The sequence below is a fragment of the Sorex fumeus genome, unplaced genomic scaffold, assembly GCF_029834395.1.
Source record: "Sorex fumeus unplaced genomic scaffold, SorFum_2.1 ptg000131l, whole genome shotgun sequence".
NCBI classification, from domain to species: domain Eukaryota; kingdom Metazoa; phylum Chordata; class Mammalia; order Eulipotyphla; family Soricidae; genus Sorex; species Sorex fumeus.
This window is the reverse complement of record NW_026606188.1, coordinates 24,984,104-25,128,282: the sequence shown is the minus strand read 5'-3', so window position 1 is coordinate 25,128,282 and position 144,179 is coordinate 24,984,104. Positions and strand designations below refer to the sequence as shown.

The following is a 144,179-nucleotide window of genomic DNA, read 5'->3' as shown; positions in this document are numbered from 1 at the left end:
CGAGCGGGCCCAGTAACGTCTCCATTGGAGACTTTGTTGTTACTGTGTCTGGCATATCGAATACTCTCGGTAGCTTGCCGGGCTCTCCGAGAGGGGTGGAGGAATCGAACTCGGGTCGGCCATGTTGGCCGCTTGTAAGGTGAACGCCCTACCCGCTGTGCTACTGATGATATAAATTAAATTGCACAATGAAAGTCATTGCTATTTCAAGACTCATAGGGGATTTTGTTCTAGAATGCATGGTCCTTAGAGTCAGATAAATCTGGTCAATACTATTGACCAATACTATTTTCATTATGTCACAAATAGATCAATGATTGTGCACAATCAAAACTTTGTTCTAAACATTTCTCAACGGCCTTATTATCATCCAGATGGTAAAAAAAAATGTTGCAAGAGACCCCTAGCATAGGTTCCCCAGCATCACAAGTTTAGAACACAAATTTGATGGCTAATAGCCCCAACATGGAATCTGCTAGTCCAACACTTGAGACAAGTATGTTCATTTAAAGTAAAGACACTGAGTTAATTTTCACATTAAGATTGTTTTTAAACAGGGGCTGGAGCAATAGTACAGTGAGTAGGGCATTTGCCTTGCATGCAGCCAACCCAGCTTTGATCATCAGCATCTCATATGTCCCCTGAGCACCGCCGGAGTGATTCCTGAGTGCAAATCCAGGAGTCACCCTGGTGCATTGCTGGGTATGACCCTAAAATAAAAATAAATAAAAATTGTTTTTAAACATAGTTTAAGGGACAGGCAGATAGTTTGATGGGATGGACAACTTGCATTGCATGCATGAGACCCTGATTTTGATCCCTCGTGCTGCATGCCCCTTAAGCACTGCTAGAGCTGCGCTGTTTATTTTTTAAATATTACATAAATATCTATTATCAACCTCATGCTGTATAAAATATGTAAGCAGAATTGTGGGCTTTCAACAGATGCATTCAACAAATATTTGTTGAATATCTGATATCTTGCATGCCTTGCTTAAGTGCTGATGATGTACGTCAGCACAATGATAGTTATTTTCAGTGAAACTATAGTTTGAGATGGTGGGAAGGGGAGAGACTTTCAACAAGCATTGTATTTTAAGAGAATGCATTGTTTTAGTAAAAGGCCCACTTTTGAAAAACTGAACTAGAGTGGGGAAAGAAGGAGAGAATTTGATTAACCAATTGCATAACTAACAAGGCTTAGTTGAGGGCTCTCCAGTTTATTTCCATTTTAAACACAGGACCATGAGAGCAAACAGGTCACACAGCAACTCTTGAAGGCTCGTTTGCAAAATCCAGAGAAAAAAGCTGGAAAATAGAGGTTAAATACAGTGAATACAGCTCTTCTAAATCAGGTATTTTGACTTGAATCCTCTTTAGGAGCTGCCTGAGAACCAATCCCCACACTTATGTTGCTTGTCAAACTGCTGTTTCTTGTCCTCTGTTCCTGATATCCATTTGCTTTCTGACAAAGCAGCAGCTCCAGATGAAAATGTACCTTTTGCAAGTAATGTGAAGTGGAGTAAGGAAAGCCTCTTTAATAAATTGTGTTGGCATCACTGGACGGCTACATGCAAAAAAATAGGCTCAGAACTCTGCCTAACACCATGTACAAAAGTAAGATCAAAATGGATTAAAGACCTCAACATCAGACCAGAAACCATAAGGTACATTGAAGATAAAGTTGGCAAAACCCTCCATGACATTGAAGCTAATGGTATCTTCAAAGATGCCACGCCACTGGCCGAGCAAGTGAAAACAGAGATAGATAAATGGGACTATCTTAAACTAAGAAGCTTCTGCACCTCCAAAGAAACAGTGACCAAAATACAAAGACAGTCTACAGAATGGGAAAGGATATTCACCGAATACACATCTGACAAGGGGTTGATATCCAGAATATACAAAATACTGGTTAAACTCCACAAGAAGAAAACATCCAACCCCATCCAAAAATGGGGCAATGAAATGAACAGAAACTTTCTCAAAGAAGAAATCCGAATGGCAAAAAAGCACATGAGAAAATGCTCTACATCATTAATCATCAGGGAGATGCAGATCAAAACCACAATGAGATACCATCTCACACCTCAGAGACTGGCCCACATTCAAAAGAACAAAAGCAACCGATGCTGGCGTGGATGTGGCGAGAAAGGGACACTCCTTCACTGTTGGTGGGAATGTCCACTGGTTCAGCCCTTCTGGAAAACAGTATGGACGATTCTCAAAAAATTAGAAATTGAGCTCCAATTTGACCCAGCAATACCACTCCTGGGAATATATCCCAGAGAGGCAAATATGTATAGTCGAAGTGACATCTGCACTTGTTTGTTCATTGCAGCACTCTTTACAATAGCCAGAAACTGGAAGAAACCTGAATGCCCAAGAACAGATGACTGGTTAAAGAAACTTTGGTACATCTACACAATGGAGTACTATGTAGCTCTTAGAAAAGATGAAGTCATGAAATTTACATACAAGTGGTACAATATGGAAAGTATCATGCTAAGCGAAATGAGTCAGAAAGAGAGGGATAGACATAGAAAGATTGCATTCATCTGGGGGATATAAAGTAACAAAGTATGAGATTAATACCCAAGAATAGCTGAGATCAGCACCAGGAGGATTACTCCATAACTTAGAGGCCAGCCGGGTATCCTAGAGGAAAGGGCTGTTCAGATAGAGAAGGGAGCACCAAATAAAGGATGTTTGGAGGATCCTCCCAGGAGGGGAGATGCATGTCGAAAGTAGACTATGGACTGAACATGTTTGCCACTCAATGCCTCTTTTGCAGACCACAACACCCAAAAGGAGAGAGAGAACACAGGGGATTGCCCTGCCACAGAGACAGGGGGGATGGGGGGATGGGGGTGGGAGGGATATTATCCATGGTGGTGGAAAATGGGCACTGGTGGAGGGATGGGTATCTGATCATTGTATAATTGAAACCAAAGCACAAAAAAATTGTAAATCTACAACTTTAAAAAAAAATAAAATAAAATAAAGGGAAAAAAAAAAAAAGAAAATGTACCTTTGACCCACTCACCTCCCCTTTACAGTCTCTGTTCAAAGATGGAAAAGGTAAAGGCTCCTTTCAGTAGCTGCAGAGTTCCTGGGCTCCATCCACCATAGTCTCTTTCCCTAGAGGTGTTGAAGTTAGACTCTGATTCTCTTTTCTCAGAGTATCTTCATTCTTAGCTCACAGTAGTTAAGGATGTTGATGAAGCTGGGGCCCAGATTCTTCCCTAACCTTGCCTTTGGACTCTGTGCAAAACAGTGCTTGCCAAAGGGTAGTTTGAGACGCAGGATTCCTCTTCCCCACTTTTCTCATCCATCTACTTGCATTGTGCTCTGTAAAAGATCACAGTGTGAGCTTACTGGTTTACATTTGCCTTTTGAAGTAATAAGACCAATGACAAAAAACACTTACCAGAGGGATAAAATGTAATCAAATTAATGATGTAGTTTAACCATTTCCCCTAACAGCAGAAAGCAGTTCCTTTCATGGGAACTCAAAATAAACGCATAACCTGATCGAAACTCCTCCAGCTGAGAGTTTGACCAAGCCAGAACTGAAACCATATCTTCTAATGGAAAACACTTGTCTTATCCCTCACAGTCAGACCTTTAGGACCAGACTCCTAAAACCAGGATCCAATATTTATTAGATCAGAGATGAGGTCCATGCAAACTCGAACATTCCTGATCGCTTCCTTTTTGTATCCTACTGGCAAAAACTAAGCTGTTAAACATGGCCTTTACTAAACAGCAAGATGGGTAAACAGAAAATAATTAAAGTCAGAAAACTTGCTTTTTAGTAGGAACAAAATGACCCCTGGGGATATCTTGAAGTGATTGGCAGGAGGCTTTGGGATCTCTACTTGCTGTCCAGAACACGAGCTACCATATGTGCATTGTTGACAATTAAGGAATTGCGCTGCCTTTAGTAGCCACGTCAACCACCATACTTATAAGATCACTGTTGGGGGCTTGCTGCAGTTTCTTCAGTCGAGTACCTTTCTAAGAGAAGTAGGTAATAAGTTAGAACTTTCATCCTTTCAGCCCTGGCAAATGTGATGATCATTTTATTAAAGTGCTTGAGAGAAAGGCCCAAAAGAACTTTCTAAACTCTAAGAAGTAAAAACTCTAAGGAAATACCAAAGAGTAATTATTGGTTTTTAAAAATAGAAGTAGGAACTAGAAAGATAGTACAGAAGTTATAGCACTTGTCTTGCATGCAGCTAACCTAGGTTCAATCTCTGGCACCCCACATGGTCCCCCAAGCCCATTAGGAGTGAGCCCTGAGCACAGAGCTAGGAGTCAGCCCCGAGCACCATTGGGTGTGGCTCAAAACCCAACAACAAAAGTTTGAAAGTAGCCCAGACTACTTTTTTCATAGACATATCACATTACATAAAATTGGTCTAGAAAGAATTGGAGGCAGAGTTGAGGAGGTGCAGCCAAAATAGGAAAGGTTAATGTCTCCATTATGGGGAAATGAAAGTGTCCAGCCAGGCCCGTTGCATTTGTGTCCAGGGTACCAAGGACTCTGCTTCAGCTGCAGCCTGGCAAAGCCTCCCAATCTGAACACAATAAATAAATAAATAAAACCATTAGTCATTTTCCCACGGCACAGATTCATTGAACCCATTGGTGTGCCAGGCAGTGTCCTAACCACTGCAGAGAAAAGCCTTCACAAATAAGGAATACCCACTTTTCACATAAGCAGAACAGTATGGAGGGAAGCACACTGGCAAAGTTCCGAGAGAATCCCAACACTTTCTCTGGGATTGCTTCTTCTGGGAGACACTTCTAAGGCACTGTAATAACAGGGATGCAGCAGCTAATTATTAGAGATAGTTTTAGAAAAGGAATAGTGACATATTCCCTGGGATTCTAGTTTGTTCAATTTGACTTAGCAAACATTTATTGTGAGACAATTCTATACCTTGAATAGAATACGTAATTCTAAAATATGCATTTTAATAGCACTGTCCTTGGGCCAGAATGATAGTACAGCAGGTAGGGCATTTGCCTTACACACAGCCAACCTGGGCTTTATCCCCAGCATCCCATATGATCCCTGAAGCACTGCCAGGAGTAATTCCTGAATACAGAGCCAGGAGTAACTCCTGAGCATTCCTGAGTGTGAACCAAAAAGCTAAAAAAAATAAAATAAAATAAAATAGAAGCACCATCCTTGCCCTCAGCTTAGAGTCAATGGCAAATACTTGTCATTTAAAATGTGTAAATTGCTGCCAGAGATCCTGTGCAAAGAGTGGAGAATGGGGCAAAGTTGGGGTGGTGCCAGGTCAGGGCAGAGCAAGTTGACTTGAGCCAGCCCTTAGACCCCCTCACCCTCCTGCCAGCAAATACAACACACTCTTGGGAAGAAATCTACTGAAAGGGGCATGCTATCAAGAGGACTGGCACAAATCCCTGAAGGGTAGGTGTGGCAAGACAAGACTCAGGACCCTGGAAAACTCTGATGTGAAACAATGGGTACACACCAACATGCACCTGTCCAACATCTTGAAGCTTAATGTCAACTCTGGACTATGACTGCTACTGATTTATCAAGTTTCTGTTTTGCTTATTCACTTTGGGGATACACCCAGAAGTGCACGGGGACCATGTGGTACCAAGAATGGAAACCAGGATGCACTACAGTTTTTTGAACTATCTCTCCAGTTCTGAGGTTCATCGATTGTAACAAACCTGCAACTTTGGGGAGAGAGAAGATGGAAATGGGTGCAGCTATGCAAGTGTGAGTATAGTGTAATACATGAGAAATATCTGCCATTCCGCTCAGATGCTGTGAACTTAAAACTGTCCTTAAAAAAAAATCTAAATTTATTTTTAATGGTTAAAAGAAAAGAAGTTCAGGAAGGACAGCAGCTGAATAAACTCCCCCAAGTAGACATGAGACAGGCTCTTGAGCATTCTCCAAGGGCCTGAGGAAGTTCTCAGTGTTCTGTGGTTTAGGGAATCCTCGCGCTGTGTTCCCCTCCATCTTAGGGGCCAGAGTAAGGACCAGTGGATCTTAGTCTCATTTTTCCTTCTTCTATTAGTGCTTTGTGAGCTTTGAGTCATTTGTTTAGTGTACTACTATACCTTTGACTTACTATTAGGGAGAAGTACATCTGAAAAAATTTTCTGAAATTTTTAATCTTTTTTTTTAAAAAAAAAAAAGGTAAACCTTGGACTAGAGCACAGCAGGGAAGGTGCTTGCTTTGCACATAGCTGACCTGGGTTCCATACCTGGAAACCCATATGGCACTCTAAGCCCACCAGGAATAATTCCTCAGCACAGAGCCAGGAAAAAGTCTAATCACTGCTGGTGTGGTTAAAAAAAAAAAAAAACGAAAATGTAATTCCTTTGGGCTGATGGGGTGGGGGGGAACTACTTATATTTCACAATATTTTTTTCTTGTGGTATTCTGCTCTGGATTGCATTTTGCATTCCCAGGATATTGCTGTGTCTCATGAGTTCTGTCACCTCCCAGTTTCCTAAGAAAGAAAAAGTGTTGGCTAAACCTGGGCATCTGTAATGCAGAAATTTGTTTCCTGGAATATGGTGCCTTAAACATTCCGTTTTTAAGTACAACCAAAGCCTTCCTTAGCCAAGTGACTCACTTAACTCTGCCTCAGGAGTTGTCTATCATGCAACAATTTGCACAGCATGTGCTCTTTCTGCTGGTCTTTTCTAAAAAAGATAAGAATTGCTGAAACCCTTCCACAGTCTTTCCCACCCTCTGCCCTACAGAGCTGGAACTGGGGGTGAGTGGGTCATGTGCTGGGAAGCTTTTTGGCCCAGACAGATCTTCTCCTCTACCTCATCCTCTGGCTTCTTTATGAGTTCACTTAAAAAACAAAAAAGAAGTTCAGCCTGATCAGAGAAGCATTTTGATCCTGTCACTAAGAGTGTTGTTACTTTCAACACCTTAAGTACATCAGTACAATTCCTGACTTTGTTTACAAGATCTAAACAAGGTCACTATGGTCACTGGTTTGAGCAATCATGAAATATACTCTGGATCAAACTAATAACAGTTTGATGAACATTCGAGGGCTGGGTGGATTTGAGGTTTGTTTATCAGAGGGCTGGAGTCGTTGAACAGGTATAGGAGGAGAGAGTCAGTTCCAAGGCCTGTGCTTTTTTCCTCAGGTTAATTAAAAGATTTCACATCAAGGACACTGTTTTGGAAGCCATGAAGTTACCTGAAAAGGAAGTTTAATTCATTCTTTAAGGAAAGAGACATTTTGAGAAAAAAAAAAAGAAGAAGAAGAGAATCTAGATATTTCCTTCTTAACAGGTGTTATAAGTAAGAGAACAAGCTCTGGGACTGTTTAAAATCGTAATTTAAAATAATAAAATCATAATTTTCAATCTAAAATAATAGTTTGGAATAAACACTTTTTCCTAGTGTTAAAAGTCTTCATTTTCATATTCAGTCATTCAAGTTAGCCAGGAGAGACTGACACAATGAAAGCTTTCCCCTCACAGAATTGAGAATTCTTTCCAGGGCTTCTGTGGCATTTGTTATCTGCCAGCACCACAATTTAGTATATAATATTCTATATGATAACATATATCTCTGGTTTCACCTCTTTAGAACCCCTAAGGGCAGGCCAGGTGAGGTGCTAACAGGTTAGGTCAAGGTCAGGGGTTTATGCTCCCAGCAACTTCTTTGAGCCCAAACTCTGTCATTCTCCAATGTTTGATCCAAGCAAGTTAATTTATCTAAGGATTTTTATGAGGGAAAATTAGCTAAGCCAGCTAATGTGGTAAGACTACTTGAGGTGTTCTTGGTGAAAAGAATCTAATGATCTAGACATAAATGTTAATCAATGCTAGAAAAGCAACTTTCCATTTATAAAATGTTCAAGCAAAGGAACAGCCAGAGCACTCATTTAGATGGAGTCTTGGAGACAATGGGAACATTAGATAAGAGCTGGAAAAAAACACCCTGACTTGTCCAGTGTCATCAAGAAGGCTTTGAAGAATGGAGGTTTTGTTTGTTTTTGTTTTAAGGACACACTTGGAGGTGCTCTCCAGCTACTTTCAATCTAAGTAATCCAAGCCATGTCTCCTGAGTGCACCCTCACTCTTTGAGCCATCTCCCATGACTGCTGAGGTTTCTTGTTTTGTTTGGGTTTGGCTGGGTTTGGTTTTCTCAGGGCCCCTCCCGTAGTGCTCAGATGGTGTCAGGGATTGAACTCAGGCCTCCTTTGAACAATCTCCCTAGTCCCTCACTTTATTTCTCTCTCTCTCTCTCTCTCTCTCTCTCTCTCTGTAACTAGCCCAATCACAATCACAATCACAACCGTCCTGTTATTCGTTGATTGCCTCGAGCAGGCCCCAGTAACGTCTCCTTCGTCCTAGCCCTGAGATTTTTTTTTTAAAAAGTGCCATATTCAAGACTCTTTCAGAGTTAGGAGAATGAGACCCTTCATTGTTACTGGTATTTGGCATATTGGGTATGCCACGGGGAGTTCGCCAGACTCTGCCGTGTGGGCAGGTTACATTTGGTAGCCTGCCAGTTTGTCAAAGTAGGAATGAGATGATAAGATGTCGTGCGGCCGCAAATGCGGCTGCGTGCTTCTGAGAACTGGGTTTTATAGTCTCTGAGTCTTGGCTGTTGATGGGATTATATGACGCCAGGGGGCCAATTGGTGGGTGTGACCCCCGCCTACTGGAATTTGGAGGATCTGGGTGGAGGATGCTCAGCCCCGATCCAAGTAGGCTTGGAGATCTCGGCCCCGGGACCCACGTGGCTTTGTTCCTCTGCCGGTACCTTCATGTGTGCAGAGAGTGGTCTCAGCATGGTGGTGGCTGGTTCTGGAGGTCTTCGGCTGCCGGAGCCCTGGTCAGGGCGGGGAGGAAAACTCAACCCGCTCCCCTCCAAGGGGCCCTGGCGAGGACAGCCAGGCGCGGGGACTGGAGACTGAGTAACTAGCCCATCACTTTAAAAACAATGTTAATCTTTATTTACCATTGAAGTAAAATTGGTCTATAACAATGCATAGTCTCCAGGTGTGCAGCCTTTTAAATCAACATCTGTACACACTGCCTTAAGTTTGCCACCAGAAATCTAAGTTTCATCCATCACTGTGAATCAGACCCCTGTTCCCCAGTTTACCCAGCCCATTCGCTCCTTCCTAAAGAGCTCTTAAGTTAAAGGGAGAATCGGGTGAGTTTGCAAGGAAAAGTCCTAGAAAATCACTCATCCTAAAAGTTCCTCATTTTCAGAACGGGCCCTCTCCAGCTGCCTTCTCCCTGAAGATTAGCAGGTCCTGGTCCTGCAGAGCTTGGAAAGGGACAATGATCAGGAACAGAGCCCCTCCCCCCTCCAAGAGCATCAGCAGATGATATGTCTTAGGGCAGAATTCTTCTGCCCTGAAAGTTGGACATGTGTGTTCCAACTGTATGTGGGTCTCAGTGATGGAGGCTGCACCAAAGCACAGCTGCAGGGGCACTGCAGTGAGTGGAAGAGACCCATCAGCAAGTAGCCCGAACACCTGAGTTCACTCAAGTGACAGAGACGTGGGGTTCTTCTAACTCATTTATTTCTCAAAATATTGAATGCCCTGAACCTAGTCAATTAGGTTGAGAAGCTGTGTTCATAGAAATGACTCCCTAGAAGATAAACGTCAACGAAAAGCTTAAGATTTGGAAATAGCAACTATTTTCTACACAACTAGCATAGAGATCAGTCACAAAAATCTCCTCTGTCTCCTAAGAGAATCAAATATGACCGTGAGGTGTATCCACTTTATAGGGAGGAAAGCTTAAACCCCAGAAATCAGCTGGTTACCCTCACACGTGCAACAGATGAGTTTCTCCCTCTTTGTGGAAGGAGGATAAAATAGTTTTCTATGACCATTTTGGAGATGCAGTCTGACATGACCTCCAAGCCCAGGATACTTTGCTCTTGGACTAATCAGTTTGAACTAAAGACTTAACTAGTTCCTTATCTTCTCTTTTAAAAACTGATGTAGACAATCATGTCTCATGAGTTCCCAAACACAATTGGGAGCAACAGAAAGGTCCAGAGTTGAGAAGCAGACCAGTTTTTCAGGCCGCCCTGTTGGATCAGCCTAGTTTCGGGGTTGGGATAAGTGAAGGTGATGAGGAGGTACCAGATACTAAGGGACAGAGCAGGTGAGTGGAGCTGGGATCTCAGTGAAAGCAAAGACTCTCTGGGGTAATTCAGGGTGGGTGGAGTCACTGAGAGAGAGAACCTGGGAAAGGGGTGGCTATTTGTTATTGTCACCCATCCCTTATGAGACTGTATCAATCAGTCCTACCCAGCTGGGCTACAGATGAGCTGGGAAGCTGACTCAGCAGCACCTGGTAGAAGTGCAGTGGTAGCTGTTATTGGTGACCTTTCTGCCCCACTGATAATGAGACACATTCATGGGCACTAGCTGCTCCATTCCCTGTAGGGGTATTTGGAAACAGCTGGTGGGAACTTGTGGTTTATGTCTATACTGACAGCTGCAAGCTCCTCCCCATTACCAAAGCAAAGTTCTCTGCATCACTTCTCATGAGTCCTAATACTACATGCACTGTCTCACTGTCTCCCCCAGCTTCCACTTCCCTCCTCGCAAGGCTTGGAACCCCACTAACATTCATGATTGTTGGAACGCAGGCTCTAAAACAATTCTGGTGTTTGATTGCAAACTCTGAAAGAGTTCCAGCTCTTTTATATGTGGTATTTAACAATGCACAGCCAGGTAGCACCAAAGGGCAAAGGCCACACAACAGGAGACTGATCTACACAGCTCAGTTTATGGGAAAGAGGAGCTAAAAAGAAGAGGTGCCAGGGTCCTTGGGAAGGGGAGATGGGCACACTGGAAGTAGTTGTTTTGTTGCACATGAGCAATCATTAATAGTGTTAGAAATCACAGAATTTCAATCAATAACACGTTTTTAAAAATAACAAATAACATGAAAAATGAAACAGTTCCAAATAAGATGGAGGGGAAGGCTCATGCTGATTTGGGAGGTTAGTACTGAGAGGGAGAGTTCAGGCTCAGTCATAGATTCTCAGACTCAATCCTCATTTTCCTAAGCTGCTTTAAATGTGATGGAGGGATGCTGAATAGATAGCTCAGTCAGTAAGACACTTGCTTTGCACACAGCCAACACAGGTTTGGTCCCTGGCACCCCATATGGTTTTTATAGCCTCACCAGGATTGATCCCTGAGTCTAGAATCAGACAGAGTAAGTCCTGAGCACCATCGGGTATGGCATTAAAACCAAAAAAAGAAATATATACCTTTAAAAAAAGCTGATTGAAGGGCCCGGATGTCTAAATGTTGTACTGCCAGGCCAGAACACCTGGGCCGTGGTGACATCTGATCTGTGGGTAAAGGGTTGCATGATGCAGCCCAGAGCAAGTTTGGGCAACAACACAGAGGGGTCCAGAGTGGGGAACATGTCTCTGTATCCCATGTGAAGGGGTTCAAGTGAAAAAGCTCCTGGCTGGGATTCCAACTCACAAGCAATCATCACCCACAGCGACCAGTGGGGGTTTAAGTGATTTGTTCTATCAAGTTCTATCTATTAAGGAACATGTTCTATCATGAGCCTGGACATTTGTATCGTGACAGCTTTAAATAAATGAGAAAAATGCATATGGAAGAGTGATGACTAGGAGGGGGAGATTATGGAGGTAGTTAACCCATTAGTTCAACCAGCCATAAGCAAGAAGTGGTTTGACAGGCCTCTCCACCCTCCTCTGGGCACCTGCCCCTAACCCAGCCCATCACTGGGGCATCATGACCCATAATTCTTATTAGACTGCAGAAATGCTAAGCATGCCCTTCTGGTTGCAGGGGAAAGAAAGGCATTTACAGGTAGAACTTTTTCTATTTCTGCTCTGAGGAGGAAAAACAATCTGGGTGGGAAAATATTAAGGACTAAATGAATCGAAAACAGCAAAAGAAGGAGCCCTCTATTCTCAGATAAGACTGGATTTGGCTAGAACTTCTCTTGGAAATTTCCTGTATTTAAAAGCCAGGAACTTTGGAAAGGGACAGCTCCAGAAAGCAGGAAGGGAACCTTGGGGCAAAGTAGGGGGAGGGGCAGGACCTGATCCTTCAGAGGTTCCCACCAGCTTACCTAAGAGACATGCTCTCCTCTTCGAGCCATCCCCAGAGAGAGGGCGCAGAGTGTGGCAGTTCTGTAGGTACTCCCTCGAACATCACTGTCTGTGTTCAAATCCCAGCTCTGCCACTTTCCAGCTGTGCAAGCTTAGACAACTTACTTAACCTCTCTGGGCCTTGGGGTTAATTCATGTGTCTAATACTGCACTTCCCTCTCACAGAGTTACTGTGGAAGTTATAGCCTAGAATGATAGGTTTAGAACATCCACAGAATTTCCTGCCAATCTCTAAAGAAGTTATTGTTCCTTAACTGACTGGTTTTCATCCCCAGTCCACAGGGATTAAAAAGGTTGAAAATTGCTGTCCTAAAAGATACTAGAACCATCTCTTCTGACCATTTTTACTGGTCAAAAATAATAGAAACAGACTGGTATTGAGAGCCACCAAATATTGCCAAATAATAATTTACTTTTCTAATAGCATCACAATATCAGCTAAGAAGAAATTAAAGAGATTTATTGTAGAGAAAAACAAAGTTATTCTGCCAAGCTCCTGGATTCGACCAGTGTCCCCACTCCAAAGCTATGACTAGTCTATTGTCAGTTCCTTTGGCAATTTTGTTTTTCCTTTTGGTTTTTGGGCCACACCCCACTGTGCTCAGGGCTTACTCCTGGCTCTGAGTTCAGACATCACTTCTGGTGGGGCTCAGGAAACCAAATGGGGCACCAAGGGTCAAACCCAATCTGCCACAAGCAAGGAACGTATCCTCCCCTTTGTACTATCCCTCCTGCCCTTTTTGGCAAATATTTCATGGTAGTCTCTAAGTGCAAGATGAAGATAGCACATTCCTGCCTGCATGAAGCTTAGATCAGAAATTAGGCTGCAGAAGAGAATGACGTCTTAAGGAACATCAATAAAACCTGCAACTTTATTTTTTTCTAGTTTTTCTTTCTGTTTGGGCTGGAGCTATAGCGCAGCGCGTAGGGCATTTGCCTTACAAGCGGCCAACATGGCCGACCTGAGTTCAATTCCTCCACCTCTCTTGGAGAGCCCTGCAAGCTACCAAGGGTATCTCGCCCACACGGCAGAGCCTGGCAAGCTCCCTGTGAGGTATTCAATATGCCAGACACAGTAACAACAAAGTCTCCAATGGAGACGTTACTGGGCCCGCTCGAGCAAATCGATGAACAACGGGAGGACAGTGACAGTGACAGTCCTTTCTGTTTGGGTGTTTGGAAGTCAAACCCAGGTTCTCACAAATGCAAAGCAAATGTTCTACTACTGAGCCACATCCCTGGCCCAAAGCTACACATTGAATAACTCTGTATCCCTCAGTGTTTAGCAAAGGCTAAATAAACTGCTCAATAAACATTTATTGAATTAATGGATATAGTATCAACAGTGCTATTTATGTCTCATGATGTCCCTGATCTCAGAATCTTCAGACAAAAAAAAAAGAATCTTCATTCTGCACCCCTAACATCTAACAACATACTTAGCAATGAGGGAGGAAATTGATAAATGTCAAATAAATATGAATGACTGATAGAACTTAATCCATCTCTTCTGTTCAAACTGTAAATATCTTTCCTGCTTTAGCCCAAGTAAGAAACATGGCAAGATAGGAAGACTAGTTTTTATTTAAAGAAATGCATCTTATTAGCTATTACAGTAACACGTAAGGGGCTGAACACGTAGCTTGGTGATAGTGTCTGTGCTTAGCAAGTGAGAGACCCTGGGTTTGATCCCCAGCACCAAAAATATTAGAATTAAACAAAAGAAACTTATAGATATAACTGGCTTTCTGCCTACTCTCCACTGCCATGGTCTAAATCTTTCTTGCTCAATCTGTCTTCCTGCATCTTTCTGGACATTCCTTATTTTTCTCTCCTGCGTCATCTCTTCCTCCAGCAACATAATACGGTAACCTTTCAGCCTCTGGCTCAGGCCCAGAGGCAGCTATTTTTCTGTCCAACTGCTACCTTGTTTCTTGTCGCCCTGCTCCAGTAGGAGAGCAGACCCTGGAGAAACACAGCCAGTCCCGATGTTTCTCTGACGACAGCAGCTGTTCCCAGAATGATCCGGGGAATGGTAATCCTCTAACAAGGCAGCCGAAGCCCTGCTCTGGCATGACGGCTGAGAGCCTGGGGGGATGGAGACACAGCCAGGCCCCCGGACCCAGGCTCCCCGCAGGGAAACGGAGAGTAGGTGTGATGGGAGAAGGGACGGCAGGCGTGCCCAGGAGAGACCCATCTCCGAGCCCTGGTCTCTGCAGCCGTCCACAGGGCTTGGAACTTCCCAGGCTCCCAGCTTCCACGTTGCCTTTGCCCTGAATGGGACTGAGCAGGCTGTTGGGTCTGACTGATGCATTCTCTGTTTCTGTTTGACCAGACCTCTGGTATGGCTGTTTCTGCCTCCAGCCTCAATCTCTGTTCATGCCTCAGGACCACCTTCCCAGCACCACGCAGGGCAGTTTCCATGTGCTTCCAAAGCTCCCTTCTGGGCCACAGGCTTCTCTTCTTGACTTGCCTTCTGCCCCAGAGCTTACTCCTCTCCTGCCCCATCCATATTGACTCCCAAGCCCCCTGTTGCTCCGTTCACACTGTTTCCTCCACTGTCTTTCCTTTTCAGTGCTCATCTTCAATGGGGGTTTGAGCTTTTTGATGTAACCCCTGACTCAGGACTAACCACTGAACAGAAGAATAAGTTTCCCTCTTTAACAAGGACATTGGGGGTATGGGGGCGGGGGGGCACCCAGCAGACCTTCAGGGGTTACTCCCAGCATAGAGCTGCAGGGAACAGGCAAAGCCTGGAATCTGATCAAGAGTGCCCCATGAAAAGCATCTGCTCTTGCCCTTTGAGTCATCTCTGGATCCTAAAAGAGGAAGATTCTGGGGGCTCGAGAGATGAAACAGAGGGGAAGGTCAGCCTTGCATGTGGATCACCCTGAATGGATTCCAGAACACATATGTTCCCCATATCACCATCAAAAGTGAACCCTGAGCACAGAGCCAGGAATAGCCCCTGAGCACGGCTGGTTCTGTCCTCCCTCCCCCATGATATACTGTCACTGTCACTGTCCTCCCATTGTTCATCAATTTGCTCAAGCAGGCCCAGTAACATTGTGAGACTTGTTACAGTGTTTGGCTATCAAATATGTCACGGGTAGCTTGCCAGGCTTTGCCGTGTGGGCGAGATACTATCAGTAGCTTGGTGGGCTCTCCAAGAGGGGCAGAGAAATCAACTCGGGTCGGCCATGGCAGCCGCGTGCAAGGCAAAAGCCTTACCTGCTGTGCTATCGCTCCAACCATGATACACAAAAGTAAAATTTCTTTTAAATTTTTCATTATTATTAAGATAGGTGGGCTGGAGCGATAGCATAGTGGTAGGGCATTTGCCTTGCGTGCATCCAGCCCGGCCGACCCAGGTTCAATTCCTCTGCCCCTCTCAGAGAGCCCAGCAAGCTACCGAGAGTATCTTATCCACATGGTAAAGCCTGGCAAGCTACCCGTGATGTATTCAATATGCCAAACACAGTAACAACAAGTCTCACGATGGAGACGTTACTGGGCCCACTTGAGCAAATCGATGAATAATGGGAGGACCATGACCGTGACCGTGATTATGATAGGTTAGGTAACATGGTTTAAAGAGTAAAATTTTTAAGGTCCTATCCAGGTTTCTTAGAGGGGTTCACAGAGCAGGCCTCAAAACAGAGTTTTCTCTCTCCTCTCTGCCTCCTTTCCCTATGGCCAGCCCCTGCTCACGTGAGTGTCAGTCTTGGACTTCTCCTCCTGTCCGCAGATGTCCCCTGGCCACCTCCTGTACTGCTTCCTTCTTGGGAGCCTTCTGCCCAGCCTCACCCAGTTCTCTGTGACCGAGCAAGAGACAAGGTCCCAGACCTTGTTTCACTAGAACCCCCTTTTCCAGGAAAGCATTTATGTTAGTCTCAGTTCCTTAAAGAGCTTACACATTATTTTAGAAAAGGGACACACAGAAGAGGACCAGAGGAATAGTACGGCAGTAAAGACGCTGACCTTACACATGGTAGATCTGGATTTAGTTCCCAGCACTACAACAGATGGTCCCTCAAGCAACACCAAGAGTGATCCCAGAACACAGAGCCAGGAGCAATCCCTGAAAATCACTGGGTGTAGCATCAAGCTCCCCCTGCCAAAAAGAAGAGAAGAAAGTAAATGGATTCACAAAATGCTTCCTCACTTATTACCCCATAAACAGAAAGTAACCCTTCAAAACATATTTATTTTTTTCATAATTTTATTTATTTTTCTTCTTATATTTATTTATTGAATCACTGTGGGAAAAGTTACAAAGCTTTCAGGTTTAAGTCTCAGTCATACAATGATCAAACACCTTTCCCTTCACCAGTACTCATTTTTCACCACCAAGAATCCCAATATACCCCGCTCCCAACCCTCCCAATGCCTGTGAGGCAGATAATTTCTACCTAACTCTTCTCTACATTGATTACATACATTATTTCAACAAAAGATGTACCATTATTGTTTAGAATTTCCCCCACCAACAATCAGAATTGCTGAAAAGGCATTGTGAAATACTTTATTTTCTATAGCGGGTTATGAGAATCATATAATGTCATGCAGCCGCAATAGAGGCTGCGCGATTTTGGATATCTGCAAAGAGCCAGATAATTGCGAGATTGCTTTCTGTGCATCTGGTGTTATGGCTGTGCCGGAGAGCCACTTGTGGGGGGCAACTCATGACCTCAATAGGGGGTGAAGGACGAGCCGGTACCGTCTCCCTTCCCATGAGACTGCAATTGCCCCGTCACTGCCAGCTCATACCTGGCTTTCCTATAAGCTCTGAGGCGGCGGCCACCTTGCTGCTGGGAGGGGGGTGGGGGGAAAGGCGGAAGGGAGCAATACCCTTTCCCTCCCAGGGAGGCATGGTGCCATAGTTTAATGCATAATTGATTCACTTTTATGCCACAAGCTGCTGGGCTCTGGACTAAGTCCTTTTGCTTCTGGAACCATGGCTGTGCCGGAGTGCCACTCGTGGAGGGCAACTCGTGACCATGGTAGGGCGTGAAGGGCAAGCCGGTACCGTCCCCCTTCCTATGAAAGAAACTTCAGTTGCCCCGTCACCGCCAGCTCATACCTGACTTTCCAATAAGCTCAGAGGTGGCAGCCACCTTGTATGCGGTCCAGATGCATTTCTGCCAAAAGCTGCTGAGTTTCGAGATTTGTTTCTGAGTCTCTGGGATCATGGTCATTAATCAGCTTGACCAGGAGACAGAGAGGCCATTTGTAGGCGGCGACTTGGGGTCTCGTTGGGATGGGGAGGAAAGGGCTGGTTCCACCCCCATCTGGTGAGGCCCCGCGTGTCTCGTCACTGCAGGCCCAAACCTGATTGTCCAGTGGCCTCTGGAGGATGGCGGTCACCTGGCTGCCAGGGGGAACAGACCAAGGCACGAAACCTATTCCTACCTGGAGTGGCCCAGTGCCAGTAACCTACTGCAGGAACAGGACGCATTTCTGCCAAAAGCCTTTGGGTTCCAAGATTCATTTCTGAGTCTCTGGGATCATGGCCGTTAAGCAGTTTGATCAGGAGCCAGAGAGGCCATGCCTCCAATTATATAGCTGAGCCGGAGGTGGTTTGTGGGTGTGTCTCCCACACATGTAACTTTTGGCCACTTACTTTCTTGGTAAACTTTGCCCCAAGTTTTTGGGGTCTGCCCAAAGGCACAGCAGCAATTTTGGGGTATCTGAAAGTCTGACAGTGCCATCAGGCTGCTGATGCACTCGCCTCACAGGTACAGATTGACCTGCTGGCGGCATCATACTCCCTCAATACATATTTATTAAGCAATAAAAAGCAGGATCTTAGCTAAGTAACCCATGAATGATCACTTGATCACTTGACATCCCATTAATCATTGATTTGCTCAAGCGAGCGCCAGTAACGTCTCCATTCATCCCTGTCACATGCTTGTGTAGCTCAATGGCATCTGCTCATTCTAGGAACACAAAGAGCCTCAAACTGATCATTCAGGGTCTTGACGATGAAGTCTGACCATCTTGAAGGTGGGCAGCCATGCCATCTTTTGACGTCCTGTGTAATCCAGTCGGTAATGGCTCTAGTCCAGCGGTTGTCTCCAAATCTCATTATGTGTACAGCCCATCTGATTTTCGAAGCCTTGGCAAACAAGACAACATCCCTGATTCTCGATCGTTGATAGAGGTCAGAATTCTGGATTCCTTCTCTCACTTGAGTGAAGCGTGATACTCCAAGCATAGCTCTTTCGATTCCTCTTTGGGAGACCCAAATAGCATTCTCATCCTGTTTTCTTTTGGCCCAGGTCTCTGAGGCATATTTAATGCAGGAAGAACAGTGGAATCCAAGAGATGTGCCTGGAGCCGGAGGTTCTTCATCTCTTAGCTATTTCCTCAACGCTCTTGAAGGCGTTCCAAGCTGTTCTCTTCCTCCTGCACAATCAGGTGCTAGGTCATTCGTCATGTTGACTTCTCCATCAGGGTACACAAAACTGTTGCATTCGGACATGGTCATTCCATTGAGAGCGAATGGAACATCAGGAATGAGACCGTTCTCATAAAAATTGTCTTCATGAGATTCAGGTGCAGTCTGACCTTTCCATACTCGCAGTTGAAGTCGGCCAGCATTTGTGCTGCTTGGCTAATGTTTGGTGTTATTAGAACGATGTCATCAGTGAAGCAGAGGTGGTGTAGTTACCTACCGTCTATCTTCACTCCCATTCCTTCCCATTCCAGTCGTTGCATGATGTTCTTGAGGGTGGCACTGAAGAGTTTTGGTGAAATGGTATCACCCTGCTGAACCCATCTCTTGACATGGATGATCACTTCCTTGTAGAGTGGCGAGATCCTGGTAGTGACTCTGTAATACAGCTCACGGAGGATCCTGATGTATTGAGTTTGAACGCCCTGTTTGGCTAGGGCTTTGATGACCGCTTCAGTCTCAACAGAATCAAAGGCCTTCTTTAAATCAATGAATGTTAGACAGAGCGGCATCTCGAACTCCCAAGAAACCTCAATGAGCTTGGTTATCCTGTGGATATGATCTATCGTGCTGAATCCTTTGCGGAACCCGGCTTGCTCGCATGATTGTCCTTCATCTAGTGTTCTGCCAATCCTATTCAGTATGACTCGAGTGAACAGCTTGTAGATGACAGACAACAGGCAGATCAGGCGATAGTTGCCAATGTCGTGGATGTCTCCCTTCTTGTACAGCAGTACAGTCCTGCTGGTTTTCCATTGGGATGGAACCTTGCATTCAGACAGGTAGCATGTGAAGAGCTGAGTCAGTGTATTGATGAGTACTGATGGCAGGTTCTTCAGGTGTTCGGGTCTGACCTTGTCTGGGCTAGGTGCTGTTTGCTTCTTTACCGATGAAATGTTGTGTCGGATTTCAGAAGGGAAAACATTGGGAACGACATATCCATCCTGCAGAATTTGGTATGTAGCAGGTGGACATGGCTATTAAAGAGATCCAAGTAGAAGTCATGGATAATCTTCTCCATTGCCCTTCTGGAAGATGTGACAGATCCATCAGGACGTTGGAAGGCAGTCATCATGAATGATAAGAAAGGCAAAACAAATACTGTTGTTCAAATGAAGGTCCAGGCTTCAGACCAATACTTTGAACTGGGTCATTGTAACAGCCACTTGTTAAATTTATAGGTTTCTGAAAATCAGGACACAGTTCCAGTACCACAGTCTGCTCTGACCAGGTAAGGGGTATGTGTCACATGAAACCCCACGGAACAAATCAGGACACATTTCACGGTCTGCAGTTGTTTAGAATCATGAGTTGCTATAATGTAATGACTTAAAGGGTCATTGTTTCAGATGGCAATTCCACCTAGGCAAATCCCACAAACATGCTTCCATATTTAGCGAACTAAGACAGTAAATGATTTGCTGGGTTAGGTCATATGCATTAAATGTTGTAGGAACAAATGTTAAAGGTTTTTGTTTAAAATTATCTTTTAAATAAAATTATTGACAACTTAGATCTATGAATTAGCACAGCGGTAGGGCGTTTGCCTTGCACGCAACCAACATGGACGACTTGAGTTCGATTCCTCCGCCCCTCTCGGAGAGCCTGGCAAGCTACCGAGAGTATCTCGCCCGCATGGCAGAGCCTGGCAAGCCACCCGTGATGTATTCGATATGCCAAACACAGTAACAATTATATATAGGAAAAAATAATATTTTATTTATTTATTTAAAATTTTTTTATTTAGTTATCTCAGTGGAGATAACTCAATAGGGCATTCTTTGCGTGCAGGAATCCTGGATTTCATCCCCAAAATCACAGTGTTCCCCCAAGCACTTGCAGAAAGAACCCCCTCAAGCATTTAGTCAAGAGAAGTCCCTGCGCATTACAAGCAGGGCTTAAAAACCAAAGTATCTATCAGAGCCGGGGATGTGGCTCAAGTAGAAGCACTTATACTTGGCATATCTGATGCACTGAGATACTGGCTGGCCCCAAGCACCAGCAGTTATGTTTATGCTGACCCCCAGGACTGGTGGGCCCTTTTCAAAAAAATGTCTACTGCTGACCAAAATTTACATCAACATGTTTATATATAAAGATAGCTGTGTACTAAAAACACTAGTCTTCTAGAATTTGAACTGGAAACTTTCTCCTCATAATACTAGAAGCATGTGGTAAATTTTTGATAAAACTGACAATGTACTACACTAAATAGGAGCATTTTGAATGACCAAGACCATCAATTTCCTTATATGGGTTTCCAACTCTTTAACTTCAAAATGTTAGCTATTAGTCTAGGATATTATTTTCACAAAATGCTTAATCATGACTGCCAACTTTTCCATGACTAACTATAGACTGCCAGATGTTTTTTAGATTATGCTGAGTCATAATTTTCCCCCAGAACTCATGTTCCCACTGCTTATTCCCTCTGCTTTTTGTTTATACTTTGGTTTTAACCTGATTTTTAAGTAAAATAGTTTCATTGTTCTTTTACCATGTCCTATGCCTATAATTACTTTATTACACTTAGTTTCAGCTGCTATCTGTAAGTTTGATTTGGTGCTTGACCGGGTACCTATATATTTTACCCAAATTTATTCTGAAAAGCCATGAAGCCTTTCTATGGAAGGAAAGCTATCAATAGTCTCGTCACAAGACCGATATGCTTCTAATGCATTGCTTCATACTAGCACTGCATCTTTTAGAAAATTTCTAAGCAGATCATAAACTTACGCATTTGTTTTCTTCTCTCCAATAACCACACTTCCTCATTAGATTTTCAAGCTATAGCAAAGATCATTAATAACTAGTTTAGACAACTGAAGTTTGCTGTCTATGGATGTCTTTCAACCCACAATGGATTTGTATTTTCTAACCAACTTGGGCATTAGAGAAAAAAACACCATGTTTCTGACCCAATGATAAATTTTCTCAGTGGAAATGTTTTGCCTGCAATCATGGTTTTATAAAGTATTCATTGGTTCAGAATATATTAAGACCCTACTGTGTGCTTGTGGTTTTGCAAACTGTTGAGAGATGCTAAGAAAAAATAATAAACTAGTTACTTCTTGCTTTTAGTAAAGAATACATGATAAACATACATTTGAAATCAAATAAAGTGAAGTCATGGTGAAATTGGCAATGAGTATTTTACAGTACAGTACAAGAGCACAAACGTGGCCCCAGTCAGCTGCAGACACATCTCCACCACATTTCATCACTGCTCAGGCAAAAGCAGCAAAATCTCTTCTATATGTCTCCATGTATGCATGTTTCAGAATAACCACCAGGTTATTTCTGCTGGAAAACAATGAGTTCCTCATATGGCAATTATTTTTACAGCAACCATAAACATGACTGGTTGCCTATGAATGAAGAAATGAATCCTAGGATTAAGTGTTAATCTTAGTTCCCAGCATGAGGAATAGAAAGAAAGAAAGAAAGAAAGAAAGAAAGAAAGAAAGAAAGAATGAAAGAAAGAAAGAAAAGTGTGTTCATGGGAAGAAAGCAGTTGGGGTCCAAAGACCAGAGCTCTGCTGTGAGGTTAAGCAATTCAGTTGAGGAGGGCCAGCAGACTAGAGGACCTACCTCTGTACATGAAGATCTATGTGGGGGGGAGGGGCTCAAAGGAACCCCCTCTGTGCCCCCGCTCTCCTAAATCGAATCAGAGAGAAATGGATTGGTCAGCCTGATTATCATAACTTAACAACTTTTCAAACAGCTCTGAAACTAGCATGTGTAGCATAGGATAAAACTTTAGAAACTGCTCATTTCCCACCACTGGTGTTTCACTAATAAAAATTAAAAAATAAAATAAAATAAAACGATAAAAAACTAAAGATTTGGAAGAATTCCAAAAAAAAAACCTTTAGAAACTGCTAATCTTCACTTGACTGGGGGGGGGGGTGAAAAAATGTATAAAATTAGTTTAAAATTTTGACAATTAAACCACTCCTGAAATTATTGGAATGTGCAATTTAAGGGTGATAAGCTACAGTTGATCTAGAAATCATCTAGTCAGTTTCAATCAAATGGTGAAAAAACTGTTACAAAGATGATATTTTCTATAGCCAGTTAAGTTTATTTTTTAACCTTGGCTTCTTGTAGTGATAAACTTAAGCATTTTTGAAATCCTGAAGGGCATCATTCAAGACTTAACTTACTCAAAAGTCTGTGCAACAACACCCAAAAGGAGAGAGAGAACAAAAGGGAATGCCCTGCCACAGAGGCAGGGTGGAATGGAGGGGATGGGGGGTGGGAGGGATGCTGGGACCTGCGGTGGTGGAGGATGGGCGCTGGTGGAGGGATGGGTACTTGATCATTGTATAACTGAAACCCAAGCACAAAAATTTGTAAGTCTACAACTGTACCTCATGGTGTTTCACTAATAAAAATTAAAAAAATAAGTGTGCAAGCACCAACTCTCCTTCCCTATCTGATAAGTTAATGGGAAAGAAAAATAAATATCCACCTAAGTTGAATCAACCCTCAAACACCTTTTGTGACACAATCTAATGTCAAACATTTTTCTTATCAAATTGCTGGTTTTGATATTGGTCAAAGTCCTTTGTGATTTCAGGACAGACGGTTGACTCCAAACGGAGCCATTCATTCAGTAGACGTGGTAGCAATTCATGGGTCTTACAACTCACTTGCTCAAAGCATATTGGCTCCCTTCCACCCAGCATAGAGAATCACTAGTCAGACAAGGCTAAAGATCTTAGGGGACATAATCAGGCCAGCGAGCACAAAGAAGAGGATTCCATGGTTTAGTTTCACAAACACAAAGATTGCGTTGTGGGGTCCAGAGCTGGAAGGGAAGACTGAGAGGAAGCCAGCAAGAGCTCAGCTCACGGAAAGGAAGTACCGCAAGAACTAAGCCTGCAGGCAAAGGGAGAAAGTTAAGATTTTGTAAACTTTTATTTCTTTTAAAACAAGGATGTTACAGGAGAGTTGCTACAGTAGATAAAGTGCTTGTCTTTCACAGTGGTCAACCAGGGTTCAATTTCCAGTACACATATCCCACTTCAGCACCACCAGGAGTAATCCCTGAACACAGTGATCCCAATCCCTGAGCACTGCTGGGTATGGCCCCCAAATAAATAAATAAAAGCATTCAAAATAAAATTAGCTATCCATGACGTATTCGATATGCCAAACACAGTAACAACAAATCTCACAATGTTACTGGGCCAGCAAATCAATGAACAGCTGGAGGACAGTGACAGTGACAGTGACAGATTAATGTTATGACTCAGGCAATTCAGAAATGTCTATATAATACCTATTAAAATACAAGACTAACTGCATGGATGGGGTCGTGTGGGAAAAAGAGCACAGACCTATTCTTCCCCTAAAAACCCTCCAGTGAGCCTTGGAGGTAACTACTTAGGAATAATCAAGGAAATGAGCGGAAGTACTTAAGCACTAGTACTTCCCCCCTCCCCCCCCTTCCCCTTCCTCCCCACCCCCATCAATCTCGGAGTTAATTTTTTCTTTCTGGATAATTTTTGCAGCATAGTCTAAAAGAGGCAGCCAGGATCAGAGGGGGTGAAGGTTTCGAACCAGTGCTCTTTGTTCTGATTCTAACTTTTCCATTTCATCTGCTTTTCCATACACAGGCTGCACTAAGTGAGGCCGCAGACGCCTGTCAACGTGACATAAGTCCTCTCTGGAAGCATGGGTCTGTGGGGACCGCGCTGGGGATGGTCCCACGGGCAAAGTGACCACCTGAAGTGGCTTCTTGTTGGGTCTCTGGCCCAGTTGTCGGGGCTAAGTGTCCTGGGGACCCAGGGGGGCGTCGCCTGACCAGCAAACACCTGCACCGCGCAGCTGGCACGCAGGAAGGCGCCCGGGGCCCCGCGCGTCCCCCCGCCGAGGGTCAGCGGCTGCAGATTCCGAGTTCGGTTCCTTTTTCTGCAGCCTGACCCAGAGGAACAGGCTGCCCACCTCCAGCGCCGTCGGCGGAGCCCGTTGGCTTGCTGCCCCCGCAGACTGGCTGCGCGTGAGGGTGGACCGGGAGCCCGGCGTCGGGGGACTCTCGTCCCTGGACATCGGGGACTCTCCCTGTCCACCTGCAGCCCGCCAGAGGTCGCTTGCCCGCCGGGCGCTGGGCGGCGCGGTTGAATCACGGGTGAATCACGGTTGCAGGGTCCCGGAGTTTCCTCGGCAGAGGAGGAGCCGGGCGGGGGTGTGGACTGGCCGGTGCCGCCCACCGCGACGGGGCGGGGGGGGGGGGGGGTGATGCGGGGGCGGGCGCCGGGCCGGGCGCGCGGGCGGGCGCTGGTTTATAGCGCGCTGGGCCGCGCTGGCCGCACTCGCCCGCCGCCTCCGAGCGCTGCCAACGCTCTCGCTCGACTCGCCCGGGATCCCCTGGACATGGCGCCCCACGCCCGCCCGTTGCGTCCCGGCGTGGCCCGGCTGCTGCTCTTGGGCTGCCTCTTGGCTCCGGTGCCCGGCTTCGCAGGTGAGTGGCCCCCGTTGGACGCGCTGCCCTCCCCGGGAGTGTTGGGATGAATCTGGGTCCCCGCACCGGGCGCACTGGCCTGAGATGCTTGATGAGGTAGTTCGCGCCCCGGAAGCCGCTGCGCCTCCGGAGAGATGCTTGCCCCGGGGGGCCGTGGCGGTTGCGTAAAGGGACTTTTTTGGCTCCTGCTTTGGTATTAGGGAAAGCGATTTCCTGAAAGCCCTCGACCTTGATGATGGTAGAACGCGCTCTCGCACCTGCAGGGTCCCTTGATCCCGCGGCCCCTGCACACCTTCCTTGGTGAGGAAGGCCCTGCTGGTTGGTTCCCACTGCGGGGAGAGGCACTCTTCGGAATGAAGCTAGGTCGGAGCTGGAGCTGGGACCACATGCTCCCCGTGTCGGTTGGGTGTCTGGGGCTGGGTGTGACCTACTTTGCACTGGCCTGGTTGACGGGGTGCTTCCTGAGCCCAGGAGGCAGAGCAGAAGTCTGGATCCAGCACCTGCTGGTGCTCGGAGTACCAATTTCCCCGCACAAACCTCGCTGTGAGTAGTGTGGTGGCCCTGAGCATCAGATCCGCATGGGATTCTCCCCAAGCCCCTAGAAAAATAAAACTATGCAACCCCTTGCCCGTGCACACCAGTGTATATGGCAAGCCCCACGTGTCTTATGGAAGCTTCAATTTAGGGGACATTGTTAGATAAAAATGGAAAAAATCAGGCCTGGGAATATTATCCGGATGCAGGTCCAAGTTCTCATACAAGGAGGGACTTAACTTTACATGAAGGGACTAACGTCCCTGCCTGCCCACCTTCCATCCTTCTGTAATCCGCTCTTGCCAGAGGAGATCAGGGACAGCTGGGACAGGTACAGCCCCTGCAGGACTCTTGGGTCTTGGGACCACGAGGTTACTGCAAATAATTTCAAATACGGACTTCAAGTATCTTGCCTGTCTTCTAAGATGACAGAGATCTTCCATAAGAAAATTCTGAAGATGCATTTCTCTTCTTAATTCAACAGTGAAGTTTGGGGTGGGGGGTTCAGAAAAAGTTTTAATGTAATAGCCAAGGGCATGGCTCGAGTGTTAGAGCAGAGACCTTAGGTTTGACCCTGGGTACAACAACCCCATACACCCTTCTCCCTCCCCTGCACTCTTCCCAAGTGTGAAGCATGTGGTGATGTCCAAGCTTGGGGGGAGGTGTTTTGTCCAACGTGAAATTGTGTGCTAAGTTCATGTAATGATACGCTGTTTTTCTGTTGTTTTAAGGCACTACAGATGTAGTGGTACCATATAATTTGACTTGGAAATCAACTAATTTCAAGACAGTTTTGGAGTGGGAACCCAAATCCGTCAATCACGTCTATACTGTTCAGATAAGGTAAGCCTGATACAAAAGAGAGAGAGAAAGAAAATTAATGTTTGATGTTTCCATTTTCTTGCACTGAATACCATGCCTATAAGGCAGCAAGTGGCTGGAATGATATAGCAGGTGACAGACAAGCAGACTTGTGCGGTCATTTGTGCCCAGAGCCATGTGCTTCGCATGTTCCTAGATCTTCCACTGAGTCCATCACCTGGTTGTTGTTGGAGATGATGGGAACATGTGGACATGCTGTGTTCCTGCAGGGAAGAGATCCTGGCGGTGCTGAGGGCCGCTGTGTAATAATGAGGCTCGTGCAAGCACACCCATCTTTTTCCTTTGCTGTCTAGACTGTAAACCGGGTTTAAACATGTGAGAGAATGGGTGGGAAGGAGTTCAGATGTATACATTGCCCTCAAGCAGTGTTTGATTCATTAATCTTTAGACTCTGTGCATACCTGTTTGAAGGAGGTCAGATTTGTGACTCACGGAGTTACAGTTCATATACCCTCTGCTGCCAACCTGCTCTGTTCTCATTTCTCATGGGCACCTTGGCCCCAAGCACCCAGAATTCTCCATATGCAATTGAGATGCTTCTATGTCTTCCTGGAGAATGTTAACCTTCTCTTGCTTAGGTTTGGGGTTTCTGAATTGTTGTAAGAGGTTTTGCAGAGAGCTTTTTAAATGGGAAATCTACAGAAGGAATTATTTTAACACTCATCATATAAAGGCGCAAGACTATCCTTGGTTAAATGTAAAGAATTTTTGGATTTTTTTTTGTTTCATTGTTGTTGGATGTTTTGAATAGTTTGGGCTTTTGTTGGGTCTTTACAGAGTCAAAAGGCTGGTCTTGTAGGTGGAGGTTCTTTTTTTCATTTTCCAAAAGCAGTTTTATGATGACATTTGCCAAACCAAAAGGGAAAAGAATCTGTGAATGTGCATGGGATTTCATAACCCCAGCTAATAATTACAAGAATGGTCAAACTTGTCAGGTTGTATTTCACTCATTGAGAATTAGCTCTTCCTTCCACTGCTATAAATTGGCTTTAGTCAACACAGCACTTTCCCTGTAGGGAAACATAGTCTGCAGGAAAATGCCCAGCCCCTACACCCATCTCACCACAGCTTTCCTGAACATGTGGAAACCTATTTCTTACTTTCCTGGTTGGTCCACACAGGTAACTCAGAGTTCTTAAGCTTGTCAGGGCCACTGTTGGTTATGTGGTGGCCACCGTTGATGTTTAAATATCTTCATACAGAGCTGGGGCTGACAGGGATGAGGAGGAGAGGCCTTTAGGGAACCCTTAGCTGCAGCCTGAAGCCACTCTTCTCTGTGCTTCCCTGGGGTGGAAAAGATTTCTGGATGAGGAGGATGATCTCAATCACCTGAGAGAAGGGTTTCATCCTGTCCGCACACAAACCCAGGTCACCACGTCTCCTCACCCCAGCCTCCCTGTGAAGCCCTAAACCAGGAAAGGATAAAAAGTCCCTCTTTGTGCATTCTCAGTAGCCTAGGGTCATCCACACTCTCTGGGGTCCTTCCCTGCAATCCTCATTCTTGACCCGTGACTAACTACTAAACTTAAATTTTCACGACTGAATACAGGGGTTATCACAAAGCTGTTTTAATAGATTTCTTTATGACACATTATTAGTAAATGTGTGATTCAGTTAGATATTTTGCATATCCTAATACTGGGGTCATGTAAAAAATGTCTTCACCAGAGCCAGAGAGATGCACAGGGGATAAGGCACTTACTTGACTTGCTTGAGGCTGGCCCTTATCCCCAGCATCATATATGATCTCCCTGAACCCTGCCAAGTGCGATCCCTGAGCACAGAGCTAGGAGTAGGTCTGTGCACCACCAAATGTTGCACCCAAACAAAACAAAAAACCAATTTCTTGAGCAAAGGATAGGGAGTGTGGTTCTGCAGCACAACAGCGAGTATCCTTGCATGAGTGAGACCCTGGATTTGGTCCCCAGTACGGAACTCATTAAAAAATATATTCTATTTCCTTAGCACAAAGGAAGGGGGGGAAATTTAGGAAAGTAAGCAAGTGAGGAGGGTTTCATTGTATTACTGAAACCCAAGCACAAAAATTTGTAAGTCTACAACTGTACCTCATGGTGTTTCACTAATGAAAAATTTTTTTTAAAAAAGTGTGGAAAGTTTAAGAAGTTTTGCTTTAACGTGCTGCCCCTCTTCGGTCCATATCAGCCTGTCAGCCACGGGGCTCAAGCCCCTACTAGGAGTTCCAGCTGAATTTACCCTCTTTGGAACCAGTTTTCTGCAGTAACGGGAGAGTATTGTTCAGGCACAAGCCTGAACACTCAACTATTTCCTGTAGTATTCTTTCTTAAATTTTCTTTTCATTCATTTACTTGTTTTGGCCTCCGGGCCCCACTGTTTGCAAATCTCTGCCAACTGGGCCAGAGAGTTAAATTCTGGGATCCAGGAATTTACAATGCTACTCAGGCCCATCCATGCAGGGGACGCCCCCACCCAAGGTGATATCCTTCAGTGCTGTGGGAGCTGGGGGCCATATGATGCTGGGGTTGAACTTGGGGCCTTCCACCTCTGATCCCAGTCTATCTCCCCAATCCCTATAATAGTGATTCCAAAGTAATGTTCTGAATTCAAAAACTGAATTTCCAAAGTTTTTAGAAAAGCAACTCATGATCCCAAGTTCTGTGGGAATTATCTTTTTTTTTTAATTTTAATTAGTGAGACACCATGAGGTACAGTTGTAGACTTACAAATTTTTGTGCTTGGGTTTCATTTATACAATGATCAAATACCCATCCCTCCACCAGTGCCCATTTCCCACCACCACGGATCCCAGTATCCCTCCCACCCCCCATCCCCTACATCCCACCCTGCCTCTGTGGCAGGACATTCCCTTTTGTTCTCTCTCTCTCTCTCTCTCTCTCTCTCTCTCTCTCTCTCTCTCTCTTCCTCCTATTGGGTGTTGTGGTTTGCAAAAGAGGCAATGGGTGGCAATCATGTTTGGTCTATAGTCTACTTCTACTTTCGGCATGCTTCAGTGGGAATTATCTTTAGTAATTAAGGCAGGACTTTATTTTGTTCAAGTCAGAAACCTTAAAAGTTTTTGCTTGCTTATTTATTTATTTATTTATTTATTTGCTTTTTGGGTCACGCCTGGTGATGCACAGGGGTTACTCCTGACTCTGCACTCAGGAATTACCACTGGCAGCGCCCAGGGGACCATATGTGATGCTGGGAATCAAACCCAGGTCGGCCACATGCAAGGCAAACGCCCTACCCGCTGTGCTATTGCTCCAGCCCCCCAAATTTTTGCTTTTTTAGAGTGTTAATGCTGGGATAGGCATGTGGCTCAATGGTGGAGAGTTTGTCCTGCCTGTATGAGGTTTTGGGTTTGATCCTCCACACCTCACATACATATACATGCGTGCACACACACACACACACACACACACACACACGCACGCACGCACTCACACTCATACACACACACAGTTCAGACTGACAACTGCATTCAAAGAAACTTACTAGAGTATTGCCCTTTCATTACCTGCTCACAAGTCTTTGTAGCTTTTGAGATACAAGCTCTGTCTGTGCTAAGATGCACTCTAAAGTCTTGTTGTTCTTGATCATGAACTGGGAGGCACCAAATTCCAGTGGATTGTAGCCAGGGAGGCCAGCAGTCCTGTTATCAGACGACTTGTTTCCTCATAATGAGGGAGAAGAGCCATTCTCCCTATTCTCGTTTGCCTTTTTAAAATAGAAGTGGCTGAATTTGAAATACATTTTGCTCATTCTGGAATTAAGCCAGCCTCCCTTCTTTTGCCACAGAAACTTAGAAAAATCTCAGACACCAACGCATTTCTCTGTCACTCATAGTTTGTGGATTTTGAGACTAGGAGAGTATTTATCTAAATATGCTGTCTGGTTATTTTGTTCAGATTGTTTTTAAGAAAAAAATACCCGGAGGCTGGAGCAATAGCACAGCGGGTAGAGCGTTTGCCTTGCACGCAGCCGACCTGAGTTCGATTCCCAGCATCCCATATGGTCCCCTGAACGCCACCAGGAGTAATTCCTGAGTGCAGAGCCAGGAGTAACCCCTGAGCATTGCCAGGTGTGACCCCCCCCCAAAAAAAAATAAAGAAAAAAGAAAAAAACCTATGTATTCAAGTGCTTTCAGTGAGAAAGCAGCACTGGGCAGGGAAGAGGGAGATCAGTTCTGAGCGCGAAGATCTAAAAAGTAGAAAGATCTAGAAAGTTCCACGTGGAACGTGGAATTGACTGGGTGATGAGGGAGGTCCTGGGGGTCGATGGTGCTGAAGGGAAGAACAGCGTAGCTGATACCTTATGGGTGGCAGAATGTGGGGGAAGTTGCAGTCATATTCATCTATGAATTTTTGAGGGGCTGGGGGGGGGGGGTTATTCCAAGCAGTGCTCTGGAGCCTCAGAGACATTCCCAGTGTTTCTCAGTTAAGGGGACCATGGTTTTGCCAAAGATCCATCTAGGACTGGCCCCATGCAAGGCATACACTTTAACCCTGTACTTGCTCTCTGAGCCCCATATCAGGTGGTTTTTGTGGGTTTTTAAAATAATTTTGTTTTTCGTCTTCTTTAAATCATTTTCTTTTTTAAGATATCTTTAAAATTAATCATCTGTTAGTCTGTGAACTCTTTTGAATACTCAGAATTATACTTGTATAATCTTTGATCCATTCATTTCTTGAAAATTGATGGATGCCTGTACTTGATGAGATGAATAGGCTCATTCTCAGACTGATGAGTTATGTAGCCTGATACAAGTTTTCAGCATCTCCGAGCTTCCTCAGACTGTCCTCATCTGAGACCCAGTGTCTTCCTGATCAGATTTTATCTAACAATGTAGCATGTGTAGTGAGCACAGAACAGCACCTGGAATAGTAGACTCAGTAAATAGTAAAGAGACAAATCAATAATGGTCATGATAGAAGGTAGTTTATTATGATGTAGACTTTATTGATATCAGAGGGAAATTATTTTAGAATATAGAATGTGATATAATAAACTAAATATAACAGTATAAAAGAATTAGTAGACTTAATAAAGAATTAATACATTAATTAATTCTTTTCCCCCATGTAACTCTGAAGAATTATTGTGTGATTTGTTTTTGGTTTGGGGGCCACACTTGCTGTACTCAGGGATTCCTCCTAGTGTGTACTCAGGGATCATTTGTGGTAGAGCTCAGGGATCATATGTGGTTCCAGGGATCAATTCCAGTTGGTGTGCATGCAAGACAAGCACTCTACCCACTGTGCTATCTCTTGGCTCCAAACTGTCTGATTTTTAAGAGTTAAGCTAAAAATTATTCAGGATACAGACCTAGCAGTCCACCTTCTGTCTGACTCAAACCCCAGATGCACCATAAGCATCAACACTATTGTATACATGTGACCCAATCTATAATTGTATTTTCTTTTTAAAAAGATGAGTTCCTGTAGTCCGGGTGGGAGGGGACCTTGAGACATTAGTGAGCAGCCCCTGACATGGGTGGTGGACATGATGCTGGAATGTGTAAGCATTGTGAATGCACTCCCAGTGGAGAAACCCCTTCACTGTTCACCTGTTTCTTTTTTGTGAGATGGAGACTGAGCACAGACCATCCCGGGCGGCTGGCAGGACTTGAGCTCCCTGAAGTGTCAGTACACTAGTCTTTCCTGGGAGCCAGTGGTTTCTGTCCTACGCCCAGTGTGCTCCATGCTGCCGGATACAAATCCTAAGGCTCTGTGTGTTTTCCTTCCTTCCCTCAGTGATAAACTTGGAGATTGGAGAGGCAAGTGCTTCTCCATCACAGACACGGAATGTGACCTCACCGACGAGATCATGAAGGACGTGAATCAGACGTACATGGCGAGGGTCATTTCCATCCCCGTGAAGGTCACCAGTTACACAGAGGAGCTCTCCTACATCAACTCCCGGAAGTTCACACCTTACCTGGAAAGTGAGTAGCTCTGTCTGTGATCGTCTTTCCTCTGGGGTGTTCGGAGCTTCTGAAGATTCTGGAGAGTTTGTAGCCTTTAGGGCCCATGATATACAACTGAAAAAAATATTCATGCATAACTTTTCTCAGACTGGAGTGCGTCACCTCCCTCTCTGCTTGTGGTTGTTGCAGCAGGAGGAATGTGACGTCTGACTCAGTAACAGGGGCATCCAGTAGAAGCTGCAGGAACCGGCCAGATGGGGTTGGCAGAGAGAGAAGGCTAGCAAAGTTACCCAAGGAAGGCGTGTCAGCAACCCCATGGGTATTGTGGATCTATATGGATATCCCGTCATCAGACAGGGCCCCCTGCAGGATTTCTCACAAGGGTTGGGAAAGCAGGGGTGAAGTCTGAGGCCCAGAGCTGTTGCTGGGCCTCTGACCTTCCCCAGCATTTTGGCCGCGCGGTCAGCCCTGTGATGGATGCTGCCTGGCCAATCCTGAGCATGCCATCTTCATGCAGCTTTCGCAGATGTGTGATGCCTCCCTCCCTCCCCAACATTTGCTTCAGTAAGCTGAACCCACACCGAGCAAGGGGAGCGCTGGGAATTCCCGCCAACCAGGAGATTGCAGTTTGCTTTCCGGTCAGCCTGAGCTTCAGTCCCACGGAGGGAGCTGAAGCGAACAGTTGTTGCATGACCAGCAGAGCACCCTCAGCTGCCCTTAGAGGAAAAACTTGAGGAACCCTGTAGGGGGGTTGGCGTTTCATTTCCTCTGTGGTGAGGAACCGTTTTATCAGGGAGGTATGGAGAGAAGCAGGGCAAAGGAGAGCCACTCTACCTTTCCTAGGAGAGGTCTCTTTCCTTTGAGTCTCAAACAGGGGCAACTATTCCCCATGGAGCTGGCTGCCTGCCTGTCCCTGTGACCAGCTCCTGTTCTCAGCTTCCTGCCAAAGCCCCAGGTCCTGCGATGAACCTCATGAGCCCGGCTCTTGCTTCTTCCTTTTAGCCTTTATGCTTCTTTGCCAAGACATGAGTTCTGTGTAAGCTACTTCAGATCCTTTTTTTTTCTGGCACCAGATAAACCATATTTTATTTTATTTTTTCCACTTTTTAATTTATTATTTAAAAATTTAGACACCATGAATTACAAAGTTGTTGACAATAGGGTTTTAAGCAAACAATATTCCCGCCTCCAGCCCTACCACTCCGTGACCCCATTACTTGACCACTGACCTCAAGTTTCTTCCCATGTACCCTACAGCCTGACTCCTTGACAAATATTAGATCATATTTTAGTTGTGGATTTTCTTGGCATGTGCTCATGGATGTACTTGCTGCTTGCATTTAATTCATGCTAAAGCATTGGGATTTTTTTCGCTGTCATTCATGGTTGTGGAGCCACTGCAAGAGACTCAGAGATTAAATTGGTTCCACTTGAGTCCAGAGTAGTAGGATAGTGGGGAGGATGCTTGTCTTGCATAGGACAGATGCAGGTTCAAGTCGCCATATTCCATACCCCTGAGCCCTGCCTGGTGTAAGTTCTGAGCATCGCCTGGTGTGGCCCCAAGACAAATTAACAAACAAACAGAGCTAAAATGGGTTCCTTATTGTACCAGGGACATTTCCTGGGCTTTCACACAGTGCCTAATTAATTTTACTAAAAACATGGGATAAGTTAACTGTGCACACTGAATGGGGTCCTGCTTTGTACAGCATCTGTGGGCACCAGCCAAGCTCATTTTCTCTGTTTCAGCCAACATTAGTCAGCCAACAATTCAGAGTTTTAAACAAGTTGGAACAAAACTGAATGTGACTGTACAAGATGCACATACCTTAGTCAAGATGAACCACACATTCCTGAGCCTCCGGGAGGTCTTTGGCCAGGACCTCACCTATATACTGTATTATTGGAAAGCTTCCAGTACAGGAAAGGTGAGAATTCTTTCCATTACCTTTGTGACTTGTTTGAAGTCGGGGACCCTTCACTGTGCAGCCTGTTTCTTCTATAGTTCAATGCTCACAGAACACGGCTTGGAAAATACGTGGAGGGGACTTGTGACTTTGGTCAGGCCTTTCTGTGCCGAGGTTTTCCAGCCATCCAGGTCATTTCTAGGGTCCTGCCAGATCCTATGTTTTTCCTCTAATGAGGGTTCCATCAATTGAATTTGTTTTCCACTCAGCGATAATACGTCATTCTTTTTTTCCTTTACTGAAAATATCTCTGAAAGGGGTCAAACTGGGGTAGAATGGGCCTAAACTGGGGTGTCTTCAGTCTTGTAAAAGCATCATTAACGGTAATCATTTCAATTTCTTGTCAAGTCACTTCTAATCCTTTACATGGAAAATGTGTCCAGGTGGCCTCGCTTCCAGAGACACTTGGTAAAGGAGAAAGGAATCACTGTGAACCCAGATGAATTAAGAACATACTCTGTTTTAACAGAAAACAGCCAAGACAAACACTAATGAGTTTCTGATTGACGTGGATAAAGGAGCAGACTACTGTTTCTGTGTCCATGCAGTGATTCTCTCACGAAAGTTAAACAAGAGGAGTCCCGATAGCACCACCGAGTGCACCAGGCGAGGGAAAGTTGCATCCCAAGGTGAGTGACACTGCCTGATCTTCTGGGGGCCTGGAACCCTTCTAGGGATCACCCCACCCAACAGGAGCAGGATGCATTTCTTCCCTTCAGAGAGAGAAACTGCTTTGGGCTTTTGCTTCTGTCGTTTTGCTTTGTGGGGTCTCTTTAGGGATTCTTTACAGTTCCAGGCCTGTATAAATGTCCCTTGCAGTTTCCTCTCCCAATAAGTGTTTTCTGGCATGGCTGCCATGTTCCAGGTCTGCAAAGCACTGGGCGCACAGGTGCATTTGTAAGATTTAGCATCTAATCACAGATTCCCCCAGACATTTTTTCATACTTAGTAGAGTCCTGACCAGGGAGGGCTCTTCTCCTGGTGAGCACCCAGTGGTCTGTTGTCAGGAAGGATGTAAGTTCTCTGCCAATTGTTCTCAAGGGGGGAAATTCTTCCGCTTCCCATGCTTGAATGAGCCAAGAACACGGTAGCTTCAGTTGCAGTTGGTGGATGCTTTCTGGGCTTTAGGGGTTTTGATTTGGGGGTGGTTGATGGTGGTGGCTTTTTTGTTGTCTTTTTGGCTACACTTGGCAGTGCTCAGGGCTTATTTCTGTCTTTGCGCTCAGGGATCAGTCTTGATGGTGCTCAGGAACTGAATGGGATACCAGGGACTGAGCCTGGGTCAGCTACATGCAGAGCAAATGCCTTACCTGATGTACTTATCTCTCCAGCCCCATATTTTTGTGTTTGTTTGTTTGCTTAAAGAAGAACATTTCCAGGGGGAGCTTAGAGGGATTTGGTTTTTATGTTTTGTTTTTTTCTGAAAAGTGGGCAGTTAATCTGGGATGCTCTGGTCTGAGCAGTATAGGGAGGGATTGAGTGGATCAGATACCCCTGGTGTCTGGACATGCTGGGGGAGTTTCTAACTGGAAGTCCCACTTGATTCTGGACAGGGGGCAGAAAGCCAGACTTCTCTGCCCCCATTGCTGAGTGACGTGCTTAAGAACTTTCAAGGGACAGAGGCACAGACAGGGGCTGACCTCGCTTCTGGAATAAATTGCAGGCAACTTTACCCAAGGTTCCATTTGTTGACGCTGCCCCCAGGGTGGGCACTGCTGCTCCTTTGTCTCTCCAAGCCCAGTCTGGCACCTTTACCCACTTTTCTAGGCACACACAGCCTCCTGCCTCTCCCTCTCTACTCCTCCATCTGCCCAGATGTGTCCTTTGAGGACCATTTCACACACTGTTGCCACCACAGTGGAAGCAGCCTTCTGATGCCCAGGACAGCTATCGCCCATCCCTCCCCTGCATCCTTGAAGCAATTTGTGTCCCTCTGCATTGATGGTCCATCCTCTGCCATGGTCATTGTTGGCAGCCACTTATTTCTGACAGCTGCTCAGCTTCCAACTGCCTGTTCTTTTCTTTCTTTTCTTTTCTTTTTTATCGGGGCACCATGATTTACAGATATTCATAGTTGAGTTTTAGGCTTACAAGTTGACACTGACCAAGCCAGTGTCACTTCCCTCTACCGACAAAACAGGATAAAGGGAAGACTAGATGTTTGATGCAGTTAATTTAACAGCCCTCCACATGTCTTTGCCCTTGTCATTTCCTCTAAAGCATGTCCATTGGATGATTCCTTTTTTATCTAAATGTGTTGTGGTGGGAAGAGCAGTGGAAAGACATTTCAAGTATTGCAACGTCCTTTGAGTTGATGCCCTCCATTCCACCTCTAACAAATGGGACTTGGGCTCTCCTAAGTTGCCTTGGCACCTTTTGTTTTTCAGAACTGTTCTTCATCGTTGGAGCTGTGGTGTTCGTGGTCATCATCTTCATCATTGTCCTTGCTCTGTGTCTGCACAAGTGCAGGAAGAGGAAGGCAGGACACAGTAGGAAGGAGGGGTTCCCCCTCAACACAGCATAAACACACGCTATGGGAGCTGCCCGCTGCTAGAGTCTCGACTGTACTGTGACCAAGAACTCTTCAAAGGATGGATGAGATGAAAACACAAATGAATATTGCAGTACATGGAGACCTTTGGGCAGGAAAGAGAAAAAGACAGAACAGGCTCTTAGTCAACCTGGTCTCACAATTGGCATTCCAGTTTCAACACTAGCATGAGTCACTTTGGAATTTAAAGAATGGTACTGCTAACTCCAAGTTTTAAAGATTTTTATTTTAACACTATGGCACATTTTGCACATACCGTGTGTTAAGACTATGTATTCTGTGTTCAAGATGATACCAGGTCATCTGAGCAAGAACAAATGCCTTTAAAACACAAAATCCTAGGGGGATGTTTGGGAAACTTTGAGAGACTGACATCAACTCCTATGGAAATGTAAAATGGAAATGGGGTGGATTTTTTTCTACCACATGTCTATTCTTTTGTCTTATGGTGTTCTGTTCTGGTGGTTGTTTTAGTTTGATTGTTCTCTGGTTTTGTTTTCCCTGGTTTTGTGTCTGTGTGGAAGTTTGAAACAACTGACCAATTTTTATATGAATGTATTCAATGCAGAGGACTTCCATTTTGGACACATTCCTAACATACATTACAGCTCAGCACTTTAACTGACATAGATGCTGTTGATTGAACATTTGACAGCTAGCTACCTGTCAAATTATTTTTGTACGACTACTACCCAAGCTACACAGAGTTTATGATTTGAGGTACTTAAGTTTCTGTGGTCTATATTTGTATATATTTATATAATTTTTTAAAAAGTTGTTGTATATGGGGGTTTTCTATTTATAGAGGTAATATTGTTCTATTTGTATATTTTGATATAATTTATTTAATATACTTTTATATAAATAAAAGGTGACTGGGAATTGTGACTGTTGTATTCACATATTTATCGTGTCTTTTTTATATTTATGACTTGGTCCGTCGTGTTTTCTGCTGCATTAATACGAAGCCCAGCAGTTTATGATGGTGTTGCTTTTATTGTTCAAGTTACGTTGGGTGCAGTTCTTTCCTTTTCTTTACTTTTTTTTGTTTAGGGTCCACACCCAGTGGTGCCCAGGGGCTGCTCCCAGCTCTGTGCTCAGGGCTCACTCCGCAGTGCTTGGGATGGAACCTAGCCTCCCACATGCCCAGCCCATGTTCAGCTCCTTGAGCTTTCTCTCTGCCCACTGCAGCTCTCCTTCATGACTTCATTCAAGAGAACAAACCAAAGGTCAAGCCCCTGTGTGGAGCCAGGTAGGGAGGAAAACAAAGACACAGAAACAAGCAACCACATCTTCAAGCCTCCTCTTAAAACTTCTGCCCATAGAAGCCACTTTTAGGAGCAGGACTGGAGCAGCCAAGGCTGAAGGCCAACAGCTGGCTCCAAGAGAGTGTCCCAGGGGTCACAGGGTCAGCGACAGAGATCATGTTTCAGGGAAGAGAGTGAGAATGCAAACTCCTGCAAAGTTCCCAGGCATGGGGGGAGAGGGCCCCTGCCTAGGTATTTGAGTTACAGAGGAAGTTTGGAGAGGAGGGAGGAACCAAAACTCTTTGTCTTGACTAACAGGTGAAAGAGAAAGACAAAACTGGACTGAAATCTGACATTTAGCAGGACTGAGTGGTTTCCTGCAGACAGGGCTGGGCCATACCAGTTAACTGCCCTTTTAGGTGACTTATTAATGGGCTGTCTTTGCTGAATCAAACTGGCTTCATTACTCCCTTTAAAAATTAGAAGTGAAGCCTGTATTTAAATAATTTAAATAATGCAGTCTTGACTTCTAATTTCCAGAGGGAACAGAAATTGTTCCTATTTGTATATTTTTATATAATTTAATATACTTTTATATAAATAAAGATGACTGGGAATTGTGACTGTTGTATTCACATATCTATCGTGTCTTATTTATATTTATGATTTGGTCCGTCGTGTCTTCTGCTGCAATAATACTGCAATAAAACAAGAACCGAGCTCTTGCTTCCCAGCTGTATGGGAGAATTCTAACTCACGATGAAAACCAGTGTCCTGGCACCACGTTGCGTTGGCAGAGTGAACCACAATGGCCTTTGCTCTATGCTGTGGAAACCTGGGTGCCTGTGGTGGAGGTGAAATATGCAGATCACCCATCACCCGGAAGAGTTTCCACAGGGAGAGGTGGAGTAAGCAAGAAGTGAGGGACCAACATGCCATCCCCCGTCTCACTTTTCACGACTTTTTATTTATAGGGGAGAAGGAAGAGGGCCTCAACTATGGGTTTTGGGGTTATTTATTTCTGGCTCTGTGCTCAGGAGTGACCCCTGGCAATGATGGGGGACATTATGTCACTAAGGATTGAACCTGGCTTGATCGCACATAAAACTAACCCCTTAACCTCTGTACTATCCCTCTGGCCTGTTTATGACTCTTAATCCGTTTGGTTTCTGTGCTCTGGCAGTCATCCTCAACTTTGAGTCTGCAGAACAGTGTAAGTCCACAGGTGTAAGAAGGCTAAAATCCACTGCAAAAGAACTCCAAGTACTGTCAAGAAACTCTGATCAGGAGGTGTTTGATCTAGCATTCTGTGCTGAGGAAGAATGGACACAGCATAAAAATGGTAACCTGAGAACCCAGAGCACAGGGGTGGGTGAGGTGCTTGCCTTGTATGCAGCCCATCTTGTTCTACACCCCACACAGCACAAGGTCTCCCAAGCACCAGGAGTGAACTCTGAGCACAGAGCTGGGAGTGAGTCCTGAGTGTTGCTGGGTTTCACCCAAACCCTCCTTTCCCCCGACAAAAATAAAGAAAGGGAGGGAGGGAAGAAAGAAGGAAGGAAGGAGCACGAAAGAGGGAAAAAGTAGAAATGTTAGAGATACTGAGAGGAAACCAGTTATCAGCCTCTTGGGTTGCTTTTGTTAGTTCATTTGCTCTCAGTAGCCTGTGCTGTTGCCAGTGAGGGTCAGCCATGTCACTCGCAGTATCTGTTTTTCCAGAGAGAGAGAGGGCACCTCTACAGCATGGCCCACCCCAGAGAAGGTAGCCCAGGAAGAACCAGAGATGAGTGCAAATGCCTTATTTATTCTGAATTCCTGCTCACATGGGCAAGCTGGGACAAAGAGCATGGCCACTGTCCAGCATGTAGCCCAGGCCCCAGGACTGGTCACGTGAAGCTGGCCTGTTCCTGAGGTTGCCGGTCACTGGCCCCTGCCAGGACCCAGGCGGCCTTACATAAACCCAGACTCCTAATCTAAGGAATTTGAACGACCCTGCTGAGAACACACTGCTGAGTGAAGGCAGGGCCTGTAGGAATGAGAGGGCTGGCAGCTCCCGGGAGAGAATTCATCAGGATCTGAGTGGCTGCCTCTGACATCAGTCTGACCACACCCCCCCCCCCCCAGCAGCCGCCCCTCTCAGTTGCTCCAACTAGACAGCTGCCTTTCAAGTCAACAGTCAGGAGTGCTGGGCTAAAAGCCGGAGCCAGCCAAGTGAAACTTCATTCCTTATCCTGGACCCTCACCTGTCTCATAACGTACATAGTAAGTGAAACTCACACTTTGAAGAATGCTGGCCACCTTACATGACAGGGCAAGTTTGACTTGCCTCTGCATTAATTAATCCACGTGAAACCTGAAGGTATTTGACCTTTAGTTACAGTTGGTGGCCTGTGATCTTAAGGGATGTTCTCTCTCCTAAATAAGCCAAAGGACAGCAATCTCTAGCTATCAAACAGCAAATAATGTGACTGCTAAGTGTAGTTTTGAGATGTGTTCAGCAAGAGCTATTTTTATCCTCATTGTCTGAAGGTCTGTCACTTACCATGAGACTCTGGTTCAGGCCCTTGAATTAAAAATCAGTTTTCTTTCCTGATAGCCCTTTTCTCTGGCTGGGGCACTTGCTGGCCTTGGCTCTGCCCATCAGCACAACCCCTCCTCATGGTTCAGAGATGCACAAGATCAAACCTAGTCCAGAAAGAATGAATCTTGGGGATGTTTCAGGAAATGTTGGGGAAACTCCTGAGTAACAGCAAAGAAACATGTGCCAGCTCAAGAGCAACTGGCAGTTATCTTGAAAACCCTGAAGCGAGCTCTACCTGTCACTGACATACTGGGAAATGGCACATAAGAATGAAAAGAAACAAAGTCTGTGGTGACATCATCATACTGCTAAATCAAGCTTTGCCTGAAGCTATCCTTACAAGTGAAGTTTCCAATGGAGATAAAACAACTGAGTTGTCAAAACAACCACAGCACAAGTTTTCTTGTCTCTTTTCTGCTGTGGCCAATAGCAACAAAAACTGCTGCTATAGCTGCACTGACCATGGAATTTAAACACAAAAGACCAAGGTGCCTGTTACAAAAGCTTGTAAGAGTTAATGGTGCAAACAAAAGCAACCACTGCTGGCGTCGATGTGGGGAAAAAGGGAAACTCTTTCACTGTTGGTGGGAATGCCCACTAGTCAGCCTTTCTGGAAAACATTATGGACAGTCCTTCAAAATCTAAAAACTGAGCTTCTATATGATCCCTGAATACCACTTATGGAAATATATCCCGAGGATGCAAGAAAGCACAGTAGAAATGACATCTGTACCTATATGTTCATTGAAACACTGTTCATAATAGCCAAAAATCTGGAAACAACCCAAGTGCCCAAGAACAGATGACTGGTTAAAGAAACTTTGGTACATCTACACAATGGAATACTATGCAGCTATTAGGAGAGATGAAGTCACGAACTTTGCTTATAAATGGATAGACATGGAGAGTAGCAGGCTAAGTGAAATGAGTCAGAAAGAGAGGGACAGACATAGAAGGACTGCACTCATTTGTGGAGTATAAAACAACATGACATGAGGCTGACACCTAAGGACAGTAGAGACATGAATAGATTGCTCCATAGCTGGAAGCCTGCCTCATGAGCAAAGGGGAGAAGGCAGCTGGAATAGAGAAGGGATCACTAAGAAAAAGATGGCTGGAGAAATCGGTCGGGATGGGAGAAGTGTGCAGAAAGTATATAAATGTCCAAACATGATAACCTCTCAGGGTCAATATTGCAAACCGTAATGCCCCAAAGTAGAGAGATTATAAGGAATCATGTCTGCCATGGAGGCAGGTGGAGGGTGGGAAACGGGGAGTATACCGGGGATATTGGTGCTGGGGAATGTGCATTGGTGGAGGGATGGGTGTTTGATCATTGTGTGACTGTGACCCAAACATGAAAGCTTATAACTGTCTCACGGTGATTCAATAAAATTTTTTAAAAAAAGGCTAATGGTGCAAAAACACATTTCATTTTCAAGCCTTTAAACAATCGTTTCTCTCTAGAACTACTGCATTCTCTCTTCCAAGTTAATCATTTCTCCAATACACAAACATGTTGTATTTTTATTTTACCTTCACAAAACAATCTGGACTTTCTCAATTCCTCTTTCTTTTGGACACTGTCGTTTCCTTCCTGATTTCTAAATGCTGGGATACCTTGGTGCCCTGTCTTGGTGCCCTCAGTAATCACTCTCAGTAATACAGGTGGGCCAGGTGTCACAGTAGACGCCCATATTGGCTCTGTGTTATGCAACTCACCACGTACCTCAGCCCCTGCCAATCTCCTCCACTCCAAAATCCCATTACTTACACAGCTCCAGCTGGATGCCTGATGGGCATCTCCATCTTAATGTAGGTGGAGAGGATCTATACCTGTTCCCAACCCCAGACCCACTTCTTTTCCATTTCAAGAAGCAGCAGCACACCTGGCTCAGGACAAAGCACTGGAGTCCTTCTTGATTTCGCTTTTCTGCTCCTGCACCATTCACAGAGGGATTCCATCCTCTATGCCACATCCATTAGTGAAACAATGACAAAGAACTTCTGACAGAATGGGGACATGGGTCAAGGTGGCAGTAGGGGAGAAACACTCATAGAGCAGTGTTCCAGCTATAAGGGGATTTAAAAATCAAGCATATTCACATCTCAAGGATACACTATAATATTTTACCAAGTCATATTCTTGAAATGAATGAGAATAAAAGTAGAACTTCACTTGTCAGCAGTGGGGTAGTGTTCGGAAAGGTTTCCAGCACCATGCTAGCCTGTACCCCTGGAGGGCACCCCACAATGCCTCAACTCACCCTGCTCTAGTTCACTCCACACTCTGTACATATTTCAAAGACCTTTGGTTCTGCTGTTCTCTGAGCAGATCAACCACATTCTTTCCTCTTGGAGGAAAGATGTCTTCAAGGAGGTGAAGGTTTGATTTCCTGTGCAAATCCGGTTCCCTGAGATGTTGCTCATTTTCCCTTTTAACCATTGCTTTGTTCCAGTGTTAGCTTGATCTTGCATTTCTTAGCTGGGCTCTACTCTTAGAACCATCATCTGAGAACTTGGGAGAACAAGTACAGTAGTCCAACCTCAGACTGACAGTATTAGCAGTCTGTTTGAACAAGATTCCTTCAAATGGTTCTAATCCCAATGAACCACTGGCTTGTCTTGTCACTGCAGTGAGCCTCTGGGGACAGCTATAGACCCAAACAGGGCTTCCTAGCCCATGGAGAGGATGGAATGCAGCCAATTCAAGGCCAAAATCAAATGAAGAAAACCCAAATCCCACTATAACCTACATAATCCCTTGGGGAGTTCAACACCTCTGGCTTGGTTAGGATTTTTCCTAATACAGAAAATGAAATTCCTTCAAAGGAACTGAAAAAAAATTTGGAACTTTTCCCCCTTCTTTGTCAAGTTAGCTAACTGAATCTAAATCTCCTTATCCCATTTAGCCTAAATTCCATGATTATACTAGAGAGCATCAGTAGCAACAGTTGAAAGGTAACATTTTTTTATTTTGGGAAAATGAAAATGCTTAGAAGAAAATCTAGGAATTTGAAGCAATTGCAATTCATCTTTAATATACATTATTTAAAACACATTCAAGTGGGGTTTTAAAACTTTTAAGAAAAGAAGTATTTCAATAACGTATTTTCCAGTCTGATTCTTGAAAAATCAGCAACTATGTTCCAAATAGAAAAGAAAAAGACTACTAAAGTTACCTTCTTTTCTCTGAGCATATACCAGAAAAGGTATAATCAACAAAGGGGCAGAACGCTTTTCCCTCGGTTTAAGAGCTTTTGGGAGTGGAGGGTTTCTTATAACCGAGGCAGTGGCGCCCTCTGCTGGACTTAAGAACAACAACTTGATCGTAAGGTTCATAGCCACTGCGCAAGTGTTCTACTATCAAGGAGCCATAACAGCTGGCACCTCTGGTCTAAAATGACCGTCAGGGCAGGCTGGTACCATCACCCCAAAATTTAGTGATACCAGCTCAAATCCTCACACATCCCAATTGCTTGTCATCCATAGTTCACGGCCCACAGCTCCCCAAACCCTAGTGAATTTTTTTAGTGTTTGAAAGCAAACACATCTGGTTTGTCTTTTTAAATTTGTTTTGGGGCCACACCGATGTTGCTCAGGGCTTACTCCTAGTTCTGTGCTCAGGGGCTACTCCTGGTAGGTTTGGGGGGCCATATAGGGTGCCAGAGATCGAACCCAGCATGCAAGGGAAGTGGCCTGTTCCCACTCCAGCCTGCAAAAGCAACTTGTTATGTCAATAAAGTTCTCCTAGGAGTCCATACAGAAGAGGCTGGTTGCCTGTGAAATCAATGTGATTGTAGCGAGTGGGAACTTACAGCTCTACTCCTGATTTCCAGAAAGAGAAGGGGAAGAGTACGAGTGCAACTGGCAATAGTCAATGATTTGTTAAATCAATCCTGCCTAAATCATAAAATTTCCACAGGCTGGCTTAGAGCTGGTGGAAGTGTGGAGGTGTCCGCAGATGGGTGAGTACTCCTGCCAGGGCAGGGAAGCTCTGCCCTTTCTCCATCCCTCAATCTGAGGAGGAAAACTGCTTCCTGGCTTCTGTGAGATGCTCCAGCCAATCAGTCTAAGCCAAGGACTGCACTGGTACCTCTAATTTGTAGCTTGCAATCAGCAACTGACATGGAGGATGGTCTTGGGAGAAAAAAAAATCTTATTCGAGAACTGCTTGTGGATGTGGGGAAGTCTATACACTCATGTTGGAAACTGGCCGCAGCAGTCCTACAATATTGTGATTTTTGTTGACATTGGGACAGCCCTCAAGTCTAATCTCCCTCTAAGATTCCGAATTTATCTAGTTTTCCTTCATGCTATTCAATTTTTTTTGTTGAGCCTATGCAATTAGGTATACACCAGTTGAGAATTTTTAAATATTACTGTTGGATCAATATTTTTTATCATGAATACCTACCGATTTTTGAAATTTTGTCATATTAGAACATTTGATATTAACTCAAATCCAAATTACACACACATGAAAAAATACTCTCTGGTATTAAATGTACAATTTATAAAAGGGGATCAGGGGACTGGAGTGATAGTACAGCAGATAGAGCTCTTGCCTTGCGTGTGGCCAACCTAGGTTCAATCCCTGGAACTTTGTATGGTTCCATGAGCACTGCCAGAAGTAATCCCTGAGTACAGTTAGGAGTAAGCCTTGAGTACCACTGGGTGTGACTGAAAAAAAGGAGACTAAAAAGGGACCCAGGTTCAAATGGCCATTTCAAAAGAGAGTCTGCCCAGCTGAACAAGTAACATGAAAATAGGTTCAACCTCCTTTCTCATCAGGGAAAGGCAAAATGAAACCGCAATGATTTATTATTGATGGCTAAACATAGATACATAAAAATACACATGACAATACCAGGTAGTGGCAAGGATGGAAAACTAAAATCCACCATTTTTCATACAGTGATGAAGGGAGTGTGAAATGGTCCAACTACTTTGGAGAGTAGTTTGGCAGTACATGACAAAGTGAATATGCATTCATTCCAAAAACATATATAAATGAACATCCTAAGACATGCAGAAAGGTTTATGAGGACATGCAAAGTCTCTAAGGACTATTATAGTCCCAAACAGGAAACAACCCAATGCCCAACAATGGTAAAACGAATAAAGGTAATCTGTTCATAGCTATTACCAGCATAGAATTGAGAAAATTGCACCAGCTATAATTAATTAGTCTCTCAATGATGGGGGCGGGGAGCCAAGGGCGGGGGTTATCCACAAAAGGGGAATGTGTTAGGCAAACAAATTAGTTCGCCAATTTTTGCCAAATTTTGAACAGATATATGAAGAACCTGCCGTCAGTACTCATCAATACACTGGCTCGGCTCTTCACTCGCTACCTGTCTGAATGCAAGGTTCCGTCCCAATGGAAAACCAGCAGGACCGTACTACTGTTCAAGAAGGGAGACATCCATGACATTGGCAACTATCGCCCGATCTGCCTATTGTCTGTCATCTACAAGTTGTTCACTCGAGTCATCCTGAATAGGATTAGCAGAACACTAGATGAAGGACAACCATGCGAGCAAGCAGGGTTCCGCAAAGGATTCAGCACCATCGACCATATCCACACAATAACCAAGCTCATTGAGGTTTCTCGGGAGTTCAAGATGCCGCTCTGTTTAACGTTCATTGATTTAAAGAAGGCCTTTGATTCTGTTGAGACGGAAGCGGTCATTGAAGCCCTAGCCAATCAGGGCATTCAAGCCCAATACATCAGGATCCTCCGTGAGCTGTATTGCGGATTCACTACCAGGATCTCACCATTCTACAAAGAAGTGATCGTTGATGTCAAGAGAGGGGTGCGGCAGGGTGATACCATTTCACCGAAACTCTTCAGTGCCACCCTCGAGAACATCATGCGACGACTGGAATGGGAAGGAATGGGAGTGAAGATAGATGGTCGGCAACTACACCACCTCCGCTTTGCTGATGACATTGTTTTAATAACACCAAACATCAGCCAAGCGGCACAAATGCTGGCCGACTTTGACCATGAGTGTGGAAAGGTAGGACTACAGCTGAATCTCACGAAGACAATGTTTATGAGAAACAGCCTTGTTCCTGACGCCCCATTCGCTCTCAATGGAACGACCATCTCAGAATGCAACAGCTATGTGTACCTAGGTCGAGAGGTCAACATGACAAATGATCTGGCACCCGAGCTGCGCAGGAGGAAGAGAGCGGCTTGGAATGCCTTCAAGAACGTCGAAGAAATAGCTAAGAGGACGAAGAACCTCCGGCTCCGGGCACATCTCTTTGATTCCACTGTTCTTCCTGCATTAACATATGCCTCAGAGACCTGGGCCCTACGCAAACAAGATGAGAACGCTATTCAGGTCTCCCAAAGAAGAATAGAAAGAGCTATGCTTGGAATATCACGTTTCACTCAAATGAGAGAACGAATCCGGAGTTCTGACATCCGTCGACGATCAAGGATCAGGGACGCTGTCTCATTTGCCAAGGTGTCGAAAATCAGATGCGCTGGTCACGTAATGAGATTTAAAGACGACCGTTGGACTAGAGCTGTTACTGATTGGATTCCACGGGATGTCAAAAGACCGCGTGGCCGCCCACCTACCAGATGGTCAGACTTCTTCGTCAAGATCATGAACAATCGGTTTGAGGCCCTTCATGTTCCCGGAGCGAACAGATGCCATTGGGCTACACTAGCACGCGACAGGGACAAATGGAGACGTTACTGGCACCCGCTCGAGCAAATCGACGACTAACGGGAAGTTAAGTGATTAAGTGATATGCAGTTTTATGGACTTCTTTTTTTCATAGGGTTAGATGTGGTGGAAACATAGGGAGTTGGAAATGCCAAATTTAGGCCGTAGAGAATGCTACATAGCATCCTGTTCAATATTTTCCAGCATGCAATGTTCTGACTCTATACCTAACACTACTGTCACCATCAATGACCCAAAGTTCCCTCCCACCTCCCTTACCCTAATGCCTTAGAAAACTCACATTTTGACTTATTCTATATTGGTTCACACTTATATTGTTTTGATTATAGTTTGATGTTTATAGTCACTTTACCTGTATGCCACTGAAGTGTCCAAGGCCCTGGCCACCACCCACATGTTACCAGGTCAATCTCTTTGTCATCAACCTCCCACCCACCACCACCACCAACACACACTTTCCTTAACATTCTCATTTCTGTAATCCAAGACCCTGAGTTTATGGCACACTGTTTTAAAAGGAGAGTTACCACCCAAGTTCTAAATGACTGCCCCAAGAGAGAGGGAACAAGAAAAGAAATAGCCTTATCCCCAAGAACCTAAATTGAGACAAGAGAAAGTGCACAAAACCAACTTTATTAAAATGTTTCTTCCTTCAGCCTCTGTGCAGCTATTTTCCCATGCTGATTCTTTCTTCAGCCTACTACGTAACCTTTGAGGTTGTGCCACTTCTTTGGTCTTTGTTTCCTTACGAAAACCAACCTCATATAAAATCCATGTTAAAAAAATGTTGTACTCCCTTCACCTATTAGTCTACCCACCTCAACTTAATTTTCAGACCTAGCCAAAAAAAAAAAGAAAAAAAGAAAAAAGAAAAAAGAAATCCTACCAGGGTAGAGGTAATGTTTTGCATGTCCTACAGAGGCAAATTCTAGATCTATTTTACCCCTATTTAAAGTACAGCAAATAACCCAAGTGCCCAGGGTTGACGAGATGACGAGATAAAGAACCTACGGTATATATACACAACGAAATACTACGTAGTCATTAGAAAAGATGAAATCATGAAATTTACTGATACCTTTTAGGGTCTAAAAGGACTTTCTGAATATTATTTTTGTGTTTTTTGTGTATAAACTACCCAGTATTTAGATATTAGAATAAAAAGAACAAGCAAAAATTGTATCTGATTTTCTTTTAATCTGAACAGAAAATAAGTATACAAGTTTGTTAAAGTGGTAAAAATTGAATATTACGCATTATGGAATCAGTACATAAAGTTTTACTTCAGTAGCCAGTGATTCTTAAGAGTCGATTCTGCAAAAACCCAAATCTAGTTATGCAGAATCAAGAATATAAAATGCCCCTTTCTGAGCCCCAGTTTGATAAAAACTGATTTCATATCTACCTTACTAATAATGTTCAGTTTCAGTTATCCCTGTGCAAATAATACATATATTCATTTATGGTGGTTTGATAAGGTGAACTGATTTATCTTAGGAAAAACAAAATAATCCAAATATGGAAAGTTATGAAGATTCATAAAGATAAACCAGTGCCTAGGAAACATAATCCATTCATGTATGTAATAACTTTAAAAGGTATTTCCAAACACAAAAATCACAGTCAGAGACAGTGATAACAAAGCATACTCAGTGTACTACATTCCCATGGCTCAGCTGGAGGTTTAGTACCTTATAACCACCACATTCTGATGAGTAGGCTTCCAGTGGACATAATACAGCCCAATTTTGAAAAATATCTAAAAAGCTTTTAAGACCTTGGAGCTTGGCATTTAAGGACTCTGATTTACTATCCCAAACCTTGGGGAGATTAGGTAGGTGTGAGATGTAACAACCGCCCCTTGCAAGCAAGACTGCACATGTACATTTACTACAGACCAGGAAGAAACTTCAAAACTCAATACTGCAGAGATTGAGAGAGGCACATTTATTAGTGAGCCTAAGAAAATCCAAATGGCTTTCCTGGAGTCAAACGTACCCCAAGACATATGTAAGGAATGAGTATAACTGTGGCAGCTGAAGAAATTTGCCACTGTGTGATAAATACTATTATGTGATGATGTTGTACATTTTGATAATACACTATGATCTGCTTGTTTCCCCCAATCAAGGTATACAAGAAAATGAAACTCAAGATTACCATGTTAGAACAGAACAAGTGATGACCCCAGTTTTAAATAGGGTTCTTCACTGAAGGAAAAGATAGAGCCAAAAAAGTCAAATTAGCTGACTTCAAATGGTTTACATCCCAGGATGAATCAGATTGCACTGATTTAAGCCCAATTTAATTTAGGCAGGTTTTTAACCACAAGAATAAGGACATTCTTAGTACATATTAATAATTAAGTCAACATATACACATTTAGCAACATCCTATATAATATTAAATGTTTTAACCACTGTTTTCAATTATCTATATCAGGTTAATTTGTTGCTTTGTTTAAAAAAAAATGCTCAAATTCATTTTACAATGAATGCTGTAATTTCTAAGTGTATTATTTCATCAAAGCAGTTACAATTTTCTGGATTCTAAGAGCCAAACTCAACTGTGTCTTCTGTTATCTGTTTGAATTCATAGTTGCCTCTGCCATCCATATGCAGGTAGTACTATGGGAAAGAAAGAGGGAAAAAACAAATAAGAAAATTTCCTTTTTCATATGAATAGAGGAATTTACAAGAAAATGACGGGAATTGTTTATTTTAAGCCATAAAATCTTCACAAGTTTAAACAGTGAGTACTCCATCCTATCGATAAGTTCTCAGAAACAGCAACTCTAAGCAAACCAATACATAACAAAACCATGTCCCTGAGTAATATCACTTCATTTGATAAAGACCAGGACTTTCTTCTCATCTACCCTAACTATAGAATGTTAACAAAGTCATGTCAGTGAGGGACAACTACCACGTAAGCCAAAAGGTGCTTCAGTGTAGAGAGAGTATTCTTCACTACTCAGGATGGCTTAATGCTTAGCCAAAAAGTTCTTAATTAGCTGTGTATATTAAGGAACACGATACTCATACCACTGTTTCAATTTGTTGCAAACCCTTTACTTTCTATGCCGCTTAGAGAGAGAGAGTAAAAAGAGGGTGAGGGGAGAAAGAAGTGGAGAGAAAAATAAGTGATTTAGGCTGGATTTAAATTTTTGAGCAATTAAAATTATGTGTTGAAAAGAACTCTACACTAAAATAAGCTCTGGTTAAAGGGCCTGAATAAATAAGATATCTGTACCAAAGTAACCTTCCTACACTCTCTCTGTGAATTACAACTAATGAATACTATCGTCTTACATTGCAATGATAAACTTACTTGACATTACTCAATTTCCCCTTTGTAGTCTTGATCTCCACTGAAATGTTCCTAAATTTTTGTCACTTAATCCTTCTTAAGATTTTTCCCCTTCCATCAATATGGGATGGTAAGAAAAAGCCATTCTTACCAGATGCCAAAGTTAGTTTATAATGGTCATTTATAAAACTTACTAACTGGTTCTCTCCTAGTATTTCTCACCTAGGATTACAGATTGCTTATATATAATATAGCTCTTTAAAGTGACAAAAAAATCTATTTCATGTTGTATAGAAAGCTAAATTATACTTTTTTTAAAAGAGCAATTTATAAGAAAATATACAACAAAATATTTAAAACCATAATCACACATTCAAGTAAAACAAATCTTAATTCTACCATTTAAAGTAAGAATACAAACCTCATGGTGTTTCCAAAGAGACTTTCTATGTGATACAGTGAAGAGAGTGATGCCAACCTGAGACAAGGAAAATGAGTTAGGTTTATACCAAGAACAGCTAAGCGGTTAGGATGACATCCTTCTGTGGCTGTATTTAAAAATCACTAATAGGGACAGTAAGATGGTGGCTACCTTGGAGATTTTTGGAACACCAGGTATGAGCCAGTCGTGATGGGACAACTGAAACCTCATGGGAAGGGGGGTGTTCCCGGCTCGTCCTTCACGCCCTACCGAGGTCACAGGTTGCCTCCCATGAGTGGCTCTCTGGCACGGCCATGGCTCTAGAGCCACAGAAACCAAGTACATGCGGTTCCAGAAAGTGAACCTTGAATAGCCATGGGCAAGGCAACTACCTACTCACTGTACTATCACTTTGACCCTAATATATATGTATATATTCATGTATATAATCATATATAGGCATAATTAGTACATTCTGGATCATTTCTATTATAAAATTTAAATGCCCATGTTGATGTTTAAAGGTAAAGGTAAAGGCCCTCACATTGATCGTCGATTTGCTCGAGCGGGCCCAGTAACGTCTCCATTGGAGACTTTGTTGTTACTGTGTCTGGCATATCGAATACTCTCGGTAGCTTGCCGGGCTCTCCGAGACGGGCGAAGGAATCGAACTCGGGTCGGCCATGTTGGCTGCGTGTAAGGCAGACGCCCTACCCACTGTTTATACTTTGGAAATACTTAATGACCTAAACGTAGTGGGCTGGAGCGATAGCACAGCGGTAGGGCATTCGCCTTACAAGCGGCCAACATGGCCGACCCGAGTTCGATTCCTCCGCCCCTCTCAGAGAGCCTGGCAAGCTACCGAGAGTATTCGATATGCCAAACACAGTAACAACAAAGTCTCCAATGGAGACGTTACTGGGCCCGCTCGAGCAAATTGACGATCAACGGGAGGGCCTAAACGTAGTATTACTTGAAACAATTTAGAAGTTTGGCTCTCCTTTGAATAGGTGCTCAAATTACACATTGAACACTTCAACAATATACTTACTAACTTTGAAAGTGAGTAAGTATACCCTTGGCATTCCAAATTAGGGTCTCAAACATTTTGTAATTTTCATCTAAATTGGTTGGAGGTTTGGAGCTATTAGTTTATCTGTCTTCCAATACACTGTAGAATATAGCACTTAATAAATGATGCAAGTTGCCAATGAATGAGTGGTCAACCAGTAGTTCTGCAAGTAATCAATTTATTCTTCTTCAATAAAGTTGCATAAATCAATGAGTGAGCTGCCTGGGTTCATGGGTAAGGGAAAACCTTTTGTAAAGTGGTTTTTAGGTATACATTATTGGGATTTGTTTCATTGTTTGACAACAAATGATGATGTAAAGTTCAAGAGAATGGTCATGTTTTGTGGAAACTGTGTGGTCTGTTACAGGCTGATGCACTGATAACCTAATTTATGCAGAATGAAGACAGTATTTGGCGAATGCAGCTTTGGTCTGTTGTACATGGTACTGGCAGCCCTGGGGCATGCAGATGAACTTGGGACCCAGCAGTTTTGAAACCTGTGTATGGAGTTAAATTTATTTTCCAAGCGCAACCCCCATCTATTTTTTTTCCTTTACTTTTTATATGTAACATCTAAAAAACAAAAACAGGGCAGTAATAATGGTCAAGATTTACCAAAGTATTATTCTGGTATAGGAGTTGCCAAGAGGCTATCTTGACTGTTGAATATCTATCATGACCAAGTACTGAATATCCACTGAAATGGACTTGTTTGGACTCATTACCCATTTACGGTAATGAGCATTTAAAATGACTTAGCATGAATGAACAAAAGTCAATGCTACTGATTATTTTTTTAATCAAAAAAAAAATGAAAGAAACAAATTTCTGTAAAACACCGTCCAGGTCAGAAGAAAAATATGAACACATTAAAAGTTACCAAATTATTATAATTGCATTTCAGTGATGAACCAAATGAGGGGCTTGGGGACATGGCTCAAGTGGCAGTGCACATGCCTCAGAGAGTCAAACACGAGTTGTGACCTCTGACATCACCCCCTCCTGCCGCCTCTGCCTCAGCATAGCCCTGGTGGCACCCAAGTACCATGGGGAGTGGCCCAGGTAGCCCAGAGCATCACCAAAGGCACCGTAGCACCAGCCCAAGCACCAAACCGAAGGTTTGCACCAAAGAGCTGGGCAGGGGTTGCCTGCACCCCCCTCAGAGCTGGCTGTGGCTCCCTATATGAAATTTTTCATTAAAAAAATGGTATTTAGGTAAATAGAACAGATTAAGAAAACAGCAATTTATAATAGGAACAAACAATGGATTTAGATATTATTACTTGTTTCATATTTAAGATGGGCAAACAGAATTATATAGAGAATTAATTGGTAGTTATTTTCCTTTACTCAAATCTATTTATGATCAATTTTAAATCTTTTTGAAAGCAAGGCATCATTCTTTAATAGTTACTTGCGTTAATGGCCTGAAATCTTTTTGGACAGGTAATTGGTTGGACACAGAATTCACTGTCACAGTCCTCCCATTGTTCATTGATTTGCTCGAGCGGGCCCAGTAACATCTCCATTGGAGACTTTGTTGTTATTGTGTTTGGCATATCCAATACATCACGGGTAGCTTGCCAGGCTCTGCCGTGCGGGCGAGATACTCTCGGTAGTTTGCCCGGCTCTCCGAGAGGCGCGAAGGAACTGAACTTGGGTCGGCCATGTTGGCTGCATTCAAGGCAAACGCCCTACGGCTGTGCTATCGCTCAAGCCCGGACACAGTATTAACCCAGGGAAACATGGGCTCACACTGAGCATCTTTCTTCGTACCTTCCGGCAATGATCGTAAATGTAGCCTTCCACATCCACACTCACGGCACTTGTGCATTCATCCAAAATCGCAAACTGAGGTTTATGATAGAATAATCTTGCCATCTGAATAAAAGATAAAAGATTCTGTTCAATCACATGAAGAACTAATATTAACAAGCTATTAATGCATTTTAAATATGCACTTATAATCTTATAGAGCAAATATAAGAAGTACTCTAATTAAAAAAAAATAGTTCCCAGAAATAAAAACAATATTTGAAAAGTCTAGTTATTCTCATATTTCATTGTAACAATGGGGAAAATATAATACATGGAAAATACTGTAAGTGTTAAACAAAACGTGTTTTGTTTGAAATAAATTTGATGTGAAATAAAACTGATGTTGAAATTAATGTTTTACGGCCCGAGAGATAGTAGTGAGTAAGGTGCTTCCCTCACACATGCAGAGGAGCTGGGTTTAATTCCCGGTACCATATATGGTATCCTGAGCACCGCCAGGACTGATCCCTGAGTGTGTGGCCCCCAAATTAAGTCGTTTTGGCCACTCTGTATACTCTTAGAGAAACACCAACATTTTAATCACATATTCTCTTAAAAAAAAAAGACCTATTATTAAACAATCACAGCAAAAATGGTTAAGATAATGGTCAAAAATGGTCAGAAAGATAACTACTGCTTAGAAAAGGAAGATAACCCAGCTTACAAAGTGGAACACTGACAAGAATGTTTCAGACTCAAACCCACAGGTACTTAGTTATGTTAACAGCAAGATGCTTAAAATCTTCAGTTCTTGCCTTTGTCTGTACCTCACTTAACAGCGCTATTGGGAGAATTAAACAGGGGATCTACCATCCCAAACCCACTTTGGCTTATCAATAAATATCCACTGGACCTACTTTGCAGCCATAACTAAGGAATGCCCTCAGTTATGGTGACAATATTATAGGTAACAATATTTGATCTCCTAACTAGATCTAGCTAATTGCCTTGTGGAGAACAGGTTCTTTTTTCAAGCTAACACTAAACTCTGAAATTATACCACAAATAAGACTTCACTATTAGATAATGGAATAATAATGTTGCTTACCTATGTTTATATAGACTTTTTCAAGGAAATTTTAGAAATGTGTTCACCAGACTTTTATACTCAAAGGTTTATTTTATCACCAAAATTTTCTCCACACTTGAATCCTGACTCTCCACCCAAAGATTCCTTTGGTTCATCTGCTTTACCCCAACCTCACTCTTACAGGTCCAGTTCAGGGAGATTTGTCAACTTAGTTCTTTTTTAAAAACGATAATGCCTTCTGTTTCCTCAACTTTTTGCTTTGAAAATTCAATCATACTAAAAAACCAGGAGAACAATAACATATACCATATATACTCTACACCCAACTTAATCAGTATTATTTTTAGCTTTAGTCAGTCATTAGCTTTTTCCTTTCCCTTGAAGGTCTTTAAAGTAGTAAAACATGCTCCCTTAAACATATCACAATCAAGTCTTCAAATTCTGCCTGAACAGAACACTCCTCTTGTCAATGGCTTAGTTGGGGCAGTATCTTTGGGAAACATTCTCCATTTCTCAAACAACTTTATGTACCATTTGGTTTTATAGGATTCCTTTCCCATAATTTATTCTTTCATCTGTCAACACTCATCCCTCCCTCCTCTCTCTCTCTTCCCCAATCCGTCACTCAGGTACTGAAAGTTTCCTTTTACCTACACTCAATTCTTGTCCAGAGTGATCATTCCCAACTACTATTCCCATAGTGGTCGCTTTCCCCACAACTTGTGGCAAGCATCCAACTGTGGGCCATTCCTCCTGGCCCTTGTCTCCACTGTTCTTGTGTATTAATCTCACATTATGCTTTTCACATTGCACAAATGGCTGCAATCATTCTATGTGTGTCCCTCTCCTTCTGACTCATTTCACTGAGCATGGTCTTTCCGTGTCTATCCAGAAATTTTAAGGTTGTTTCTCATGGGCCAGGAAAATATCTCTAAAACACACATTTTGCATTTTGGAGGCCTGGATTCAGTCCCTGATACCACATGGTTACCAAAGCACCGTCAGGACAATCCTTGAGCAATGAGGTAGGAGAAGCCCTTGAGCACTGTCATGTGTGGCCCAAAAAAACAGCAATAAAAAGGAGTGCCCTGCCACAGAGGCAGGGTGGGATGGGAATGGGGGTGGGAGGGATACTGGGATTGGTGGTGGTGGGCACTGGTGGAGGGATGGGTGCTCGATCATTGTGTGACTGAAACCCAAGCACAAAAATTTGTTAAGTCTACAATTGTACCTCATGGTGTTTCACTAATTAAAAAAAATGTAATAAAAGTTATTACTTGTATACGTATTATAGTATTCAAAGCATTATTTATCATGTTATCATAATATAACATCATATATCATATTTAGTTATCCATTAATTAAAAGTTTGATTACATTAGGAAAACATATACCGAGTGCTGAAACAACTACCGATAATAGTGGAAGAAAAGGATGAAAACAGAATAAAAGGTACAAAACAGTATAGCAGGTAAAATGCTTGCCTTGCGTGCAGCTGACCTAGATTCGGTTCCCAGTAATCCACTAAGTACAGAGCCAGGAGTGTAGGATGACACTGCTTTGTCCTTTCTCCCTTTCTCCACAAGGAGCTTAGGTTTATCAGGTTACACCCATCACAGTGCTCCTGAGGCACTTCCATTCCATTGTGTTTATCTGTAAATTCTTCCCTATGCTCTCCTCCCCAACCAGTTAATCGGCTTTTCCCTTAATCAAACTCTGTTAACTTGTAAGGTTAGATTCCTCAGAAATCTATGATTTTATATGTATGAGTGAATTATTGCCTTTCTCCTCTCCTTACGTCTTTTGAATAGTTTACTTTAAAGCAATGCCCTTTTTGTATAGATACAGGAAGACAGTTAACATTATGCTTTGTAATTTAGGATTTAATTGGCTTTGAATATTATTCACTCCCGGGCATCTGCTTTCTCAACTTAAGCCTCAGTTGCCCTTAATTCCTAACACCCCAAAAGCAGGGTCCCGACGAGGGACTGAACGGGCCCAGGGCAAGCAGTGAGCTACCCTGGCATTGAAATGGGTCAGGCCAAAGTGCCACGATTCTTAACTATAAATTAAGAGCTTGATCATAGACAAATGCTGTCATGATCCAAAAGTAACAACGAGAGTAGGACCCTGCTAGGGGTAGGAAAGACGATCTAGCCTGAGCACTGTAGTCTGAGATCGAGATGGCCCTAGGAGGGCAATTCTATTAAGTTTAAGGTATTTCTTACTGTATCCATACAAAATGATTTATATTATATATGCTTATATGTTTGTTGAACAAGGAGAGGAGAAACACACCCATGGGATTCCGCTCTAGGGTGGGTCGTCCTGCTGAGAGAGTATCTGTCCTAGAAGGGCTTTCCCCAAGGGAAAAAATTCTACCCCTATTGATTGTGACCACACCTATGTGTAATGGTTACCCCAACCCCTCATGCTTTGGGATTTAACAGTACTGTAAGAGTGGGCTGGGGAATCAGAATCAGAATCGAGACTCCAGAAAAGGAGGATGAAGGGGGATAGAGAAGGGGGAGGAAGAAGCAGGAGGGGAGGCAGAGGACAGAGACAGGAGTGGATGGAGAGAGGAACGGAATAAACTGAAACTAAGACCAACTAGCCTGGCCCTCGTTCCTTCCTTTGCCTGCCTATCGCCATCGACCTACCCAGGGTGGGGGAAGTGGTGTGAGACTACCAAACGCGGGCGGTGGGAGAGATAGAACCGCCGCTGCCACTGTGCTCCCTTTTTGAGTTTACACAAAGAGTAACCCCTAAGTTACAGAGCTAGGAGTGAGCCCTAGACCTGCCAGGTATGACCCAACACCCACCCCCCAAATAAAATAATAAATGGTAATAAAATTAGAAATAATCATTCTCTAATAACTTTAGTCTGAGACAAAGAGTTGTCAAAACAAAAATACTAAAGACAACTCATAACTCAACTCAGATAAAAAAAAATATGCTCAACAAATGCACTACAAAGTTTCCCCAAATTTTAAAAAATAGTAAAAGTATATAATGCAGCTTTTTCAGGTATTAGTAGTATTTTTATGAGTTCATCAGGATTATCAATTTATAATGTGACCCATTTTCACATATTTTATTATCAATTAAACTATTAAAAAGCCTAATAAAAACTTTAAAACTTTGTGATTTAATCAAAATGGCTGGACTCTTAGCAATTCATACAACCCTTGAATTTTTACATAAAGACTTCTAAGTATACTTACCGCCATTCTTTGCTTTTCTCCACCACTCAGTACATCCATCCAGTCTTGAACACTATCCCAGCCTCCTTCACGTTCAAGGATATGGCCCAACTGAACATTGTCCAAGTATTCCTTCAAGACCTTTACACAAAATGATTAAAGATTCAATCAATTTGATACAAACATGTTCTTCATCTTACTTATTTTCAAACGAAAATCATCATAATTCTATGGACAGCATGAGGCATACAAGTCCCTTTCTGGAACCTTTCATTCCTATTTGGCTAGGGCTGGGGGTCATACCTAATGGTGCCAGGGACTGAACCCTAGGGTTCCAGCATGCAAAGCATATACTCTACCCTTTGCACCATCTCCATCGCCTCAGGTCCAGTTCCCACCTATAGTAACCTTGACAAAATATGTCTAGTAACCTAAAGAAATTAACACTATTTTACACAGTTAAAGGACGAGGGCAATGAGAAAAAAAAAAAAAGCACATAATTTGAGCAATCTCTTCAGTCTCGGTGCCCGGTGGTAAATATCTTAGATCAATGTGGAAAGTTACAATTCATAACAAGGCTTGGAAGGCTAGTTAGGGTACACTGCTTAGTATTTAAAATACTTAAGTGATTATCTAAGATAAAGAATCTGAAATGGAACATTCTTATGCAATAGATCAACAAAATAAACATTCCCTTACTAGATCAGATATCCCTTTCTTCTTCTGATCTTCTCTTCCATCTGGATAAAGCACTTGGTCTCGAAGAGTTCCCAGGGTCATATAAGGTCTCTGGGAGTAGTAGAATAAACATCAGCAGCATTAAACATTTTTATTTTAATTCTTAAAATAATCACAAAGCAACTCAAGGTCTTACCTGAGGAACATAAAATAATTTCCCTCTCTCTGGTTTAGTCAGACGTCCTCCAAAAAGAGGCCATAACTATGAAGAAAAGGGGGAAGGGAGGACCAGTTATATACCTGACATTGTGATAAGCAGTATGGAAAAATAAGAGTACACAATTCTGAAGTCAATTTACACTTACTTCACCAAGAACACGGAAAAGTGAACTCTTCCCGCAGCCATTTGGACCACAAATTAGAACATTGGCCCCAGATCGAACCTGAAAAAAAATTAGTCTCTTAATTTTTTATTTATATGACTCGTTAAAAGATTTTTTTTCAGCTTTATTGAGGTGCAATGACATTCAACATTGTTAAGTTTTTGTGAGTCCCGTGGGACAGTACCCAGTGGTGCTCAAGGGGTGCGGTAGCATAGAACAAACCCAGGCTCCTGTGTGCAATGCATGTACTTCTAGTCACTGAATGCATGTCCCTGCCCCCGGATGCTATGTATGCTGATCTGAGTCCTATGAACTGCAAAATGACTGCTATCACAGCATTAACTACCACATCCATCACATCACAAAATTAACATTTCCACTTTGTGCTAGAAACACAAAAAATCCACTTCATTTTCAGTTTAGGTATATATAATACACTATTAACTGGAGTCACGATGTTGAAGATTAGGTCGAGAACTTACCTGTTTCAAAATTTGAAGTTAGCAGTGACTACTCAATGAACATTTCCTTAAAGAGTAGCTCTTTGTTAGTTATAAGCGAGTTTGCCTACAAATGCAGTATTAGGCAGAAGTACAGAGCATGGTTGAAGGCACCTTTTGTGTTTGTTTGCTTGCAAATTTTACTCTGCTACCTTTTTTTAAAAAAATTTAAAGATCATTGATTAAAGAACAATCTCATTCTAAACTGAAAGAAATAAACCTTTTTTCAAAAATTTAGAACTCTTACAATGTGTATGTAGACCATTTAAAAAAATTAAATCATGCTTTGATTTCATTTGCTTTGCATGAGTTCACTGGCCAGCACATCTTATCTTTGATGGTCCTTGAGCACTACAGTGTGTAGCTCAGTTGCACCCAGCACCACAAGAAGCCCTGGCCACCCCCCCCCCCCCCACCCACATCACCAGCCAGAGCACTGAATACTGAGGAATAGTACAGTGAATACTACACTATATATAGTGAATAGTGAATACTGCGAATAGCATAGCCAGAATGTCATCACAAGTTGGTTGCTTCTGAATTCCCCTGAGCACTGCTTGGGAGTGTGCTCCCCCCCCCCCACCAACTGGAAAAAATGAAATCACTATATATATATAGTGCTCTACAATCTGTTCTTATTTAAAACACAGCAATTTTTAAATGTAAGTATATTCAGATTCTCACTATTCTTTAATTGTCTGCAATATTTTTTGTTGTTGTACAGCTGTTTGGAAATACAAACAAATCCTGTGCCACCATCAAAACTGCCAATTATTTTTTTGGTTTTGCCAAACCCAGTGTGCCCAGTGGCTCTTCCTTCAGGGATCGCTCCACAGGGTTTGGGGGACCATATAAAATGCTAGAAATCAAACCCAGGTTGGCTTTGTGCAAGGTTAAGTATTCGGCCCACTGTAGTATCATTCCAGCCCCATTTTTAAAATTTAAACTAGAATTTTATTTGCATGTTCATTCTACAGTCAATATTTCAATTTATTCTATCTTCTATGGCTCACCTAATTGCCTTTATTAGCAACAGCACAGTGATAGGGTGTTTGCCTTGCATGCAGCCGGCCCAGCCAAGCCAGGTTTGATTCCTCCACCCCTCTTGGAGAGCCCGGCAAGCTACCAAGAGTATCTCGCCTGCACAGCAAAGCCTGGCAAGCTACCTGTGTCATATTTGATATGCCAAACACAGTAACAAGTCTCACAATGGAGACGTTATTGGGCCCACTCGAGCAAATCGATGAACAATGGGAGGACAGTGCTACAGTGCTTTCTGACAGTAAATACTAAGTCTAAAGTCTGTCCATTAAGAAAAACAGATTTCTGAGGCAGGAAATAGCGTGTAGGGCACTTTCACTTGCCTACCCGGGTTCAATCCCTGGTACCCCATATGGTCTTGAGATCATCATGATTGATTACTGAGCACAGACCCAGTAGTGAGCCCTGAGTACTACTGGGTGTACTCCCCACCAAAACACACCACACACACACACACACACACACACACACACACACACACACACACACAAAGAAGAAAAGAAAAATAGATTTCAAAGGGCTTTTTGTTGTGTATGGTTTTTGGGGGGGGTTTTTGGTGAGGGTTCAGGGAACACCTGGCAATGCTCAGGTTTACTCCTAGTTCTGCATTCAGAATTACTCCTTGAGTTGACTGGGATGGACCATATGGGATGCTGAGAATCAAACCCGGGTTGGCCAAGTCTAAGACAAAGGCCTTAGCTCCTATACTATATCTCCAGCCCAGATTTTTAAGCTTTTTTAAAACTTTTATTTTTATTTTTGCAGTGCCGAGGAATTCATAAATGCATGGTAGGCCAGTGAGCCATATCCTTCCCTGAAACATTCCTTTTTAACTCTGTGTTGTAGATTCAGAGACCTAGTCTTAAAAAATTACCTTAAGGGCTAGAGCCAAAGTATAAACAGGTTGGGGGCTTGATTTGCATGTGGCTAACCCAGGTTCAATCCCTGGCTCTACAGTCCCTCAGACCTCCAGGAGTGATCCCTGAGCAAAGTCAGGAGTAAGCCCTAAGCACTGCCAGATGTGGCTCTCACCCCAAAATCTTATCTTAGATATTCTGATAACTGCACATTTGATAATTTAAGGTTTCAAATAATCATTTAAAAACTTACTTCAAAGTTAAGGTCACGGATCAAGACATCTCCATTTGGCGTCGCTAAAGGAACATGATCAAACCTACAGATTAAGTTAATAAAAAGATATTACATTAAAATGAAGGAAACAGATTCAAAGAGAAAATTTAATATACAGTTTTAACAAATGTGTATGGTGTTAAAAAAAAACTATTCTGATACATACTTTATAATGTTATCTGTATTAATGATTTCACCAGCACCAGGTATCAAGGGAATACTCTGTGGTCCTTCAATACCTTAAAAAAAAAAATCAATACTGAAATATCACATGAAGTCAGCTAAAACTTGAACCATGTGAACTAGTTCATTTAAATTTACCCTTTTCCTGTTGTGAGATCATTGTGCGTTCGTATTTGCCATGATTTAAATCCTTGAGTACTTGCATTAATTCTGTAATCCGAGCAGTAAAGCTGAAATTAAAAAAAAAAAAAAGAAACAATAATCAAAACAGCACAGGCTATGGAAGTTTTTAGTATTTTGATACAATATATTGACATATATTACCTTGTATAAGTTTCTATCTTTTATTCTATATAAAACTAACACTTCCAAAATAGTAATTTAGCTTAGAAACAAAATCTAAAGGGCTGGAGTCCATGCCCAGTGTGTGCAGATCCTGAGCTAACCTCTCACACAATATGGCACCACCAGCCCCCAGCACCACCCAAGTCAAGTAAGCAGGGGTTGGTCCTGGGACCCCCAGCACTGCTTGGGGGACCCCCCCAAAAAAGAATTGTTATCAATTTAAATATTAGTGGTAGTATAAATATTTCATTACATTTCAGTAGGAAAGCAAGATCAAAGGGATAAAAGTTTTAAAGTATCTCATGTCAACAGATTTTTCAAGGTTGTTTACCTCTAAAATTTCCAGATACAAAGGACTAGTTTTAGTGCATTCCTATACACAGGAAGTATGGACCTGACTTCCTGCTGGAAAGGAACTACAAGGTGAGCTGCAAAGTCGGGTATAAAACAGATATTATCTGAAGAAAGCATTTTTCTAGGCATGCCAAATACATGCTGCCTTCCTAAAAATGTAGAAGAAACTGCAGCTTCTATTTTTTGCACCGAAAAGTCAAAAAAATGAAGTGTTCTTAAATTATCACAGAAGAAATCATTGTGGTGATAGAGAAATTAAAAACCACCAAAGCTCTCCTCTCTGGAAAGAAAGATGGCGGCCACATGGGAGCCTTGTGGAGAGCAGGTCTGAGCCGGGGGTGGAGGCGCGACTGAAACCTCATGGGACGGGGGCGTTCCAGCCCGTCCTTCACGCCCTACCGAGGTCACTAGTTGCCCCCCACAAGCGGCTCTCCAGCATGGCCATGGCCCCAGAAGCACAGAAACCAATCTCTTAATTATCTGACTCTCAGTAGAAATACTTCCAGGGTTAATAAATAAAATAGCAGAAATCCAAAACCAATTGCACAATTGTGGCCGCGCGACATCATTTAATTCTTGAACCCAGCTGTAGAAAGCAAATTATTTTACAATGCTTTTTCAGCATGGCTGATTTGGGGGGAGGGGGGGTAAAGTCTAAATAATAATGGTGCAACTTTTATCGAAACAATAAAGCTAGTCAAAGTAGATAGAGTGTTAACTAGAATTCATCTGCCCCACAAGCATGGGGGGGTGGGGGATGGGGGGGTTTATTGGGGTTCTTCGTGGTGAAAAATAAGTATTGGTAAAGGGAAATGTGACTGATATTTGCATGACTGAGACCTAAACCTGAAAGCTTTGTAACTTTTCCCACAGCGATTCAATAAATAAATTAATTAATTAAAAAAAACACCAAAAAGATGTTTAAAAATATGGAGGAATGATATGACAGTTCAAGAGAAAGCATCGGGATTAAAGAAGCAAGCCAGGGATGTGGCTCAATAATAAAGTACATGCCTTGAATCAGGAGACCAGGATTCCACTTCTTGGCACAACAAATAAATACAAAGATTTATTTGAAGAAGCAAAACAAGATTTTTGGTGAATAGAAAGAAAAAAACTTATAAAGGAACAGAAGCATTCCATCAACTATATAGACATGAAAAAGTTAATGGGAAGAACGTTAACACTCTCAAGAGAAAGAGATTCTTTATTGTACTTTACAACCTCCAAACTGTCATGAACTGCTTCAGAAGAGAAGAAATAATTTTTTAAAAAGTGTGCAAATTAATTACTAAATGCCTGGCAAAGAGCTGAAGACATATAATTTCTTCCACAACCTAAAATTTCTGGTGCTTTTTAACCTTAGTGTTCCTGTTTTGTTGGGGGTCTTACCTGGTAATGCTCAGGGGAATCACCCCTGGCAGTGTTCAGGAGACGTGCAAAGTATGGGCTCAGCTGACTACGCTAGGTCTCCATCGCACAGCAGAGTACATTTGGAACTAAACCCTAACCTTTATATGAAACCAGGCTATTTTATAGAGTAAGGAAAAATTTTACTAGTCTATTTGACCATGTTTTTCCAAAAAAAACTTTTGATTTCTTAACATTAAGAGCAACTTCAATGTGGGCAAACGCTGGGTTCTCATGCTGAAATGAGAATGTTAAAGAAGGGGGAACCAGGGGAGCAGAAGGAGGAGGCAAACTAGTGGTAACAGGGGCAATGATCAGGGGCCTTGGACTTTTTGAAAGTATCACAATCTTTTTACTGGGCCTGCTCGAGCAACTCGATGAACAATGAGACGACAGTGCTACAGTGCTAAAGATCAGGTAAGAGTATACATCAAAACTCTGAGTCAACACTGCTGGAAACATGTGTCCCATACTATAAGAACCAAATTTTAAAAATAAGCTTGAAAAGGAGGGGTGGGAGGGAAACCCAGGTTTCCCACTGACACTGTGGTGGGTTCAGAGTCTGAACACTATATGCCTGAATCTCTGTAATCAACAGCAATGCAAATCATGAAGTCTAAATTAAAAACATTAATAAATTCAGCTTCACCTTTGTTTTACTAGTTCTCAAATATCAAAGAAAATAAATGTATATAAGGACAAAAGGTTCAAATGAGAAAATTCTATTCATGAACTTAATTTTCTGTGAATTTAGCAAAGACTAGCATAATTCAACAATACCCAACCTAATTGAACATCAGTTCAAGGAGAAGATGGCACGAAAACCTAGCTTAAAGCTCAAAATAGTTACTGAAAGGAAACACAGAAAGTCTATCATCAGAGAAAAATCTCAATTTTCTACCAAAATGAGCTTCAAGGAATTAAAAAAATAGGAATTCAGTTACCCTTTATTTTAACCTCAACTGGGTAAAATCATAAAGAATATGATTTAAAAATATATATAGTCTCTACAGCTGTTCATTACTGATGAACATTCATTACTAATCTTACCCAGCCAATCTTGTCATTTCTCGACCAGCCAAAACAATTCGACCCAGAGCTTGAGACATTCGTAAAAGCATTCTTCCACTTTGGTAGTAATCCTAAAACAGAAATAAATTTTAGCTCTAATTTACATTTCTACAGCCAAAAACTAGGCTTTCTTTCCTTTCCTATTTAAGTGCCTGCAGTGTTGCTCCTGTTAGTACATGACTTTACCTCCAGAAGCTCTGAATGTGTGCTCTTGAGATGGCGAGGGTGTGACAGATCTAGGAAAGGACGACTGACCACAAGATAACCAACCACAGTGGCAAGATCTGAAACAGAACAGTGAAGATTTACAACATTAATGATATTTCACAATTTTCCACAAATCTCACCCACCATTCTTTTACCATATACTTACATTTGGCAATTATGCTATCAATGAAGCCCATGGAAAACCGAAACAAAATGAAATTATGTAAGTGCTCCACCTGTAGAAAAAAAAAGAAAAAAGACATTTTTACCCTTAGATATTAAAATTTTTTTAAAGAATTCCACACTAGGGATAAAGGAAACTGTGCAATTTATTGCTTAATCACTGTTTAGTGAATACCTATGCTATATTTAAAAATCTGGTTATTCTGAAAATCCTACTTCACTGAACCTAGTGATGAACAGAGACTAGATACTAAACAAGTAGTTCATGAAACCATTTTATGACAAGAATGGGAATTACATTTAAAAAAATCAATGTGATGTCTTCTGCATATAATAGTAACATTGTATTTACAATATTTTCATATACATATATATGCTAAAACTGATCAGGGCCTTCTCTAAGAATTATATTATACTCAATCAGAACAGAGTCCTATTGTAAATCAGTTCCACACAGCCTGAGTTTTATATTCTGCTTAATCTAAATATGTAATAATTCTAAATTACAATACAATAATTATTTTGTATTGTTAATTATTTTAATAAACCTACCCTTTCTTATAATTAGCTTGACGTAACTGATATACTGCACTCTTGCATTTTTATGAAGAGCCCTTAATGCTAATGCACCCCCTCCCATACACTGGGAAGCTTTTGCCCTCTTTCCTTCCTTCTAGTCTTTTTAAATTCTCCAAAATTTTGCCATTAAAAAATAAAATAATGGGGGTATGGCGCTGCCAACAGACCAACCTGTACCTGCGGGGCAAGTGCATCAGCAGCCTGATGGTGCCTTCAGGTTTCCTGACACCCCAAAACCACTGCTGTGCCTTTGGCCAGACCCCAACAACTTGGGACCAAGTTTATGAAGAAATTAAACGGCCAAAAGTTAAGTATGTGGGAGCCAGGCCCACAAACCACCTCCAGCTCAGCTATACAAGCTGATTTGTTGGCCTTATTTCTGAGATCCATATATAAATCTTGAAAGAGAACAAAAGCTATAGTTTAATCTTGGACCCTCACATGGTTGAACAGACTGGGGTAAATCGGAGGGGGGCAGGTTGGCCTGTGCCTGCCCAAGCAGAGTCCCCAGCAGCTGTCTGCTTCCACAATCCAAAATCACCACCATACCTTCAGCCTGACTCCACCGTCTCAGTACAGACCTCACCAAGATATAATCTGCTGAAAATTCAGGTATACAGGTTTTGTGAGTGAAATCTCCAGGCTTTCACGGAGTGGGGGTGGGTACCTCCCCCAACTTCCCAATACACATAGAAGCACTGGCAGTCACCCCCATGAACCAACTCCAGCGCCACCCTGTAAACTCTATTACTGGCCTTGCTTCAGAGACCCATAAATAAATCTCAAAAGAGATCAAAAGTCAGAGACACAGCAGGGAGTCCTGGAAGACACCACAGTGTCGGAGATCTCTCTGGGTCCCATACTGAGCCAATTTCACCGGGGTACCCCAGATAGAGCAGGTGCAGTCTCCCCATCTACTCCAGATGGAATCCCAGTGACCAAGAGCTTCTACAAACAAGGCCCAGGTATGCAGGTTCCAGAACTAAATCTCCAGACCACATGGAGGCAGAGGTACCAGGCTGTCCTTCTCAGGCTCTCCACCCGCTCCTCAGCCTTGCTGTTATGCCCAAAATTTGCCTCCGAGCACCATCTTAGCACACCAACAGCCCTGGTACAGAGACGTGCAACTGAATCCAAAAACAGATTAGTGAGCTACAGAGATGTCGCTGGAACCCAACCATTTACAATCTAGGTGAGAGGTGACTATTGAAACAATTATAAAACAATTATACAATAAATCTAGTAATAGTAAAAGTTTGAATAGGATCCAAAAAAGGATTCCAGAAGTGCAACACCGCAGCACCCATGATATTCAAAATGAGCAAGGGACAATAAATGATGTAGCATCTCTGCCCCTGGCAGGCAGGCTTGAATGGTGGTGGGGAAATTTGAGCAAAACATAACGCCCAAAAGTAGAGAAAGAGTATCGGGGAAATTGTCTGCGATGGAAGCAGGATAAGGACTGGGATGGGGCGGGGGAAGGGGGCGGAAGAATATACTGGGGACACTGGTGGTGAAAAGTGTGCAGTGGTGGAGGGTTGGGTGTTTACGGCCGAATCTCGAACATGAAAGCTTTGTAACTGTATCTCATGGTGATTCATTTAAAAAAAAAAAGTAATGTGGAGTTTATACCCAATTCAATCAGCTTAATCAATGACTGAATAAATAGCAGTACTCCTATATTAAAAAAAATACAAATATTTATAGATAATTTTTATCTGAGTTTTCATAAAAGATATTTATAGATGTATCTATGTATTTTGGCACTGGACAAAAGATTTTTTTTTTCATAAATATGTGAGCCTGAAGCATTTTTACTTACCAGTTTTCGGAAGACTGAGTGAATTGTCTGCTTTTCTCTTTTATTCCCATTGTAAAAGGCAATTTCTTCACTATTAAAAAAATAATTTAGCAATTAATTTTAACATACTATGCCTGAAAATGGACCGGAGCGATAGCATAGCAGGTAGGGAATTTGCCTTGCACACAGTCGACCCGGGTTTGATTCCTCCATCCCTCTTGGACACCCCGGCAAGCTACCAAGAGTATCCCGCCCACACAGCAGAGACTGGCAAGCTCCCTGTGGTGTATTTGATATGCCAAAAACAGTAACAATAAGTCTCACAATGGAGACATCACTGGTGCCTGCTCAAGCAAATCAATGAGCAACGGGAGAACAGTGACAGTGACAGTGATGCCTGAAAATATTACTATGTATACAATAACATTACTATGTGATGAATAACTTTCATAGTAATTACTATGCCTGAAAATAATTGAAGTATTTAATGACTGGATAATTTTATTTAAATCAACGTTTTGTAACTAAGAGCTTATCAGGTCTAATTCAAGCCATGGTCTGTACTCGAAACACTTTCTGGCTCTCAGGGTCTGCAATGAGACTCAATTACTGAGTACATCAAATATTGCCTCAAAACAATATTGATAAACAAATTGAAAAATAAACTGAGTAATCTGATAAATAAATTTGAATTTGGGTGCATTTTACCTGTGTTTAAAGTGAAAAAGGAAACTACCAAGAATGGTAAATGGCTGAAAAAAGGTTAGAAATGTAGATGACTGTGCTCTATAAAACTGTACATAATATACATAATGTACATTTTAAAAAGACATAGACAAACATATAACATCAGTGACTATTTTTTCAGTACAGGCTACAATATTTAATATGTATCTCCTTACCTATTTGTGATGAGCCGGGAATTTACATATCTATATTCTCCTTCATACTTTTGCTCAGTTATTGTCATTTTACCAATAGGTCTTCTAAGTCGAGTCAGGAATAACCCAGATATGACCAAATATGCCATCATACTTGCTGGGCCCTATTTTTATAGGCAAAGAAAATACACAAAATTTAAGAACCCTGGTACACTCACCAGATATAACACAACACAGCTTCCATAATGAGTTCCAGTGACTTGGAGAGGAATTGCTCATTTGATTAATTTTGCCTATATTCCTTCTCTGACTAAACGTACACTAGGCCTCTTTTACTCCTCTTGACACCACAGCTCATCCCCTGCTCTCTTAAATCCTCACCTGAACACCCTAACTGTAGTCATTACTCTTCTTTCACACCTAAAATCCTTCTGGTAGATCTTTGTTTAATATTAACTAGATTCCACAATAACTCTCTATTTTGCCTAATATACTCTTCCCTATGGCTTATTCCTTAGCTGTCTCTCATAGCTCTAGTGCAATCCTTAGAAACTCAAGATATTGTTTCCAAATAAGTACCATACATTTCCTCTTACTGCTTGCCAGGAGCACAAGCTCAATTCCCCCAGGGGAGCTTATTCTGTCTTTCTCTTCTCATACATCTTGCTTCCAGACTCTGTAAATTACCTCATCACCCATCAGTCAACAATCTTCTGCTATTTTTTCCAAATTTATCATACTCACTTTCCTCATTCCCAAATGTGCCCTCTACTCTACAATACTGAAATAACTGTTCACTCTACATGCCATTCAATGAAGTTGTTCTTATGTCTGGCAAGTCTGACATATATAATAGAAGTCAACTTATCCTCCTCAAAATAGTTCAAAAATCACCTCCAATTCTTCTGAAGACTACTTTAATCAAACTTTTACTATTTCTAGATTTATTGTATAATTTTTTTATAACTATTTCAATAGTCACCTCTCAACAGAATGGAATTCTTAGCAGGAATTAAGTCTTATTTGGTATTTTCTCCCTATCCTGTAGCACTAAATGTGAAAAATAGTATTATATAAGACTTTTTATATTAAATATGACTGATTCAAAGCACTTAAGTTAAATAGCTTTAATCTGGTTACTTTAATTATGGGTTAAAGAAATAAGTAGAAGCTTCTAATATCAAGAAATGAAAAATCAGATAATAAGAGGAGAGACTATAATATTATGAGTACCACGAAACTATTATAGTTTTGAGGCATAATGAATTAAAATTAGTTACTTGCTGATAGTAAAAACAGGATATAAAAATGATTAAATATGAATGATGGAATAGCAAAAGGTCAAGAAAATTTTAATAAACAACTGCTTCCCTGAGTGTTCAAGAAGGAAATTTTATTACCATTATATACCACTATATCTATTTTTACCATTACAGTTTTATATACATTTAAAAACTATATAGAACTATAGTTTTTACTATATAAATTTTTATTAACCAATAAACTGTACATATATACACATGCATACATAAAAAATAAAACATGTACACACAGATCAGTATTATATAGCTATATTTCAAATATACCCCAGTAACATTACATATTTAATGACTACTTTAGCAGGAAATTTCATGGAAAATTTAAAGGATATTCTGATCAGGGGGTATGGTGCTGCCAGCAGGTCAATCTGTACCTGTGAGGCGAGTGCATCAGCAGCCTCATGGCGCCTTCAGACTTCCAGATACCCCAAAACTGCTGCTGTGCCATTGGCCAGACCCCAAAAACTTGGGGCAAAGTTTACCAAGAAAGTAAACGGCCTAAAGTTAGGTATGTGGGAAACACACCCACAAACCACCTCTGGCTCAGCTATATAATTGGAGGCAAGGCCTCTTTGGTTCCTGATTGAACTGCTTAATGGCCATGATCCCAGAGACTCAGAAACGAATCTCAGAACCCAGTGGCTTTAGGTACAAATGCGTCTGGTCTCTGCAGTAGGCTACCGGTGCTGGGCCAACCCAGATGGGAATACGTTTCGTGCCCTGGCCTGTTCCCCCTGGTGGTCCAGTGGCCGCCATCCGTCTGAGGCCACTGGATAGTCACATTTGGGCCCACAGTAATGAGACACACAGGGCCTCATGGGATGGGGGTGGAGCCGGGCTTGTCCTCCCCACCCCAATGAGACCCCAAGTTATCGCCCACGAACGGCCTCTCTGGCTCCTCATCAAGCTGCTTAACGGCCATGATCCCAGAGACTCAGAAACAAATCTCAAAACCCAGTGGCTTTTGGCAGAAATGTGTCCGGACCCTGCAGTAGGTTACTGTCGCCGGGCCACCCCAGGGAGGAAAGGGTGCTGTCCCTCCGCCTGCTCCCTCTTGGCGACTTGGTGGCTGTCATCCATCAGAGGCCATTGGGCAGTCAGGCTTGGGCCCGCAGTGACGAAACTTGTTGGGTCTCACAGGATGGGTGGGGGGGGGGAGCCGGGCCTGTCCTCCCCACCCCAACGAGACCCCAAGTCATCGCCCACGAACGGCCTCTCTGGCTCCTCATCAAGCTGCTCAACGGCCATGATCCCATAGACTCAGGAGCAGATCTCGAAACCCAGTGGCTTTTGGCAGAAATCCCTCCAGATTTAAGTGTTAAAATTTCGGATTTTCAAAACCACATGGCCCTACTGCAGCCACACGACATCATATGTTATTCATAACCAGCAATAGAAAACAAATTGTCTATTGTTGCCTTTTCAGCAGATCTGAGTGTTGGGGTAAAATCTCAAATAATGGTGGGTCTGGTGTCGAAATAGTGAATGTGATCAAAGTAGAGAGAGAGTAATATGGAAATCATCTGCCCCACAGGCAGGGGGAGGGTGTGGGATGGGGGTATACTGGGATTTTTGGTGGTGGAGAATGGGCACTGGTGAAGGTACGGGTGTTTCATTGTATGACTGAGACTTAGACCCAAAAGCTTTGTAACTGCTCTCACGGTGATTCAATAAATAAAATTATAAAAAATGGAAAAAAAATGTAAGGTGGAGTTCATGCACAATTCAATCAGCTAATCAGTGGCTGAATAAATAGCAGTACACCTACAAAAATATTAAAATAAAATGATTGCCACTCAATGCCTCTTTGACAAACCACAACACCCAAAAAGAGAGAGAGATCAAAGGGGAATGCCCTGCCACAGAGGCATGTGGGGATGGGGGTGGGATGGGGGATGTGAGGGATACTGGGACCCGTGGTGTTGGAAAATGGGCACTGGTGGAGAAATGAGTATTTGATCATTGTATAATTGAAATCCAAGCACAAAAACATTTGTAAATCTACAACTGTACCTCATGGTGTTTCACTAATAAAAATTAAAAAAAAAAAAAGGATATTCTGATCAACAAATATAGAAACAGGCAAATAAGGTCCCTGAAAGAATAGACAGGAAGTCGGGCCAGAGCGATAGTACAGCAGGTAGGGTATTTGCCTTGCACGCGGCTGTCTGAGTTCAATCTCCAGCATCCCATATGGTCCCCCACGCACCGCCAGGAGTAACTCCTGAATGCAGAGCCAGGAGTAATCCCTGGCCATCACTGGGTGTGACCCAAATAGGGAAAAAAAAATAGACAGGAAGTTTCTAGGGGCAATGGTAACAGTATACTGACACTTCAGTGTGATGTAATAAACACTAACACACGTCTAAACCACTGCTACCTCAATTACAAAGTAGAAAAATTGATAAAAAAAAATACTAAGGTTTATGAGAAAGTCAATAATTTATATTACAATAAAATATTCTTGAAAATTTTACAGCCAATTAATTTTAAATTTTTTCAATTGAGGTACTTTCATTTAAAATACTGTCAAATGATGGTTTTCCATGCACATAATTCCAACACCACACCCATCAATGTACCCACTACATTTTGTTCTTTTAAAAAGAGCTGCATAGTATTCCATTATGTAGACAGACTACATTTCCTGATCAATTCATCAACAGATCCATAGCTGGGCATTTGGCTATGGTATCTTGGGCATATCTTGGGTGGTGATGAACGTATTTGGCTATGGTATCTTGGGCATACTAAGTGTGGTGATGAACGTAAGTGTGAGTATATCCTTTCATTAGTGTTTCTGTATTTTGGGGATAGATGCCAAGAAGTGGTATCGCTAGATCATATGGGAGTTTCTACTCCTATGTCTTAAAGAGATTTTCATATTATTTTCCATAGAGGCTGAACCAGTAAACATTCCCATCAAGAGTGGATGAGAGTTCCTTTCACGCCACACACCCAAAACAACTGTTTCCAGACTTTTTGGTATGTCTCATTCTCAATGGCATGAGATAGACTCTCAGCCTTGTTTTGATTTAAATTTCCTTGATCATGAGTGATGATGAGTACTCTTTAACATGTCTCTTGGCCATCCATGTATCTTCTTTGGGAAACTGTTCATCTCCTTGACCCATCTGTAAATGGGGTCACTGGATTTTTGTTGGTGAGTTTTGTGTTTGCTTTATAGATTTTGAATATTCCCTCCCATTTAGTGGGTGTCTGTTTTATTATACCTGCAGTTTCTTTTCCTGTGCAATTGTTTAATTTGCCTCATTGTTGTCTTTGCCTCTGTGGACATCTTATTAGAGACACCTCTGTGGTCAATTTCCTGAAGAGTTCTGCAAATGTTTTCTTCAGTGTATTTTGTGGATTCTGGTCTAATCTTAAGGTCTTAAAACCACTTTTACTTTTGTGAATGGTGTGAGGTGCAGATTTAATTTCAAATTTTTGCATGTGACTATCCAGTTTTCTCAACATCATTTGTTGAAGAAATTTTCTTTGCTTCACTTCATATATACCCAGCTCCTTTATCCATAAACATGGGAGTTTATTAAGTACTTTCAATTCTGTTCTATTGGTCTACAGAATCATGTCATTTTGACTAGTATAGCTCTGTTGTACAGTTCAAGATAGGGAAATACAATGCTTCACATATTTCAATTCCTTAGAATTGTTTTGGCTATTCAGGAAGTTTTATGGTTCCACACAAATTTTAGCAGTTTGTTCAAGTCTTTGAAAAAGGCACTGGAATTTCAATGGGTTATTACTTTCAATCTATACAATATTTCAGGTAGGACAATTTTTACAATATTGATCCTTCCAATTCATGAATAGGCATGCCTTTCTACTTCCTGGTGTCCTTTTCTATGTGTCTTAGCAAATTTTTTTTTTCCTTTTGGGTCACACCCGGCAATGCACAGGGGTTACTCGTGCCTCTGCACTCAGGAATTACTCCTGACAGTGCTCAGGTGACCATATGGGATGCTGGGAATTGAACCCGGGTAGGCTGCATGCAAGGCAAATGCCCTTCCCGCTGTGCTATTGCTCCAGCCCCCTTAGCAGTAATCTTAAGTCTTTCACCTCTCTTGCTGATCCCTAGATATTTGATATTGGGGGTGGGGGGCTCTATTCAGAAAGGGATAGTTTTTTAAATTTTACTTCTAGTTTATTATTTGCATACACAAATGCCATAAATTTCTGTGTATTTTGTAACTTGCTACTTCATTGTATTGATTTATTATCTCTATGACATTTTTTGTCAAGTTTTTTTGGTTTTCAGTGCATAGTATCATGCCAACTGCAAATAGTAACAGTTTCCAATCTGGATCCCTTTGGTATCTTTTAATTTTCTGATTGCTGGTGCAAGAACTTCCAAAATTATTTTGAGTAAGACTGGTGACAGTGGAAATCCTTGCCTTGCACCTGATCTCAGAGAAAAGGCTTTCAGTTTTCACCATGTACTATTATCAAGGCTGTGGGTTTGTGACAGATGGCCATTACTGCCTTGCATGAAGCTAACCTAGTTTATTTCATTTTATTTATTTATTTTTAAGTGAATTACCGCGATATACAGTTAAAAGGCTTTCATAATTGAGTTTCAGTCATAAAATAATCTAACACCCATCCCTCCACCAATATATATTTTCCACCACCAATGTCCCCAATACCCCACCCCCTGTTTCTATGGCAGAACAATTTCCTTCCCTCTCACTACTTTTGGGCATTATGGTTTGTAATAAAGATACTGAGAGGCATCATGTTTGGTCCTTTGTATACTTTCAGCACACATCTCCCATCCCGAGCGGTCCCTCCAACCATCACTGACTTATCCCATTCTCTATCCCAGCTGCCTTCTTCCCCAGCTCATGAGGCAGGTTTCTTTCAAACTATGGAGCAGTCTTCCTAGCCCTTGCCTCTACTGTCCATGGGTGTCGGTCTCATATCTGTTATTTTATATTCCACAAATGAATGCAGTCATTCTATGTCTGTTCCTCTCTTTCTGACACATTTCACTTAGAATGATACTTTCGATGACCATGCACAGATTAGCATATCTCATGACTTCTTCTTTCCTAACACAGCTAATCTAGTTGATCCCTGGCATCTCATACAGTCCCCTCACCCTTCTAGGACTGATCCCTGAGAACAGAGTCTGGAGTAAGCCCAAAGCACAACCGGATGTGGCTCCAAAACAAGACAAATAAAAATATTTAATTAAAAAACCAAAAACCTCCAAAAATTATTATTTTATAACAAGACTTTCTAAGTGTAAAAACACACATGTGTAAAAACACACATTCAATTATCCACAATGTACTAAAGCAATTTAAAAGACAGAATAAAAGTAAACCCACCTGAGCTCCTATTGCACTTGTTAACTTGAAGATATACAAAGCAATGTCTAAAAATGGCTGCAAAATAAGTATCAGAAGGTACATTATTAAAAATCATAATTTTATATATTATTATATAAAATATTATGCAGTTTGCTTACTGATACCTAATACACATCAAATGCAAAATGCTATCCCACATGTAACACATAAATTGTCAACCAATTATTTACAATGCACTGTAAGTGCATATAAAAGCAAATGAATGAGTATATAAAAGACATTCTTTTTCAAAGAAAAGAAACAGATTGTCCAATATCTATTTAGAAAAACATTTAACACTTCCTATCAACCAAGGTGCTAAATAAAGTCATCTGAGTTGTAAAACCAAATTTTGGTACCAGCTTTTCTCATTTTATATATCCTCACCTATAAAATGAAAGTCTTTTCCTGATCTTAATATGATCTGATTGTATTACTATATCATCACATCTATAGCTTACCTGTCTATACTCTGAGTTAAACTCAAAATAACTTATAGGTCAGGCTTAACTGAGTCTTAAAAAATGTAACACTGTCCTCCCGTTGTTCATCGATTTGCTCAAGCGGGCACTAGTAAGATCTTAACAAATTGTGAGACTTGTTGTTACTGTTTTTGGCATATCAAATATGTCACGGGTAGCTTGCCAGGCTTTTCCACGCAGGCGAGATACTCTCGGTAGAGTGCCGGGCTCTCTGAGAGGAATGGAGGAATCGAACCCGGGTCGGCCGCATACAAGAGAGATGCCCTACCCACTGTGCTATCGCTCCAGCCCTAATAAAATGAGAAAACTAAAAATTATTATTTGGAGTAAAAACAGATGCAAAGGAGACTTCATATATTGTTCCACTTACAAAAATATTTTAAAATAATATATCATCCACAATATTACCAGGTGACTGGCTGAAGACAAAAGTTAAATATGGGGATTGGGGAAATACTTCAAGGGATGGAGTAAATACTGGCATCTATCTGTAAGGTTCAGATTCAAGCCCTGGCACTTGAATCTGAGCATAGACTCTGAGTAATTCCAGGTTGTTCTGGAGATCCCCCATTACTGTTGAGCCTGAATGTCCATCAAGCTTGCCCCACTGAGCCAAGGATAAGATTCAAGAACTAAGGCTGGAGAGAGAATGTAGTGGGTGGCACCATGTATGCCTTTCACCTGGCTGACCTGGGCTCTATCCCAGCACCCTATATCATCCTCTGAGCTCCAACTGGGGATCCCTGAGCACAGAGGCAAAAGTAAGCCTTAAGCACCACCAGGTGCAGCCCCACACCAAAAACAAACATACCAAAAAAAAAACAAGATACAAGAATATATATATATGTATGTATATATGTATATATGATAAACTACTTACGACAACTCAACAGCAGTTATATTTATTGTGAATGACTTTTCAAGGAACCCAATCAATTCCATATAAATTTAGACTTAAAATTCAACAAATTAACAATAACAGAAAATAGACTACAGAGCCATGCCTCCCCGAGAGGGAAAGGGTATTGCTCCCTTTTGCCCCTTCCCCGCCCCCCCCCAAACAAGGTGGTTGCCACCTCAGAGCTTATTGGAAAGCCAGGTATGAGCCAGCGGTGATGGGGCTGCTGCAGCCTCATGGGAAGGGGAGCGGTACCGGCTCATCCTTCACACCCTACCAAGGCCACAAATTGCCCCCCATGAGCGGTTCTCCAGCACGGCCACGGCATCAGACGCACAGAAACCAATCTCATAATTATCTGGCTCTTGGCAGAAATCCCTCCAGACTTAATTAGTAAAATATCAGAAATCCAAAATCACGCGGCCGTAACATATGGTTCTCATAACCAGCTATAAAAAACAAATTATTTCACAATGCCTTTTCAGCAGTTCTGATTGTTGGGAAATTCTAAACAATAATGGTGCATCTTTTGTTGAAATAATGAATGTAATCAAAATAGAGAGTTAAGTAGAAATCATCTGTCTCACAGGCATTGGGAGGGGTAGGAGGGGGGTATATTGGGGTTATTGGTGATTAAAAGTAAGTACTGGTGAAGGGAAAGGTGTTTGATCATTGTATAACCGAGACTTAAACCTGAAAGCTTTGTAACTTTTCCCACGGTGATTCAATAAATATAACAAAAAAAAGAAAAGAAGAAGAAAACAGAAACTTACTTTACTAAGGTTTGAATATAGATCAACAACACTGTTACAAAACTTTTCTACATCTTGAGTAAGCAGCTGGTCTGGATTAGCAATTCTGTTGTCCAGATTTCCCATTTTATAATATGTGAAGGCTCTACAGGAGCAATAAGAAAATGACTTTTTAAAAAATTCTATCATACTACTCAGTGTAAATTCATAAAGATAAATTCATAAAGACTGTCTTGTTTGTTTTAGAGCAGTAAATTTAAAGAATAACTTCTCAAGTGGAGTCAACAGTACAATCCAAATAGCTTTCTCTATAATTCTAGACCTAAGAACAATTTTCTTCATAAACACTTCTAATAAAAGTGGAAAACTCAGGACCAGATAAACAGTACAAGGGTTAAGGTGCATGTATGGCAGGCAGGCCAAACCCAGCTGGATTCCTGGGACTAAAAGGGGTGGTCCAGCTTATCCCCAGGACCACAGGGCCCAAGCAGCACAGCATTCTCGGGTGCTCAAACTTAATTGACCTGGTTACCCAAGAAACACTGAAAGGGCCCTACCTCCCTCAAAAAAAAAATAGAAATCTTTATCTCATAAATATTAACTTTCATGTTGAGTTTGAGTTTTTAATATAAAAACAGGTATCACTTACTGAAGATACTCCTCATAGAGGTATTTAGTCAGTCTTACTCGGAAACATAGTTTGAGCTCATTTAACCCAAACTTCAAGAAGTTATTAACCAGAGAGATCTGAAACAAACAAACACATGTTATTGGTTTTGTTCTACTTCTACTTAATAAATTATAACTTATGTTACCAAATTTTAAGATTTTTGTAACTGACAGTCCAAATTGATATAATCCAGGTGTTTTCTGTTTTTCTTAAAACTTTACAAAGATACAAAACAACTTGCTTTAACAAATACAGTAACTGGTCATATTTCATTGATATGTTAAGCTTTAGTTGGAATTTAATCTTAGAATATGTTTATGTCATTATGAGAACTTTTGGTTGTCTGGGGCTTTATGGGGGTAAACAGAAGGCCAAATATGTCACCTTTCTATCCTCTGTAAAGAACTTGTTTTTAAGAGTCTTTAACACTTAATGTTGCTATCTGCTATTTCCTATTATCAGGATTATTATAATCCTAAACAATGGAATTATGTATAAGCAGAATTTGCATTTGTTTTTTTGGAATACTATGTTTTATACTAATATTTTTAGATAATTTGTAGAATCATTTTTACTACTTTTCCATCAATAAATAATTCTTCCAATTACAAACTCAATATACATAAAAATTCTCTGAAAAAATAGGTTTTTACTAATTCTCAATCTTTGATATTATGTTATCTCAATCTTTTATTTTAAAAATAAAAGATTACTTTTATTTTTAAGAATCAAGTTTCACAAAGGTGCTTTTTTATTACTTATGTTTTATCCAAAACCCTTTATTTAAAAAAAATGCAATTTAATTAAAACTACACTAATAGTAAAAGTTACTATAGTTGTTTAAAGTCTAAAACAATAAATGGTTCTCAACCAGTGTGATTTTTTTTGCCCCACAGGATCTAGGTCCAAGAATATATTTGCTAAAATCTAGAGATATTTTTGATGCTCCCACTCAAGAATGGATACTTTGCCATTAGTGGGATATTACTAACCATTCAAAAAATACTAACATAAATTTCTTCATTAACTCCACGAACACATACTATAAGTAAACTATAAATAAACCAGAAATAATCTTTAATTCTTCTCTCAAAGATATATAATTACAAGAACAATTTATAAATTACAAAACTAAGTTTGAAATAGGAACTTAGCATCACAAGTTTTTAATGAACCAAGTGAAAATCTTTAAATTTTTTAGTAACATGCAAATTTTCCTATGTAAAAGATTTTAAAGATACACTTACTAGAGGCATGGCAGCAATGAAGTTGAATAAGTATTTCTTGAAATCTTTTCTGCTACGACCAATGATACCACTGCAAACCATCACATGCAATGTATTAGTTGCAACAGAAGCAAAATTTTATGCTAAAATCTTCTGTAAACTCAAAAGTTACATACTCAACATTTTCTTTTGAATCAGAAAAATCAGTAAGACAAATATGCTAAATTTTCATACAAAAATATATCTTCAACTTCTGAAATTTTACCATTTTAAATAGCCTGCTTTGGAAATTACTTTTATAAATAACATAAGAATTAGTTCTTTCCTTAAGAAAAAATGACATTTTTTTAAAGGCTTAAGCTATCCCCACCAGTCTTTTAGAGACAAAAAAAAATAAAAAATAAAAGTTCTGTGGACAAATAAATGTGGGAAATCCTGAATAAAGCAAAGCTAACAAATCTTTGGTTTTTATCAAAGAACACCACAAAATTCCTAGTATTATTTAAATATATGCATTCCAAGTCTCTCAGAGCGCTGTGTAACATTTTCTCTGAATTAGGAATTCAAAGAACATACCTTAGGGAATGCTACTTTAGACTGAATGGAAGACTAACAGTCTCATTTTTGCTATAGCTCCTAAATTTTGAAAAATAAAATGTTAATCATTGTAAGAATGTTATAGACAAGAAAGAATTAAGGCAGTATAAAATGTTTAGTGGTTCAAATTAAAATCATCTGAACCAAACTTTTAAGTGCTTCAGTGATACCCAAGCTGTGAAACTCATGCAACTATGAAACTTTGGTAAAACACATGCTAATCACTCAGCAATGGTTTACCATTGGAATAGCAGCTATAAATTTAAAAAGTGGTTTCTTGAATAAAGTCTTATCTCTGCTTACTATTCCACTGAAAAGGAAAAGCAATAATTAATAAAGAATATAGTAGTCCTAAGTTACTGTAGTTCTAATTGCTACTTCTAAAAGAAGTATCTATATGGTACTATTAGAAGAAGATACTAAAAGAAGTATCAATTAATTAGGTACTTCCTAATGCTACTAGCAGTTCGATGAACAGAATAAAAGATTTCTTTATGATACATGTAGTAACAATAGTGAGTTAAGGATTCCCCTAAATATCATCAAGACACTGCAGTTTTTACCTTAAAGGAGATCTTTTCTATTAAGATTTGCCTATAATCCAGTTACTAACTACTCTTAACAAAAGATATAAAGAATACAAAAATAAAGAACAGTAAAGACAATCATGAATCTCTTTGAAATATTTTATCATAAAAATACATTAATATAGCCCTACTTTGGAATACAGAAAAAGGAAAGGACAGAAAATTAATCTGTAATATGGTTTTAGCAATAATATGTAATATGGAGTTTAAAAATGTGTTAATTCTTCTTCCCCTCCCAGGTCAATTAACCCTCCAGGACTTGGATTTCACAGTGTAAGCGCCCCAGGCGCCCTCTAGGACCCTGGGACAAAAGCAGCCCTGAGCCTCTTCCTCTTCATCCCCAATGCTGTGCCTCTGTGCCAGTCTTCTTCCTCTCCCAGCTAGTACCTGCCACAAACACCAGGGCCCCGTGGGGGCGTAGCCTTTTCGGAAGTGGACATGGCTTCTGCAAAGTGGGCGTGTCCTAATTCCTGCCTGCTCTCTCACAGCTTCAGGTAGTTAACTGATACCAAGAAATCTACTCTAATATCTCAGTTCCCATACCTACACACCAACATGAAGAAACAAAGCAAATCCCCACCACATGCGGATGAAGATGAAAAGAGTCCAGAAGCCTCAGTAGGTGCTACTCACCTAAAGGACCTCTCTAAGAAAGAATTCAGATATGAAGTCATGAAGATGTTCAATTACCTCAATGAAACAATCAGACAGATATCCAGTACCATGACAGAAACAACAGAGAAATTACGGGAAGAAATGAGAGCAATGTCATAAATAAAAGATTCCATAGATGAAATAAAAAACTCAGTCTATGCTCTCTACAGTAAAATGACCACAGCTGAGGACAGAATCAGTGAGCTGGAAGATCAACTGCACCTAGCCAACAGACAACAACAAAACAATGGCAAGAGACATCAAAATAGCTCTAGAGCGAATCAGAGTCCTAGGAGATGATTCCAAGAGGAACAACATTAGAATCATTGGAGTACCAGAAGCTCAGGGAAACAATCCCAATGAAAATGCCACCATTAAACAAATCATTGCTGAAAAATTCCCAGAGCTGGACCATGCAGATTCAAGGAGCCTGAAGGGTGCCAGCTAAAAGGGACCCTAACTCCAAGACTATATCATAGTTAGAATGATCGATGCTGCTGACAGAGACACAATACTGCAAGCAGCAAGGTCAAAGAAAGAAATCACATACAAAGGGGCACCCCTCAGATTCACAGCAGACCTATTAGAGGAAACCCTCCAAGCCCGAAGGAAATGGCAGGATATACTGAAAAAAAAAAACTCACTGAAATGAAAGCTTCACCAAGAATACTCTATCCGGCTAAACTCTCACTCAAAATCGAAAGAACGGTGCACTGTTTTCTAGATAAAAGCAGCTCAGGAACTTCATAGACTCAAAACCAAACCTAAAAAAAGGGCTAAAGGGGCTACTGTAGGACAAAACAAACCCTACAAGCACAACAGACCCTTAAAGAAAGATGACACAAAACACCATAACAATAATCTCTCTCCACATCAACGGTCTAAATTCACCAATTAAGAGACACAGAGTGGAAAAATGGCTTCAGAGACAGAAATAAACATCTGCTGCCTACAAGAAACTCATCTGAACAGTCAGAGCAAACACAGACTCAAAGTTAAAGAACAATCCTGCAAGCAAACAGCTCCCCCAAAAAAGCTGGTGTGGCCATACTGGTACCCAACAACATCAATTTCAGATTGAAAAAGATTAGAAGGGACAGCAAAGGCTATTTTCTATTCATCAAGGGATACATACAACAAGAAGAAATCACACTCTTAAATGTATATGCACCTAATGAGAGAATAGCTAAATATTTAAAACCACTGCTAACAGATTTTAAGGAGGGCATTGCTAGAAACACAATAGTAGCCGGAAATTTCAACATCGCCTTATCACCTCTGGATAGATCAACAAGAACAAAACTCAGCAAGGAAACATTGGCTTTGAAAGAAGAAATAGAAGAGAAAGGGCTTATAGACCTATATAGGGCTTTACACCCCAAAAATAAAGAATACACATTCTTCTCCAGTGTGCACGAAAGATTTTCCAAAATAGACCATGTCCTAGGCCACAAAACATACCTCAATAGAATCAGGAAGACAGAAATAGTATCAACCATCTTTTCAGACCACGATGCATTGAGGATAGAAGTGAATCACACACAGACACGGAGAACCAAATCAAACACCTGGAAATTAAACAACTCAATGCTGAACAATGAGTGGGTCAGGAATGAAGTCAAGGACGAACTCAAAAGATACCTGGAAAAAAAAAGAGAATGAAGACACGACCTACCAGAACTTATGGGATGCAGCGAAAGCTGTATTAAGGGGAAAATTTATCTCTGCAAGCAGTTCTCAGGACGGAAGAAAGGACCCACATAAACAGCTTGACTTCACAGTTCAAGACCTTAGAAAAGGACCAACAGAAAGAGCCCAAATCGGGCAGAAGGAAAGAGATCATAAAACTTAGAGCAGAAATCAATGACATGGAAACCAAAGAAACAATCTGAAAGATCAATGAAACCAAGAGCTGGTTCTTCTAAAAAATAAACAAGATAGATAAACCACTAGCAACAGTCACAAAGAAACAGAGAGAGAGAGAGAACCCTAATAAACCGAATCAGAAATGAGAAGGGGGATATCACAACAGAAACCAAAGAAATTCAAAAGATCATCAGAGACCACTTTGAAAGTTTGTATACCACGAAACAAGAGAAACTAGAAGAAATGGATAAATTCCTGGATTCCTATCATCTCCCAAAGCTGAATCAAGAAGATCTAGAGTACCTGAATAGACCTATTAATATCAAGGAAATTGAAACTGTAATCAAAAGTCTTCCTAAAAACAAAAGCCCAGGTCCAGATAGATTCACTAGCGAATTTTTCCAAACATTTAAAGAACTAGTACCAGTTCTTCTCAAGCTTTTCCAGGAAACTGAAGAAACAGAAGCTCTACAAAACAGTTTCTATGAAGCCCATATCTCTCTAATACCAAAAGGAATCAAAGACACCACAAGAAAAGAAAACTACAGGCCGATATCCCTGATGAACACTGACGCTAAGATCCTCAACAAACTATTAGCAAATAGAATCCAACAACTCATCAAAAAGATCATACACCATGACAAGTGGGATTCATCCCAGGGTTGCAAGGATGGTTTAACATTCCGAAATCAATCAACATAATCTACCATATCAACAAAAGAAAAGATAAAAACCTGGGAGGTGAGAGAGATACTGGGACCCGTGGTGGTAGAAAACGGGCACTGGTGGAGGGATGGGTACTTGATCATTGTATAACTGAAACCCAAGCACAAAAATTTGTAAGTCTACAACTGTACCTCATGGTGTTTCACTAATAAAATTTTTTTAAAAAGATTAAAAAATTTTAAAAAGATGATCATAAAAAAAGATAAAAACCATATGATCATATCAATAGATGCAGAGAAAGCATTTGACAAGATCCAGCACCCGTTTATGATGAAAACCCTCTCAAAAATAGTATAGAGGGGACTTTCCTCAATATAGTTAAAGCCATCAACCACAAGCCTACAGCAAGTATAATCAAACTGAGAGCCTTCTCCCTAAGAACAGGGACGAGACAAGGATGCCCACTCTCTTCATTGCTGTTCAATATAGTACTGGAAGTACATGCAATAGCAGTTAGGCAAGAAAAAGATATTAAGGGCATTCAGGTAGGAAAGGAAGAAGTCAAGCTCTCACTATTTGCACATGATATGATACTATATCTAGAGAATCCTAAAACCTCTATCAAGAAACTCCTAGAAACAATAGACTTGTATAGTAAAGTTGCAGGCTATAAAATCAATACCCAAAAGCCCATGGCTTTCCTACATGCAAATAGTGAGAGAGAAGAAAGTGACATGAAATAAACAATACCATTCACAATTGTGCCCCAGAAAATCAAGTACCTAGGAATTAGCTTAACTAAGGAAGTAAAGGACCTGTAAAAAGAAAATCACAAAATGCTACTTCAGGAAATAAAAGAGGACAAGAGAAAATGGAAAGATATCCCCTGCTCATGGATCAGGAGAATTAACATTGTCAAAATGCCAATACTTCCCAAAGCATTTTACAAATTCAATGCGATCCCTATAATGATTCCCATGACATTCTTCAAAGAAATGAAGCAAACACTCCAGAAATTCATATGGAACAATAAGCCCTCACGAATAGCTAACACAATTCTTGGGATAAAGAAAATGGGAGGAATCAACCTATCTTCAAACTCTACTACAAAGCAGTAAACATCAAAACAGCATGGTACTGGAACAAAGGCAGAGCTGCAGACCAATGGAACAGGGTTGAATATACTGACATCTCCCCCCAAACATATGATCATCTAATCTTTGATAAGGGAGCAAGAAATGTGAAGTGGAGCAAGGAAAGCCTCTTTATCAAATTGTGCTGTCAAAACTGAACAGCTACATACAAAATTATGGGCTCAGATCTCTGCCTAACACCATGTACAAAAGTAAGATCAAAATGGATCAACATCAGACCAGAATCCACAAGGTACATTGAAGACAAAGTTGGCAAAATCCTCCATGACACTCAAGCTAATGGTATCTTCAAAGATGTCACACCACTGGCCAAGCAAGTGAAAACAGAGATAGACAAATGGAACTATCTTAAACTAAGGAGCTTCTGCACCTCAAAAGAAACAGTGACCAAAATACAAAGACAGTCTACAGAATGGGAAATGTGTATTCGTCGAATACACATCCGACAAGGGGTTGATATCAAGGATATACAAAGTACTGGTTGAACTCCACAAGAAGAAAACATCCAACCACATCAAAAAAAATGGGACAACAAAATGAACAGAAACTTTCTCAAAGAAGAAATCCGAATGGCTAAAAGGCACATGAGAAAATGCTCTACATCATTAATCATCCGGGAGATGCAGATCAAAACAACAATGAGATATCATCTCACACCAGAGACTGGCCCACATCCAAAAGAACAAAAGCAACCAGTGTTGGTGTGGATGTGGCGAGAAAGGGACCCTTCTTCGCTGCTGGTGGGAATGCCGACTGGTTCAGCCCTTTTGGAAAACAGTATAGACAATCTTCAAAAAATTAGAAATTGCGCTCCCATTTGACCCAGCAATACCATTTCTGGGAATATATCGCAGAGAGACAAAAAAGTCAAAATGACATCTGCACTTGTATGTTCATTGCTGCACTGTTCACAATAGCCAAAATTTAGAAAAAACCCGAGTGCCCGAGAATAGATGACTGGTTAAAGAAACTTTGGTACATCTACACAATGGAATACTATGCAGCTGTTAGAAAAGATGAAGTCATGAAATTTACATACAAGTGATTCTACATGGAAAGTATCATGCTAAGTGAAATGAGCCAGAAAGAGACGGACAGACATAGAAAGAATGCTCTCATCTGGGGAATATAAAGTAACAGAATGGGAGTAAACACCCAAGAATAGATGAGATAAGTACCAGGAGGTCTGCTCCATGGCTTCCCAGCAGCACATGCTGGGGGAAAAGGTAGCTCAGATAGAGAAGGGAACAGCAGGTAAAGGATGTTTGGAGGACTCCTTTGGGATGCGAGATGCATGCTGAAAGTAGACTGTAGACCAAACACAATGACCACTCAATACCTCTATTGCAAACCACAACACCCTAAAGGAAAGAGAGCAAAAGGGAATGCCCTGCCACAGAACCAGGGTGGGAGTAGGGGGGAAAGGGCGGGAGGGTTGGATGGCTATGGGACCACTGGTGGTGGAGAATGGGCACTGGTGGAGGGATGAGTACTCGATCATTGTATAACTGAAAGCCAAGCACAAAAATTTGTAAGTCTACAACTGTACCTCATGGTGTTTCACTAATAAAAAAACAAAGAAAGAAACAAAAACAAGGTTTTAAAGTCTTAAACAAGGTCACGAAAACCTCTATAAGCTGTCAACTTATCTGGGTTTGGTACTGACTCTTTCCTGTCACCAGCAGATCTATCTCTATAAAAGTAATATAGTGCCTGGAGAAGAGGAGGCAGTAAATATCTTTTAAGTCACTGTCACTGTCCTCCCGTTGTTCATCGATTTGCTCAAGCAGGCCCAGTAAAGTCTCCCTTGTGACACTTGTTACTGTGTTTGGCATACTGAATACATCACAGGTAGCTTGCCAGGCTTTGCCATGTGGACGAGATACTCTTGGTAGCTTGCCAGCTCTACGAGAGGGGCAGAGGAATCAAACCTGGGTCGACCAGGTCAGCTGCGTGCAAGGCAAATGCCCTACCCGCTGTGCTATCGCTCCAACCATCTTTTGAGTAAATAAGAATAATACAAATAATAGAAAACAAACGGCTTAAGAAAATTACACATGGGAGTAATGGGGCATAGAAATGATATATTTGTGATTATAGTAGACTACTTGTCATAAAGTTACAAAAATACATTATGATATTGCTATGCATATATTACTTTAATTAAAATAAAAAGGCTTGGTATAAAAAATTTCTGGGAGAATTGAGTTGAAAATGAAAATCTACATGATTTACACCTATTCAGAACATGTGACTAAGGAATTAATCCCTCCCAGACAACCAAACTTCTTTATTTTCCTAGAGATAAGTCAGAAAACATGCATAAATATCACTTCTCTTCCTACAAATCCGCTAAGAAAAAAAAACCCTCTTTACTTCAAAAATTAGGGGCTGGAGCAATAGCACAACAGGTAGGGCGTTTGCCTTGCACATGGCCGACCCGGGTTCAATTCTCAGCATCCCATATGGTCCCCTGAGCACCCCCAGGAGTAATTCCTGAGTGTAGAGCCAAGAGTAGCCCCTGCGCATAGCCTGGTGTGACCCAAAAAGAAAAAAAAATCAGAAGCATTTAAAAATCTTAAGCACTGTCATTCAAAAGATATCTTATGTTCAAACTGTTATTATGAAAAATACTCTTTTTGCATGTATTTTCAGTGCTGGGGATAGAAGCCAGGACTTTACAAATACTAAGCAACTACTTTACAATTGAGCTACATCCCCAGCCAATAAATTTTTTATTTACAGATAAATGTTAATATAATTAATAACAACAAGAAAAATATATACATAGGGGCTGGAGAGATAATGCAATAGGTAGGTCACTTGGCTTGCATGCACCTGACCCAGGTTTGATCCCAGGCAAACCCCAGCCCCTCTAGGAGTGACTCATACCCACAGAGCCAAGAATTAGTGTGAGCAGCACCAGTAGAAACTCTCCACCCCAAAAAAATGAAAAGAAAAAATATATTAAGCACTAACTTCAGAAACTAAAGAAAGTATTAACAATTTTTTCCTTCTAATAAACATTCTTGATACTTTTTTTGTTTTGAAGCCACACCCACTGGTGCTTAGGGCTTACTCCTGGCTCTGTGCTCAGGGATCATTCCTGGTGGAGCTCGGGAGATCATATAAGGTGCCTGGGTCAGCCAAGTGCAAGGCAAGCACTCTACCTACTGAACTATCTCTCCAGGCTAAGATTTTCCGTTTCATTATTTTCTTCCAAATTAATTCATTTATGTGACATCTGTCAACTTTTTAAAAAAGAAAACTCATTATAGCAATCCTATGCTGCACTTTATTTACTGGTCACTAAAACCTGTATAAACTATCACCTTATCAGGGTTTGGTACTGAGTCTCTCTCCTGCTCACCAGTAGATCTATCTACATATAAAGCAATATAGTGCCTGAACACTGGAGACAGTAAGTAGCTGTTAAGTAAATAAACAAATATATGATCTGAGTAAAGTATTCATACCTAAGTTAGACTCTATTTCCTACTAAGTAAGGCAACACCAATATGTGAAACAAATAAGAATTTCATAAATATGAGCAAGATGAATAAAAAGTACCTTTCAATAAGAGTCCCATTTTGAATCATCCAAACATCACAATATGTTCGAGACACCAGCATGACAGCAATAAGAATCAAGTAACCTGTCTAAAATAAATTGTGAGCAGTAAATAAAATGAATGCAATTTAGAGAGTTAAAAGAAAGAGCACCTTGGTAAATATTTTTGGTTTCTAAATCCAAAGGTTTATTCTAACTTTAATTTAGTTAGTTTATAGGCAATTTTAAAAGATAATTTATAAAGAATCTAAAAATATAAATGGAAAAGGCCTTAAAACCATTTAATCTGGGGCTGGAGCAATAGCATAGTGGATAGGGCATTTGCCTTGCACGCGGCCCACCCAGATTCGATTCCCAGCATCCTATATGGTCGACCCCCTGAGCACTGCCAGGAGTAATTCCTGAGAACATGAGCCAGGAGTAACCCCTATGCAACACTGGGTATGACCAAAAAGGAAATAAAAAAGGACTATTAAATCTAACTTCCTAATCCAGAATTCAAAATTGAAACTTAGCAAGTCATGTCATAAAATTAGCTAACAGAAGCTAGTCATGTAACTTAAATTATCTAAATCACAGTACATAGCATTTTAACATACAATTCAAGTAAAAAAAATACAAACTACTAATATACAGTTAAACAATAAAATAATATTGAAGTCTACAATTTTGCCGGAGTTCCTCACATCACAGGGCTGTCAATTTAGCAGTTAGCACAAAATTCACACACACACAGACACATACACACACACACACACACACACACAAACACATTAAGAAAAAAGAGATAAATACAGGTAGTATATTTGTTTCACTTCATGAGGTAAGTGGCAGGATAGAAAAATTGGGGTGGAAAGAGGGTTTTTGATATTAGAAACACGTAACAAAGGAACAAGTAAAACAAAGGGGGAAATGAGGATTATGAATTCTGTAAAGAGATAAATGATTCAATAAAAATAACAGATAAAACCATATAAATTATGTAACTACAAAAGCAGCAGAATTTAGTTAATAAGATTGCAAACTTATGGAAAAAACAAAATGCTAAGACGTACTGTTTAAATAACAACGCTTAGGCAATACTAGGTGAGCATTACCACAGAGGGAGACAGGATGAGGCTGAGTGGCAGAGTCAGTAGCTATTATCTCTGTGTGTGATGAGAACCTAGTCTCCAACCTCCTTTACACACATATTCAAAGCTGACCTTAAGTTTTCCTGAAATCAGGAGAATATGAAGGCAATATATAAGCTTAAGTCAGGGAAAGGAGAGGGAATGGCAGCAGGGGGTGGGGGGGGAGGTGGGGTACGTGTTAGAAAATGCATTTAATTTCAAAAGTATGGACCTTAACAGCAACTGTTCGTTGTTGTTGCTGTAGTATATGGGGTCCACAGCCTTTACTGGGTATTATTCTGAGTCCACAGGGTGCGCTGATTAAACCCAGCTTCTAACACATGCTTTTTCACTTCACCCAAGCCAAATACCACTCCCCACACCCAAGTGAATTATAGTATTTTTAAAAAGGTGAGTGTACTGGAAAAAATAGGGCAAGGAATCATAAAAGAATGAAGCCGGGGCTGGAGAGATAGCACAGAGGGTAGGGCATTTGCCTTACACGCAGCCGACCCGGGTTCGATTCCCAGCATCCCATATGGTCCTCTGAGCACCACCAGGAGTGACTCCTTAAATAGCGTTTCAGTCCTAAATTAATCATTTGGATATCAAAGTAACATTAGAATAATTGCTTATTTTTCCTTCATTTTATGTTCATGTCTTTAAGCACACTGTCACGGTCCTCCCGTTGTTCATCGATTTGCTCAAGCTACCTGCAAAAACTTTGACAAACTTGGATTACTGAAAATCCTCAAATGCCTTTATGCAAAGGATAGCCTCAGACTCACTGCCATTCCTAGTATTAGTGGGTTCAGGAAACAAAAAATTTGAACTAAAATAAAATTCAAACTTAAACAAGAGTCTCTCTTGGGACCAGAGCAATAATTGTATAGAGGTAGGGTGTTTTCTTTGCACATGGTCAACCTAGGTTCAATCCCTGGCACCACATATGATCCCTGGAGCAACTCTAGAAGTAATTACTAAGTACAGAGCCAGGAGTAACTCCAAGGCACCTCTGGGGAGTGGCCCAAAAACCAAAGAATAAAAAAGAAACTCACATGTATAAACATCAATATTTTCCTACAGGGCCTTTTATTTTCTCTACTTCAAAAGTCAATCTCTCCACACCTACCTCTATTTTCCTGAGATTGCTATGAAATAATAACTTTATTTCACTTTCTGAGACTGGAGTTAAAGTTAGATTTTTTTTTATGATACTATACTAAATGTTTCTGGGTTCCAGACACTATGAGTGGTAAAAGGCCTCGCTTGCAGGAATAAGGCCAGGAAGGCTCTCTCTGGTGGTACCCACAGACACCCAGCACCTCAGCAGTGTTCACTCCAATGTGTGCAAGCACCACAACTAAAGTGTCTGACCCCAAGTGGACATCACAACTGAAATATGTATAAGCACCTGGGGCAGGGGTGCAACCTTGGCTTGTACAACAACCAGAACATGTCTGAACACAACAAGTGAAGTGTGTGGCCCCCAGGGAGTACATGTTAAGGACTGCGACGAAAATTCTGCAATGCCTGGTGAGCACGATGACCATGAGTATGAGCATAACAACCAGATGTGCAATCCCTGGTAAGAAAACACAACCATGTAAGTTACAACCAAGCATGTGCTTGACCCCCATCATTTGCAACAAACAAGAACAAAATAAAGAGAATGGGAGAGGTGGGGAAGAATGTTCATAAATAACTAGACCTAAGACAAAATTCCCATATTAAGCTCTTCTCCCTTCAGAGATGGAGCTAATGCTTCACATTCATTTTCACATACATGACCACAGACCAAAACTGACAATTCTGTGTGGAAGGCTAACAGGCAGCAAGATAAACACACACACACACACACACACACACACACACACACACACTTCAACATTTTCCAATTTTCGTCAAGAAATGTGTATTATATCTGTCCAATTAAAAAAACTTAAGTGCACATACATATATGATGTAGATGTAGAAGACATTTAAAAGAGCTTCTGAAGGACAAAAGAACATAATGCTAAACTGACAGGGAAGGAAAGCATCCAAAATAATTGAAGAATGTCTGTTCACTTTGGGGATTATAGTGCCTTTGAGAACATCTTATCCTCTCCTTGCTATTAATAGATTACAAGGTTAATAATTTAATATTTAAACAATGAGAAAAATTATGTCTTATGAAAATAAATTTTTCTAAAAATAGACTATACTAGGATATTCCTTAAGGAAGAATAATTAAAGAATGCTAAAATACTTAGGTACACATATTAAGAAAAAAATGTATCAGAGCCCAGTGATTAAATATACAAGGTATGTGGAGGAGAAATATGTCAAAGGCAATATTCAAATCATAAAGAGTATAACAGTAAGCGATTACTTAGAAAATACATTATTTTAATGATTATTTTAAATACTTATCAAATGATAAAAGACAATATAAGGGCAAAAGAAATACTAAGACAACTTTATAACTAGAATTAGGTCACTTCCTAAAAATACTTTAAAAATACAATTTTTACATCTTAATGTATGAAACACGAAGCGATCCTCAAAATATTGATTTAATATACATGTGATTTCTTAACATCTCAATGGAATAAAAGTCTCCCTAAATGTAATCATTTTACTAACAATATTTAACTATAAGGAATCAACATCAATAGCTAAGGTATATATTCTCGACTATTTCACAGACAATAATAATATTTTTAAATAAGAGAAAATCTTAAAACATCATGAGTAATAAGAAAACTTGATCCAAAGACAAAAACATGTAGTTTTCTTTACCTATAAGAAACATTTGACCTATAATCTAACAAAGCTTTATAACTTTATCATTCTGATTTCCTGTAACCTTAAAAGCTGACCATCACCATATTCCGTAAGACTTACCTCTTTGCAAAACGTTCTGGGGACCATAATTTTCAGAATACGTGTCAGTCTTGAAAAAAATAACCTGTCCACCATAGCCCGCTCTTTCTTTCCCTCTTTCTACATTTGGAGAAGGAAAAAAAAACTTTTTAATACAGCTATAAAGTTAACAATTTTTTTTAAAACAAGTTTCCTCTTAGTCAACCATCATTTAGAGAACAGTACTATTCTTCCTATTCAAATGTGTTTTCAAGTAAATAAGGTGCTTTCAAAAATTGAGTAAGGAAATGAGAACTTCTGAAGTTTCTACCAGTATAAGAGCAAATATGTAATACTCAAGTGAGAGTGAGTTTCATATGCTTGAAGAGCAACAACAATCAAAAACATCAATCTGGCTACAGCTCTGAGCAAGGGAGCAAAGCAGATGAGGTCAGGGATAGTTAAGAAATAGTCAAAGTATTACTGAAGCACATTAAAATATTAACAACTATTGTGATATTCCTCCTCCTCCTCCTGATTTTATTACATTTTATTCTTTTAATAAAATCAGCATGGTCTTAATGGATAAAAGGCCAGACCAGATTTTGCTAAAATTGGATAAAATACGGCAGACTAAAATCATAACAACAAAAACAAAGAGAAATAAACACACAGAGAGACTATCACAACTTAAGAGATTAAGTTTTGTCCTTAACTTAAGGACAAGGTTCTTTCCATGGTCCTTACCTACTCAATGCTATCAGCAATTTTGAGGGAGAATAAGGCAGCAATTGAATTTATAGATAGTACTTTCTAGTATGGTATGTGAGAACTGCATTCAAAATTACACTGAGAGCAAACATCAACAAATCTAAAAAGCTGACATTTACAGAGCTAAATAATTACTTAAAAGAAACCTATTGAGCTATTCAACTATTCAGCAATTCAACTTCAAGAGAAGTGAAAACATATGCTCACAAAGTGTTCATACAACATCATTCATGACAGTGAAAATATGAAAATAGCCTAGGGGCCAGAGAAATTACAGTGGTTAGGACACATACCTAGCATGTACCCAACCCAGGTTCAATGTCTAGCAGGCCCCTGACCACCACAGGAGTGGTTTAGTAGTCCCAGGATGAAAGGGCTGAGCAGTATTGTAATCTCAAACCCAGAACTAGACCACAGGCACAGTTGACTGAGAACACCCAATGGAGTCCTAGGGCCTCCCGAACACTGGGATACCACAAGGTTCTCCCACTTTGGGGAGAACCCAAAGTAAAAAAAAAAAAAATTAACTAAATATTTTTCAATTGATGAATGAATAAATAAGATATAGTACACCTATACAATGGAATATTATTTGGCAATAAAATGAAATTCTGATAGATGCAACAAAAATAGATGAATCTTGAAAACAACACACTAAGTGATTTCGGTCACAAAGGCCACTCAATATAAAAGATTCTATTTATATGAAATGTTCAGAACAAGGTGATTAATAGAGACAGAAAGTAAATTTCATTACAAAGAAATTTTAGGTTGAATTTTAGCAGTATAGTACACTCTGCAAGAAGTGCCAGAGCCAGGGAGATAGCTTAAAAAATAGTACATGCCTTGCATATTTGATGCCAAGTTTGATCCTCACACCACATGCTCCACTGCTGACCCAAGCACTGCCAGGCCCTTGTAAGTAGCCCTTGTGCCACCTGAGCATTGTTTGGAAGCACCCTTTCTCCCAAAAAGAGAGATACAACAATGCTAATATGTTCCATACTAATCAGACAACATCTGGAACACTAAAGTTCTGTTTTGGTTTGGGGCCACACCTGATGATGCTCAGGACTTACACCCTATTTCAGGGATCACTCCTAGGGGCCTCAGGGAACTGTATGTGGTGCCAGAGATCAAACTGGGATCAACTTCATGCAAGGTAAACACTTAATCCCTAAACTATCTCTGTGGCCCCAAACTATGTTCTAAGCCTTGAGAAACAAAGGTCCTGAGGAAATTTACAACAAAATTTCTAAAAATAAGAAACCACATCATATGAGAAACATTTGGCATAAGGGTTGCTTACTGTGCATGGGGGGGGGGGGGAGGTAGACTATTCAAATATGATAATTTTCTAAGGTAAATGGAGTAGACCTATGTTGCAAATAGAATTAATTATTAAAAGGCTAAGGGAGAGGGGACATAAATTCATTACAAACTAAACAGATTCAAATAAACACTATATATTATCTATTAAGGTTTTCTATTTCAGAAAAAATTGTATAGTATGTCATAGACTGGAGATGCTTTAGTTCACTTCTACTTCTATAATTCTTTTAAAACTTTTTTTGGTTTTTGTCTTTTGATTTTTAATGACACCTAGTAATGTTCAGTAAACTATGGAATACTTAATCCCAGGCCTCCAGCATAAAAAGCAAGAACTCCAGTCCTTTGCACTATCTTTCTATACCCTAAAAGTCTATAACTTTTAGTTAAAAATTATATGATGAAATAAGTGCATGAAATCCCAAAGAGGTAAATAATTCTATGTTTTACCTCATTCTGTAGTAGCTGTTTTCCATTTTTCTTACTGTAGAGAAAAAGAGAGAGCTTTATTTGTAATTTGTTCCCATCATAAAAATTATTCTAAGATAGTAACAGAATATATCAAAGTCTCCAAATACAGATTTTTTTCATATCAAATAGAACATATCAGTAGTAACCTAGTTGTCACTTATTAAATATAATTGATATAACGTATTCAATAAATATTACTATTATGAATCAATTACTGTCCTGGTTATTTTTATATATTTATTTTATAAAATACTTCCAAAAGGAGGTGGAATCTATATCTCCATTCTTGAAAGAAAGCTTGGATATATAAAGTGTTTTTAGCTAAGGAGATATTAGTAAATAGACAAAAGCAAAGGTCTGACTAGTGTCTATACTCTACTCTCAGGCTGCTGCAGTCTTTACCAAGTAATGAGAGCTCTATTCCCAGCTAGCTGCCTGAAGGATCAGAGATCATATGCTATTTTCATGATACAAATAAACTTGAGAAAAAATTTGCAATCCTAAGGTTCATGCTACCCAGAGTTCTTAATCTAGTACTTAGACATCTAATAATTAGCTATTTCCCTTAACAATATACATTCCAGGCTTTCCTAAAGGTGCCATGGCACTCTCTGGTAATGATCACACTTCAAATTTCCTGTTTAATATACATTTCCTTCCAGTCAATTAGTTTCATAGATCAAGAGTTATTGCAGGTTGGCTTCTCCAAAACAGAGATCAGACTGTGTTTGGCGGGTGTAAGTTGTTTGCCAGAGGTCAACACCTATGAAAGGAAGACGGGGAAAGCAAATTCTTACAGAATTCAAATTGTGATGCAGGTGCATCCAATAAAATTTCAGTCAAACAGGTAAATCACAACGTTTCTGTGATGGGTTGAAATGGCCAAGACAATACACCTAGGCATCATTCCCTCAGTAAAAGCAGAAGGTCCCAGGGCAGTTGTGCCCTACAAGAAGTTGGCTTTGCATCTGAAATGCTAAGAGTAGGAGGTGTTATGTAGTCAGCCCTATTCCTAACAACTAGATGGTAAGCCCTTTTTGGGGAGAAAATCGTGGGGGGGGGGGGGGGGGGGGACCGGCACATGTCTGGTCCACCACAGAAGTCATGTCACTCAACCCTTTATGTTTAACACTTAGCTAAGCTCTCAAAATCTGCAGAATGAAATTTTCAGTAACATAAAACTAAATCGCCAAGACTAGAAAAATACAACTGTAATTCATAAGATTCTTAGGTTCTATTTTGAGGGGGGTTGGGTTTTGTTCTTTATTTCTTTTGGTTTGGGGTGACACTCAGTAGAGCTCAGTGTTGACTGCTGACTCTGTGTAGGGGAACATATGTGGTACTGGGGATTGAATCCAGTAACATGCAAGGTAAGCACCTTCACCACTGTACTATTGCTCCAGCCCCCTGCTCAGGTTTCTTATCATTTCTAATTTCACTTGTATTGCAAAAAGATTTCTTTTTAAACATCTTTGTAAGAATTCACTTCAGAAAATGGCACATTTGTGTCTGTGTGTATATGTCCAAACATGTGCAATTAAATAAAAGTCCTCATTTTAGAGCTTTCTAACCCCTCTCCACCCTTTCTAAATCTGACAGTACAGGAACAGCACAGAAAAAAAAATTAGAACTACCCTATTACTTAGCAATTTCATGCTTCAATATCGATACAAAGAACACAACATGACTAATCAAAAAAAGATATACACACAACTATTTTCACTGCTACATTTACAGCAGCCAAAATCTGGAAATAACCCAAGTGCTCAAATCAGTGGAGAAAGAATTTTTAACTCTTTTTCTCCCTTCATATTTCTCTACGCAAATAGCTTTGAATAAAATAATTTACTTCAGTAATACACATACATATATATCACATCAATAGATGGAGAAAAAACTTCTGGCAAGATTTAAAACCCATTCATAGTAAGAAACCCTCAACAAAATAGAGAAGGTACTAACAGTCATCTATAAAATTCCACAACCAACATAATGCTCAGCAACAAAAAGCTTGAAGGCTTCTTTTTTCCTGGAAAAAGAAGTTAACCAATCATTATTTGCAGATGAAATGATAACATCCATAGAAGACCCTTAAGACTCCACTAAAAACTCTTAAACAATAAACCAATACAGAAAGTAGCATTCTTAAAAAAAAAAAATCAATACACAAAAATCAGTTGCATTTCTATATGCAAACTAGGAAAGGAAAAAAATGACTCATTTTTTTGAGGATAAAATAAGAATAGATTTTATTGTAACTTATTTAGAAAAAATGTGAGGAGAGAGAGACTATGACTATGTGTTCAAGAGAGAATACAGGCTTCTACTAAGAGGAAACAGGCAAGCAAAGAAACATAAGCAATTGAGGTAAGAGTTTAAGGAAGAACATGGCTTGAAGAGGAAGCCAAGATGATTCCATTTAAGATGGTATCTAGAAGCATCAATAACTAGAAATTAACTTATCAGACATGAAAGACAAGCATAAAAACTGTAAGTCACTACTAAAAGAAATAAAAACAACAAGAAATGGATAAATATTCTATGTTCATAAATTGGAAAAATATTATCAAAGTGATCATCCTACACAAAGCATTCAGTATTCTCAATTATTCTCAAAGACTGAGAATAATTACATGAAAATTCCTATGACAGTCTTCAAGAATTTGGAAAAAAGTCTATTAAAATTTATCAGGAGATACCAAGATATAAAAGGTTAATGTGCTTGCTTTGCATGCAACTGACCCTGATTTGATTCCCCAAGCACTACCAGGAGTGATCCCAGAACATAGAACCAATAGTAGCCCTGAGCACCAACAGCATGTGGCCCCAAGCTCCCAACAAAATTAATCTCATTTGTTTGGAATCAAAAAACCATTAGAATAGCCAAAGCAATTCTTAGGAAAAGGAAAATGGAAGGCATTGCATTTTCTGACTTTAAATTGCACTCTTAAGTGATGGTACTTAAAACTGTGTGGTAATGGGGTACAACAGGGCACTTGCCTTACACATGGATGACCTGGGTTCAATCCTTGCACCCATCTGGGTTCAGTCCTCCAGAGCACTGTCAGGAGTGAGCCCTGAGCACAGAATCAGAAATAAGCCCCAAGCACTGCCAGGTGGGGATCATCACCCCAACACACACAAACAAAAATCTGCATGGTCTGTCATTACGACAGCCTCTCAGAAAAATGGAATAGAATTGAGACCTGTGACAAGGAGTTGGGTGCATAAAGTGGAGTAAGGAAAGCCTCTGCAACAAATGGTGCTGTGGAAACTGGATAACCTTATCAAAAAATAAATAAACTGGATTCATACCTGACACTATAAAAAATGTTAATTCAAATAGATTAAGGAGTCCCAAAATTAGACCAGAATCCTTAACATGCACTGAGAAAAGTATAGGTGAAACTCTCCAGGATGTGAGCTTCAGAGGTAAGATGTCTTTAATGACTTGAGTCCACTGGCAAAACAAAACAAAAAGAGGCTACAACAAGCTAAAAAGGTTTTGCATGGCAAAAAAATGCACACCATAGATCAGATAAAGATCTAATTAGATAAAGATCTAATATACAAAAAATGCATATAGACACTCACAAAGTTCAATAACAGCAACAACAAAAGTAACTCAAAAACTAAGAAGAGAAAGTGAACAGATACTCATCAAAAAGGGCATATGGATGGCCAACAGGCATATGAGTATGTTCATCATCACTGACTACAAGAAAAATACAAAATCAAACAATGGAATATCATCTCGCATGTGCTATCATCTCAATATGTGAGAAAGGCATACATCAAAAAGACTGAAAGAATAAACAGTATTGGTGAGCACATGGTGAAAAAAGTTATTCACAACACATGCAAATGCTGTCTGATTTAACCTCTATGCAAAGTAGTATGAAGATTCCTGCAGCACTAAGCATAATACCCAGGATATGGACACAACCAGAGGTCCTACAACATGGAATACTATGCAGCTATAAGAAAAGAAAATCTTACAGCTTGCTACAAGTCGGATGGAATTGGCAGGTACCATGTTAAGCGAGAGACTAACAGGGATCATATACATTTTTGATAACTGGCAAACACAAAATGAAACCTCTATCCTTGTCTTTCTTAATTAAATTGCACCACCAGGTAAACAAACAGTATATAAAGAAGTTGGATTTGTTTTTGTTTGAGGGTGGATGGGCAATACCCAGTGGTGCTTAGGGTTTATTTCTGGCTCTGTGCTAAGGGATCATTCCTGGCAAAGCTTGGGGGACCATAGGGGTTCTAGGGAATGAAGTTAGGTCTGCTGCATGCAAGAAAGCATCTTACCCATCGTACTCTCTCTGGCCCCAAAATGTGTGTGTGTGTGTTTTTATGGAACATCGTACCTTATAACAGAATAAAAGCATCACCATTTTGCAAGTCATAATAAATCATTAAACTAGGGTTTAGTCTCCTTAAACATGTATCTTCCTTAAACATGTATCTCGTTTGTCTCAATGTCTCTTTGCTTGCTTCCTCTTTCAAACTCATGTTCTCTTGAACACATATTCCTTTCCTTCTCTCATCACATCTTTCTAAGTTTCATTCAATAAAAAAAAACCTTGCTTCACTGAAAAATAAATTCATTAATCTAAGCATCAGTGGCAATTAAAATTAAGTCTCCTTAAGTGGTTCAAAACAATGTAATGCAATTTTATTACATTGGTAAAGGTAAGGCCCTCCCGTTGATCGTCGATTTGCTCGAGCGGGCCCAGTAACGTCTCCATTGGAGACTTTGTTGTTACTGTGTCTGGCATATCGAATACTCTCGGTAGCTTGCCGGGCTCTCCGAGAGGGGCGGAGGAATCGAACTCAGGTCGGCCATGTTGGCCGCTCGTAAGGCGAACACCCTACCCACTGTGCTATCGCTCCAGCCCTTTTAATGGAATTAAAAAAGGCCCTGTGGGTACATAGCGATTTTACCAGTCCCATAACAATCTAGAAAAGGTGAAAACTAGGGAGAATCTTACTCAGACTACGGGCATTACTCATCTACCTATCTGCATGACACAATGCACAGCCAATCAGAGCTCTGGTTTTAATCATACATGTCATTCTCTTCATCATGGACGCTCCCCTCCTCTTTCCTTAAAGCCCCAGCCCCTCCCTTCTCTGTGTGTGTGTGTGTGTGTGTGTGTGTGTGTGTACATATTTATATATGCCAGTTACTTCAGTGACCTTAAAATCCATATCTACGTATTTGTAATTTTTCTCTTACCAATCTTTCTCTTTCGGGGGACTTGGGATTCCCAAGTGTTGCCCAGGAGATCAAAGGAGACCAAGGGTCATTTCCTACCAATGGGGACACTGGCTGATGCAAGGGTTTGAGGACAATGTACTGCTTCAGGGATGCTAGAGTGCTTCAAGAGACACACCCAGCAACAATAGGGGCCTCTAGGGCTACCCCTGGTGATGCTCAGAGATCATGTGATACCAATGTGCCCTAATCTCTGTACAGTCGCCCTGCCCCACTCTGGCTGATGTTGATTTGATTACTTGAACTGTTCAAGAAAAAACAAGAAAAAAGGAAAAATGTACTCATCTTCCCTGTATACCTCTTGGTAAAAAGTAACCATATCAACACCTAGGAAGTATTCTTGTACAAACACAGGAGGCGGGGGAGGAGGGACAGGGGCATAGATCTTTATAGGCTTTTAGGTCCAACTACCATAAATTACCAATGTAAAGAAAATTCAGAAGGGAAAGAGTATGCAACTGCCATATTCTTGGGCTTCTTAAGCTTTTTCTACCAAGGGTATGGCCCCCCCAGCCCATCTTTGCCCCCCCAAAAAGAGTTAAGAAAAATATTAGCACTGCAATATAGCACTGTCCTCCCATTGTTCATCGACTTGCTCAAGCAGGCCCAGTAACGTCTCCATTGTGAGACTTGTTACTGTGTTTGGGATATCAAATACATCACAGGTAGCTTGCCAGGCTTTGCCATGTGGGCGAGATACTCTTGGTAGTTTGCCAGGTCGAATACCTACCCGGGTTTGCATGCAAGGCAAATTCCCCTCCCACTGTGCTATCGCTACAGCCCAAGAAAAATATTAAGTTTAAATTACTCCTATTTTTCAGGGGGTGGCACTGCTGGTGGTATGAAGGCTTGCTCCTGGCTCTGTGCCCAAGGATCACTCCTAGTATAACTCGAGGGGCCATATACAGTGGCAGGGAGAACCCTCTTCAGGCACATGCACAGCAAGCACCTCACCCCTTGTACTATCTCTACAACCCCACAGTGAACACCATTCCTGGCCACCAACAATTACTGATTTTTAACCTCCGTAATCTAAAGTCCATAATCATTAGTCCTTGTAAACAAGTCGTCCATTCTTCTTCTAATTTCTTGAATTCATCATTTTCAAAGTCTGCTGCAGTGTAAACAAGAGAGTTAATGTAGTTTCTCTGTAATGACTGCCCCATTTCATTTGAAAAATTGCCCCACCAATGTCAGCATTTCACACTACTATAAAAGTTATATTGTTCACTTTACACTTAAGAATTTTATTTCAGAGTTCTGGAATAAATTCTTGGCTATAAAAATAATTATATCTTTAACTTTCCATGCTGCTAATTTAAACTTAAAACTTTCATAATCAGATATCATTTTTACCTTTCTTATTCCATACCAGTAAAATGAAGATAGTAAAACAACTACCTCAAAAGACTATTGAGGGCCTGAGTGATAGTATATGAGGTAAGGCGTTTGCCCTGCACACCACTGACCCAGGTTTGATCCCAGCACCACATATATGGTCCTCCAAGCCCTACCAGGAGTGATCCCTGAGCAGAAAAACAGGGTAAGCCCTGAACACTGCCGGGTGTGCGCCTCATTCCCCCCTACCACCCCATAATGAAAGGAACTTGAGAGGAATAAATATAAAATATTAAGAATGGCTAAAATGTGCTAGTACTCAATAAACAGTTACTAAAATAGCTCTACTTAATGATCTTGAAGCCCTTTTTCTCAATTCTTAATGCCATTAACTCTTTGCCTTTACCTATGATGTTTTCCCTACCAAAGCATGCTTTCACTACCTCCTTCCCCTCCCCAATGGCCCTCCAGGCCCCACTGCCTCCACAACCCTTTCTCAAAGTCAGTCAGATAGAACTACATATACCCTAATATGTATTTAATGCAAAATCCCCATATAATAACCCTTCTAACTCAGTGTTCCCTCTGATAAGATTCTGGTCCCACCACATGTTTAGTCAAACTGAATCATATGCATTTTCTGTGTATTTATATCCCCACAAGACTGAAGTAAGAAGAAATGTTTATTCATTTTGGTACCTCAATGTTCTGACTACTGATATACAAGAAACATTTAATGGAACAGAGCAGATAAATGTAGTGTTTCCTTCTACAACGCTCTTATCTTCAATGGAAAGAAGAGAGATCTGCTATTTTGTTGAAACATATTTTGTTAAAAACACTTAAGTCATCAAGAATTAATCTGAAAATGATATGGGATCATACCACTTATTCTGTTCTACATCTGCTCATTCCCATATCTCCACTCCTTAACTTACTTAACATATCTTGGGCACTTTAAACTAGCGAAGAACTAGTGAATCCTATAGTTGGAAACGGCTTAGATCTAACTTCCTGGTACAATACTATATTCATAAGAAAATGCTGATGCAAACAAAAATGCTTAATTATGAAAATAAACTTTAATTATGAAATTAAACAATAAATAGTATTTAACTTTAAAGTAACTTTTCAGGTACAGCTCTACTGATTAAATTAAGACAAATTTCTGGGACCATTTTTCCTTCTGAGGAAACAGCACAATTAGTGTTGCTTGCTCTATAGATTTATGAAAGTGTACAAATATTTAGAGTGATAAATATTAACACAGAAAAATCACGTTGATTACACTAAATTACTATTTACCTAGAAGACCTTATTCTACATAATGCATTTATTTTTGATGCCAACAGGTTATTTCCTAAGCATAAACTTATATGCATAATTATACACAATTTTCCATATCTACAGATTCCACATCTATGGAACACAACCAACTGCAGATGAAAAATATGCATATGTAGTCAGTCTATAATGGCTGACTCAAAAATGAACAATTTTCTTACCATTCAAATTCCCAGATATAGAGTAACGTTATATAGCACCTATACTGTATTAGGTAGGCCAATTAGGTAGGGGCTTGTAATATGGGGGGGAAAAAAACTATGTAATATTATCTGGAAATAGCACACAATTTTATATAAGGAATTTAAGTATCCATGGATTTTTGTACTCCAAGGATGTCCCGGAACCAACTTCCATGGATATTGTAGGATAATTATGATTTACATTTACATGCAGTATTATAGCATCATTTTATTTATATGAGACTGCTATACCTATTCACATATCAGATTAGCTCATTAAGTTTTAATGAGATTTATTTTCAACTTTATACTTTATTGATTTGATTGCATTCATTCAGGACTGCCAACCAAAAACACTCTTTAACACTCTTTGGCGCATTTTCCAAGTTTCATCTAATAAGGTGTCAAACCACCTTTATATATACAATAGTTTCTACTGAAGAAAACAACCACTGGTTATCCAAAGCACTTTATCTTTATGGTTATGAAAGTATTATTCAAGATGCCCTAAAATATTCTCATTAAAAATATGTGGGACTTGAGAGATAATGCAATAGATAAGCTCTTACAGCTGAGTCAGGCTTAATTTCTGGTCCTCAGAATACCACCAGGAATGATCCCTGCATGCAGTCAGAAGAAAGCCCTGAACAACACCAACAACACCAGGTGTGGACCAAAAACAAGTGTGACAAGAGACATTTTTTTTTTTTTTTTTTTGCTTTTTGGGTTGGGTCACACCCGGCCATGCACGGGGGTTATTCCTGGCTCTGCACTCAGGAATTACTCCCAGGGGTGCTCAGGGGACCATATAGATGCTGGGAATCGAACTCAGGTCGGCCGCGTGCAATGCAAATGTCCTACCCGCTGTGCTATTGTTCCAGCCCCAAGAGACAAATTTTTAATTATTTTTGCTCCATGCTCAAAGTATGACTTGCCTAACGGGCCCAGTAACGTCTCCATTGTGAGACTTTTGTCCCTCTCGGAGAGCCCGGCAAGCTACCGAGAGTATCTTGCCCACATGGCAAAGCCTGGCAAGCTACCCGTGACATATTTGATATGCCAAACACAGTAACAACAAGTCTCACAATGGAGACACTACTGGGCCCGCTCGAGCAAATCAATGAAAAAAGGAAGGACAGTGCTACAGTGCTATAGTCTCAAAGTACTGACAATGAAGTGCCCTTGGCCAACAGCCATCCCGATCCAGGCCACACACAGCAGCTCAAGAGCACCGAACGTGGGCAGTGAAATAGAGCCTTCAAGAGAGCCCGTGAACACACAACCTTCAGCGTGCTAAGATTTTACACTTTGTATAGATCTTTTACCTCTTTAGTTGATTCCACGGTACCATATTTTCTGAGACACAATTGTCAAAAGATTGCTTTTTTAGTATTTTTTCTTCTCTTTCATTTATATTTGTATATAAGAAAGTCATGGATCTTTGCATATTAATTTTGTAGCCTGCCGCCTTACTATACAAATCCAGTGTTTCTAGTTTTTTGTAAAGTCTTTAGGATTTTCTAAATGCAGTATCAAGTCATCTGCAAATAGTGAAGCTTGACTTCTTCGATTTCTATCTGGATGCCCTGTTATCCTTTCCATGCCTAATTGCAATGGCAAATACTCCTAGTACTACATTGAATAGAAGTGGGCACAGTAGGCAACATTGTCTTGTGCCTGATATTAGAGGGAAGGCTTTTAGTTCTCTCCCACTGAGAATAATATTCACTGTGGGATTGTAGTAACTAGCTTTGATTATAATGAAGGATGTTCCTTCGATCGCCATTTTGCTCAGAGTGTTTATCACAAATAGGTGCTGGATCTTGTCAAATGCTTTCGATACATCTACTGATATGTTCATATTTCTTTTACTGATATGGTATATTATGTTGATTGACTTTCGTATGTTAAAACAACCTTGCATCAATGGGATGAATACTAATTGGTCATGTATGATCTTTTTTTTAATAATTTTTTTCATTTCTTTTCCTTTTTTATAATTTTATTTTTTGAATCACTGTGAAAGAAGTTACAAAGCTTGCTAAGTCTCGGTCATACAATGAAACACCCGTCCCTTCACCAGTGCCCATTTTCCGCCACCAAAACCTCCAGTATACCCCACATCCAAAACCCTTCCCCTACCTGTGGGGCTGGAGCGATAGCACAGCGGGTAGGGCGTTCGCCTTACAAGCGGCCAACATGGCCGACCTGAGTTCGATTCCTCCGCCCCTCTCGGAGAGCCCGGCAAGCTACCAAGAGTATTCGATATGCCAGACACAGTAACAACAAAGTCTCCAATGGAGACGTTACTGGGCCTGCTCGAGCAAATTGACGATCAACGGGAGGGCCTTTACCTTTACCTTTACCTTACCTGTGGGGCAGATGATTTCCACATTACTCTCTCTCTACTTTGATTACATTCAATATTTTGACACCAGACCCACCATTATTATTTGGGATTTTACCTCACCACTCAGATCTGCCGAAAAGGCAACAGTAGACAATTTGCTTTCTATTGCTGGTTATGAATAACGTTATGTCACACGGTAGCAGTAGTGGCTGCGCAATTTTGGAATTTCAAAATTTTAACAATTAACTCTGGAGGGATTTCTGCCAAAACCTGCCGGCTTCCAAGATTTGTTCCTGAGTCTCTTGGATCACGGCCGTTAAGCAGTTTGATCAGGAGCCAGAGAGGCCGTTTGTGGGCGGCAACCCAAGGTCTCATTGGGACAGGGAGGAAAGGGCCAGCTCCACCCCCATCCCGTGAGTCCCCTCCTGTCACTGAGGGCCCAAACCTGACTGTCCAATGGCCTCTGGAGGATGGCAGCCACCAAACCGCCAAGGGGAAGCAAGTGGAGGGACAGCACCCTTTCCCTCCTGGGGTGGTCCGGCGCTGGTAACCCATTGCAGGGACCAGACGCATCTCTGCCAAAGGCGCTGGGTTCTGAGATTTGTTTCTGAATCTCTGGGATCATGGCCATTATGCAGATCGATCAGGAACCAGAGAGGTCTTGCCTCCAATTATATAATTGAGTCGGAGGTGGTTTGTGGGTGTGTCTCCCACATACCTAACTTTTGGCTGTTTATTTTCTTGGTAAAGTTTGTCCCAGGTTTTGGGGGGTCCGGCCAAAGGCACAGCAGCAATTTTGGGGTATCTGGAAGTCAGAGGCACCATCAGGCTGCTGATACGCTTGCCTCACAGGTACAGATTGACATGCTGGCGGCACCATGCCCCCTTGTATGATATTTTTGATGAATTGTTAGATCTTGTTTGCTAGCATTTTGTTGAGGATCTTTGCATCTCTGTTCAAAGATATGTCTGTAGTCTCTCTCTCTCTCTCTCTCTCTCTCCTCTCTCTCTCTCTCTCTCCCTCCCTCTCTCTCTCTCTCTCTCTTCCTGGTGGTGTCTCTCTGGTACTGGTATCAGGGTGATTTCTGCTTCGCAGAAACTGTTTGGATAAGTTCCTGTTTCTTCAATTTTCTGAGAGACTGAACAGGATTGGCAGTGGGCCATCTTGAAAGAATTCACTAAAGATTCCATTTGGGCCTGGTTTTTTGGTTTTGGGAAGACTTCTCATCATCATTTCAATTTGCTCAATAGTAATAGGTCAGTTCAGGTATTCCAAATTATCCTGGTTCAGCCTTGTGAGGTTATAGGAGTCCAAAAATTTATCCAAAACTTCTAGATTCTCTCATTTCATGCCGTAAAGATTACTTATTGAAGCAATCTCTGATGATCCATTGAACTTCTATGGTGTCAGTTGAGATACCCTCTCTTTCATTTCTGTTTTTATTTATGATAGAGGTTTATCAATCTATTTATTCTTTCAAAGAATTATTCTTTCAGCTCTTAGTTTCACTGATCTTCAGATTTTTTAAATTTTCATTAATTAATGACTGCTCTGGGCTGGAGCAATAGCACAGCGGTAGGGCGTTTGCATTGCACGCAGCCAACATGACCAACCCGAGTTCGATTCCTCCGCCCCTCTCGGAGAGCCCGGCAAGCTACCGAGAGTATCTCACCCGCACGGCAGAGCCTGGCAAGCTCCCTGTGACGTATTCGATATGCCAGACACAGTAACAACAAAGTCTCCAATGGAGACGTTACTGGGCCCGCTCGAGCAAATGACTGCTCTAAGCTTTATTATTTCCTTTCTCCTGCCTGCTTTGGGCTTCTTTTGTTGGTTATTTTCCAGTTTTGTAAGTTGTGCAATCAAGTTGTGTATGTAGGCCCTTCATTTCTTCCTGATGAATGTTTGCACAGCTATGAATTTTCCTCTTAACACTACATTTGATGCATCCAACAAGTTCTGGTAGGTAGTGTCCTCATCCTTATTTGTTTCCATGATTTTTTTAGATTTCCTTTTTGATTTTCTCTCTGACCCATTGGTTGTTCAATGAGCTACTGTGATTGATTTGTTCTGTGATTAACTTTCACTTTCAGCTCATTATGGTCTGAGAGGATAGTAGATATGATTTCAAGGGTCTTGACTTTGTGGAGGTATGTTTTATATCCCAGCATGTGGTTTGTCTTGTAGAATGTCCCATATGCACTGGAGAAGAATGTGCATTCGGCTTTTTGAGGATGAAAAGTCATATACATCCTTACTGAATTTTAGCCCAGTTAATCTACCAAGAGGTGACACAACAGTATTGAAGTCTCTGATTACTACTATATTGCTATCAATGTCTTTCTTAGAGTCTACTAGCAGCTGTTTTAAGTATTCTGCTGGTCCATCATTAGGTACTTGTATGTTTAGGAATGTGAGTTCTGCCTGATGTACATATCCCTTGATCATTAAGAAATTATCTTCCCCTATGACTTATTAAGGTCCTTATAAGTCATGATCCCAGAGACACACAAACAAATCTCGGAACCCAGAGGCTTTTGGCAGAAATGTGTCTGGACTCTGCATTAGGCCACCAGTGCCAGGCCACCCAGGTGGGAAAAGGTGTTGTCTCCCCACCTATCCCCCCTGGCAGCTCAGCAGCCGCCATCTTCCAGAGCTCATTGGACAATCCCAGTACAGGCCAGCAGTGATGAGACACGTGGGGCCTCACAGGATAGGGGTGGAGCTGGTCCTTCTCCTCCCCCACCCCAAAGAGATCCCAAGATGCCACCTACGAACGGTCCCTCAGGCTACTTATTAAGCTCCTTAACGGCAATGATCCCAGAGACACACAAATGAATCTCAGAATCCAGTGGATTTTGACAAAATGCATCTGGACTTAATTATTAAAATTTCAGGATTTCAAGATTGCGTGGTAGCAGCTGTCATATGCTATTTATAATCTGCAACAGAAAACAAATTGTCTAATGTTGCCTTTTTGGTAGGTCTGAGTGTTGGGGGAAAATTCCAAAAAAATAATGGTGGGACTGGTGTCAAAATATTGAATTTAGGCAAAGTAGAGAGTAATGTGGAAATTATCTGCCACACAGCTAGGGGTAGGGGTGGGATGGGGGATATACTGGGGGTTTTGGTGATGGAAAATGTGCACTGGTGAAAGGATGGATGTTTTATCATTGTATGACCTAGACTTAAACCCGAAAGATTTGTAACTGTTCTCACAGTGAGTCAATAAATAAAGTTATTTTTTTAAAAAATTACCTTTTCTAGCCCTTATAACCTTTCTCAGCCTGAAGTCTATGGTCTTTGAGAGGAGGTTGGCTGCTTTAAGAACTATCTCGCATACTTTGAGTCTGTGTTTGTCCTAACTATTCAAATGTGTTTCAAGCAGGCAGCTGAATGTTGGATTCAATTTTCTAATACATCCTGCCACTCTGTGTCTCTTAATTAGTGCCTTTAGCCCACTGACTGGGATAGCACAGCGGTAGGGCGTTCGCCTTACAAGCGGCCAACATGGCCGACCCGAGTTCGATTCCTCCGCCCCTCTCGGAGAGCCCGGCAAGCTACCAAGAGTATCTCGCCCTCACGGCAGAGCCTGGCAAGCTCCCCGTGATGTATTCGATATACCAGACACAGTAACAACAAAGTCTCCAATGGAGACGTTACTGGGCCCGCTCGAGCAAATCGACGATTAACGGGAGGGTCTTTACCTTTACCTTTACCTTTAGCCCACTGACTAAAAGAGATTATTGTCACAGTTTCGTGTAATCTTTCTACAGCAATTGGGTGTTTATAGAACACATCTTGTCTAAAAATAGCCCCTTTAGTTCTTTTTGTTAAAAAAAAGGGGGGGGGAGGTTGAGTCAATAGATTCTGAACTGTTGTTTCTCTGTGAAGTTGTATTGTTGCTTCAAATCTGACAGTATTCTTGGTGAGGTGATCATTTCATTGAGTTTTTTGGGTTTTTTCTTTTTTTTAGCTATATTCAATCACTATCTTCAGGCCCAAAAGATTACTGTTTGATAAATCTGCAGTAAATCTTAAGAACATGTATTTGTATATAATTTCCTTCTTTGATCTGGTTGATTTCAGTATCCTATTTCTATGGTTTCTATCATTATGATTAGGATATATTCTGAAGTGTTTTCATTTGGATTTCTTTTTGCTGGTATTCTTCAGGCCTCTTGGATCTGGGTGCATTCATGCTTTAGCTCTGGGAACTTCTCAGCAATGATATCTCTAACTATTGCTTCTTCATCAGGATTGCCTTCTTGGCACTCCAGGACCATGATGATGCTTACATTGTTCCACTTGAAATCATCTCAAAATTCTCTTGTCAGCTTTTTATTTATTTTGATGGATTTTTTCCATCTTCTACTGTTGTTTGGAGGCTTTCTACACCTCATCTTAGAGCTCACTAATTCTGTCCTCAGTTTCTGAGGCCTACCAGTGAAGCTTTCATTTCACCTATCAAGTGAGCTATGGAGAGGTAAAGAAATGTATGGCTGCTACACTACGACCCAAGACCACACTCTTCACAGTCAGGAATAATCATGATTTGGGGAGTGGGGGTGAGGTGAGGGGTTGGGGGAAGGGATGGCAATTCAATGTACCAAGCTGGCTCCCAATTCTGACTGCTGCTTCTGGGCTAGCCTTAGTCTGAGTGGAGTCATAAAAATGAATGTAACCTCAGGCTATTTTAGCAGAAGCTTAGACTTACAAAGCTCCAAAGAGTACATTCCACTATATTAGTAAGACTATACGTAAAATAATTAAATCAATCTTAAGCTTCCTCTTAAGAAGTAGAAAAATAGAGTATCATATTCAGGAAATAGAAATAGGAAAAATACAGAAGCCTGAAACCAAGCCGCATAAAAGTATATACTTTACAACTCTTAAAAATAGTAGTCAACAAATTTCCAACATTAAGAATGTCTAAGAAGTTTACAAATAGAAGAATGCTTTGGAGTCAAGGAGAGCGCAACTGTCAAGAGTGCATGCTTTGTATGCAGGAGGCCTGGGTTCCATCACTGGCACTGCATGATCCCTCAAGCATCAATTTTCAATTCAAAAAAGGTTCTTTAGGGATATTTTTAAAGAAATTTTTAGGAAAACAGTATGAATGTCAATACAATGTCTCACTGGGAAGAGATCTGCTAAGAAGAATGAAAAAGGGTAGGGAATAAGCAAAGTGGAAATCTGAGGTTCAGATATTCCAAAGGTGCTAATACAAACTTCCTGAAACAAAATGCCTGGTCAATGATACTAATGTGCCCAGAACTAAGTGTAATTAAAAACTAAATAATCTAATCTAGTGCCTACCCACCTCTATACCTCAGGCCACAAATAGTTACACTATACTGAGAATGTTACTTTTGGACCAGATCTCCATCCCTTTGTTTCATAAGCTACAGTCTGCAAACAAATCTTCTAAGGCTCTTCACCAATGACTGTTCTAGGCATCTCCTTTTTACTCCAAGGATCCAAAAGGGGAAACAGCTGTAACATTCACTCAAGGTTCATCCTAAGGATCTCATGAAGTTCTAACCCCTCACGCGACCCAAGCTTGAACTTGCAAAATACTCCACTGGCATCAGAAAGCAGCTCAGGTAGAGAAGGGAGCACCAAATAAAGGGTGTTGGGAGGATTCTCCCAGGATGGGAGATGCATGCTGATAGTAGGCTATAGACCGAACATGATTGCCACTCAATGCCTCTTTTGCAAACCACAGCACCCAAAAGGAGAGAGAGAACAAAAGGGAATGACTTGCCACAGAAGCAGGGTAGGATGGTGGGGTGGGGGGGGAGGGATACTGGGATCATTGGTGGTGGAGAATGGGCACTGGTGGAGGGATGGGTACTAGATCATTGTGTAACTGAAACCCAAGCACAAAAATTTGTAAGTCTACAACTGTACTTCATGGTGTTTCACTAATAAAATAAAAAAAAAAATTAAAAAACAACAAGAAAAGAGAAGCCAACCTGTTCAAGAACTTAATCTGAAATAAGCAACACAAGAAGGAAGGCCGAAGTTGGCAAATGTAAGAAAAGAGATAGGAGTTCAGTGAGTAGAAACTGCAAATATTCAAAGTGTACAAAAAAGGCACAACAGCAAATGATAGGGTTAAGATTAGGGAAAAATAGTAATCAACAAATTTCCAACATTAAGATTATCTAAGAAGTCTACAAATAGAAGAATGCTTTGGGGTCAAGGAGACAGCACAAGGGACGAGAGTGCATGCTTTGTATGCAGGAGACCTGGGTTCCATCACTGGTACTGCATGATCCCTCAAGCATCAAACCAGGAGTAGCCCAGAAGCACTGCTGGGTACAGCCCCCAAACAAAAAAAACAACAAAAGAACGCCTCCACTTAAAACTATTCATTATGTTGAAATATAATGTCCCTAACTACTCCCAATTTTTCAATAAAACAAATGTCTGCTTTGTGACTGATGTTTCTGAGCAAAAATCTTCAACTTTCTTACAGATGCAAATTAGGACCTGTCCCAAATACAGGTCCACAGACCCAAAGTGTTATACCAGTCATTTTCAAACTTTCTGAACCTACAGGTCAGCAGAGAAGGTTGAAAAGCTGTTTTAGAGCAGAGGATACCAAACTTATTTGGCCTGTTTCAGAAAAAAAAAAATGACAATCCCTCCACCCCAACCTATTACCAAGAAAATAGAAAATGACTTTCAATTGTCCAGAGCCTATTATCACACACCCACATCATCCCAGCACCCTCCCTCTCCTCAGGGAGGCATATATGAACAAAACAGGCTAAAGAGACAAAATGTAAGGGAGATCTAAAATAAGGCAGAATGAGGGGACAGACGTAGTACAGTGGGTAGGATATGTGCCTTGTATACATTCAACATGAGTTCAATTCCCGGCACCCCATATTGTCCCCCAAGTACTACCAGGAGCAATCTCTGAGTGCAGAGCCAGGAATAAGCTCTGAGCACAGTTGGGTATGCCCCCAAAAAAGATATAGATATGTATGCATATATGTGTGCCTTACACGCGGCCAACATGGCCGACCCGAGTTCAATTCCTCCGCCCCTCTCGGAGAGCCCGGCAAGCTACCGAGAGTATTCGATATGCCAGACACAGTAACAACAAAGTCTCCAATGGAGACGTTACTGGGCCCGCTCGAGCAAATCGACGATCAACGGGAGGGGCTTAACTTAACTGGAGATGTGTGCATATATATATGTGCATGCATATATACATGTGTATATAAACATGTGCATATATACACACACATATAATATGTGTACATATATACATGTATATCTAGATATACATATATAGCAAAATTAAAGCAGAGGTAAGGACTGGAGAGACAGCTCACAGGGATGAAATACATGTATTGCATTTAGGATGATCCCAAAATCAACCCCCAGGGTCACATGCCCTCCCCCACACTGACACCACCAGGTAAGGCCCTGTGGCCTGCAAAATTGCAGATCTGTTTTCCTGCAACATTGCAGATCTGTTTTACAAAACTGTTTGCCTACACAGCCTGCCAAGTATCCCTGCCAAGTAACACTGGGAGTGGCACCCAGCCCCCACAAAATAAGAATGTAGGGTGTGGCTAAAAGATCCATTCCCAAAAACTCTTCAAAAATATCTGGGGGAATAAATTGTGTTTCTACCAATTGTGTTTCAGGGCTCTGAAAAGGATAGAGTTTACCATAAGCTGGTGAATTTGGTTATACTCAGACAGCTGACTGCTAAGTTATACCCAAGCAAAGCAATTAATAAATGAAACAAGGAAAGTACCTAAATTCATGCTACAGATTGTTTAAAAAAAGACTGGGGGGATCATTACTTACATCATGTTATTAAATAATACTTATAGATGAGGTGATGCTATCCCAACCCTGAAAGGTTAATGAGTTGCACAGAAAATACAATAGTGAGTTTCCAGCAATGGTTAATACCATGAATAAAGTTCCAAAGCCAGGAATGAGTGAGGCCTGCTTGGAGAAAAATGCAGAAACTGACTATCTGGAACAGAAAATGTTCTTTGGCAGGCAAAGGCATGTAAGATTAGCCAGGTAAGGTGAGACCAGATTGAGAAGAGCTCTGACATCCAGAATGAGAAATCTGAACTCTGACAAGCATTCACAAGTAAGGAAAGAAACTGCTTTGTTCCGGGGGGTGGGGGAGCACTTGTCCTTTTAAATTCATAATGTTACCTTTCATGCCTCCAAAATGGCCCACTTAATTTTCTAGTTTAAGCTATACACTCCCAACTATGCTACATCATTGTCTGCCCTATAAACACTTACTGAGTGTCTATCCTGTGACATGTGCAAACTATGTATTAAAGATGACTCAGTCCATGCCCTCAAGAAACTCAGAATCTGATGTGCGAAGCAGCCAAGAAATTGAACTAAGTGGTAATTACTAGAGTAGAGGAATACTTAAGAGTATCATGAAATGTAGAGGCCTGCAACATCAGTTTGAAGATGAAGAAAAGAAGGAAAATAAGAGTGGTTAATAAAATAAGAGTGGAAAATAAAAGTGGCTAATGAACTGAGTCTTAAAGGAAAGCAAATGTGGAAAAAAAAATGTGCTTTATAATAGTTAAAAGTAAGTTCTTAGGGAAAAAAATAGTTTGATCACTTCCAGTTGTTTAAAAAGTCCTGAAGAGGCCTGTAAGGTGACTTAAGACAGCTTAAAGTGCTTCCCTGGCAAGGACTTCATACCCAGTGCCACCAGCACTCCTACAGGCAATATAACCTGACCATTCTGCTATTTGGATTCCCAGAGCTGGGATGGGGGGGGGGGGGGGGGGGGGGGGCGGGGAAAGTGGGAGAGGGGCAGTGTGACAGTGATGGAGAAAGTTCTACTGGCACTTTTAGACAAATTTAAAGGGTACCACAAAGCTTCTTCCAATCATAAAGGCAACAAAAATCTGTCTTTTTCAAAAGGAATACTATATTAGTTCAATGTATCTTAACCTCTTTCTAGGTTTAGTTTACATTTTTCATATAGCTTTCCCTAATTCTTCTTAATTACAATCTCTCCATTCTCAGAATTTCAAAGGCAAGCTTGGGGCCAGAGTGACAGTACAGAGGGTAGGGTGCTTGCCTTACACACAACCAACCCACATTCAATCCCCAGCACCCCATATGGACCCCTAATCCTCACCAGGAGTGTTGCCTGAGGGCAGAGCCAGGTGTGGCCGGAAAAAAAAAATTTTAAAGGCAAAATTTGTCTATGTAGTATATTCTGTATCTGTATTCACCTTTTCTTTTATTTATTTGTATGTAATTTTTCACTTTCTAATAAAAATGTAAGCCCTTTGAGAAATAAAATATGTCTTAAACATTTTTTTGTTTTGTTTTGTTTGTTGCTCAGGGAATCACTCCTGGCAGGACTCAGGGAACCACACAAGGTGCCAGGGATCAAACACACGTGCAAGGAAAGCACCCTACCCTCTGAACCATCTTTCTCCACTGAACCATCTCTCTGACCTCTGTCTTACGTATCTTAAGTGTATGAATTGTAAACCACACACACCTACCTCCATCCCATAGATCCTAGCATGGAAGCAGAACATTCAAAACACACTTCCACTGAACTGAAAACTTTATCTCTTTTATCCTTAAAAAGATTCCACTATTCCCATAAATAATAAATAAGATATGTAATTAGTTAAAACAAATGTGGAAAAAAGTAATGATGTGTAATAAACACAAGCAAACTTTCTGGAAAGATGTAAGTGCTATAGTTTGTGACAAGCATATTTTCATAGTTGAATACAATTATCTTTTTTTTAAAAAAAAAAACCTAACATTTATAGGTTTTAAATATAAATTCTGCCAAACTTTAATGGGGTAGCGAGCAAGGAGATATACACAAAATGAGTATGAGAGAATGCTGATGACATTTCTGGGAAAGTTTATAGAGAATTCATTGTATCATATGTTCAGTATGTTCTGTAAATCTAAAATTGCTTGTGAAATTGTATAAAGAAATTGACTTGATATGTTAAATTTCATGCTAAAATATTAAAAATATCATTAACTGAATGGAAAAATGCATTAATAAAAATATTAAACTACTCATTCCCATAATATGTGGAAAATTGTGTTACTACAACTTTTAAAATGGCCTGACCAGCTTAATTACTATGGGATTCTTAAAAAAATCTAACACAAATCTACCATTAGTAGCATAAACCCAAAATGGTGGAGCAATCACAGATTCTTAATTAGGCAAAAGATAGTAGATTTAATCCAGTTACTAAAGATATAAAAAAAAAAGAAGGAAAATATAAAGTCACGATATTGTAGTCTTTATATAGTTATGCTAAAAAAGTTAATGACTAATGATACTTAATAAGATTCTGGAAATATAATATGGACAAAGGTAAGTAGTATACCTTTCAGTAAGTATAATATGGACAATAGTCACACCCATTTGTAATGGTTTTTTAATAATTCTATCACTTTATCTCAATTCTATTCAATTTTTTCAAGGTGCATCCTTACATGTTTCTGTGTGTAATACTCAAAAAAAAAAACACGCATTTCTTTAAAAAAAAAAAAGATCATGAAAAGCAAACTAGAACTATTAAGGCTATCCTTAAACACCCTACACCATACTAAAACACCTGTTCTACCCACTGACACTTCTCGTAAGCCATGTTATTTTATGACACTTAACATTTTCTACAGACTTATTTCCAGATGATAATTTCCACTGGCTACTAGAAGCTCAGAAAACATACAATCCAGCAGAGATATTTACTTATATTTCCAGAATCAATTTTAAAAGCAAACTGTATAATAGTGATTATCTACTGCACTGTCTGGAGAAAGATGTACATTCTCTATGTTACAGCTATGTAAAGCAGATTTAGGAAGGAAATGGAAGACTATAGCTTTAAGCTTGAACAAGGCAAGGAAAAAAACAGAAGGTAAAAATTTTATTTCCTTAAGGGCCCTTGTAATGTTTTGGTACATTCGCAAATATTGTAAAATATTTGAAAATTTGAATATGGGTCATACCAGGTGGTGCTCAGGGGTCACACCTGGTGATGCCTGGGAGAGAACCTGAACTGCCCGCGTCCGAGGCAAGCAATTGCACCCCTTTCTTCCCGTTTCCAAATCAAAGACTATAGGCAAATTTGAAACAGCCGCCACACAGAGAGGTCAACAAAATAAAGTGCAAGATAGTAATAAACCGAGAATTAACACGAAACCTCCTGTGACTGGTAAGAATGGTAGAGAACTTAAAAAAAAAAAAAGCCCATAGGCTGAAGGCAAGGGACTCCGCAAGAAAATAAAAGTTGTCCGCAATGTCTTCACACAACCTAATCTTTTATCCCCCAAACTAAGCCAAGCACTGAAACCCTCCGGGAGTGGCGCCAAGAGCCGTGGAGTCCTGTCGGAAAGGACCTTGACCCGCTCCCCAGGGGCGCACTTTCACCCACTACCTCAGAGCCCGGGAGCGAACTTGCACCCCACGCGCCACAGCCCCGTCAGCAAGCCGGGCGACGGGCCGGGCGCTCTGACCCACCCCGAGGGGAGACCTTTGGTGGGGTCACTTTGGCCCCGAGACGCCCCCGACAGTCGCCACCAAGCCTCCGCGCGGCTGTGCCCACCAGCGGCCCGCCGACGAGGGAGGCGGCCAGCAGCCGCGCCCGCGGCCGGGGCCAGCCCAGCCCCTCGCCTCAAATCACGCGGACACGTCCACAAAGCGACTCGCGGCACTCGGCCGGGGAGACGCGGGGAACGGCGGGGCGGCCGCCGGCAGGCCGGCGCGGGGTCACCCGGACGCCCTGACACCGCAGCCCGGCCGCCGCCCCGCCCGCAACAACCCGCCCGCGCCTGCCCCGCCGGGCGCCCGAGCCGTCCGGGCGAGCGCGCGGCGCGCCCCACGGGCCTGCTCACCTCTGCAGGCCGCGCGCGCGGCGCCGCCGGTGCAGCAGGCAGAGCAGCAGGAGCGCGGCGCCCGCCACCGACGAGTTCCGCGCCGTCAGGTACTTGCTGAAGGCCGCCATGGCACCGGCTGGAGCGGCGAGCCAGGAGAGGGGACGCGGCCACGGCGACTGCCTCGGAGCCGGCGCGCGGGGCAGACTGGGAGGGGAGAGCCGCGCGGAGGTGGGCGGAGCTCCGCGCCGCCCCGCCCCCTGGCGCGCGCTGCCGCCCGAGCCCCCCGCGGACTCCGGCCGGCGGGGAGCGCGCGCGACGGGGCCGCGGGGACCGGAACTTGACCCCCGCGAGGGGCTGTGCGCAGGCGCGGACCCCCGGCAGGCGCGGAGCGCGCGGGCTCCGGTTCGCCACCCGCTCCTCGGGACCCGCGGGGCTGACCGCCTCGCGCCTACCCCCGCCCCCGCGGACTGCACGCCCAGGCTTTTACGGAACTGGAAAAGCGGGCCCGGCCTGTGCCCGCGACCCGGGTGGGTCCTGCCTCTCCGCCTCCGTGATGGGCCGTTACCACCCTCTTAAAGGCGCCCAGGGAGAAAAGCAGTGATCCCATTACGGCGCGAACACAAAGCCCGTGTTTCTCTTCCGTGCCCCGCTTCCGGCCGAGTTTCCTTCCTGAGGTCCCCCAAGTATCGTACCACCCCCCCTCCATCTAAGCAGTTTTTATCCGTACCCCCCTTTGCATTTCTTGGGGCGCCCCGTTGAGAAACGCTACTCTAGAGGGGCGGGGACGGGGGCGGGGTGGGGGGGGAGAACATTTGGGAACTCAAAAGGGGTGTGGAGAGTTGCAGGGAGAATGACTTCCAAGTGAAAATCTCTCCAAACCCGCGTTTTCCAAACCTTGTTGGTCTCCTTAGAAGGTGGTGAAATCAGCGTGGTAAATCGAGAACATCACTTTACTTTTTAATGAGCTCGCCACGAGAACACAATCGGAAAATCTCAGAATATATCACATGTGAAGTGGTTTTGAGAAATGTTCGTTAAAAGTATTTTAAACCTGTAGGTCCTGAGTAGGACAAAATGCATTTGTTTGTGGATTAGACCAAACAAAAGTTTGCAAAGCAAAGGAACATTCAGAAATAACAACCAGGTTTTAGGAGAACCCTGGCCTTATTCCCAGCTTGATAAAGCATTTCAGATTACAGCATTCTATATGGCCCTATGATGCTGAAACCGTGTCTTGCCTTAAGACTGACATGTATACAGTACTTTAGTGAATAAAATTCCTGCATTCAGTTGAAGAGACTAAAGAAAATCGAAGTGTGATTGTACGAAAATGAAAGTTCATAAAACCTTATAATAAGTACGTTGTAAAAGCCAACATGTTAAAGTCCCCAACTAAAAGTAATCTAGAGAATAGTGACTTCTTAGGTGTTTGCTTAGCATAAATTGATAGTTGCTTCATACACATTATAAGAATCACGAATTCTTACCATGGCTGAAGGGCTGAAGCACAGGCTTTTCATCCATGATCTGGAGCAAGGAGTCAGAAAAATCAGCTTAGTTCAACCATGTAAATTTTTCTAAAATGGAGATTCTACTAAAGTCTCCATCTGCCAAATAGACATTTTCATTGCTTCATTTAGCAATTGGGTAATTAGGTTCCTAGTACAAAAGATAGAAGGGTAAATATTCCCATTATCCAGTGACTAATAGAGAAGAAAAGCAAGGTTAAAAATATATGTGATGAATGCCACTTGAGAAGTGTGAGCAAGACACAAGACTCTAACAACAATTAAGACAAAGCTTGGCAATATCTAGAGCTTTCTATTAAATCTTGACACAAAAGATGATTTTGTAGTTAAATCCTAAAGAAACAGAGAAGGAATCACTAGGGAGCTCAGGGAGGCAAGTTTTTAATTCTCTAAAAAAATTACATTATCACATAAAAAGAACTCTAGGAATCTGGGAAGAAAGTACTATGCAAGGCAAATCCAGAATATAATCTATTTTAAGAAAAAGACTCTTTCCAAAGAAATAGTCTAAGTCACCCTTGTTCAAGAAGCATGGGAGATTATAAAATATATGTAAACAAATATGTGCAGCTGTTTATAAAGCCTATCAAAAGAAGACCACTGAGGACAAACTTTTAGCACAGCCAAGTTAAACTAATTAACTTCTTTCTACAAATTATCCCATAAAACAGAGAAATTATGATCTTGCTGCATAAAGAGGTGAGGAGAAGAAATGGGCATTCTTAGAAGGGGAAAGCTGGAGCTTAAATAGCTAAATGAAAATGTTTTTCTAAATAAAACATTTTTTAGGGTTAAAAACAAGAAAGATCTCTGTGAAGGGATCAGGTTTAGGATCAGGCTGTTTCTCAGGCTTGGGCTAAGGAATAGACTCTAGATTCTCTATCCTTCTAGAAACAGACTCTATCCATCTAAAAAAAGACTCTAGATTCTCTATCCTTCAAAACAGATTTAAGATTGATACTAGGTAGATGGGCTGCAGCAATAGCACAGCGGGTCGGGCATTTGCCTTACACGCTGCCAACCCAGGTTTGATTCCTCCACCCCTCTCAGAGAGCCCGATAAGCTACTGAGAGTATCTCCCCCTCATGGCAAAGCCTGGCAAGCTCCCTGTGACATATACGACTGAATCACGACCATCCTGTTATTCGTTGATTGCCTCGAGCAGGCCCCAGTAACATCTCCTTCATCCTAGCCCTGAGGTTATATTCAAGGCTCTTTAGAAATGAGACCCATCATTGTTACTGGTATTTGGCATATTGGGTACGCCACGGGGAGTTTGCCAGACTCTGCTGTGTGGGCAGGCTACATTCAGTAGCCTGCCAGTTTGTCCAAAGTAGGAATGAGATAATAAGATGTCATAATAAGATGTCACGCGGCCGCGAATCTGGCCGGGATCTGGTTTTTATAATCTCTGAGTCTTGGCCGCTGATGGGATTACACGGCACCAGGGGGCCAGTTGGTGGGTGTGACTCCCGCCTACTGGAATTCGGAGGATCTGAGTAGGCTTGGAGATCTCAGCCCCGGGTCCTGCTTGCCTTTGTTCCTCTGCCGGTACCTTCAGGTGTGCGGAGAGTGGTCTCAGCATGGTGGTGGCTGGTCCTGGAGGTGACATACACGATATACCAAAAACAGTAACAAGTCTCGCAATTTGTTGTGAGACATTACTGGTGCCTGGTCGAGCAAATCGATGAACAGTGGGAGGACAGTGACAGTGACTAGGGAGATAGATAGTACAGCATTAGCACAGGTGCCTTGCATATATCTGATAGGACTTTGATCCCTGCCACTATGACCTCCAAAACATTGCCAGATGTAGCCTTGATGGCTTCCAACCACATCACCCAAACAGCACTGCACCCTCTGGCCTTAGCCCTGAGCTGTCAGTCCTGTTGGTCAAGTATGGCAGGGTATGGCCTCAGAAACCCCTGGGAACCCCTCCAGAAATGGTTAGGGTAGAATATTGTATCCCAAACCCCTGTTCTAAATCATTGTAAATGCAGGTTGCTTCTCTAGGGCAAACTGAACTTGATAGTAATAAAGGGATGTTGCACTGATATGAGTTCCAAACATCACCATTTCTGCTAGCCTTGAAAAGAACACGTTTCATCACACTGTTCTTTAATAATTAGCCAATGCAACTTTTCATGTCAATACTTTATTAAAGTAAATAATTAAGAAAGGCATTATTTTATTGGGAGATCTCCAGGAGTTCTGATTTCTAATGAATTTGAGTTATTAAGAGCAAGGAAGAAATGATCGCTCTGGAAAAGAACTACGTGCTGAAAATAGGTAAAGGAACAAACATGATAACCTCTCAGTATCTGTATTGCAAACCCTAAGAGAGACAGACAGACAGACAGACAGATAGGCAGATGGGTGGGGGCAGAGGGAAGTGGGTCTGTACGGGAGGGAAACTGAGGACATTGTTGGTGGGAAATGTGCACTGGTGGAGGGAAGGGTGTTGAAACCCAGCCATGAACAGCTTAGTTACTGTGTACCTCACAGTCATTCAATTTAAAAAAAAAAAGAATTTAAAAAAAAAAACAAGATTCAACATATTAAGATATTCATTGAAAAAGAAAAAAGGAGCAAGGAGGAGAAGATTTTAGAAGTTACCTGAAGACATAGCATAGTGGTAGGGCGTTTGCCTTGTGCGTAGCCAGCCCGGCTGAGCCAGGTTCGATTCCTCTGCCCCTCTCAAAGAGCCCGGCAAGCTACCGAGAGTACCTGGCCCGCATGTCTAAGCCTGGCAAGCTACCCGTGACATATTCAATATGCCAAACACAGTAACGACAAATCTCACGATGGAGACATTACTGGGCCCACTCGAGCAAATTGATGAACAAAAGGACAGTGACAGTGACCTGAAGACATGTTGTGTTAAGTAAGCTCTGATTCTAGAGCTAATGATCCTTGCTTCTGAATATTCAGTCCTTTGTGTAATCTCTCTTAGACTAGAGCTAGTTTGCATGTTAGGAGCCTAGGAAAAACTCTGGGAAAGAAGAAATTAAAACTTTTTGGTTTTGATGTTCAACTATATTAGAACTTATTGGTAGATTGTGATAATCATGGCTCACTAGCTCAGAGTACAGAAGAGAAGCTTTACAGGAGGAATGGGACATCTGGCTAGGTCAACTAACTCAACAACAGAGCCTTACAGCCAGAGAAAGGGCTGGTTCCAAGTCATGAAGGCCAACCCATTTCACCAAGGGAGTATGGTAAAATCAATGGGTGGTGCATGACCTCTGAGACAAAATCAGAGCTGGCATTACAGCATCCACCTTTGGCCTCTTAGATTACATGCTCTTGTTTAAACCAGCTGAATATCAGAATGGTGCAGGGGAAGAACTGAGGACTCCCCACAAAAGCCAGCACTGATTTACTAGTCTTGGAAAATCAAGTCAAATCTTCAGCCACACTCAAGCGTCGGTGCCTGCAGTTTTAAGAGCAGTCCCATAACAGCCAGTCAATTCCATCAAAATGCTCCTAAAATTCCTGGTTCATGCAAACTGTGGGAAACCCTTGTTTAAGTCTCCAAATTTCAGGATAATTTGTTATACATTTAATAAGATTTGGGTCAAGCTTTGGGCAGGAAAAGGGATTTAAGAAAATGTATCTAGTAAGGACACAGTAGAGAAACTACAAAGTAAAAGGAAGTACAAACTAGTTAGTAAAAAGCAGATTCAGGAAGCTGATATACTCCCGTGTGGAATAAGACTTAAGAAGGGGTGTGAGTCTAGAGAAAAGGTCAAAGTATTTCATGGAGATCAATGGGTAGAGGATCTGAAGCGGCATCGCTCATAGCTGATGATAGGATTTTATTCTCACCTAAGAGATTGTAGGTTTGCAGAAAGTTAATGACATCAGATTTCGTTTTACGGAGAATGTGCTAGTGACAATCTGCAGGTTGAATTGGCAGTGAAAACATCCAAGTTGAAAGACCAGTTTGAACACACTTGAAATAATCTAGGTAAAAGGTCATGGGCAATTGTATCAGAGCTGAACAAGGCAAACAAAGAAAAGACTGAATAATTTATATTGAATGGAGCGGGGGGGGGGGGGGGGGCAAGATTTTTATTTAATGGGAAGAAAAATATTATCGTTGAATCTGAGATTTCCTAGCCAAGGTTCTAAGAGGATATTTGCAAGCAGTCTGAAGTACAGATGTGACCCACTCTAGACAGGGAGAATAATGAAATGCAAATGAATAAATTCCTCACTCTTCCCAATTCCAAGCTAAAACCCCAAGATCTTTAGCATCTTACACAAAAGCAGTTATGAAATCAGCTCTGCTCCCCTCTCTGAATTCCCATTCTGGAACTCCTCCACTCTAAAAAGATGTATTCTACTCATGCCCCAGGATATAAATGGTCACTGCTGTTTTCCTCTATAGATTATCTATTCCTTTGATCTGTTTTAACAACCCCTTCTTTCCTTTGCAATCTTATTCCCAACTCAGTTTATCCGACAAATGAAATATTTAATTAATATTTAATTCTTATAAATGTATAGAAGGGTATCTGGGGGAGTGAAACAAATTTTAGGAACTGCATCACTATGGGAGTTGTTTATAACAATTAAATAATTTGAACCCTTTCTTACATGGAAATTGTATCAGAAAAAAAGAAGTCTAGCCCCTCTGCTGAATTTGTTCCTATAGGTTTCTGTGAGAGGCTGTACATAGTGTGGGCTGGCGGGATAGCACAGCGAGTAGGGCATTTGCCTTGCACACTGCCGACCTAGGTTCGATTCCTCTGTCCCTCTCAGAGAACCCGGCAAGCTAACTGAGAGAGCCTGGCAAGCTCCCCCATGGCATATTTGATATGCCAAAAATAGTAACAACAAGTCTCACAATGGAGACATTACTGGTGCCCGCTCCAGCAAATTGATGAACAATGGGAGGACAGTGCTACAGTGTTAAGTTTCTGTGAATGTGATGAAAGAGTCAGCCTCAGAAAACGGATTTCTTAATGAAGACCTAAATTTGGCAATGAATTTAAAAAAAGATGATCTAGCATGCTATGTGATTTTTACCCCAAGCTGATGAAGAGCATAGTGATTTTAAGCATTTATATGGGCACATATAATCATGCTTATAGTTTCTTTAGATTAGGAAGATACATCCTCAGATATAACTAAAGTGTTGACACATTGCAGGCACTCAGTAAACATTTTCTAAATAATTGAGTTTGAGATACAAAGAAGAATGCCAAGAGTAATCAGAACTACCCAATATAAATTAGAAAATTAATTTTCACAGAAAAAAAAAGATCAGTACTAAACATGGGTAGTACATGATTATTTTCACATGAAAATATATTTTCACAACTTACTATGTGCCAGGAACTATGGGCCAACTGAGAGAAAAACAGAACAGGAGCTGGAGCAATAGCTCAAGAGGCTGAGTGTTTAGTTTGTGTATGGAGACTGGACAGACCCCAGCAATACTGCCTGGAGTCACCCTTGAGCACATTTGGGTGTGGAGAAAGAAAGAATAAAAGAGAGAAAGAAAGACAGAGAGAGAAAAGAAGAGAAGGAGGAGGAGGAGGAGAGGAGGGAGGGAGGGAGGGAGGGAGGTAGGGAGGGAGGGAGGGAGAAGAAAGAGAAAGGCACAGGAGGGAAAGAATGAAGGGAGGGGAAGGGAGGAGAAGGAAGAGGAAAGAGAAGGAAAATTAAATGAAAAAAAGAACAATTCTTACTCAGAATGGCCTTCCAGGCATTGATTTAAATAATTATATTTGTATAGTTAAAAATAATTTCTTCCTGGCAAGGAAATGAAGAAGGAAAAAAGTAGAAAAAATATTAGATAAAATCACACAAGTGTGTTTGTGTGTTCAAAGTTTATCACTTTGCCACATTTATCAGAATTTTTTTTTCTTTCAGCCCATATCCAGAAGTGCTCATCACTTACTACTGGCTGTGTGGTCAGGGATCACTTTTGGCAGTGTCAAGGATAGAACCTGGGGCCTCATGCATGATCTGCAACCCTTTCAGCTGTCTTCCTGATCCACAACCCCCTTTCAGGATTCAAGTTCCATCCTGACTCTGACTGGGATTATAAACTTTGTTGTGTCCTCTCAGCCTTCCTTCTCAGAGACAGAACTTTATACAATAACTTGGCCAGCTAGGATCCTGCTCCCCACTCCCCAGACAATTGGCTACTGTTTGATATCTGTGCCACTGTGTGCCACCCACCAGAGCAAAAACTTAAAAGGCTGATAAAATGTGGTTTATCAGGGGGAAAACGTAATAATGCGAGAAAGTTTTGAAATAAAAAGACTAGATGGGGGACTGGAACAATAGCACAGCGGGTAGGGTGTTTGCCTTGCACGCAGCAGACCCAGGTTCGATTCCCAACATCTCATATGGTCCCCCGAGCACTGCCAGGAGAGATTTCTGAGTGCATGAACCAGGAGTAACTCCTGTGCGTTGCTGGGTGTGACCCAAAAAAGAAAAAAAAAAGACTAGATGGGGCTGGAGAGACAGTACAGCTGGTAGGGTGCTTACCTTGCATGTGACCAAACGTGGGTTTGGTCCCTGATACCACTGATGGTCTCCCATATTCACCAGGAGTGATCACTGACTCAAGAGCCAGGAGTAAGTTCTGAGCACTGCTGAGTCCAAACAACAAAATTTAAGACTATAAAAATGCCAGTCCTTATTATTTTCATTTATGCATAGTTTGAAAATTATAATAAGTAAAATTTCAATATTGATATACACTATGATGAAAAATATTGAGATAATAAAAGTGTAAATAGACTTATAATAAAAATGTGAATCTAAATTAGTAAAGGTAAAGGTAAAGGTAAAGGCCCTCCCGTTGATCGTCGATTTGCTCGAGCGGGCCCAGTAACGTCTCCATTGGAGACTTTTTGTTGTTACTGTGTCTGGCATATCGAATACTCTTGGTAGCTTGCCGGGCTCTCCGAGAGGGGTGGGGGAATCGAACTCGGGTCGGCCATGTTGGCCCTACCCGCTGTGCTATAAATTAGTAGTTCATACAATATTCTTTTATGATATTAGTAAGGTAAAGGCCCTCCCGTTGATCGTCGGTTTGCTCAAGCGGGCCCAGTAACGTCTCCATTGGAGACTTTGTTGTTACTGTGTCTGGCATATCGAATACATCACGGGGAGCTTGCCAGGCTCTGCCGTGCGGGCGAGATACTCTCGGTAGCTTGCCGGGCTCTCCGAGAGGGGTGGAGGAATCGAACTCGGGTCAGTCATGTTGGCCGCTTGTAAGGCGAACGCCCTACCCGCTGTGCTATCGCTCCAGCCCCATACAATATTCTTTAATTGCCTATGGCTAAAACATATCAAAGATTAATCTTGAGTTAGTGTAAAAAAATCTGATTTTTCCCCATTTCTTTCTATGGGGAAAACCCCATTTCTTCCTGTCTGCATCTTTTTTACTGTGAGTTGGTTTTGTTTACTAATTCCACAAAATGCTTCACTTTTGGTCACCAATTATGTGGGTGTTTTCCTCCCACACCAGGCAATTCTCTTTGACCCAAGCTTGATGTCCTATACACTGTAACCCAATTCTCCACACTCTTCCTAGAGATGTTGCCAGTGCCCAGTGCCAGTGAGGAGTTCAGTTCCACAGGACTGGCCCCACCACTGTGTGGCACTGAACTATCTCTCCAACTCCAGCTACAAACAAACAACTTTGAGGGAGGCGGGTGGGTGGGGGGGGCAGCAGGAATTCCAAAAATGTTTGTTTTGGATAATTTTTTTAAATCATAACTATGAGGTGTTCTCCCAAAATGTAGCTATAAATAATTACATATGAACTAGACCTAATCATGTTAAAGCAGGACTCTGTGGAATGTCCTCAGGAAAAGGGCCCTGATTGCATGTCCTAACACCCCAGACTGTGCTGGTGGTTCTACTGCACGAGTTGCATCTTGGCTACATTCATGGTGTATTTTAGTCAAACTGCACGATCACCAAGCAGAGGGGGAACGAGTCCCAGTGGTCCCTTATTCATAACTCTTGTCCAACTTGGCTTCATATCAGAAGTTCCCACAACCCCCTCCTCAAAACAAATAGTTTGCCAGTATGACTCCCAGAACCTGGGAAAGCTTATGCTTGCCAGTTTACTAAAAGCTGTGATAAAGGACCCATATGATCAGGCACATGCATGAAGAGATGCAGAGGGCAAGGTATATGCAAAAGGGTCTGAGCACCCTTGCCCTCTCTGGGTAAATACTTTTCTGTGCCTCCACCTCATCCCCAATCAGATCTCAGAACCTCATACTGTTGAAGTTTTTATCAAGGCTCATCACACAGGTATGATCAATAGTTGGTCTTTATCTCCACATCAGTTATTCTCACAAGAATGGGGAACAGGCTGAACATCCCAAGCTTCTAACTCCTGGCTTGGTCTTTCAGGTGATGAGCCACAATTCAGGAGCCATCCACATGCCCACCAATATTGCCTCATTAGAACAATAGAAATCTATGTCATCCAGGAAATTGCAGCAGTTTCAGGAGCCCTGCATCAGGAACCAGAGTCAAAAGTCAAATATTAGAACAAGAGATGCTTGTTGCTTAGAAATTGAAAAGGTTTTAGAATGTATGTTCTGAGCACCAACTCAGTGACCAATGCATATATTTTCTTTCCTTTTTTTTGTAGGGAGGTAACCTTTAAACAGTGTTCAGGAGGTCATGCAGGGAGGGGGTTGCAACTCCCAGAGAATCTCAATCAACCAGGCCAGCTGTTGAGTGTCAGGACAGTAAGATGCAGTGTTGCTTGGGCCCTGCAGTGCTGGGGACCACCAAGCAACCCTGGCCATGCCTGAGGCCTTCCAGGGTACACCTGGATACTTGGAGATGCTTGGGAAGCTATGTGGTGCCAGGGGTCAAAAACCAAGCTCCAGGGGCAGGAGCGAAAGCACAGTGGGTAGGGGGTTTGCCTTACATGCGGCCAACCCAGGTTCGATTTTCAGCATCCTATATGGTCCCCCAAGCACCATCAGGAGTCATTCCTGAGTGCATGAGCCAGGATGTGCAATACTGGATGTGACCCAAAAAGCCAAAAAAAAAAAATCCAAGCTCCAGTACAGTGGGTAGAACATTTGCCTTGTGGGGGGCAGACCAGGGTTCGAACCCAAACATCCTATATGGTCCCCTGTACACTGCACCCTCCCCCCCCCCCCCGATTATACCTGGAGTAATTCCTGAGTGTAGAGCAAGGAGTAATCCCTGAGCATTGCCATTGTAACCAAAAAAGCCAAAAAGAAAAAAAAAAAAAAAAAAAAAAAAAAAAAAAACCATCACCAACAACCAAAAAAACAAAACTAAGCTCCATCCCTATACAATTTCCTGGTCCTTATATTTATTATAAGTAAAGTAAGTAAAGACCCTCCCGTTGATCATTGATTTGCTCGAGCGGGCCCAGTAACGTCTCCATTGGAGACTCTGTTGTTACTGTGTTTGGCATATCGAATACATCACGGGGAGCTTGCCAGGCTCTGCCGTGCGGGCGAGATACTCTCGGTAGCTTGCCGGGCTCTCCGAGAGGGGTGGAGGAATCGAACTCTGGTTGGCCATGTTGGCTGCGTGCAAGGCAAACGCCCTACCACTGTGCTATATTTATTATAAGGTAAAGGTAAAGGTAAAGGCCCTCCCGTTGATCGTCGATTTGCTCGAGCGGGCCCAGTAACGTCTCCATTGGAGACTTTGTTGTTACTGTGTCTGGCATATCGAATACTCTCGGTAGCTTGCCGGGCTCTCCGAGAGGGGCGGAGGAATCGAACTCGGGTCGGCCATGTTGGCCGCTTGTAAGGCGAACGCCCTACCCGCTGTGCTATATATTTATTATAACTCACATTATCACACAAAGAAAAGATTCCAACTGTTTAAACATGTAAGGTGACTTATGAGTGGGCATAAAATGAATAAGCAAAATTATAGAAGAAGTTAAAAGGGCAGATTAATAGACAAAAATATTATGGGTGAAAGTTCTCTGAATATTTCATGCAATGCTGTTATATAATGATTACAATGTCCTGTCTTACCTCTCTGAGACTGCAAATGGTAGATCTTATTTAAAGTTGTCTTCTGTCTACATAGTCTGTCTCCTCAAAATTATTTCTGCCATACTTGTGTCTTCCGCATAAGAGTAATTCTTAATTGTGTAATTTTTAATTTTGTCTTATGAGGAAGTATTTTTAAAAGTTAAAATTAGTACTGATTTCTCTTTTTAAAGGTACAGCATTTAGGCATCATACATTATGCAACTGACTTTGTTTATTTATATATTGATCTGCTTCTTATATTGACTTGCTTCCTGTTTGGTGAAATAGGTCCAAGGCCATGGTTTTTTAAATCTCAATGATAACTGGGAAGGAGGAATCACTGAAAGGGCATGGAAATACTATAGCAGACCTTTACGTTTAGACTCGGTCTTAACATTGAACAGCCTGCCCAGTTGGACAAGAATTAGCACTGTGGCCCCAATCACTGGTAGGGTCATCAGACCTCTCTCTCTCTCTCTCTCTCTCTCTCTCTCTCTCTCTCTCTGCATTCCCCAAATGCACAGAAGTACATATAATCGAATAGGAAGACTTCTTTTCTTGGTTAGAATGTTTCAGCATCACCAGTATTCTCAGCTTTCCCTACATTAGTAAACGTATATAATGCATTTATGAACCAATTCACTTAAAAATATCACTTTCACTGTCACTGTCACTGTCTTCTTGTTGTTCATCAATTTGCTCGAGCAGGCCCAGTAACATTGTGAGACTTGTTACTCTGTTTGGCATATCAAATGCACCGTGGGTAGCTTGCCAGACTTTGCCGACTTAAAAATGTAAATTAAATAAATTAGTTCTAAAGTTCATATGGGAAAGCAAGCATGAAGAATAGCTGAAAGGAAAGAATTTCTACCAGATATGAAAATATTCTATAAAATCTCTATATAATTAAGAGTTTAGTATTGTTACATGAATAGACAGGTCGATGAAGTAGAATAAAATGTCCATATAAAATTAACTGCATATAAAAATCTAGTACATAGGGGCCAAAGATGGTGGATATGGTGCTTGCCTTGCACACAGCTGACTGGAATTCAGTTCCTGGCACACCTGAACCAGGAGTGATCCCTGAGCACAGAACCAGGACCAATTCCTGAGTGTCATTAGATGTGCCCCCAAACCAAGAAAACAGAAAATAAAAATTGAGTACATGGAGGGTATCAAGCTGAGTGAAGTCAGAAGGAACAGGAAAATTTTGAAAGGGGGCAGGAGAGATAGTACAATAGGTAAGGCACTTGCCTTGCACGTATCTGCTTGGGTTTGGTCCCCAGCATCCCATATGGCCCTCTGAACACCACCAGGAGTGACTCCTGAGCATAGAGCCAGGAGTAAGCCTGAACACAACTGACTGTGTCCCTCCCCACCCACCCTCCCTCCAAAAATAGAGAAAAAAAGAAAGGTAAGAAGAATGGGGCTATCAGAAAATCACTAAATAATGACTGGAGGCAAGATTCAGAAGTGAGTGCTAAAATTATGGACTTGATCTCTGAGGATCAGAATCTTCAAAATATTTGTTAAGTAGTTTGGTGGCATTAGCATATGACCACAAATTCTTTAATACTCTCCCCTCTAGGAGCTACCATTTTATTTCCTACCCCTTGATTGTTAACTGACTGTAAAACAAACTTTCTTCTAGTGAGTAGAGTTTGAAAGTCAGTTAGTATACCCAGTTTATCAAGGAGGACACTAACAGTGCCTATCTCTCAGTGCTGGTGTAAAGATAAGGTGAGAAATGCCACCTTGAAGGAAAGTTCTCAGTTTTTTTTTTTCCACATAGGACCTGACAATCAGATCTTGCTACTGAGCTTCAGGGCTCCTCCACCAGCAGCTGCTGTAGTTCCTCCTGTGATTCTGACTGGGAAATGCTTCACATAAACACTGACCCACACAGACTGCAGGGATCAGCTGAGCTGTGACCCAGAGGCCAGTTCTGGCTCTCCTCCCCTTGGCTCTCAGCCAACTGTTCCTAATGTAGGCAGAAGGGCTTGCAGTTGCATCTGTGAGTAAATTTATTGTAAATTCTTCTTCGTGTTAAAATCCCAAGAAAACAAAGTTACACATTTATATCAGAGAATCACACTTTGTTCCTGTCTATCAATGCTGACATATTTTCTGTGTATCATTGCCCCTGTTGGGAATGAAACTGGTCCCCAACCTTAGTCTAGATGATCTTTTGAGGTTCTTTCAGTTATATAGATTAGCAAGCTAATGACAGAACAGTAAATTCTAGTCTCCTCTGTATATGAGCAGACATTTCTGATAGGTTCAAGATGTTGCTGGCTGAATATTTAAAGGGAAAAAAAGAGTGCAATGGTCTATACTATTTTACATTTATATTTCTTTTAGGATTGATTTATTTATGCTAATTTCTTGCTTAATTTCTAGATTCACCATAAGGTTCCTGCTAAGATATTTATATTGTCTTATTGTAATTATTATTTCTGAATCCTTTTTATTTTTATCATAGCATTTTTCCTAAACCTTTTATTTGGAAACAATTAGAATTACATACATGTTACAAAGGATAGTTCGATGGATCTTCTATGCCTTTCCCCCACTTCAAGTGTTAGAATTTATGCCTTGAATATTCAAGATCCTGGATTTGATTCTAGCACCACATCCCTGAGGACTGTTAAGTGTGGTCCCACTTTTAATAATTATTCTTTTTTTTTGTAGGAGTACTGCTATTTATTCAGCCACTGATTAGTTGATTGAATTGTGCATGAACTCCACCTTATTTTTTTCCATTTATTATAATTTTATTTATTGAATCACCGTGAGAGCAGCTACAAAGCTTTTGGGTCTAAGTCTCGGTCATATAATGAAACACCCGTACCTTCACCAGTGCCCATTCTCCACCACCAAAAACCCTAGTATACCCCCTCCCACACCCTCCTCCCACCTGTGAGGCAGATGATTTCCACATTACTCTCTCTCTACTTTGATCACATTCAATATTTTGACACCAGACCCACCATTATTATTTGAGATTTTACCCCAACACTCAGATATGCTGAAAAGGCAACAATAGACAATTTGTGTTCTATTGCTGGTTATGAATAACATATGATGTTGCGTGGCTGCAGTAGGGCCATGTGATTTTGAAATTCCGAAATTTTAACACTTAAATCTGGAGGGATTTCTGCCAAAAGTCACTGGGTTTCGAGATTTGCTCCGGAGTCTCTGGGATCATGGCTGTTGAGCTGTTTGATCAGGAGCCAGAGAGGCCATTCGTGGGCGGTTACTTGTGGTCTCGTTGGGGTGAGGAGGACAGGCCCGGCTCCACCCCATCCCATGAAGCCCAATAAGTTTTGTCACTGCGGGCCCAAGCTTGACTGTCCAGTGGCCTCTGGAGGATGGCGGCCACCAAGCCACCAGGGGGAAACAGGCGGAGGAACAGCACCCTTTTCCCCCTGGGGTGGCCCGGTGACAGTAACCTACTGCAGGGTCCGGACACATTTCTGCCAAAAGTCGCTGGGTTTCAAGATTTGTTTCTGAGTCTCTGGGTTCAAGGCCATTAAGCAGCTTGACCAGGAGCCAGAGAGGCCATTCGTGGGCGATGACTTGGGGTCTCATTGGAGAGGGGAGGACAGGCCCGGCTCTCCCCCCATCCCGTGAGGCCCAACAAGTTTCGTCACTGCGGGCCCAAGCCTGACTGTCCAAAGGCCTCTGGAGGATGACAGCCATCAAGCCGCCAAGAGGGAGCAGGTGGAGTGACAACACCCTTTCCTCCCCGGGGTAGCCTGGCGACAGTAACGTACTGTGGGATCCAGACGCATTTCTGCCAAAAGCCACTGGATTTTGAAATTTGTTTCTGAGTCAATGGGATCATGACCGTTAAGCAGCTGGATCAGAAGCCAGAGAGGCCATTCGTGGGCGATGATTTGGGGTCTTTTTGGGGTGGGGAGGACAAGCCCGGCTCCACCCCCATCCCATGAGGCCCTGTATGTCTCATCACTGGGGGCCCAAACCTGACTATCCAGTGGCCTCTGGAGGATGGCGGTCACTGGGCTGCCAGGGGGAACAGGCCAAGGCACGAAACCTATTCCCACCTGGGTTGACCCAGCACCGGTAACCTACTGCAGGGACTGGACGCATTTCTACCTAAAACTGCTGGTTTCCAAGATTCGTTTCTGAGTCTCTGGGATCATGGCCATTAAGCAGTTCAATCAGGAACCAGAGAGGCCTTGCCTCCAATTATATAGCTGAGCCGGAGGCGGTTTGTGGGTGTGTTTCCCACATACCTAACTTTTGGCTGTTTACTTTCTTGGTAAACTTTGCCCCAAGTTTTTGGGGTCTGGCCAAAGGCACAGCAGCAATTTTGGAGTATCTGGAAGTTTGAAGGCGCCATCAGGCTGCTGATGCACTCACCTCACAGGTACAGATTGATCTGCTGGCGGCACCATACCCCCTTAATGATTATTCTTAATAATAATTAAGAATTATTCTTAAAATAGTCCAGGAATGTTATATTTTGAATACTTTGATTTCCTTACTAGAGAACTCACACAGTCATCTGTTATGGGATTTTTCCAGATTAGATTCTTTTAGTTTTATTTTGTCTCATATCTGGCAGTGCTCAGAGTTTACTCATGGTTCTATGCTCAGGGATCACTCCTGGTGGTGCTCGGGTGGTACCAGGGATCAAACCCAGGTCAACTGAAGAAAGTGCTGTACCCCTGTACTATTTCTCCAAACCAAATTTCCTTTATTTTATATTCCAGGAGGAGGTGCAGTTTCTTAAAAAAAAAATCACTTCGCTTTTTTAAAAAAAATATTTCTCTTCTCACTGAGAAGATCATTCTCTTACACTGAACTTTGGTTTTCAGAAAGGATAAGGGTCAGGAACAGAGGGAAGGTATTTGTCTTCAGGTAACCAATGAGGTAACAAATTTCAACATTGGATCGCTGTCTAACCCACAGTTATGTCAGAGTGAGAAGGATAGAAAACCTTAAGAGCTAAAGCAAATTAGAGACAGAATAGGCTAGCTTTATGCTGTAGTATTATCCAACCCCCCCCCCCCCCCAGTTTCACTATTTTTAAGCAAAAATAAAATTTCTTGCTGGTGTTATTTGTTGGCTTGCTATGAACACTGTTTTGAAAAAATCTTTTTCAGGAGGCTGACAATCCTCCCGCAATCTTATACTTTTGCAGGTCTCCGGGAAGTAGGAAGGAAACGAAGGAATGTGCACAGACCCATAAAGACTTCCAGCTGGGGGCCAGAGAGATAGCACAGGGGTTAAGGTGTAGCTGACCTAGGTTTGATCCTCAGCACCCAACATGGTCCCTGCGATAACCTCCAGGAGTGATCTCTGAATGCAGAGCCAGGAGGAGTGAGCCCTGAGCACTGCTGTGTGTGGCTCCCCCCCAAACAAAACAAAACAAAGAGGACCAGAATGTAACTCAAAAGTGGGGCACTTCCCTAAGTGTGAGGTCCTGACTTTGACCCCCAGCATAACACACACACACACATACACACACGCACACACACACACACACAAACACCTAAAGACTTCTACATGGAGATGCCATTTCACTCATATCTTATTTAAAACTAATACGATTGAGTTACAGAAAGGGTAGAAGTTTAATACTGTCTTGAACTTCAAAGAAGAAACAGAAATATCGTTAAACAATATTTAATAATATTTAACAATACTGGTTATTGTTGTTATTTCACTTAATCACTTAATCACTTAACTTCCCGTTAGTCTTCGATCTGCTCGAGTGGGCGCCAGTAACGTTTCCATTTGTCCCTGTCGCGTGTTAGTGTAGCCCAATGGCATCTGTTCGCTCTGGGAATATGAAGAGCCTCAAACCGATCGTTCATGATCTTGACGAAGAAGTCTGACCATCTGATAGGTGGGCGGCCACGCGGTCTTTTGACATCCCGTGGAATCCAGTCAGTAACAGCTCTAGTCCAGCGGTCGTCTTTAAATCTCATTATGTGACCAGCCCATCTGATTTTCGACACCTTGGCAAATGAGACAGCATCCCTGATTCTTGATCGTCGACGGATGTCGGAACTCGGGATTTTTTCTCTCATTTGAGTGAAACGTGATATTCCAAGCATAGCTCTTTCTATTCTTCTTTGGGAGACCTGAATAGCATTCTCATCCTGTTTGCGTAGGGCCCAGGTCTCTGAGGCATATGTTAATGCAGGAAGAACAGTGGAATCAAAGAGATGTGCCCGGAGCTGGAGGTTCTTCGTCCTCTTAGCTATTTCTTCGACGTTCTTGAAGACGTTCCAAGCCGCTCTCTTCCTCCTGCGCAGCTCGGGTGCCAGGTCATTTGTCATGTTGACTTCTCGACCTAGGTACACATAGCTGTTGCATTCAGAGATGGTCGTTCCGTTGAGAGTGAATGGGGCATCAGGAACAAGGCTGTTTCTCATAAGCATTGTCTTTGTAAGATTCAGCTGTAGTCCTACCTTTCCACACTCACGGTCAAAGTCGGCCAGCATTTGTGCCGCTTGGCTGATGTTTGGTGTTATTAAAACAATGTCATCAGCAAAGCGGAGGTGGTGTAATTGCCGACCATCTATCTTCACTCCCATTCCTTCCCATTCCAGTCGTCGCATGATGTTCTCGAAGGTGGCACTGATGAGTTTCGGTGAAATGGTATCACCCTGCCGAACCCCTCTCTTGACATCAACGATGTTGTTATTTAATAACAAATTATTAAATTATAATTTAATTTAATTATATTTAATTATAAATATAATATAATTAAAATTATTATATTTATCATTAAAAATTTTAAATAACAACCCATCACAAACTCATTCCACAACTCATTCAGTCCTTAAATTCCTCTAAAAGATCTTCCCTTAGGGGCTGGAGAAAGAACTCCATAGACTGACCATATACTTTGCATGCCAGAGGCCTAAGTTTGATCCCTATTATGACGTGGTCCCAGGTATAGCCCAAAAGCAAACTAACAAGTCCCAACATAGTCATCTAAATACTTTATAATTAAAAATATATGTTGGGCTGGAGCCATAGCACAGCAGGTAGGGCATTTGCCTTGCAAGCAGCCAACATGGCCAATCTGAGTTCGATGCCTCTGCCCCTCTTGGAGAGCCTGGCAAGCAACCGAGAGTCTCACCCCCACGGCAAAGTCTGGCAAGCTACCCATGATGTATTCGATATGCCAAACACAGTAACAATTGTCACAATGGAGATGTTACTGGGCCCACTCGAGCAAATCAATAAACAACGGGAGGACAGGACAGGAAAAATAAATATACAGAGAGATGGGGCTGATGTCATAGTATGGGGTTTAGGCATGTGCCTTGCATGGAACTCACCCTGGTTTCATCCTCAGCACCACATTTGGTCCCCAGAACACAGGCAGGTGTGACCCCTGAACACAGAGTCTGGAGAAAGTCTAAATAACTGTTGGGTGTCAATCAACTCCCTCCTTCAAATTATATAGAACCCCAGGTTTGGTTCTTGCTACAGCATGGGAGCCAGAAGTATCCTCTGAGAACTCAGCACCATTAGGTATGACCCAAAACAAACCATAAAAAAGAGAATAAGTAATTTTTTCAAAAGAAATTATTTTCTAAAAAAACATTAAAATTTAAAACTATAAGTCCTTAATATTCCTCTTACATTTTGGTTTTTCTGATGTATAAATTTTCTACAGTAACCAAGTAGTATGTTTTATAATGGAAACCACCAATAAAATTTCATTGATTAGAGTAAATTTATTGGTATTTCTTGATTGAAGTTTATTTATGGGTGAAAAATATGTGTTTTCAAAGGGCGGGAGAACTCTATCTCTCTTGCCGCCTGCATTCGATGGTCTTGGCTGCTTCCTCCACCCCAGGGAAGCTGATGGCGATAGGTAGGCGAAGGAAGGAATGAGGGCCAGGCTGGTCAGTATCAATTGTAGTTTATTCTAATCTCCACTCCCCTTCTGTTTCTCTATCTCCAGCGCCCTTCATTCTCCTTCTTGCTTCCCCCTCATTCTCCTTCTGGCTTCTGGATCTGACTCTGCCCTCCTCCACTCTTAAAGTCTTAGTTTATATAGCAATCACATAGGTGGTGATACAAAGGTGAGTTGAACATTAACAGATCAACAAAGAGAGGTAAGAGCACTCCTCCAGGAGATAACTCAAGGATAAAAATCTCATTTTAAGAGATTACTCTGGATTACTAGGAGATCGGCTCAAGGGCGGGATCCCATCCAGGGTGTGTTGCTTTCTTCTTTCCTCAGCTAGTAATCCACTTAAACGGTTGTAGTAAATCTACTTCTAATAGTTCTAGCAGTGTCATTCTGTATGAGCACAGTAAGAGATATAAACAAACTTAAATCTGGTTCTTCCTGAGGACATTTCATTTTATATTCCAGACCGCAGTCCTCAGGCCAGGTTAGACTTTTTAACCCCAGCAGGGTCCTATCTACTTCTAATAGTTCTAGCAATGTCATTCTGTATGAGCACAGTAAGAGATATAAACAAACTTAAATCTGGTTCTTCCTGAGGACATCTCATTTTATATTCCAGACCTCAGTCCTCAGGCCAGGTTAGTCTTTTTAACCCCAGCAGGGTCCTAATCTCATCATTACTTTTGGATCATGACAGCATTTGTCCATGATCATGCTGTCAACTTATAGTTGAGTATTGTGGTGCTTTGGCCTGGCCCATTTTTCATGTCAGGATAGCTCACAGTTTGCCCTGGGTCGATTCATTCCCTCATCGGGACCCTGCTTTTGGGGTGCTAGGCAACTGAGGCTTAAGTTGAGGAAGCAGTTCTCTAGGAGCAAATATTATTCGGAGTTAATTATCTCCCAAGTTACAAAAGCATAACATTAACTGTCTTCCTGTGTCCATACGGAAAGGACATTGCTTTAAAGTAAACTATGTAAAAGACATAACTTACAAGTTCAGTGTCCTTAGAAGGATCTGATCTTACAGGTTAACAGAATCTGATTGGGGGAAAAGGTGATTAGCCAGTTGGGAAAGAGAGCACAGAGAAGAGTTTACAGATAAACACAGAGGAATGGAAATGACTTGGGAGCACTATGATGTGTGTAACCCAATAAACCTAAGCTCCCTGTGGCAAGGGAGAAAGGATAAACCAATGTTATCCTACAGTGAAAAAGGTTAACACATAATGCATGTATTGGTACATGAATCTCTGATAAAGACAGAATAAATAGATCTCATGTTAGAATGATTGTGTATTGGTTAGTTTTTCAAATCTAGAACCTTTGTTTTTATCTAGGATTTGCACTTGGTAGTGCTCAGGCATTACTCTGGGCTCATTTGGGGGATTATTCCTAGCAGTACTCAGGGACTATATGGTACCAGGAAGCAAACATAGGGCTCTTAATTTCAAAGCATATTCTCCAACTGTTTGAACTCTCTCTTTGGCCTCAATTCCAGAACATTTTTACTTAACAATGAAAAATAAAATAATATTGGAAGATAATAGAAATGCTATTTCACTTAAGAAAAGAAAAGAAGGATCAGGAATAAAGAGGTAATTGAAGATATCCTGCTTGTGACTCTGTTCAATTTGTGTGGTCTTTCCTGGCCTTGTTTACTTATCTGAATGGCAAAGATGAAATTGATTTATTCATTTCTTTTGAGTTCTAAAATTCATTAGGCCATATGAGGCACATGCATCTTAAATATACTATGTAATGTGAAATATCTTAATAGAAGCTTGGTAATCTGTTTCCTTCATTCTGTCAACAGTACCAAGCATGACCCTAAACATGTTTGTCAGTCAGAATTCACCTTGGGATTGGCGGGGAAGGTTCAGTGGCAGAGCACACAACTCATATGTGTGAGACCCTAGGGTCAATTCCCAGCATATCCCTAAAATCAGAATTAATCTATGTGAGTGGTCATAATCCTCCAGGGGAAATGATATGCTTCTCTTTGTTCATTTAGTATGATCTTAAGAGGAGGGATGGCTAGTAAGTAAAAGGATAGTATGGTCTATCTGCTGTAATGTGAGGGAACAGATTCTAATACAGGAGCAAATTAGCTTCATTCCAGTGCCTTGAAACTTTTAGAAATGTGATCGACTCTAATCTAAAATCAAAACTAGAACATTGCTACTAGTTCTGAATTATTAAAGATGCTTGTTTACTCAAATGACTCTTTGGTAAGACATAGTAAGAGATACTGTGTTTTTAATTAAAAATTGATACTTCCCTTTGAGAGAGTTACTGATTAGATAACAAGAGGCATGAGTCTAAACAGTAAAAAATACTTATAAAGTATACCATAAAAACATGCTTGAATGCAGTGCATATGCTGATTGATATCCCTGCACTCTGCCCTTTGCTGAATTCAGGCATTGGATAGGTATCTTGATAGAGCTACTAAATTGCTTTCACTAAAAAGTAAAGGCTGCTTAAAAACCAAATCTCCATATTTTATTACACAATCGTTGCAGATTTTATCCTTTTAAATAATTTCTTTAGTGGGTTTTGGGTCACACCCAGCGATATCAGGGCTCAACCCTGGCTCTGCACTCAAGAACCACTCCTGGCAGTGCTTGGGAGACCATATGGGATGTGCAGAATAGAAACCAGTTGAGCTGCGTGAAAACACCTTATCTGCTGTACTGTTGCTCTGGCCCCTTGTAACTTGTAATTTGTTCTGATTTGGGCCACAGCTATTAGTGCCTGGGGGTTGATCCTGGTGCTGCTTGGGGGAATATGGGCTGCTGAGGATAAAACACCTGGCTCCTTCCTGTAAAGCAGCACTCCAGTCATTTGAACCATCTCCTGGTCCAATGAGCTGCCATTTTCCATAGTGATAATAGGCACCACCCTTTTCACTAGCTTTTGACCTTTGCAGAAAAGAGCAACCCACCCTTCAAGAGACCTTTGAAAAATCACCCCTGGGAGCAGGTTCTTATCAAGAGTACTTTTCATTTTCATTTCATTTCATTTCATCATCCTGTTATTTCATCATCCTGTTATTGCCTCGAGCAGGCCCCAGTAACATCTCTTTCATCCTAGCCCTGAGATTATATTCAAGGCTCTTTAGGAGAATGAGACCCATCATTGTTACTGGTATTTGGCATATTTGGTACAACACGGGGAGTTTGCCAGACTCTGCCCTGTGGGCAGGCTACATTCAATAGCCTGCAAGTTTGTCCAAAGTAGGAATGAGATAATAAGATGTCATAAAAAGATGTCCTGATAAGAGTAATTTATCTTTCTTCTTATCCAGAGTACAATCTGACTTGTCTACCTTAATTGCCTTCCAACTGATAATGATGACCCTGGAGCAATTAAAAACACAGTTCTTACTCTGGGAGTACCTTATAAGTACCTTATAATCTAAAGAAATTCTAGGGTCTAATTAATGTGAGTATTTCAAGAATCTGCAGAATACATAGATATATGGGGATGGTGAGAATACTGGATCAGGAATGATGGTGAGAGCTGAACGTAATGTAGTGTGTTGGGAGCAGTTCTCCAAGACTAGGACCTCGGTGTTCTGGCAAGGGCACTAGGAGCCTGCCATGCTGCTCATAGGACTCTTGGGAGCCTGTGTGCAGTGACAGCCACAGGAGATGATAGAACTGCCTTGGTATAGCTTTGAGGAAGAATCCCTGATATTCAAGCACATAAAATATTATAGGAATTTATGTGGATTATCCTATACCACCTCCACTTCACTGTTGACATCGTTCTAATAACACCAAACATCAGCCAAGCGGCACAAATGCTGGCCGACTTCGATGGTGAGTGTGGAAAGGTGAAAAGTGAAAAGTGTGCAGCTGTATCTCACGAGGACAATGTTCATAAGAAATGGACTAGTCCCTGACTTTCCATTTATCCTCAACGAAACGAACATCTTCGAATGCAGCAGTTATGTGTGCCTAGGTTGAGAACTCATCATGACAAACAACCTGACACCTGAGCTATTCAGGAGAAAGAGAGTAGCATGAAATGCCTTCAAGATCATCAAAGAAATATCTAAGAGGATGAAGAACCACTAGTTCCGGGCACATCTCTTCGACTCCACTGTTCCTCCTGCACTAACATATACCTCAGAGACCTGGGCTCTATGAAAACAGGATAAGAACGCTATTTGGATATCCCAAAGAGAAATCTAAATAGCTATGCTTGGAGTATCACGCTTCACTCAAGTGAAAGAAGGAATCCAGAGTTCTGACCTCCGTCAATGATCAAGAATCAAGGACGCTCCTTCTGTACACACCTGTACCATCCAGCCCCACGCTCCCCATTGCCTGCCACCTGGACAGCTCCCTGAGGGCACTCACCAGAGTTCTGCTGCGGGTGCCCACCCAGCCCCCGCCTTTCCTCTGCACAGACCTTTGGGCTCAGGTCTGTGGACTAGCATCACGAAGGGCTGAAGGCGTGGCCTCCTCAAAGTGGGCGTGGCCTTCTCTCAGGCCGCAGTTATATTTCCCACTCCCAGCCCTCTCAACTCACATCCCAACCTTTATCACCTAATGCTTTTGAAAAAGCTCTCCCTGCCTCAAACACAACATGACAATAGTCCACCGGCCTACTCCAATTCCAACAATAGACCAATACGCAAGAAGCTGTACAAGCCCAATATAAAAAACACCCCCTACAGCTCTTTACTAGATGCCCATCATAAGCCACAGACTAATGTCTGAGAGGAAAGACATATTCTGGAAGCAGAGAAGGGTGCCACCATCAACCGCCTTTATTCAGAATCCTTTCCCACAATAGGATGGAACAGTGCTAGTGAATTTTAAGGTTTTACCTCTATACAACAACAAAATGAGGAAACAGCACAAATTCCACTACGAAAAGAGGACAAAGAAAAGAGTCCCGAACCCTCAACAGGGGTTACCCACAAACACAATCTCTCAAATAAAGAATTCTGAGATGAACTGCTGAGGATGTTCAAGGAACTACTCAAAGAATCAATGGAGAAGATATGCAGAAAATTGAAGGAAGAAATTTAGAAAACAGTGGAATGGATAGTTGAGAAAATACAGGAAGAAATGAGAGCATAAATAAGAAAGCTACAAAAAGAAGTGTCACAAATAAAGGATTCGATAGATGAAATTAAAGGCTCAGTGGGCGCCCTCAGCAGTAGAATGACTACAGCTAAAGACAGAGTTAGTGATCTTGAAGATGAGCAACAGAAATCATACAGACAAAAACAAACAATGGAAAAAGACCTCAAAATAGTTCTAAGGAGAATCAGAAAACTAGAGGATGACTCCAGGAGGAAGAACATTAGAATCATCAGAGTACTAGAAAGACAGGGAGGCAACCCCAATGAAAAAACCACAGTGAAAGAAATCATTGCTGAAAAGTTCCCAGAATTAAAGAAGGCAGACATCTAAATTCAAGGAGCCAGAAGGGTGCCAGCTAAAAGAGACCCTAATAAAAACACTCTAAGGCATATCATAGTCAGAGCAATGGATGCTGTGAATAGAGACACAATACTGCAAGCAGCAAAGAAGGAAATCACATACAAAGAAGCACCCGTTAGATTTACAGCAGACCCATCAGAGGAAACCCTCCAAGCCTGAAGACAATGGTGGGATATAGTGAAAAAACTCAATGAAATGAAGGCCTCACCAAGAATACTTTATCCAGCTAAACTCTCACTCAAACTTGATGGAACTATACACCATTTTATAGATAAATAATAATTCAGGAACTTCATAGACTCAAAACCAAACGTAAAAAAGGACTAAAAAGCGCTCCTGTAATTCAAGAAGGAAAACACCCATAAGCACAACAAATCCTTATAGAAAGACGGCACAAAACCCCATGACAATAATCTCTCTCAATATCAATAGTCTAAATGCACCAATTAAGAGACACAGAGTGGCAAAATGGGTCCAGAAACTGAAACCAACATTCTGCGTCCTACAAGAAACTCATCTGAACAGTCAGAGCAAACACATACTCAAAGTTAAAGGATGGAAAATAATCCTACAAGTAAACAACTCCCTCAAAAAATCTAGGGTGGCCGTACTAGTATCCAAAAACATAGATTTCAGGTTGAAAAAGATTAGAAGGGACGGTGAAGGCCATTTTCTACTTATCAAGGGATATGTACAACAGGAAGAAATCACACTCTTAAATGTATATGCACCTAATGAGGGACCAGCTAAATACTTAAAACAACTGGTAACAGATTTTAAGGAGGACATTGCCAGCAATACAATAGTAGTCAGAGACTTCAACATCACCTTATCACCTCTGGATAGATCAAAAAGAACAAAATTCAACAAGTAAATACTGGCTTTGAAGGAAGAAATAAAAGAGAGAGGGCTAACCGACCTATAAAGGGCTTTAAACCCCAAAAAGAAAGAATACACATTCTTTCCCAGTGAACACAAAACATTCTCTAAAATAGACCACGTGCTGGTCACAAAACATACTTCAATAGAATGAGGAAGACAGAAATTGTATCAGCTATCTTTTCAGACCACAATGCACTGAAGATAGAAGCAAATCACACACAGACACGAAGAACCAAATCAAACACCTGGAAATTAAACAACTCAATGTTGAACAATCTTGTTCTGTGGGTCTTCAGTTGTGCGTGAGTCTCGGCCAGAGCTGCCACGCGGGTCCGGAAAGCATCCTGGAGTGTGGCAGCGGCTGGGTAGTGGAGATAGTGTCACGCATGACTGAAGACCCACAGAACAAGATAAGCGGAACTCTCTGAGACCTTGGACTCCAGAGTCAAGGGACGCAGGGACAGAGATTCTCTGCTTGCTCCCACCAACCACAGGTGACAAAGGGATTCTAATCAGGAGCCCCACCCTACCCTGCCCTGTCTGCTT

At 41.5% G+C, this 144,179-nt stretch overlaps 2 protein-coding genes across 2 annotated transcripts; one reads left to right on the top strand and one right to left on the bottom strand.

Annotated features, from left to right (window-relative positions):
* Positions 1-24,876: 24,876 nt before the first annotated feature.
* F3 (coagulation factor III, tissue factor) lies at positions 24,877-37,823 on the top strand. The gene is made up of 6 exons (XM_056139001.1): positions 24,877-25,099; positions 26,365-26,476; positions 32,251-32,441; positions 34,173-34,351; positions 34,860-35,019; positions 36,778-37,823. Exons 1-6 carry the CDS (start codon positions 24,877-24,879, stop codon positions 36,912-36,914), a joined length of 1,002 nt encoding a protein of 333 aa, XP_055994976.1. The 3' UTR covers positions 36,915-37,823.
* A 12,090-nt stretch (positions 37,824-49,913) lies between these two features.
* On the bottom strand, positions 49,914-118,061 carry ABCD3 (ATP binding cassette subfamily D member 3). Its single transcript, XM_056139105.1, has 23 exons — positions 117,842-118,061; positions 95,406-95,439; positions 92,898-92,996; positions 88,897-88,985; positions 79,824-79,893; positions 78,556-78,653; positions 77,928-78,051; positions 75,754-75,810; positions 69,102-69,244; positions 68,221-68,290; positions 65,803-65,872; positions 65,616-65,713; positions 65,409-65,500; positions 62,388-62,479; positions 62,233-62,305; positions 62,046-62,109; positions 59,377-59,454; positions 59,208-59,273; positions 59,033-59,122; positions 58,354-58,473; positions 54,058-54,162; positions 51,210-51,266; positions 49,914-50,106 (listed from the first exon to the last, which is right to left on the bottom strand). Exons 1-23 carry the CDS (start codon positions 117,949-117,951, stop codon positions 50,029-50,031), a joined length of 1,977 nt encoding a protein of 658 aa, XP_055995080.1. The 5' UTR covers positions 117,952-118,061; the 3' UTR covers positions 49,914-50,028.
* Between the last annotated feature and the right edge of the window lie 26,118 nt (positions 118,062-144,179).

Bases quoted from the DNA above. Each gene is read 5' to 3' on its own strand.
- ABCD3 (XM_056139105.1), bottom strand. From the start codon at position 117,951: ATGGCGGCCTTCAGCAAGTACCTGACGGCGCGGAACTCGTCGGTGGCG. The intron at 59,455-62,045 runs GTAAGTTTTTAA...ATTTTTTTTCAG, and splicing joins TCCGTGACCTTAACTTTGAA to GTTCGATCTGGGGCCAATGT. The intron at 59,123-59,207 runs GTAAGACCTTGA...TACTACTCCCAG, and splicing joins AATTATTTTATGTTCCTCAG to AGACCTTATATGACCCTGGG.
- F3 (XM_056139001.1), top strand. From the start codon at position 24,877: ATGCGGGGGCGGGCGCCGGGCCGGGCGCGCGGGCGGGCGCTGGTTTAT. The intron at 26,477-32,250 runs GTAAGCCTGATA...TCCTTCCCTCAG, and splicing joins GTCTATACTGTTCAGATAAG to TGATAAACTTGGAGATTGGA. The intron at 32,442-34,172 runs GTGAGTAGCTCT...TCTCTGTTTCAG, and splicing joins GTTCACACCTTACCTGGAAA to CCAACATTAGTCAGCCAACA.